Source organism: Polypterus senegalus, chromosome 11 (genome assembly GCF_016835505.1).
Source record: "Polypterus senegalus isolate Bchr_013 chromosome 11, ASM1683550v1, whole genome shotgun sequence".
In the NCBI taxonomy this organism is placed as follows: Eukaryota; Metazoa; Chordata; class Cladistia; order Polypteriformes; family Polypteridae; genus Polypterus; species Polypterus senegalus.
Window position 1 is genome coordinate 73,447,644 of NC_053164.1, and position 144,179 is coordinate 73,591,822.

A 144,179-nucleotide genomic window follows, 5' to 3' on the forward strand; every position below is an offset into this window, starting at 1 on the left:
TAATCATTTTAGATAATATATCGTAACTTTCCCAGGGATTTTTATTTTACTCTAAGGAGGTAAGAAGTATCCAGAACTTTACACAAACACAGACATGTTTGGAAATGGCAGACACAGTGCTTAAACAATCTTAACAAGTGCAGAAGTGCATTCATCCAGGAGCATCAGTTTTAAGGCCAAAGATGACCCTGGATGAGATGTCTGCACTTTACTGAATCAGCCCAGTTTCAAAGCACCCACCAACCTCACCAAATCAAGCATTCATCTGACTCTCAAAAAATACTGAAGGCTGTTAAAAATTGGTGCTATATAAGGATTAAACTGGTCATTGCAATCCAAACCTTAAAATCATTTAATTACCTCTATAAATGACTCCATACCTAAGTGTTAAGTGAAGGTGACTTCATGAATGAAGTTAGAGGTCCTCAGAAAACTGAAGGTTTGAATGTTACTCGGGTGATTCCCAGGCTGGTCTGTGTGGCCTTTGCACATTCTCTTCATGTCCATGTGGGTTTTCTCTCACAACCCCGAGATTACGCTCAATGGCGTCTCTAAATTGGATCAGTGCGAGTGGGAGCTAGCAAGTGCTTTGTCCGCGACTTGTACGGTTGTGACCCTAAGGGACAATTCATACCTCTCACATAAGCAGAACCACACTTGTGCTGACAGAATAAAGACATTGACTGTACTCCTCCAGAAGGTTATCTGTACAATAATGTGCATGCAAACCGACATCAGCACGACTGTGAATGAAAGGATAACAATCGGCTTTGCATGGACATACTGGCAGATGTACTTCATGTCTGCTGAAGTATGCAGGAAGTCCTGTGCTGCCTGCATGGGCTTCAGCTGTGGGTAAAGTAAGAAAACTGTGAAGATCTATGATCTAGTCAGACTTATCTAGATGTCCCCAATTGTTTTCAAGCAAACAAACACTGCACGGGCTAAAGACAATTTGTAGTGGAGTTATAAAAGTGCTCAGCAGTTCGTAAAGTCCACGGACAGTTTTTATTTATATACAGTACACCTATAGACATACAGCAACAAAACACCAGTAAATGTCATTGTCGCTTCTCATTAAAGTCCGCTTTGTCAGTCAAACTGACGGATTTACTAAAGCAGTGAAACCAGGGAGCACTCGTTAGAACAGAAGGAAAGTTAAGTAAGCAAAGCCTTACCATTAAATCAAGTTGTGGGCGCTGTAAAGATAAGCCAAACATTTGAAACAAGTCACAACAGATCTGAAACAACAAATACGCAATAGGATGGTGAAGCCTATAAAAACATGAAAACTAAAGCTTGAAGTGCAGAGTCATTATAAATCTTGCACAATTCATTGACTTAACCGCTGCTCCTGCAGTCTCTCTTAATTTGTAATATTGTTCCCATCATCCACATAATTCAGATGTCACCCCTAAATATTCATACAATGAGTTTAGAGAGCAGAAATGTCACCATTTACTCTGTGGTTACATGTCTGGAATGGCTCATTCTAGATTGTGGTACAAAGAAGTTCTATAGGGCATGTGGGTGCTCTGTTAATATGTTTCAGTGTGTAGTCGACTTTGGATGGACAATGTAGCACGTATTCATGATGTACTTTAATGTTTGTTGAAAAAAAAGAATAAAATGTATTGGAATATGCTGTGTGATATTTTCCTGGACTCCACATTCTGTTCGTCACAGACTACAAAAAGTCATGTCCTCTGTCAATAAGTGAATATATATATGGATACTTATGTGATATCACAGCCGAGGCACGAGAAGGTGAAGCTCAAGGCTGCTGGATTGGCTGTGGTGTTAACTGCTACTTCATATCATCCCAGAGCTTAAATACAAAAATATTCACACCGTTGTGATCTGAAAGCGACTTTACATAAAAGAAGATAATTAATACATAAACTCTTATATGGCATCTTTCAAACAAGACTTCAACATTTCACAAAATAAACACTTTTTTATATCTCAATGGTAAAGCTTTTGCCAAATTACATAACATCCTCAAACCCAAGTAATCCAACTCGGCATCTTCAAGTAGAAATGGAATAGACAGGCATCAATTGTGGATCACCAAATATGACTAATGTCGCCTTTTAACCTTCATTTCGAGTGTTCTTTTTTTTTTTTTGTTTTGAAATCTGAAGCCATTGCCCCCCTAATTCAGTTTGTTTAGGTAGATGTGAACACGCCAATCGCACTCTAGAGTAGTTCCAAACAATTTAATTAGAATTCCAGTCTGCAGGGAGTCTTCACATTCTGATCGTGCGTCTTTGGGTTTTCTTCAGCTATACCAACAAAATAGTATAAGAATTTTAGATAGTGACCAGAATCGGTGACATAAACAAAGCTAGGCAAAGTTCACTAACCTGTAATCAGGCCTATCTTTGAACAAACCTGTGGGCTTGTGATGGTGCAGGTTGGCTCCACTCCCATTTGGGAGCTTCTTGATCCTGCCTCCATCGGTAACATAACCAAGGATGAGCCAGGCAAATAAGGACACTCACATAGCAAGGGGTAGGTGTAACAATGCTCAGTGCTTTTCATTTAAAGCAAAGTCAAATAAACAGTGTTCAAATAGTGCAGTGTTCTCTTCAAAAATTAAAAATACATTAAAACGGTGACAGTTCATGAGTTTAAAATCCAGACTTAAAATGGAAGTAGAACCAACACAGACATCAGGCCCATAATGTTCTATCAGATGAACCCAACACAACTATATCTTTGTGCCCCCAGCTCACCCATTGCTCGCTCAGTTGGCGGAGACAGTTTTAGCCATGGTCCTCACCACCCGACCCCCATTTTAGCGGCACCAGCTAGACCACTCAGTGACCGCTCCTGTCATCCTTCTCGCTCCCCTGGCATGCCTCAGATCCCTAGGGAGGACTCCGCCATGATCGCACCCCCTCCTCCACAAATATTTAGTAGGGACAATCAGCCCCAAGAGTGCCGATCCTTCACGCTTCCTCTCGTACACTGGCTGACTGGCTCATCCTGCCTCTCCACCCATTGCTGTTCTCACTGCCCTCTGTTTCTGCTCCCTTTGTTCTTTCTGTTCCATGGAGGGTCATCTTATGCTGGCGCTCGTAATGGGGCTTAGATGTGAGACAGAGCTCCTTCCGCAGCAATAATGAGGCACCTGACTGATGTTTGCACTTCGTGGTGCATACTCAATCAGCCAGACGCCTCCATTATCCTTAGAGCGGAGTGTGATGGTGCACACCCAGCCCCCAAACCCCCACTGGAGCCTCCACGTCACAGGTCACAATTATTTATTTAAAATCTGCACAAAGCCACAGAGCATCTATCACAGGGCTAAACCGGAATTGTACTCAGAAAGTACCGTATATACTCACGTTTACTAAATCGATCATAAAATCAGACGGCGACTTACATACGGCCATTCAAAAATGCGACACACTGTTTTTTTTCTACATCTTTTAATCTCGCATCAGTTTCTCAGACACATCGAATTTTTTGCAGCAGCCCAGTTACCAATCGCTACTTCAACGACATTTAATTTAAAACCAGCTTTATATTTTCTTCTGATCAAACATTCCATCATAGATAAGGGATGCTCTTATGATAAAAATGTATAAGGGTGTGAGATACAAAAAACAGAAATCGGTGCAAATGTTGCTTTGGAATAGTTTGGGTATTAGCTTGTGGTCACGTAGGCACAATAGAGAGAAAGGTTAGGAGGACGCGCTGATGCGGCGCATTGCTGCACACTGTGCTCCGTGGTTACTCTCTCAGGTGGGTGTTAGCATATCATAATCTATTGGACCAATAGTGTGAGTTTTCTGCAGTTGACTTATACAACCGCCATTATAAAATACCAGAAATTACACGCTAAAATCAAGTCCCGCCTTATCCACAAATATATATGGTAAGTCTTTTAAAGCCAGAAATACATACAGTAGCTTTTACCCAATCTTGGAGAAAACAAAAATGAACTTGCTGACCTTTATATGGCCACGTCAATGATGTCACATGCTGCACCACTGCGGAGATATTGTCATGGTCACTACCAATACAACAGACAGAGAATGACAATACCCATGAGCAAAACAAGGTGACATTGTGTTATGACAGAATGTCAGAAATTGGTTTTTTTTTAGGCCTTAAAACCCCAAAAGAGATAGCTAGATGACCATAAAAACTTCCAGGAGGGGCAAACAAAATGAAAGAAGCCAATCACAAGACATGCATGTCAATTTAGTTTTGAGTGTAAGGCTTTCAAAAAGACCCTCGAAACAGCCCAGGATCTTCACTAGCCAGCCTAGAGATAACCAAGCCCCAACTACCACAGGCAGGCTTCAGTCTAAAATGGACCTTGACTGTATAAATATTCAAAATATGCTTTATATTCAGAAAATGTGTAAAATAATAGAACTATTAACAAGGATATTCATTGGAGAAGATCCAAAAACACACCAGACAGTGACTAGCACAGAAGGCAATGGCAGACCTCCGGAGCTGTGAAGTTACCGTTTTCTCAACTTGTTACAAAAAGGCAAACGAGGAGAAACAAGCAGATGAGGAGGCAAATTAGGCATAAATTGGCCTTCACTTAAGAAAACAGCCATAATGCAAATCAGAATGAAGATGGACATTCACTAATCCACTCCTAAATTGATGAAGCCATTGAAACAACAATCGACTGGCAGTGGATTATTGCAGTGGTCCTTAAGCTGAAGGCTAGACCCCCATGTGGCCCTACGTTTGTGTCACAGTCAATTTCTTCTTTAATTGGACTCCTGCCTTAATGAAGCAAGCTGTCATCTGCCAGTTTTCCAACCTTTTATATTCAATTTCTACTGACTGAAGCAAGAACTTATTATTGGTAATGGGTAAGAATTATTTGTTTGAGCTTTTTAATATTTTCTTCTATTGTAATTTTCCGGCCATTATTGACCAATAAACACACAAGTGGATAAGCACTGAAGCAGCTGCTCACTTTCAGCATTCAGTCTTCTTGTTTGCTTTCTGTGTTGCTCACCATTATTTGTCTGCATTTAGGATCCAGTTAAGAGCGTAGCAAAAAAAGTTAATTAAAAGAAAATGACAATGCAGGTTATTGCCAACATAAAGGAGCTGTTGTGTTCACTCACTGAGTAGCAGCACAATAAATAGTTTACAATAATAAAAGAGATGTGATAAAAATTTCTGTTTGGTTTTGGTGGTCTTCCTTCTGGCCCCTTCTAAAAGTGTAACAGTGGGAGTAGTGAAGGAACTTCCCCTAAATTAAGGAGGCGCTTTTCAATGCCGCCTCACCACATGAGTTTGTTTGCCAACTCTTCTTCTTTGCATCTGAGGTTGTCGCAGCACTTTTCCCAAGCATACTGTAAATGTAAAATAAAGAATGTAACAGTTGTAATAAGGAATGTTCAGTAATGAGTGGCTGCTGCCCTTAGCTGGTCCTTCATACCTCTGAATCTTACAAAATGGACCTCAGTCCAAACAGTCGGAGAGCCACTGCTTTATGTTCAAAGCCTGCAAAACAGATGAATGGGGATCTAAAATGACGTGCATGGAAGAGCTCACATCAAATGAAAATCGGGGTCTCAAGGCACGGACCACACCAGGACTGGGTACTAATCCACTTGAAAAAAAAGAACAGAACAGTCCCCCAATTACACAAAGCCACAAAAATGTTTTCCAAGTTACTTGTTTGGTTTTGTTTAAATCGGGTGCTCCTCCATCTAATACAGTGTGTGTCACTGGGAGAAAAAAACATTTAAAAATGTAAAGTTTGAAGGTGTGATTGTGAGAATCAGCATTTTAAGAGTACTGCTTAGCAAGCATCCAGGCTGACCAGATGACATGAAGGCACAAGCATGGAGGACAGTGGAGACGGCACCTCTGCACCCTGAGCCTTCTCTGCATGGGTGAGCGAATATCTTTGGGTAAAATGGTGGAAAGGCCTTCTTCTTAGACAGGTCGCCATGCCTCCGCCATTTAATTTGGTATATTAATCAGCCATAATGGTAGGCACAGACCAAACATGGTCTGCAGGTCATGCAAGAGCCCACGTGCAGGTAACTGCCTTTATTGAATATGCAGCAGACCATCAAATCAGTTGGTGGTGCGTCAACGTCCATTTGCAAAATGGAATGTAAAAGAGTTTCAAACAGAAAAAATATAATTCATAGATTCTGGCCATGTCTTCTGTTAATTAAGACCACTTCGCAGGGATCAATTTTTACTTTGACAATAAAGAGTCTTTATCTGTTGGTCAGTAACAAAAAAGCCAAATTAAATGCACTGTGATTCAATGTTCAATAAATTATGAAAACTTCCAGGAGGTGAATACTTTTTTTTAGGCACTTATAGGGGAAAAAAAGGGGTTAAGGTTATTTCCACACTAGTCAGGATATGCTAAACTGAAGTAGCGAGTCTTCAGCCGGGGTTTGAAAGCGGAGACTGAAGGGGCATCTCTTATTGTAGCAGGCAGACAATTCCACAGTTTAGGGGCCCTGTAACTAAAAGCTCGACCTCCCACTGTTACTTTGTTAATCCTTGGAATCCTAAGCAGACCAGCATCTTGAGATCTTAATGTGCGCTCTGGTTTGTAAGTCATGATAAGTTCAGACAAGTTAGCCGGACCTTAGCCATTTAATGCTTTATATGTTAAAAGGAGGACTTAGAAATCTGCCCTAAACTTAACCAGGAGCCAGTGTAAGGATTTAAGAACTGGAGTTATGTGTTCTTGTAATAATTCTTGAGCCAGCATTTTGGATTAACTGGAGGCGGTAAAGAACAGTTGGAACTGCCAGTGAACACCGCATGGCAGTAGTCAGTCCTACTAGAAATAAATGCATGAATTATCTATCCATCCATCCATCCTCTTTCGCTTATCCGGGGTCGGGTTGCGGGGGCAGCAGCTTAACAGTAGAATTACCAGAGCCTACAACAAAATCGTAAATCCATCCCACCTTAAATCGCTTCTTAAAACTCACCTCTCCGCATCTTTTGTTAATCTAAGTGTGCTGATAAAAGAAAAGCTGCAAGCAGCCAGCTATTTCATCCCCCACCGACTTCGAACGTGCACTTACTTCTCCCAGTCCATGCCTTGATTGATTTTCTGGGAGTGAAGTGAAGTTTTAGAGTGGAAATAATAGATCGTTATTTGGAACACACGCATTTCATGTCTGTTCCATTTCTACAGTAATCTGTGTAAACACAATGTTAAAACAGAAAAATGTTTTATATTCTAGTAGTAGATGACAAAATGTAGGCATAAACTATATAATGTATGAAGCCTTAAGTCCAAATATCAAAAGAAATATTTTCACAGAAGGTACAAATCTAACACAATAATTGCACTTTTATTCAAAAATATAACTGCAGAAACAAAAAGCCGCCTTAACATGCAACATCGACACTTGTTTATTATGACTGCCTCTGTGGCGCAATAGAATTAGCTGCTAACTGGGAATCAAAAGGTCACAAGTTCGATCCTGCACCTCTCCATTTTGAGAAGTAAACTGCTCTTAGTCTTACTATTTTAGAATAAAAACATACATTTGATTTCAGTCTGTAACAGCCGGTGTCATTTATGATACTTGTAAAGGTTAGCTTTGTTTTTTGTTTTTTTTTTTTTTGGCAGTTTTATTATCTCGGCCGCTTTCACGAGCCCAAATACACCCCATCCCCGCATCTGATACTGCTGACGCGCTGTAACAGAGGTAAACTCAGCTCCCTTCTACATCGGAGCAAGAATGCACATACCATTGCTTGCATACTAAAGTGTCAGCAGGCACTTTTCGTGGCATTACACACAGTTTTAAAGAGAGGTTTTTTAAATAATTTTTAACACTCTGTGTTCACGAAATTTGAAAGATATGTAGCTTTGTTGTTCTGCATCTGCGCTCCAGTTTTTGACACTCTAATTTAAGGGCTCGAGTATTTTCATTAAACCAGGGAGAGTTTCTATGTGCCTTGATCACTTTTGTTTTAAGGGGAGCCACTGTGTCCAGAGCATCTCTCAAGGTCACATTATAATGTGATGTTAACTGATCTAAATTGTTTTCCATGATTACGAATGACTTATAAATATAAATTTTGAATCTAAATGTCATACTGTCTTTGTTTTAATCTGAGTGTATTGGTAAAGGCAGAACCAAATTAAACATAAATTAAGAAGTGATCTGAAATAACTTCATTTAATGGAGTATTTAATTTTTGAATTTCAACTTTGTAAGTTACAATTAAATCCAATGAATGGTTATGATTAGGAGTTGGACCTTTTGACAATCTGTCTGATAAAATCGTACTGAATTTCCACATCAATGTGTACATTAACACCCCATCAACACTACACAATCATAATTTATAGCCAAATTAAATAAAAGGTTGACAACTTGAGTCATGAACAATGAATATGGCCCTGATGGTCTGTAGATTAGCACTACAATGGTGTTGGAATCCGAGTGCCCAGAAGGATGTGAAGTCACCTCAGTTTTTAGAAGTGATTTTCATTTTGTCACAATGAATTATTTCAAGGCCTCCTCCTCAACCAGAATCTCTAGACTTATGAAGGAACGAGTATCCATCTGGTGACGCCTCAGCTAGGGGAACAGTGTCACATTTACTAAGCCAGGTATTAAGTGAGAAGACACAAGTCAGATTTTGTATTAAATAAAATATAATTTACCAAAGCTGCATTACTTCCAAGAGAGAAAATGTGTAATAATCAACATTTAACATTGCATAGTCAGTTCTAAACTGGTGATATATGTTTTTAACTTAAATTAAGTTACTGTTGCAGGTGCTGCTTTTGGAGGATCTGTTTTTATCTCTTGCTCAGATTATACACCTCATTTTTTAATTATCAGCCAATTTAAGGTTTGCATCAAGACTACGGCCCACAACAAGGATTATGGGTAACTGCTACAGGATAGTAACAGGAGAGATAAACAGCCGCCTGTGATTTAAGATCACAAGACTGCAGTCTGGATGGAGCTCTAATCAGTCAGACAGGCAGTTTTATTACGGATAAAACAAAAAATCTCCTCAAGTTAGGATGAAGACCATCTCTCTTGAAAAATCCTGGCCTTTCCCAAAAAATCATTGCAACTTCTCTCAAAAATTATTATTTTATTTGCACACTAGGTTGCTAGACAACAGTGAAGGGAACACAATCTTCTATAATCTCCTCATTCTAATCTTTGTAAGGAACAGACACAATTAAACTCTGTCATTTTATTTTTACTTTAGTGCATACAGAAATGAAGTTCCCCTTTAATACCTCAGATTGCTGTAAACAATTATCATCAGTGCCGACATGCAAGCAATAAGTAAATACTTCATCGCTGGCAAGATGATCCAATTTAGCCTCAATGTCAGAGATCTTCGTCCTTGGGAGACATTTAACATTAACTGCTGGTTTAACATACTTTGGAATTCTAACATTCATTCACCCCGGTCTCACTGTTAACTAATCACCCTGTGACGCAAAATCAGAAGAAGCCTAATTGTCTACACAAACGAGTCTACTCGATTTTTGGTTTGCCAAATTACTATCAAGTTCCAAACACCAACTCGTGTATTTCCCCAAACAACTCTAAATTAAATAAGCACTTTTGGCAGGTGAAGCTGTCTGTATTGTCAAATTGTGTTTGGCACCGCGTTCATCTTTACCCCTTTAAGCACTTTGCTGAATCACTTGGAGACCGTCGGCTTTAAACTTTCACCACCCACCATGTGATCAACTGACTTCGCACTGTTGTTTATTTCTTTTAGTCAGATGTCTGCTTCACTCCACTTGAACTTGCCTGAGGATCTGATTAGCAAGTACCCTGGTAGTATTATATTAAATTTCCTTTCCAAAATTCCTTTAAAAACAATATCAAAGGCATCACAATCATAAAAGTACTGACATTTGTCATTGTAATTCAGAAATTGACATTACAGATAACGGTCCACAGTTCCTAGCTATGGAGTTCAAGAAATTTGCAAAAGATTGTGAATTTACTCAGGTAACCTACAATCCACAGCTGAACAAAATGCTGGAAACTACAGTGCAAATGCTGAAAAAGGCCAAAGATCCTCTAATGTCGCTTCTCAATTTCTGAAGCACTTCCTAAGAAAGTAATGAAAGGGCTGCCCCCAACATTACTCCAGTCTCAACTATTTTCCTGTCAGAAGTCTATTATAGCACCACCACCACCACAGGCTGAACAACAAAAACAAAATGAGCAATGTACACCTCAACATATACACAACACTCCCTGAAATGTGACTGGGCATACAGGTTCTTTGGTATGGCACAGTTCCTTGGCTTTTTTTTATGTTTAATTGCAGACTGTTCTTTCTGCACTAAAAAACAAATGTTCTCCACCTGACTCTATACTTTGTCTCACCAGCCCATTTTTCAATACACACCACAAGTGCAGAATCATAAGAGAAGTCCTGCAGACATGGTGTCACAGTCCAAGGTGATCAGAATGAAAATGAGACGGGACTGTTCTTGTACTGCTCCTGTGATGCTCACATTAATATCAGAGATGGGGTCCTCCTGTCTCCCAAACTGTGATCTGCCCGACAGAGTCCATTATCCAGGGCATCACAGGCTCATCCACCTGGATATCCCAGATCTTACCCCGTAACAGGCAATGCTGGATAGTGTTGATGGCACTCTCATGTACTGTAGATGTCCATATCCTTCTTTCTCCACCTCCCTCCACTTAATGTGGTTTATTCAGCCCCTCCACAGATTTTAAAGTGCTGCATTCCAATTTCATCAGCCCATTAATTTAGAGCCCCAATGACTTTATCTTTTAGTGGATCATTATAAATGTGGCCTTTCCTTTCTTACCCGATTTATCACCATGTTTATTGCTATCACTGTGAACTTGAAAACCTATTAGCCTTTCAAATTGGGAGCCACTTTCTCTCCTTTATTTCCTCTAATCATTCTATTTCTTTCTTCATTCTATTCTTTTTACATTTTGATTCACAAAAAACCTACATCATTTGTGGGACAATTGATCACAATTATCAAAGATATTTTCTTTTCTTACTGTTGTCAATGCCCTTTTATCATCGCACTTCTTACTTACTTTCATGTCACCCACATACTGTACAATCTCTGGCTGGTACGGTTATTCCCTGTATTTTTCTGTCCTTTCTTGAATCATTTTCTAATAGTTCCATGTAACAAACAAACTGTGCAATGATGTCCACTATCAGAAGTAGTAACTGAAACATATTTACTCAAGTCACCAACTTTTATCTTGATTAAACATTTTTGCATAAATTCCTTATCCACCGCAAAGTCTAGCGGAAGCTTGGGTCTCCAATTATTTTCTAAATATACTGTACATACTGTAGACTACTTTGTCACAACATGTAGTTATATGGCAGAGAACAGGACTGCACATTTCTTCATTAAAAGATACAAAGACAACCAGAAAGTCACTTGTGGCAGTCGCACAACAAACCAGCAAAGCTGCTGGACAAAGAGCACACCAGCACTATAAAGAGAGAAAACATTGCTCTATAATGACTGTCCAATAAAATTTTGATAAAGATTCTTATTTTGGTTTAATAAGATACACAACAAACACATTATCATAGTTTACTACATTAATGAAACAATCATCTACCATCCTGACTAGCTAGTGGCACTCTTAACATCTAACGGTGTGCTTTAAGCTCTTTTGGCTCTATAATTTCAATTTATCATCAACTTACTTTATAGCAGGGTAAAAAAAATACTGAATCCCACTGGGTTGAAATGATTTTGGCCACGGGTCAAAAAGATGGCAGTAAATAAGTGCACAGTTTAAGAGGCTACAGTAGACACTGTTTGGGAGTCTGCGGATATGACACTGAATGCTAAAGTAATGGGTTGCTATACGGCAGGAGGGTGTACAGTTTATTACTGGTGTGTTCTGGGTCGGAGATGATGGAAACGTCTTTCTTCAGGCAGTCCTTGTTATAAATGTCCCATCAGGACAGACAAATGGCTCCAGGGATGAGTTGTGACCACTCACCGGCCTCTTCTGCATTCTCAGAAAGTCAATGCGCGGTCTCTAAAAATCCAGGGTGCTTTTTGTTTTTTTTGTTTTGTACTGAAGGTCTCATCTTAGTAGTCAACAAATGGGCTGCATAATAAGAAAGCAACACATTTGCTGGAAAAAGAGCATTAAAATGTTAGGCTTACATATAATGTAAAACAAGCATGTTTTCCTGACAAATACATCATTCATTTTCTGAGACCAAATCTTTACAGGCGAGCACTGAACAAAGAAGAGCACCTAAAAGCTCCTTTATAAAGCAACGTTTCTAAAATTAGCAAGAACAAAACCACCCACTGAAAATACAGTAACTGTGTTCTACATAAAATTGTTACCTTTACACAGAAAATAAAATGCTAGTATTAGTTACCTTTCTGGTGCTGTCTTGAGGAGACAAACTCCTTCCCAACAAGAGACAGATGAATGGTGGCATAATGAAGTTCTCATTGCAGATTACTGTTCCTGACACTTGCCCAAAAATGTAACTTAATTCAACATACAGCAGAGAAACTGTGCTTACACATGGCAGGGGTAGTCCGTTTACCTCTTAATTAGGCTACGTGTTGATGGAATTATTTATTTATTTTTTTTATAGGAAAGATTAAATTGCTATGAACTGATCAATATAAAACAATGCATTTTAAAACATACAGAAAACAAGGAACATAACTGTTGAACTTGGTACTAATCATCTTATTAAACACCTTTACTGTGAATGGCTTTTAATATCAGAAACGAGGCTTGAACAGCAAGAAACACACCTGTAACATCTGAGGGAAAGACCAACTTAGGTTTGCTTCACGCCCTCCTGCTCAACAGGTAACCAGAAAAGTCTTCATGTTAATCACCGTCTTCAACAGAGAAACGACCGACCGCAAGCCGTTACTGCAAACACTTCCTCTGGTGTACTGCATGCTAATTATCTTGTAGATCTGTCAAGTATAAAGTTAACAAACATAATCCATCTTCAACCTTAAGCACCACCTACTTAGATATCCAGCACAGGTATGGATCTGGAAATCATAATTTAATCCATAATTGAAATACAAACTGGAGGCATCAGTGTCAAAAAGAACTTTATTTTTATTATGAAACTTCAAAAAGTACCATAAAACTGAAAACTCCCATAATGAACAAAAATACAATATCTAAAAAAATGAGATTACACTGTTCTAGTATATAACATTGAAAAAATAAGAACCAAAAATATATATTTAAATTCAAATGGCCACAGTTTCTAAACAAAGAAATGTGTATAAGCAGAAATTTCTTAAAACAAGTTAGTTGGCGAACAATAAACAGAAAATAAACTTAAAAGTGTGTGTGTGTGTGTGTGTGTGTAAGTATGTGTATGTGTGTAGTATACCTCCTACCAATCCCCAAAACTCAAAATACCAAGGTAAATGGAGAGTTATACGATTATTGGATTAATTTCACTGGCCCTTAAACAGCTGTCTTCTAACTACATTCTAGATGTTAGCATGAGAAGATGTACTATTAGTGAATGCACAGCAAGGTTAAAAGACAGCTACAATCAAATACAAGTTTAGGCAAGTCATGCTTAACATCAACAGAATGACAAACTAGACAATAAACCTCCATAAGCCTCGGATTCCTCACGACATCCATGAAGAAAAGTGTTAAAGGTCAGCACTCTTGAGATTGTCCCACAAATCTACCCTAAAACACCTTCATCCAAGCAACAAATATTTTGTGCTTCAGGTCATCTGTTTCAGAATAAATACTAGCAGCGACTCAACTGTGTCTCAGGGCCTCAATCTTAACTAAAGTATCCACAGTGGCGTTTCACTTTCATATACATACTGACTAATGGCTGTGGCTACGGATGACCCTTTGTAAGGAAGTGGCACGATTAGTCAAGAATTCTAAATTTAAAGGCTTATTTTAGCAGAAATGTACTTATATCTGTCTTTTTTTTTTTTTTAAATTATACTTCTTAATACCAATCCCACTTCACAAAACAAAAACAGGCTTTAGTATAACCGTCTCTGAGCTTTATGTATGACCCATTAGAACAACTAGCCAGCACGGTCTGAACTGCAAATGCTATGAGTTAAGGCCTTTAATAAAATTTGTAACACCTGAATAAACAAGGTAGAAATCACTTCTATTCACTTGAAAATTTGATTCAATGATTTCTGTGCATGTATGAGCAACATTTCAGAGCCATGACTGGCTGCAGATCAGAACGTGCACACACACAACACACACGCAAGTATTTCAATCAGACTAGACACAGCATTTAGAAATGGCATTCACACTCCCAACTTCTCACCACATTTGTTTCCCATTTGCACTTATACAAATAACTGAATTTGTTATGGTTTACAAAGTCAAAAATATACTAAAACATATTAAACAACTTGCAGAGGTTATAGATCGCTTCACTGGGTGGTATAGTGGGAGCCATTAATTATAAATTAGCATTATAAAATAGGTTGTATGATACATTTTTTAAAGAATTTCACAAAATTCATTATACAGAGTTTAAAAATACTAAGGAAAAATCAAAATTATAGTCATTTATACACACATGCAGAAACACATTGCCCGGGGGTTTAAGGTGTGGGCTGCTGAGAAAAGTAAAAATAAAAAATATTAATAAACTAAAGAAGGCTGATTATTACAGTATGAAAACTGAGGTGACTTTGGCCCCAAGAGCAATTCATCTAAGACATCCTGCATTTGGGTGAGCCGAGGTGTCAATTAAGGATGTAGGCCGCACCTTCAAAAAAAACCAGACACGTCAAACAACGTATTCAATATGATATGTTATTCTGGGGTCTGCTCCATTGCCCATGTAGGAATCAATATGCAGTTCCCGGGTTAAACAATTTTGCATGCAACTTAACTTTATTTGTAAATATTTAATTAGCAGTGTGTCTTTAAACACTAAAACTTTTCAAATTTACCATTTTAATCACTTAAACATATTTTCCATAGTGATGCGAACTCTCAAAATTTTTCAGTAAAAATCTTTAATATCAAAAAGACAGTAATATTAAAACATTATTTTTTGCTTTCAGACCTTGGAATGCTAACTAAAAATAATTTGGAGGTAAGATGATCCTTCACACCAGCTATGCATACTGTGTGTTAACGTAACAGTGTCCTGTTTGTGTAATTTTGTGATAGTCCTAACAAAACATGATGAGGAAATAAGACACACTAGATCATGTTTCTTTACAAGAAGGCCAGTCTCAGCGCCCACAGGCAGATCTAGACTCGACATCTTGCTGAGGCATTGAATGGGCACCAAGACCAGCATAGTCAGGCTAACGTCCCAGTGTGTTGAGGAATCCTTGACAGTATCATGAAGGAGGGGCATTCTGGTTCTGGTATATGGAGGCCTTGTCCTTCAGTAAATCCAAACATAGATGACAACTCCAGCTCCCTAAAATGGTAAACAAACAAATTAGTAACTTCCATTGTTTCTTCATTTTTTCATACTTTTGCATGTCAAAACAGGATTTTGGTGGTATTTGGTACAGTATTTTGTAATCCACTATACATGAACTTCACACTATATTGTTACGATTACTCAAAGCCCAAGTATAAGAGTTACATACTTTTACACATGTATGCCAGGATGTTACAGAGAGCAGATATCTGCTCATGTGAGCTAGCTTTCAAGGGAATTCAGTTGGTTTATAGATGTTGTAAAGATTTTCTATCTTTGCATTAAACATATATCCGGACAAATGACTAACCCACAGTAAAGGATACAACAGTCATTAAGGTCTTAATTATTAGGCAAATGGTATTATCCATGGAATTAATTTTATTGTTGAACAAAATGTACTCCGTCAATTTTATTAGATATCACACCTGAATGACATAACAATTAATACAATTTTTAGTGTTTTAAAAAATATGCAATATAGCCACTCTTCTTTTCAATAACTACCATGTGCCTTCCCTCCATGGAGTCTGCAACCACAGCCTCCCAAATGTTGCTCAAAGATAATTATCATCTTCCCTGCTGCAAATTTTACATTTGAGAAGGGTCGACAAGTTTTCAATAAGACCCAAGTCAGATGAGGATTATTATTTGGTCATCTTTAAGGCCTTTGCTGGCTAATCAAGCAGTGGAGTACTTGGATGCATGTGAAGGACTTCTGTGAGTGATACAGGGAGAAGTCAGTAGCATCCAAGAATTAACTCACAGGGAATTGATTTTCAGTTGATGATAGCAGTCCGCCTGACTTGAACAGGCACCCTGTGTCCATTAGTGGTCTAGCCACACACCCACACATCTAGCCCATAAAGGTTTTGAAAAAACAATCAGCTCTTTTTGGGGGCAAATTTTAATACCTCAACTTGTGAATCTTAGTGTTTCAGCACTCTTTACTGTCAGCTATGTCTCTGAGAACTAAACACCTTGTACCTCTGGATACTTCAGTTAGGCTACAGTTCTAAAATACAGGGAGGTAATGGGTTCCTGGTAGCTTCATGTTTCATTTTTTGCAAGTCTTTTGCAGTTAATGTAAACCTTTTCTTCTTCTTCACACGTTTTTTGCAAAGTTGCTTACTATCAGCAACAAAATTTTAGACTATTAAGTGGTGACCACTGGACGATCAAACACTTTCCTTACTGTTGCATACATCTGAAAGGCATTTTATAATTTCACTATTTAAGTGTCAGGTAAAAATCACTTTTTGGGCACATTTTATCCAAGGCAACAAAGTTGTCGAATAATTACGCACACCTTAAAATAAGGTATTAATCACTTTAATCCACATACTCCCTCATTAAACAATTAAATAGTACCCAAAAACAATTACATCCAATAAGCATTCAGGTTCATATAAAGAAAAAAAAAAATCCAGAAAATCCAGTTAACTTTGCTGATGTTAACAGAAATGTTAACAAAATAATTTGGTTTACATTTGTTTTCCTTTCCTCTGAAGTGTGGAGTTTTCTGTTACGTAATCTTAACTTCCTTTTTTAGTGTACCATTGCGGTAAGGGCCAGCATTCCATGTTCACCGGGCTCTGATACTCAGCAACACTACTCATACTATGTTACCAAGCTTGACTATTCTATTCATCTGTGATGAAAAAACTGAGTCTGAACCTGAAAGATATCTACAGTACTGATTTTATAGGTCACCAAAATGAGTTTCTTAATACTAAAATGTGAATTACAAGTGTCCAGTATTTGTGGCTTATGCGTTTCCTGTTTCAACATAAAACTAACATTTGTACTACTTGGCATCAATTCAACTAAATTTCTAATGCTACAAAATAGGAAGTACAGGATCAGTTCCCTTTCATACACCATACTCAAAATATGGCTCGCTGAAGTCAGTCACAACAGGATCTTGCATGAAAATGACCAAAAGTCAGCTGGCCTTCAACATCAAAGACGGAAGAAAGTATTTCCACTATGGAAGACCTGAAGAATGAAGGTGCAACCCAGTCACAGGGGATGCGCAAACCAGTGTGTTTCTTCGTGCCAGTCCCAAGCCCAGATAAATGGGGAGGGTTACACCAGGAAGGGCAACCAATGTAAAATTTTACCAGATCAATATGTGGGCAACAATATAGATTTCCATACCACATCGGTCGAGGGCTGGGTTATCAACAGCCACCACCAGTACTGTTAGCCAACAGGGTGCTAGCGGATATTGGGCTACTGTTGGCCGAAGGAGGGGAAGCCGACAAGGGAGACGTGTCCAGAGGCGGCAGGAGAAGAGGTAGGTAAAGACAGCGGACTAGAGGGTAGGAACTTTAAATGTTGGCAGAATGGCTGGTAAGGAGAAAGTTAGCCGATATGATGGAGAGAAGGAAGGTTGATATATTGTGTGTCCAAGAGACTAAATGGAAAGGGAGGTCAGGTGGATTGGAGGTGGATTCAGATTGTTCTATCATTATGTGGATGAGAAGAGAAATGGGGTAGGTGTTATTCTGAAGCAACAGTATATCAAGAGAGTTTTGGAGGTGAAAAGAGCGTCAGACAGAGTGATGATTATGAAGCTGGGTAGGCATGGTGTCAAGGAGTGGAATGAAGAAGGTTAGATGATAGTGGATTTTGCAAAAAGGATGGACATGGCTGTAGTGAATACATATTTTAAGCATAGAAAGGAACATAGGATGACGTACAAGAGTAGAGGAAGATGCAGACAGGTAGATCACATCCTATTCGGAAGGGTCAATATAAAGGAGACTGAAGACTGCAAAAGGGTGGCGGCAGGGGAAAAGTGTAGTTAGGCAGCATAGGATGGTGGTCTGTAGGATGACACTGGAGATCAAAAAGTGGAGTAGAGCGAGGGCAGAGCCAAGGATCAAAATGGTGGCAGTCAAAAAAAGGAAGACTGCAAGGTTGAGTTCAGGGAGGAGGTAAGACAGGCACTGGGTGGCAGAGTTATCAGAAAGCAGTAAGGGGGACAGCAAGAAAGGTGCTTGGCGTGGCATTTGGACAGAGGAAGGAGGAAAAGGAAACCTGGTGGTGGAATGGGGAAGTAAAGGAGAGTATACAGAGGAAGAGGTTGGCAAAGAAGAAATGGGATAGTCAGAGAGATGCAGAAAGTAGACAAAAGTACAAAGAGATAAGGCACAAGGTTAAGAGAGGTAGCGAAGGCTAAAGAAAAGGCGTATGAGGAGTTGTACGAGAGGTTAGACACTAAGAAGGGAGAAGAGGACCTGTTCCGATTGCCAGCCAGACAGACAGACCAAGATGAGAAAGATGTGCAACAGGTTAGGGTTATAAAGGATAAAGATGGAAATGTATTTAAGTGAGGACAGGGTGTTGAGCAGATGCGAAGAGTAGTTTGAGATGTTGATGAATGAAGAGAATGAGAGAAAGTGAGATGGTTAGATGATGTGGTGGTAATGAATCAGAAAGTGCAATGGATTAGGAAGGAGGAAGTAAGGACAGCTATGAAGAGGATGAAGAATGGAAAGGCCGTTGGTCCAGATGACATACCTATGGAAGCATAGATGTGTTTAGGAGAGATGGCAGTGGAGTTTTTAACCAGATTGTTTAATGCAATCTTGGAAAATGAGAGGATGTCCGGAGTGGAGAAGAAGTGCACTGGTACCAATTTTTAAGATTGGTGGGGGAAGAGAGAGCTATGGTAAACACAGGGGAATAAAATTGCAATAGCCACAGCATGAAGTTATGGGAAAGAGTAGTGGAAGCTAAGTTAAGAAGTGAGGTGATGACTAGCGAGCAGCAGTATGGCTTCACACCATTAAAGAGCTCCACAGATGCAATGTTTGCTCTGAGGATATTTGTGGAGAAGGCCAAAAGGAGTTGTATTGTGATTTTGTGGACATGGAGAAAGCATATGACAGGGTGCCTCGAAAGGAACTGTGGTATTGTATGAGGAAGTCTGGAGTGGCAGAGAAGTATGCAAGAGTGGTACAGGATATGTACAAGGTAAGTTTAACAGTGGTGAGGTCTGCGGTAGGAGTGACAGATGCATTCAAAGTGGAGGTGTGATTACATCAGGGAACAGCTCTAAGCACTTCATTTGCAATGGTGATGGACAGGTTGACAGACGGAATTAGACAGGGGTCCCTATGATATTTGCGGATGACATTGCGATTTGTAGTAAGAGTAGGGAGCAGGTTGAGGAGACCCTGGAAAGGTAGAGATATGTTCTAGAGCAGTGCTTCCCAAGCTCAGTCCTGGGGACACACTCTGGCTACAGGTTTTTGTACCGACCAGCTTCTGTTTTTAATTGGACTCCTGGGCTAATTAAGTGAACGGTTATTTCCCAAGTGCCGTGTCTTGCGAACAATATAGAAATTAGAAAACTAAGTTTGGTAAAAATTAAATAAATATATTCAGATAACCAAACAGTTATATGGGAATAGTGTTTTTTTCCCTTTTAACAATATTTTCATTCTACTTTTCCAGGTGTCCTAATTGTTTTAATTAATCCATTTACTAATTAGTGGTTCTGACGCTAAAATAGTTGCAGCCTTTGATTTTTCAGTGTTTGCCAGCATGTCTGCTCTGCTCCTTTTTAATTGTCATTAATAAGATAAAATGCAGGGGGAAAGACTGCACAGAGAAAGGTCAAAATATAATGAAATCAGCAAAAGAGAGTTAAGCACTAAAATCTATAGCAAAATTAGAAATATTTCTAAATGTCTTATAAAAATAAAAATCATACTACTGTGCTTTTCTGAATGTAGAATAAGAGGAAAAAAATACCAGCTAATTAAATGAGATCATTGTTATCGGGTGTTGTTACCGATTATGAATCTGATTGGAACAAAAACCTGCAGCCATAGTAGGTCCCCAGGACTGAGTTTGGGAAGCACTGCTCTAAAGAGGAGAAGAATGAAGGTCAGTAGGAACAAGAGAGAATACATGTGTGTAAATGAGAGGGAGGTCAGAGGAATGGTGAAGATGCAGGGAATAGAGCTGGCGAAGGTGGGTGAGTTTAAGTACTTGGATCAACAAGACAGAGTAACAGGGATTGTGGAATAGAGGTGAAAAAGAGAGTGCAGGCAGGTTGGAATGGGTGGAGAAGAGTGTCAGGAGTAATTTGTGACAGACAGGTATCAGCAATAGTGGAAGGGAAGGTCTACAGGACGGTAGTGAGACCAGCTATGTTATATGGGCTGGTGACTGTGGCACTGATCGGAAAGTAGGATAGGACAGATGTGGAGGTGGCAGATTTAAAGATGCTAAGATTTGCATTGGGTGTGATGAGGATGGACAGGATTAGGAACGAATACATTAGAAGGTCAGCTCAGGCTAAACAGTTTGGAGATAAAGTCAGAGAGGCGAGATTGCGTTGGTTTAGACATGTGCAGAGGAGAAATGCTGAGTACATTGGGAAAAGGATACTAAGGATAGAGCTGCCAGGCATGAGGAAAAGAGGATGGCCTAAGAGAAGGTTTATGGATGTGGTGAGTGAGGACATGCAGTTGGATGGGTGTAACAGAGCAAGATGTAGAGGACAGGAAGATATGGAAAATGATGATCCGCTGTGAAAACCCCTAATGGGAGCAGCCGGAAAAAAAGGAAGAAGAGTGAAGGTACACAAGATTGCAGCCAGTTCTGCAGCTGTGCCATCATTTGTGCTGGAATTGTCTTGGACCTGTTCAGAAAACGCTGGGTTCTCTCTCTTGCATATTTAGAAAATGTGCTTTTATTATAATAGCCACAAATTATTCAAATATATGCTTGATATTTAGCTCGTCCACAATATAACAAACTCAAATATGTGCTAAAACTCTAAAGAAAGTTATAAAACTAATTTTTTCATACTAATTTAATAATGCAAAACACTTGCATAAAGAATTATTTAAATGAATGGCATTTTCTTTTCTTGTGAATTTTGTGCTTCAGATGCTTGTCAAGCTTTTTTCCCCCCCTTCATGCCTGTTCTGTTCACTCACTAATGGGCCCACCTACAGTTATGCGGATTATGCTGAAACCTTTCTCATAGCCCATTGTTCTTTTTAATAACTTGCAATGACTTTAGGTTTATTCTCTCCAACACTGAAAAACACCTTTGTGATCACAAGCCACACTGCCACAAAGAAGTTGCATCAGATCTGTGCGCTACTACTTGTCTTCTAGTCTTGTCTAACAGAATGCTACTATTGTCAGTATTAATGCTTCTCACAGTTAAAATGCTCAATTTTTACAAAGTAATCAATTCTAATAATACCACCAATAGGTATAATAATCTGCCCTCCGATACTTGTCTGATCCCAAGATGTCAGAATGTGCATCATTGACTGTACAGATTGAGCTTTTTCTTTTCTTTTCTTTTTTTTTTTACTCATACACCATGACCATTTCAGTCAATTCTGGCCAATGTATTATGTGGCAGCACATTGCTTATTCACAATTTCACAATGTTTTAGGAACTGGAAGCATAATTGAACAAATCGTATGGAAATGGGTAGAGTACATCATACGTAAGCAGATTTGAATTTTCTATTAAATAAAAAAAATATACAGTCGACCCTTGATATACGACCGGCCTGACATGCGAACAACTTGATTTACGACCAAGATTTTTGTTTTGATTTACGACCAGCATCTTGCGTTACAACCTGATTGCGGTCACGTGTATCCGCTTGTGCGACTGTAAACAAACAAACAGCTGAGAGCGTTCGTAAGTGTCAATCGGAGCCCAGATACATGTGTTTGTGGACGTAATTTTGGTCAGTGCAGTGATTTATCTATATGTATAATTCACTAAGACCATGGCAAGCAAGGCGCATAATTGCTAAGGAAGGAAGAGAAGGTAACAAATGTAAAGAAAGCGATTGTTAAGGGATGTTAGCCAGCAGGCTGGCGCGGCACATGATGATGTCATCACGCTGAGTCAGCACCGGCTTGCTTTGGAGTGCATTATTACAGCAGTTCACAACACAGCCAGCTTTGAACTGAGTGCTCAACTACTGTCATTATTAACTTGAGAAACAGCGATCACAATCGAAACGAAGAAGGAAATTGTGCGGAAATATGAGAGTGGTGTTCGTGTGACCGATCTCACTAATATGTACAGCATGTCGAAATCCACCATCTCGACAATTTTACAAAGAAAAGATTTGCATAAGGAGGCTCCTTCTAAACAACCACCTTCTGTTTCATTCTCGTCCTCCTCCCGTCCTGCAGCCCAAAGATGTCAAATTAAATGGTGAGTACGGTATGAAATTGTTGTTTCTGGTAGGCTACGCACTTTTTATAACTTTTTGGTTAGTACATTAGAAAAATTATTGGTGTTTTGGTAAATTATGCACATTACACAACCCTTTTGTTATTATGAAAAGGTTAAGTAAGTGTTGCTGTGGGAGGTTCGGAGCGCATTATGGGTATTTCCATTATTTCTTATGGGAAAAATAGTCTTGACTTACAACCAACTTGAGTTACAACCAGCCCTCGCGAACGAATTGAGTTCGTAAGTCAAGGGTTCACTGTATATTAATACATTCTTGTCTTTCATGGTGCTGGAGAGGTGCAATGTGACAATACTACTACTACTGTATACAGTAATCCCTCCTCGATCGCGGGGGTTGCGTTCCAGAACCCCCCGCGATAGATGAAAATCCGCGAAGTAGAAACCATATGTTTGTAGTTATTTTTATATATTTTAAGCCCTTATAAACTCTCCCACACTGTTAACATTATTAGAGCCTTCTAGACATGAAATAACACCCTTTAGTCAAAAGTTTAAACTATGCTCCATGACAAGACAGAGATGACAGTTCTTTCTCACAATTAAAAGAATGCAAATAGATCTTTTCTTCAAAGGAGTGTCTGCATCAGGAGAAGAGAATTTAAGAGAGAGAGAGCGCGAGCGCTTGCAAAGAAAAGCAAACAATCAAAAAATCAATACGTGTCCTTTTAAGTTTGCCGAAGCACCGCAATAAAGTGGCATTTTTCAGAGGAGCGTCAGTATCTTCTAAGCAAACAGCCTCTGTGCAAACAGCACCTCTGCTCACACCCTCTCCGTCAGGCACAGAGAATGTCAGAGAGGGTGAGAGAGAGGCAGAGACAAGAAAATAATCAAGCAGTCAAAAGAATAATCAAGCATATCTTATAGCATTGAGGAGTTTTAGTTAATATGTAATACATGCTCTGATTGGGTAGCTTCTAAGCCATCTGCCAATAGCGTCCATTGTATGAAATCAACTAGGCAAACAAACTGAGGAAGCATGTACCATAAAATAAAAGACACAGTGTCCGCAGAAATCCGTGAACCAGCGAAAAATCCGTGATATATATTTAAAGATATGCTTACATTTAAAATCCGCGATAGAGTGAAGCCGCGAAAGTTGAAGCGCGATAGAGTGAAGCCGCGAAAGTTGAAGCGCGATATAGCGAGGGATTACTGTATACATTTTGTAAATGAATTAGTACACAATGATAAATCAGCAACACAAAAAGATTAATCCGAAAATAAATTCCACGGCAACCTTTTGAAACAATATCACATTGACAATCTGTATCTAATCCACTCTACAGAAACTTAAAACTGAATTTTTCATGAATTTGTGTTGGTTACATGTAATGTCAACTAACATACATTAGGTAGACTGGTTAACTGCATGACGGACTAAACCTTCAAGTGCAGTTGCACATGCTACATCTTTACCCAGATGCAAATATTTTTTAACAACAGCAAGAGATTCAAAGAATTTTAGTACATACAGTTAGTACTGTGGTTTACAGTTTTTAATTAGATGCCTGCTTAAAGTCAGTAGCATAAAAAGAACAAGCAATACATCAGGCAAGAGATCTTGAAGTTCTATGTTTCACAGGAGTTTTATATTTAACCAAAAGGATGAGCAAAAGTAAACCAATCTTGGTATCGGTCCCTGAAGACGACAGAGCACGATTTAACCATAAGCAATACCTTCCTTCCAAAAGAGAACACACTGGGTAGCCAGTGCAAAGAAACAGAGAGCTTGAAGTTCTGGATGAATGTGAAAGGCAAGCCTGTAACAAGTTATGGCATTTTGCCAAGCTGCTAACTCGATATATAATCTTTAAATTTTGACAATTGCCCTGTAATTGAAGCTTATTATAGGAGTCTGTGGATGAAATGAAGAAGTGAAAAAGATGTAAACTTAGAAATGTCTGTGAAAATGTCTGGCTGACATGAAGTTGGTTTCTGCCTTATGTTCACTGTTGCTTAGATAGGCACTTGTTTCTCATGACCAAGAGCAAACAGACTAGAAAATGGATGAACTAAGTGAATATATATGTTGTATGGAAGAGACTTCATATTTATTTACTGGTAAGTTGAGCTTAAGAGGAACCATAACAAACATGTACAAAAAAAGTACTTGTTCCACAGAATCACTACAAAGGTGATTTACAATAACTGCACGTGAGGATTTTTCATATTATGTTTATGTACAGAGAATAACAGTACAGCTTTGCTTAGTGCACACTTTAGACACAAAATGTATGTTTGAATATTGAGCTGCTTTTAAATTATGTTATGCAGTGTAACAATGGACTGTCAGGCGTTTTCACTTTTTCTCAGGTTTTTCATTGTTTTCTACAATGCCCTGTACCACACTTAGTGTATCCCAGTCTTATAACAGCATGCAAGTTGCACCATCATTGATGTCACAAAATGCTTTGGCAATGGGACAGTATAGGGTATAAAACACTTCTCTAGTAGAATGTGACAATAACAAAAAGGAGTGTGTCCTGTTGAACTGTGGACCTCTGCATGATGTCTTTACACAAAGAGAATTGTTGTGCTTTGCAAAAGCAGCCCAGAATAACAAATAAGGAGAACAGTTATGTTCATAATTGAACAGAAATACCATTCCCAATAATCAAATATGTTGTGTATAAATAGGTTTATACGGTCACTATTATCATCAGAGTATACAACACTTTAACATTAGCTGGAAATCTATCCACTACACAATGAATGTAGTATGTGAAAAATGCACACCTTCTGGGGGTTCAGACATTGGTGGGTTTAGGCAGTACATGTGATATCCACGGTCACAGTCATCACAGAACAGCAGCTGGTCCTAACATATATAAAGAAAGAAAGAAAGAAAGAGAGAGGGAAAAAAAAAACCAGGTCAAGTTGCAGGCAAGCACATGGTAATATTTTTTAAAGATTTTATAGTAGAATATAGTAGTTCCTAAAATAAATAGGCAAAATTTCAGCAGCTCACAACACTTGTTAAAAGATTTATTTGTGCTAATAGATGCATACTACAGATTCCTGCGCTCCTTGCTTTATAAATGAACGTGAAGGTGCTGCTGGTAACCTCCGAATGATCTCAGGTTTGTTATATAGTTTTATGCAAGCAGAAGTACATTGGAACAGATGAAATTCCATTCATTACAGGGGGGTCTTTATGGACTCGTACACTAATTTCTAATTAGACCCTCTAAGATAGAATATGAGAGAAACAAAAAGGCTAAATTTCAAAAAACAGCCTTGAAGCATTATCTAGCCATATTAAAAATAAACCACATTAAATTTGTTGGGATTGCTGCCATTTTCAATGAAATGACTACAAAAATAGTCATAGTAAAAAAAAAAAAATACAACAAAAGCAAACCTGGTGAAATGTCAGATCATATCATGTGTAGGATGCAAGGACATAAAAGTAGACATATGCAGTACTAATTGTGAAATTTAATTAAGAAGATTTTGTCAGAACATTTCTATTAACACCTAAGTAACAAAGTCAATGCTTACATCATTTTCAGAGGTCCCACAAATATTACAGCATTTGCATTCAATACACTGCCAACGATATGTCTTGACTGCTGCCATCATGACTGGAGTAAACTGAAGACAGGACGGGTGGCCTGTAAACAAAATATGCAAACATGAAATGCTCTGCACATTAGATACAATATATCATTGATAAAATATTTTAAAAAGTGCAAAATAAATCTGGATATTAAAAAAAAGAGCATACCTGTAATTGTTAAAAAATGAAAATATCTATAATAACATTTTTCAAAATAAGATCCACTCACCTGAACGTCCACAGTCGGAACAAGACACAAGTTCTTCAGCTTGTCCTGTCTTATGGTTGATTTTAGAGTCACCCAAGCAAAAGTCACAATAATTATTTGGAAGTGCCAAACCATCTGGACCCTTTTTAGCTGAAATAACATTAAACAGTAACTTTTCTGCAGTATTTTAATTATCCATCATTACATTAGCACTTGAGACAAGTTTCAGATCATTTACTTTGCCATTTAAGTACATAACAGACATATTTATACATAAGCTTTTACTGTAACATACACTTTATATTCAATATTTTGAAAAAGCTAAATGTCATTTTTCAGTTGTTATATACTGCTGTTTACATTCTAGGGCAGTCTGAGACACTCGTGGGAATAATGAATGTACCACAATATGCAAGTAACTGTACAGTGGAATTTGAAAGTTGGACAGCTCTGAGAGACAGATTATGTACCCCAAACAAATAACATGACTACTACTTAGGTAGCTGAGCAATGGAGAAAAAAAACCTGAGATCATTAACAGATTTAAAAGTAGATCAACGCGTTTCTTTTACAGAGCTCTCCTCAGAACTAGCCCTGGTAACTTGACAGGTTTGACTTTTGCCATATGGATGGGCTCCTGTGTGTGCCTTCCAACAACCAACGAGCATTTAGCTACAATTTCAATGGATACAATACAACCACAAGGAAAAAGGGAAACAAGCATTTTGGACTATGTAAACAGAAGACAGGCTGATTATCCAATGTCTCGTGTTTGTCATACAAGAATCAAATAAAATAAAAAAAAATAAATAAAAAAAGTGACAGGACTAATTTCACCCTCTTCATCTGCACTCGCATACCTGAAAATTATTCATACTGTCACCTACACTGTCAGGCAGCATGTTAACTAGCAGTTAAAAAGTCACAAGCTTGTGATACTTTGGAAAATTGAACCTGTGGCTGAAATATCATCAGCAAGTCATGTAACCAGTCATCTGATGCAATTCAAAGTCTTGGTATCTAACATTAGCAAAGCAAGAACACCAAGCAACTGTAGTCATTAAGTTTGACATACTCTCCTACTAGAAATTGTATAGTGTGCAGCTTCCTTGGACATATATAAAATTAGTTTGAGACTCTATGACCTTTATTAAATTGTTCCTTTGTGGGCTGTTAATAGAATGAGGATTTCTTAGGTCCTTATGGTGTGTGTTTGCACTTTTCTTACACAAGCAAAGAAGGTGCACCTCATCTGGCTATATACCACTGATAAATAATGCAAACATTAACACCTTTAGAAAGCAAAGAGCCCCCTCTGTCTTTCAGATGCTCTGTCCATCTTCTCTCTCAACAAACTGTACAACTATGTACAATCCTTCTATATAAAAGCAGTCGGGATTGTCCTTCCGTCCCGTGAGTGCTACGCAGGCGGGGAGTTTCACACATGCCCCGTCCATTTTGCAATGCACAATGGGATTTGTAGTTTCATTTTTCCAGGTAAAAGATGATTTTCTACTCCAGACTGTGCGATATCTTCTTCTTTCTTATTATATAAAAGCAGTCGGGATTGTCCTTCCGTCCCGTGAGTGGAAAGCGTAGCGGTATTCTGCTTATCACAGACTTACTACTTGCAGCTCGCGGGATGAGGCGACATGATGTGAGCAGAGTTCTGGTGCTCCCATCGTTCCCTTGCTTTTGTGTGCGATGCGCTGGAAAAATAGACAAAATTAAGTCTCTGGAAATAATGTTGATGGAGTACAAATGCCTCACCGCATAGTAAATATTGGGGGGGTTCAAAAGGGTGACCTTAATATAGAAAAAAAGTTTAAATTTCATCACAAAAACAACAGAAACTATGAGTATTAAAAGAATAGCGCTCAAATTCAATATAACCAAATTAATGAGTTTGTATAAAATATCAAATTGATCTACATATTGAATTGCCTTAAAAAGTGGTCGCCTTAAAAGGCGGGTGAGCCTAGTGCAACATAAAGCCTGTCACTGCTCAGACAATACGCCGCACACTGCATCAAATTGGTCTGCATGGCTGTTGTCCCAGAAGGAAGCCTCTTCTAAAGATGATTCACAAGAAAGCCCGCAAACAGTTTGCTGAAGACAAGCAGACTAAGAACTTGGATTACTGGAACCATGTCCTGTGGTCTGAGGAGACCAAGGTATACTTATTTGGTTCAGATGGTGTCAAGCGTGTGTGGCGGCAACCAGGCAAGGAATACAAAGACAAGTGTGTCTTGCCTACAGTCAAGCATGGTGGTGGGAGTGTCATGGTTTGGGGCTGCATGAGTGCTGCCGGCACTGGGAACTACAGTTCATTGAGGGAACTATGAATGCCAACATGTACTGTGACATACTGAAGCAGAGTATGATCCCCTCCCTTCGGAAATGGGCCGCAGGGCAGTATTCCAACATGATAATGACCCCAAACACACCTCCAAGATGATCACTGCCTTGCTAAAGACACTGAGGGTAAAGGTGATGGACTGACCAAGCATGTCTCCAGACCTAAACCATATTGAGCATCTGTGGGGCATCCTTTAAAACGGATGGTGGAGGAGCGCAAGGTCTCTAACATCCACCAGCTCCATAATGTTGCCATGGAGGAGAGGAAGAGGATTCCAGTGGCAACCTGTGAAGCTCTAGTGAACTCCATGCCAAAGAAAGTTAAGGCAGTGCTGGAAAATAATGGTGGCCACACAAAATATTGACACTTTGGGCACAATTTGGGCATTTTTCATTTATGGGTGCACTCACTTTTGTTGCCAGCGGTTTAGTCATTAATGGCTGTGTGTCAAGTTATTTTGAGGGGACAGCAAATTTACACTTTTATACAAGCTGTACACTGACTACTTTACATTGTATCAAAGTGTCATATCTTCAGTGCTGTCCCATGAAAAGATATAATAAAATATTTACAAAAATGTGAGGGGTGTACTCGCTTTTGTGAGATACTATTTTATATATATATATATATATATATATATATATATATATATATATATATATATATATACATATACATACACACACACACGAGGTGTGGCAGAAAAGTAATGAGACTGGCAACATTGCAAGCGATCTGGCAACGCTGCGCTGTTGTCCTTGATAGAGCACGTGTATCAGTACCCTCCCATAGCTCAGTGCGAGTTTCAACTCATTCCGTTAAGTGATTTTTGTGACTGCTATTAGCGAAGTTGTGTTTTTGGTTGTGCGTCACGCAAAATGGAACAGTGGAATTTGGAGCAACGTTGTGCCATTACATTTTGTGTTAAGCTTGGAGAATCGGCAAGTGTGACATTTGAAAAGTTAAAACAGGCCTATGGGGAACATTCTTTATTCCGAGCTCAAGATTTTCAGGGAGGCCTTCAACTTCGAAAACATTGAACGTGTGATATATGTGTGTGTGTGTGTGTGTGTTGTGCAAGCCAAGCAAAAATGTTTTAATATATTTTAACTTAAAAAAAACAAGCGAGGTCTTGCAATACGAGTAGTACGTATACGCTTTGTCTGCTGAGCATCACGGGATCACAACTGAGCAGATGATGGTTCTTTCTCTCTCGCTTCAGGATTGTGGGTAATCGTCTACCATGCTTGGTCTCAGTCGGCATGCCTCACTCATATAGTTAACATCCATACAAGCGTATACTGTTTGCTATAGCATTGTGGCCATGTGTGTGTGCCTAAAGCATTTTTTACTTTTGTGTCCAAGTGTAGTGACTATTCTTTAGTAACTACTAGATTAGCACTAGAATTACCAGAGCATATGAAAAAAACTCGTAGATCCGTCCCACCTTAAATCGCTTCTCACCTCTCCATCAGCGTCTTTTGTCCTTTAAATGTGTTGATAAGCAGCAAGCAGCCTGCTATCACATCCCCCACCAGACCACAGTTTTCTCAGCTCAAGTTTGTTTACCTGCGTGCGAGTTGCTTGGAGTTGTACAGTATAGAGTGAGAAGTCAAGCAAAATCACACATTTTATAAATACTATATCGTTATTTGGAACGCATGCATTTCATGTGTGTTCCGTGTCTACAACGATCTATGTAAACACATTGTTTAAAAAAAAAAAAAACATTTTTCATGTTTTAGTAATAATTGACAAAATGTAGACATGAAGTGTATAATGTGTGAAGCCTGAAGTCCAAATATCAAAGAAACACTTTCATAAAAAAGGTACAAATACAGTAATCCCTCCTCGATCGCGGGGGTTGCGTTCCAGACCCCCCCCGCGATAGGTGAAAATCCGCGAAGTAGAAACCATATGTTTCTATGGTTATATTTATACATTTTAAGCCCTTATAAACTCTCCCACACTGTTTATATATATTCCATGCAGAGTTATACAGCATAATCCCTTTGTATTCTCTTAGATATTAGGTAAGATTCATTGAAATTATGTATATAAACACACTGTTTATATACAGTAAAACCTAAATATTATTTTAAAGATAGAGTGTCTCAGATATCACATTACAGCCATTACGATAGACATGCCACCAGCAATAAATACATACAATGCAACAAAAATAGTATACAGTAAATGTGTGTACAGTGACACTAAACGCACGTACATGTACTAAGTACTGTAAGTAGAAAATTAATTATGGTTACTCACCAACAATGATACGATGACTTGTCCGATAACAATGAGTTTTATTTTACTGCACAACAAAGGAGAGCGTTACAGCCCTTAAAGGAGCCACTTCAGGCGATTGTGTAGCACTGTCGTTCTTCTTCTGGCAGTCTTCAATCCAAATCCCTAAAGCAGATTCCATCCAGACTACTGCCTTATTACATCCACTTACAACTCGTTTTGCACCCTGGTTAAAAGGACACTGCGGCCGTAGATCTTATATTCCTTTCCTACTTTTTAAATAAAAAGAATCGTAGCCTTCAACAAATCCAAAGCGTTTACCTTTTCGCAATCGTTAACATCTTCCTTTGCGCTTGGGCACGGCCCCTGAAGCAGTAGCAGATCGTTTTGGAGCCATAATGAAGGGCTTGACTATGCACAAAGATAAACACAAAAGAGCACAACTCTTTACACAGCGAAACACGTTGATGCTGAATGAGCGAGACGAGACTTCCTGGTTAACACTGCATTCAGCAAGCAGGAACTTAACTGCATGCTCTGATTGCTTAGCTTCTCAGTCAGGAGAACTTAACTGCGTGCTCTGATTGGTTAGCTTCTCAGTCATCCGCCAATAGCGTCCCTTGTATGAAATCAACTGGGCAAACCAACTGAGGAAGCATGTACAGGAAGTAAAAAGAAACATTGTCCGCAGAACCCACGAAGCAGCGAAAAATCCGTGTTATATATTTAGTTATGCTTTCATATAAAATCCGCGATAGAGCGAAACCGCGAAAGTCAAAGCACGATATAGCAAGGGATTACTGTATAAACAGAACAACTGCGCTTTTATTCAAAAATATAACTGCAGAAAAAGAACCCACGTTAGGGTGTGACACTGACATGCATTTATTACGACTGCTTTGGTGACGCAAAGGTATCAAATGTTGCCTGGCAATTATAACTTCACAGGTTCGATCCCTGACGAGTCCGTTTTGAGAAGTGAGCTACTTTTATTCTTACTATTTTAGCATAAAAACATACATTTGATTTCAGTCTGTAACAGCCGGTGTAAATGTATGATACTTGTAAAGGTTAGCTTTGTTTTTTTTATTCAGTTTCATTCTCTTAGTCACGTTCAAGATCCAACCCTACCTGCCCCCCTCCCCATCTGATGCTGTTTTCACATAAAGTCGCGCTATACTTGTGACTTTACGCTGTAGGAAGTAAGTAAATAAACCAAGGTAAATAAGTAAATAATATTCGATCTGGCTCTTATATACAAAGTACAGCGACAGCAGTTTCCACCCACTATAGACAGCTATAGACTCTTCAGTTTGCAAGCGACTCTCCACGCTAGTGTTTATATCTCGACGGTGTATGTGCCTTAAAAAGAAGTCTGACTGTATTCTCGCATCAATGCTTGCGAACTGAAGTGTCTGCGTGCACTTTTCGTGGCATTGCACGTGTATTTTTTGAGCGTGCCCGTGTCGCTCAAACAGAGGAAGCTCTGCAGTGTACTTGTGACTTTAGGCTGTAGGGAGTAACTAAATCCAAATAAAAAACATTCGATCTGACTCTTACATACAAAGGACGGTGCATGTGCCCAAAACATTAACATTTATATGTTACTTACATAAAAGCCAGATCAAATGTAATTTACCTATTTGCCTTTACTTATTTAGAGTGCAGAGCTTCCCATGTACATATACAAAGTACAGCGATGGCAAAAGTGCATTTTTGATCCGATGTAGAACCGTCATGATTTAAGTTTACCTCTGTTACCGTCTATGTGAAAACAGCAGTGTCAAATGCGGGTGGGGGGAGTTGGGATCATGAACGCGGCTGATAGAATAAAACTGAATTTAGAAAAAAAGAAAAAAAAAAAAAAAAAAAAAACACAAAGCTAACCTTTACAAGTATCATGAGTTACACTGGCTGTTACAGACTGGAATCAAATGTTTCTATTATAAAAATACGAGCAGCTCACTTCTCAAAACGGACTCGGTCCGGGATCAAACCCGTGAAACTTTGATTACCAGTCAACAGTTGATACTGCGGCGCCACCAAAGCTGTCGTAGCAAATGTGTGTCAACGTCGCAGGTTCTTTTTCTGCAGTTATATTTTTGAATAGAAGTGCATTTGTTCTGTTATATTTGTACCTTTTGTGAAAGTGTTTCTTTGATATTTGGACTTCAGGCTTCACACATTATAAACTTCATGTCTACATTTTGTCAATTATTACTAAAACATGAAAAACGTTTCTGTTTTAACGATGTGTTTACATAGATTGTTGTAGACACGGAACACACATGAAATACAAGTGTTCAAAATAACAATACAGTATTCATAAAAGGTGTCATTTTACTTGACTTCTCACTCTATACAACTCTAAGCAGCTGACATGCAGGTAAACAGACTTGAGTGGAGAAAACTGTGTGGGGTGGGGGGATGTGATAGCAGGCTGCTTGCTGCTTATCAACATATTTAAAGGACAAAAGACCCTGACGAAGAGGTGCAAAGCTTTTTAGGGTGGGATGGATTTACAAGTTTTTTCGTAGGCTCTGGTAATTCTAGTGTTAGGGAGATGTATAAAATGTGGGAAAAAGTGCAAAATTTTGTAGAAAAGCACCACCTGAATAAAGCTGTAGCAGTGCAAGCGATTAATCTGTTTAACGATAATGCAATGTCCCATTTCCACAAAATTCTCAAAAGCAGGCAAAAGCAACTGTCATTGGATAGGTTCCTCGTTAAAGTCACAAAATAAGAAAAAGATTCCAGTGAGCCAACAGATAGCAATGATTCCATTAGTTGCAGTGAAAGTCACCCTAACACAATAACCCTCCTCCTCTTCTCTCTCTTGTCTCTCTCACACCAGACACAATTCATTTCAAAGGTAAAGTGCAGGTTAATTTGTTTTATGTATTTTTACTTTATATTTTGTATTAATCATTTTTATATGAATATTTTTGGGTTGTGGAACAAATCGGAGTTTCCATTATTTCTTATGGGGAAATTCATTTTGATATAAGAGTGCTTTGAATTACAAGCACACTTCCAGAACAAATTATGCTCACAAACCAAGGCACCACTGTGTGTGTGTGTGTGTGTATGTATTTTATATACAGTAACCCCTCCTCGATCGCGAGGGTTGCATTCCAGAACCCCCCGCAATAGATGAAAATCCGCGAAGTAGAAACCATATGTTTGTATAGTTATTTTTATATATTTTAAGCCCTTATAAAGTCTCCCACACTGTTAACATTATTAGAGCCCTCTAGACATGAAAGAGCACCCTTTAGTCAAAAGTTTAAACTGTGCTCCATGACAAGACAGAGATGAGTTCTTTCTCACAATACACAGCATACATATATTTTATTTATTTTTTTTTTTTATATATAAAAGTCACACTTACATTTTTGCTCTTCCAGTCTAGGGGCAATAGGTGTGCGTGGTTCAGAGTCTTCTTTATCTTCACCCTCTTCATCTGCCAAGTGGGAGTGTGCATAGTGGTAGCTGAGTCCTGGCCGGTTCTTATAGCGTTTCCCACAAACTAATGGGTGAAACAAACAAAAGTTTCAAACAGACTAGTTCTAAACAATATTCTAAAGGTTATACGTTGCATTCCAAACTATTATAACCTCAAACATTTAGCATTTGTTAAATATTTTTCAGACATGTTAAAAGTCAATAAAAGTAGATCTCCTACAATCATCACACGACAAAAAAATGTGTTCAAAAATTAAATAAAATTAAATGTATGGAAAAAATTAAGATGAATAAAAAAAAAAAACACACCACGACATGAATAGCAAAAATAGTCAACATATTCTTAATTTAAAATCAGCCTATTTTGACATATTTTTCATTCATTTTCCAATTACAACAGAATTACTTCTTACTATATTCTAAAAACCCGGCGCTGACACTTAGGCCGGACTAATGGTAAACTAGATCAGAACATAATTATGTCTTTCACAATCATTCATTGTACAAATGTTCATAGTTGAACAAATTAACAATTAAGTGTTAAATTTCCAGTGAAAGTAAGATATTTGATAAAACAGTTCTCTTTGTTCCGATTTCAATACTTGTGATACCTAGCAATCATCAGAAAGCTGAATTTTCATTCTTGAATGCTGAAATGTGTTTAGATAATATAGTTACATATGCATTAGACATTACCAAAATAATGTTGTGTTTTAATATCTATAACACATCAATGAGGCATCATCACACATGGAACAAAGCTTCAGTTCAAATCAGACTCAAAGAAGTACATCATCAGTAAGTCAGGAACTCATAGTTTATTCAAGTTATTACACTTTGATGCAATGATACCATAAAGACCGCAAATTGGGAAAAGAAAAAAAAAATCCATAAGCTTCAAGCACTTTACCATACCATACAAAAAATAATAAAAAAAAAACCTTAATGGTATTACGTTAAAAATTCAATTTAACTTCCCAAAAATTCAATGTACACTATTCTGCTAACACGTAAAATGATAAAAATCAGTAGGTCAAACCTTAGCCATCAAAAGTATAAGCATGCCGTAAACAAAGTTGACTGCAAAAGCATGTGAAAGTGGACTGTGTGCAGTGTATTTAGAATGCACATATCATTTTTTGAAAGTAAAAACATCACAAATTTATTTTTCCTGAGGAGAAAGCTGAGCAATGTTAACCAAAGCAGCAGCTAAATGTGCAGAGAACCATTTTTTTGAAGCCTGCTTGTTTTGTAAAAATTGTAAGTCTAACTGTTTAGGCACAAAGCACCTCATGAGCTTTTTGACATGTGTACCGATGACATCTTCAGTCTGACCTTTGTAAATCTATCTCGCCAAATGGGAATCACAGAGCAGTAGTTTCCTCAAAGAGACATTAAACTGCTGCTCATCTATAATCACGTCAACACTTACTGATACCATTTGCTCACAGGTGATCAAATTTGCTTGCACAATCCAAATTTATTGTGCTAGTTGGGTACCCTAAAGCTCTATAGTTTGAAAATGAACAATCAATATTAATAAGGTGTATTAATTATACATCACTAAACAATGTATTGTTAGAGCCACAGTCATGTGCATCCTGGCCTCGCAGATCATTCTACCCATCCAACTGAAAACTACTTCATCATGTTCAACTTCTGAGGCAAGGTGGCAAGTAATAAACAAACCAAACATAATAGAAGAGTGCACTGGCACAGTAGCTTCCTATCCCAAAAAAGTAAAACATATTATATGGACTGTGAAGCAACCATGTGGCTTACGACAGCTGCATAAGATTTCTGGGAAAAAAAACAGAATATATCAGGATATTATACACACCGATCAGTCACAACATTAAAACCATCTGCCCAATATTGTGTAGGTCCCTCTCGACCACCATAACAGTACTGAGGCATGGACTCCACAAGACCTCTAACGGTGTCCTGTGATATATGGGACCAAGACTATGGCAGTAGATTAACTTCTAAAAGTTGCGTGGTGGGGCCTCTATGCACTGGACATGCTTTTCCAGCACAGTCCAAAGATGCTTGATTAGACTGAGTTCTGGGGAATTATGACGCCTAGCCAACACCTTGAACTCTTTGTCATGTTCCTCAAATCATTTCTGAACAATTTTTGTAGTGTGACAGGGTGCATTATCCTGCTGAAAGAGGCCACTACCATCACGGAATACTCTTGACATGAAGGTGTGTACGTGGTCTGCAACAATCTTTAGGTAGGTGGTATGTGTTAAAGTAGAATTCATATGAATGCCGGAACCAAAGGTTTCCCAGCAAGACACTGCCCAGAGCATCACACTGCCTCTGCTGGCTTGCTTTCTTCCCATAGTGCATGCCACTGCCATCTGTTCTCCAAGTAAACAACACATACATACCCAGTCAATCAAAAGAGGCCTAAAAGAAATGCTTCCGCAGACCAGGCCACTTTCTTCCATTACTCCATTGCCCAGTTCTGATCCTCACATGCCCACTGTAGGCACTTTTGATGGTGGAAAAGAGTCAGCATTGGCATTCTGACCTGTCTGGCGTATGAAGCCCCATGCACTTTTCAACAATTTATAATATAGTAGCTCTTCTCTGGGATTGTATCATACAGGCTAGCCTTTGCTTCCGAAGTGAATCAGTGAGCCTTGTAAACCCATGACCCTGTCAGCGGTTCACTGGTTATCCTTCCTAGGATCACTTTTGAAGATACTCGCCACTGAATAACAGGAAAACCCCCATAAGACCTGCCATTTAAGAAACGCTCTGACTAGTTGTCTGGCTATCACAATTTGGCCCTTTTCAAATTCGCGCAGATCACACTTGCCTATTTTTCCTGCTTGCAATACATCACCTTTAAATACCTGATTGTTCACTTGCTGCCTAACATATCCCACAGCTCGAGAGGTGCCATTGTATTAAGATCATCTATGTTATTCACTTAACCTGTCAGGGGTTCTAACGTTGTGGCTAACAAGTGTATAATATGTAAGGAGACTAAACAAGAAAAAAGTAAATTAAGAAAATAACACACAGGTAAAAAGGTGTCAATTTTCTAATCCACAATCACCTGTCTAAAAGCCAGGAAGTGCAACTAATGTTTATTTTACTTCAAGCTAAAACGGTAAGTAATACAAAAAGACTATACCAAAATTAAACACTATTACCAATAAGTGTCTGTTAAAGTGCTACATCAAACATATTTGTAATTAATGCAGATTGAGATATCAACATCCACATTTGTGCAATTAACATTATACACAGAGAAAAGTAATCGGCAACAGATCTCTAGTTTCAAAAGTTTAGTTATTCAATTTAACTTATGTATTAATTGATGTTTAGGATTGTTTAAGGATGTATCATTGAGCCCTATTATACACACATACCTTACATTAATACTGTCTTGTAATTTTTATGCCAATCATCTCAATTAACCAGAACATGAGGCATTAGCAAAAACAAAAAAGATAATATACTGAAAGATTTTTGAAAAAGATATGTAAAATGCAAGATAGCACAAAAGGTAACCATATTCAGAATATACAAACGGGAAAATTTTACTTTTCATTCTGACCAATTAGCATTAAACTCCTAACAACTGCAGTTTTGAGAAGTATCAGCACTACAGTGTGAGAAGACTGCCATTGTCAAAATCTGGTAAGAAATTAAAGTTAATACATCCAAAATGCAGTACACAAAAAGAAAATGTAAACTTATAGGCATCATTAGAAAAAGTAACAATTGTATTAATTTCAGGCAGCATTTTATGTACACAACTCTACAAGAAAAAGCATGTGCAAGACAGATGTGATGTGAATAGAAACTCTGTAAGCACTTGATTTATTGACTGATTACCTGATCATTCAAAGTAAAAGATGTACCTTTACATTAGATAGCAGTCACTGTGCAAGATGCAGAGTAAAAAAAAAAACAAAAAAAAAAAAACCAACAAACAAGCAGAAACTGACAACTTTGGCTATAGAAATGCAAGCTATGAAATATTTAACTTTACACATGCCAATTTAATTTATATTAAGTGGTCATTAATTATTGACATTCGTCATTATGAAAGCATGGTGCACATATAAAACTTTCACTCATTTTAAAGTACAACTCCAGGGACATCCATCAAAAAATGTCTTGTGTGTGCATATTCCATGCCAAACTATGTATGATCAAACATATGCGACAAACAGAGCTGAAGAACTGATCATACATTTCAAAATGCTTTAAAATAAACAACAACAACATTTATTTATATAGCACATTTTCATACAAACAGTAGCTCAAAGTGCTTTACATAATAAAGAATAGAAAACTAAAAGACACAATAAGAAAACAAAATAAAATTAACATTAATTAACATAGAATAAAAGTAAGGTTCAATGGCCAGGGGGGACAGAAAAAACAAAAAAACTCCAGACGGCTGGAGAAAAAATAAAATCTGTAGGGATTCCAGACCATGAGACCACCCAGTCCCCTCTGGGCATTCTACCTAACATAAATGAAACAGTCCTCACTGGATTTAGGGTTCTCACGGAAGGTCTTGATGAAGATGGTCAAGTAGAATTCTGCCTTTTAATACAATAAAGTGGAAAGATTTATGTATTTACTATGTCTGTCGGAACACTGGCTTTGTTGTTTTGTCTATAAAATCTTCCACAAATTATTTCTATCATTGGATATGCGACTATTCTGAATAGTTTCTCATGTTTTAACTACGGTTTCTGAAATGTGTTTTTGGAGTCCAGACCACTAACATACCGCTACATTTTCCAGAAACACCTGGATCATAGATAACATTCTAAACTACTCTATAACAGGCATCTACTGTATCATGCATTGAGTCTTTTTTCTGAAACTGAACTGCTTTCATAACAGTTTTTGTCTGGACTGATACTTGTTTTCGAAAAATCCAGTGAGCATTAGCTCTAAGGCTGCTAATGCATTAAAAGTAGGACCACCAAAACATTGTACTTTTTTTTGTTTTCAAAGCAAATTCAAGAGTAGAGCCTCATGACTGGCCAATTCTGGTAGTAGTAATAGTAACCAAATAAAAGTTGGACGTACATCCTCATTATAATAAACTAGCAAAGAAAGCAAATTTGTTATATACGGATATTTCCTTTTGTTTCTCCAGTTTTTACTAACCTAAACTTTATATGTAAACCTCTAGCTGTTTACTGCTTACCTTCTCTCTCTCTCTCTATATCTATATATATATCTATATATCTATATATATATATATATATATATCTATATATATATATATATATATATATATATATATATATATATATATATATATATATATACATATATATATATATATACATATATACACACACACACACATACATAGGTGTGAAAAACTATTTGCCCCCTTCCTGATTTCTTATTCTTTTGCATGTTTGTCAAACAACATGTTTCTGATCATCAAACACATTTAACCATTAGTCAAATACAACACAAGTAAACACAAAATGCAGTTTTTAAATGATGGTTTTTATTATTTAGGAGAAAAAATCCAAACCTACATGGCCCGGTGTGAAAAGTAATTGCCCCCTGAACCTAATAACTGGTTGGGCCACCCTTAGCAGCAATAACTGCAATCAAGCTTTTGCGATAACTTGCAATGAGTCTTTTACAGCGCTCTGGAGGAATTTTGGCCCACTCATCTTTGCAGAATTGTTGTAATTCAGCTTTGAGGGTTTTCTAGCATGAACCGCCTTTTTAAGGTCATGCCATAGCATCTCAATTGGATTCAGGTCAGGTCTTTGACTAGGTCACTCCAAAGTCTTCATTTTGTTTTTCTTCAGCCATTCAGAGGTGGATTTGCTGGTGTGTTTTGGGTCATTGTCCTGTTACAGCACACAAGATCGCTTCAGCTTGAGTTGACAAACAGATGGCCGGACATTCTCCTTCAGGATTTTTTGGTAGACAGTAGAATTCATGGTTCCATCTATCACAGCAAGCCTTCCAGGTCCTGAAGCAGCAAAACAACCCCAAACCATCACACTACCACCACCATATTTTACTGTTGGTATGATGTTCTTTTTCTGAAATGCTGTGTTCCTTTTACGCCAGATGTAACGGGACATTTGCCTTCCAAAAAGTTCAACTTTTGTCTCATCAGTCCACAAGGTATTTTCCCAAAAGTCTTGGCAATCATTGAGATGTTTCTTAGCAAAATTGAGACGAGCCCTAATGTTCTTTTGTTTAACAGTGGTTTGCGTCTTGGAAATCTGCCATGCAGGCCGTTTTGCCCAGTCTCTTTCTTATGGTGGAGTCGTGAACGCTGACCTTAATTGAGGCAAGTGAGGCCTGCAGTTCTTTAGACGTTGACCTGGGGTCTTTTGTGACCTCTCGGATGAGTCGTCTCTTCACTCTTGGGGCAATTTTGGTCGGCGGCCACTCCTGGGAAGGTTCACCACTGTTCCATGTTTTTGCCATTTGTGGATAATGGCTCCTGCGGTGGGTTGGCCCCCTGCCCAGGATTGGTTCCTGCCTTGTGCCCTGTGTTGGCTGGGATTGGCTCCAGCAGACCCCCGTGACCCTGTATTCGGATTCAGCGGGTTAGAAAATGGATGGATGGATGGATGGATAATGGCTCTCATGGTGGTTCGCTGGAGTCCCAAAGCTTTAGAAATGGCTTTATAACCTTTACCAGACTGATAGATCTCAATTACTTCTGTTCTCATTTGTTCCTGAATTTCTTTGGATCTTGGCATGATATCTAGCTTTTGAGGTGCTTTTGATCTACTTCTCTGTGTCAGGCAGTTCCTATTTAAGCGATTTCTTGATTGAAACAGGTGTGGCAGTAATCAGGCCTGGGGGTTGCTACAGAAATTGAACTCCGGTGTGATACACCACAGTTAGGTTATTTTTTAACAAGGGGCAATTACTTTTTCACACAGGGCCATGTAGGTTTGGATTTTTTTTCTCCCTAAATAATAAAAACCATCATTTAAAAACTGCATTTTGTGTTTACTTGTGTTATATTTGATTAATGGTTAAATGTGTTTGATGATCAGACACATGTTGTGACACAAACATGCAAAACAATAAGAAATCAGGAAGGGGGCAAATAGTTTTTCACACCACTATACATACATACACACACACACACACACACACACACACACACACACACACACACACACACACACACACACATTAATATACATATAGACACACACGCACGGCAACCCGCGGCGTAGTAAACACCGCATAATTATCAACGTGAACAGTCAACATGGCTCACAGCTGCATATGGACTGTAGCACAGACAAAAGCTAGTGAGAATGTGTTTGGTGACGTGGTGAAGGCTGAAATTTAGTTCATTCTTTACAGCTTACTTACAAAAGTTGGGCAGGTTTCATTTCGAAATTCTACGCGTAATGGTCATAACTGGAACGTATTTTTGTCCATATACTGTAATAGAATACAGCTCGATAGCCGTGGGAGGCGGTGTTTCGTATTAAAATATTTAACCACATTTGTTGCCAGGCAGAGAGGCTTTCACAATCTGTTGTGGAGGCACTAACACAGAATAAATGTCGATTAACCTGTTGCTTCAACCAATCAGATTTTGAGTTGGTGTCAGTAGGGCCCTCTAGCAGGCGTATGGCAACATCACCGTATTCAGATCCATTGATTGGATAGAAGCTGATATGAGGAACTCTCCGAGGCCACTGAGAGCAAAAGATCGTCGCGTGCACTACGGCCAACTCCATGGCAGGATTCTGGACAATATTATTTGCCAAACACAGACCAGATTTCAAGACCACGAAAACCTGATGTTTGTCACGCTCCTCGAGCCCCAGAAGTTTCGGGAATACAAGAAAAATTTAACACATGCATCCTTCTCCACTTTAACACAAGAGTCACGGAGTGCTTTTTGATTTGTCTCAGCTAAAAATAGAACTGACTATAATGTGTGCCATGGAAGATTTTGCAGGAAAATCTCCCACTGATCTCCTTGACTTCCTTCTTGAGAAAAATCTGAATGAGAGCATGGGGCAGCTGTTCATATTGGTATATTTGGCGGTGAGCATTCCTGTGTACACTACTTCTGTCAAGCGGACATTTTCAGCCCTAAAGCGAATTGAAACTTGACCAAGAAATACCATAGGCCGGGTTCGCCTTTCAGCATTAGCTTCAATGGCGATAGAAAGTGAGGTTTTGATGGAACTGAAGCGCACGGATAATCCGTACAACAGAGTAATGGAACTGTTTTTGAGGAAAGAGAGGACGATGGATTTTATTTACAAATAATCCGAATTTTTGGCGAGTAAAATGTTGCGATTTTCCTAAATAATATTGCAAGTTCATGAGTTGTTATTGATGTTTTTTATGTGTGTCACAGCTGTGGCTGCAGTAGAAAGGAACTTGTTCATCCCTGGTTTGTCTATTGAACACCATACTAATACGGTGTTTGACCCCCTTTCGCCTTCAGAACTGCCTTAATTCTAAGTGGCATTGATTCAACAAAGTGCTGAAAGCATTCCTTAGAAATGTTGGCCCATATTGATAGGATAGCATCTTGCAGTTGGAGATTTGTGGGATGCACATCCAGGGCACGAAGCTCCGGTTCCACCACATCCCAAAGATGCTCTATTGGGTTGAGATCTGGTGACTGTGGGGGCCATTTTAGTACAGTGAACTCATTGTCATGTTCAAGAAACCAATTTGAAATGATTCGAGCTTTGTGACATGGTGCATTATCCTGCTGGAAGTAGCCATCAGAGGATGGGTACATGGTGGTCATGAAGGGATGGACATGGTCAGAAACAATGCTCAGTTAGCCCGTGGCATTTAAACGATGCCCAATTGGCACTAAGGAGCCTAAAGTGTGTCAAGAAAACATCCCCCAGACCATTACACCACCACCACCAGCCTGCACAGTGGTAACAAGGCATGATGGATCCATGTTCTCATTCTGTTTACGCCGATTTCTGTTGAGACATTCAAATGGTAGAGTCAGAATTTGAGACTCATCAGAGAAGGCAACATTTTTCCAGTCTTCAACTGTCCAATTTTGGTGAGCTCGTGCAAACTGTAGCCTCTTTTTCCTATTTGTAGTGGAGATGAGTGGTACCCGGTGTGGTCTTCTGCTGTTGTAGCCCATCCGCCTCAAGGTTGTGCGTGTTGTGGCTTCACAAATGCTTTGCTGCATACCTCAATTGTAACGAGTGGTTATTTCAGTCAAAGTTGCTCTTCTATCAGCTTGAATCAGTCGGCCCATTCTCCTCTGACCTCTAGCATCAGCAAGGCATTTTCGCCCACAGGACTGCCGCATACTGGATGTTTTTCCCTTTTCACACCATTCTTTGTAAACCCTAGAAATGGTTGTTCGTGAAAATCCCAGTAACTGAGCAGATTGTGAAATACTCAGACCGGCCCGTCTGGCACCAACAACCATGCCACGCTCAAAATTGCTTAAATCACCTTTCTTTCCCATTCTGACATTCAGTTTGGAGTTCAGGAGATTGTCTTGACCGGGACCACACCCCTAAATGCATTGAAGCAACTGCCACGTGATTGGTTGATTAGATAATTGCACTAATGAGAAATTGAACAGGTGTTCCTAATAATCCTTTAGGTGAGAGTATATATACCTGTATAATAGCCTGTTTCAATTTAATCGTTATTTTCAATTAATTGAAAGCTCAAAAAATGTTTTGTTTCACTCCCATTTCTTCTTGTTGCATGTTGAAGCTCTACTTGGAACCTTGTTAAGATCCAACCATGCAAAATATGATTTTTGCATATATATATCAGCAACACTCATGACAATGACAAAACAATTACATTGTCAATCATGTTACATTATTATAAAAATGTTTCCTTTTCTTTTTCATTACTTCTTTAAACACACTACTTTTCCCCTGCGAAGTGCGGGTATTTTGCTAGTGTGTGTGTATATTTTATATATACAGCTGATATACAGCTTACTTAAAAAAGTTGGACAGGTTTCATTTCGAAATTCTAGCGCGTAATGGTCATAACTGGAATCTATTTTTTCGTCCATATACTATAATAGACTTCTGCTCAATGTCCGAGGGAGGTGGAGTTGCGCCTCCCACGTAATTTAATGCCTGCCCATATAAGGCCGTCCGTCAGCAGCAATCCAATAGAAACACTGCCGCTAAATATTCACGGGTGAAGGACTGTGCTTATGCAGAGGAAGATGAGAGGGTGGTGTTTGGCACAAACTCAGCGAAACTGCTAGAGAAACTGAAGTTAGTTAACATTAAATACAGCCATGGACATCGCACGAGATGGCACCAGCACAGCTGGGAACCTTCGATGTATGTACACCGAGCGGCTCACATGAAATGACGCAGTGCACAGACAAAAAGCAACAGTTCCAAAGAGAGCTGAACATAAACCGAATTACACAATTGAGATGGCAGCAAAAAAATATGAAGCGTGATACATACAAGCATATTCATAAGTGCAGCTACTGCGGAAAAAGTCAATGTCCCGCTAAAAGAAGACCGTGTAACAAAAAAACCCGTGCACGCAGTGTGTCAAGTCTCAGATAAAGACGAAGACGAGCGGTTTATTGATGTAGTAAGAAACGAATCGATGAATGAAACCGGTTATCTTTACAATGATTGACAAACACGGAATGTAACTTGAACACAACACATCCTACAAATACTAACCTGATTGAAAGAAATAATGATAATCAAATCCTTGATGACAGCAACACTCACAAAACAATTACTGTATATTGACAATTATGTTACGTTATTTTTAAAATGTTCCCTTTTCTTTTTCATAACTTCTTTAACACACTACTTCTCCGCTGCGAAGCGCGTATGTATATGTACATATATATACACCCCCGATCTACATACTCTCAAATAGACAAACCACACGCCGTGGCGCAATGGTAGAGGCTTCGCCTCTAGCGCGGACGTCCGAGGTTCGATTCCCGAGAGGGGGTACACAAAGTATGTACGCGCGCTTCCCGATTCATTTTACCCTCGCATTCCCTTGGTTTGACACGTATGAAAAAATATACAGTTAACGCAGAAAGACAGATCACCAATTGAAGCTTTATGAATAATGGATACAAAGCGTGTTCCTAAGACTGATCGGAGGCAAATTTCATTTCAAAAGACTACCCGACGGAAGCCTTGATAAAAGCATGGTTTTGTGCACACTGAAAAGCAAGCAAAATTAGATGCATTACAGAAAGCGGACTGTGGCTCTTACTGGGGATCATTGGACTTCCGTGACCGTTAGTAATTCTAATTACATCTAATTACAAAATGTTCAATGATCACACTGTTTTAGCCTAATGTACAAAATAATTTTGGCTAAGGTTACTCACAGTTTAAAGGTGAAGCTGTTCAAATTACCTTTTATGTTTCTGCCTTATTTTTTTAAGAAGAAAAACTGCACTTTGTTGAAATTTTTGTTATTATTATTTAAAGACAATACCATTCTGAAAATGTACTTAAAGTACTTAAAATACCACTTTATTTTTAAGTCTGCCCAATTTTAGCCAGGGATGATATTTTTGTTTCTGTTTTGAATTGAAATGCAGTTTAAAAGTATTTTTTTTTAGAAATTAAAAGAGCTTGAGTTTACAATATTCATGTCCATGTCTATTAATTTGATTCTGTCGCCCACTAAAACCCTTTTAAATTAAAAAAAAAACATGTGCGATTTGGGGCAAATTTTCATGTGTGATTACATACAATTAATCAAGATTATTACACAGCCTGTAATTAATTACATTTTTTATACATATATATACATACACACACACACACACACATATATACACACACACACACACATATATACACACACACACACACATATATACACACACACACACACACATATATATATATATATACACACACACATATATATATATATACACACACACACACATATATATATTTCATGATAAAACTTATTAATCTATATTTATTAATTAATTAATATGTTACCTTACATGATCAGCGCTGCACTGACAGCGTGCTTGGTTCAAATAAAAGACCTAGTAACAGTGACTGACAGGCCACACAAACACCACAGTAAGCAAGCACTGCACGCTTAAACAATATAAACACCGAACAGAAAGCCCAAACCCACACACCTCACCTTTAGAACACAGTGCTGCAAACTCTAGGGCAGAAAAGGTAGTGTTAGGTCTAGAATAAACTGCAATTATTACACAGCAAGATAGTGTCGGCAGCTGTATACTGTATGTGGTCAAACTGTGAAAATTAGCATGAAATGGCAATACTTAATGTACAATACACTGTGATCGATTTCACTATCAAATTTCCTTTTACATCAGAGACTGCCAACACTAAAAGATAGACGACTCAAATTTCTAACATGACACAAATCAACAGCTGAACTGTAAGATGTAATCAGGCATCACATCACAGCCCATCTCATACTGCATGTTAAGCAATAGCTGAAGTTGAAATGGTTCAGTGACTACAAATCAGGCTTAAAATTGTGACAAAATTGCACAGTGTATGCCCAGCATCAGATAATGGCAGTTGAAATTTCGAGTGGGGAAATACTCCCCGCTCTTCACATTACATCAGTGTTGAAACACAGGGTTCTGGAGGGGCATATATATATATATATATATATAAATAAAATCGCATAACTGTATGGAATTAATTGTGGTTAAATCACAATTAACATTAAATCATGCAATCATAAAGTAAATATACACTGAATCACAAAGATTAATGAAGAACCAACAGAAATGAATTTTTAAAAATATAATGGCATAGTTTAAACTTAAACAATGACCTGAAACCTGATCCTTTAACAAAATACTACTTGAGCAAGTACAACCTGAATTTGAATGCCTTTTAATAGGCAAGTTGAAAAGAAAGCAATAAGAAAATGAGGCCAATGTGTTCATTCTCAAATTGGTACGGCATAAGTGCAATTAAACAAAAAGACTGCAGCATTTGAATGCACTGCTAAAAACAGACTTAACTGAAATATGCATCGCTTAAACTGGCATACATTTAAACTTGTGTTAGAACTCTGCAAATGCCATCTTCAATTGTTCATCAAAATCAACCATCTTATAATTATACTCTAAACAACGGGTGTGCAATGAGAGCTACCTGGTGTGCCACATAGGACTGATTGTAAGAGCGGACAAAGGTTTTTTTTTTTTTTTATTTTGGATCTTTATCAACTCAATTTTGCTCATTAACATTTTGGTGCAACAGACTGGAAACTCTGGATCACTTTAATCTTCCCTCCTCTGTTCTACTAAAAAAGCAGCGATGTTGGTAGACTATTTATACCAGTACCTATTTAAAGTTTCTAAAATACTAAATTATATCTTTAAGTGCACATTTCAATCAACTACTAAGAAACTTGCTCCATGCATCTGTAGTCCTTGTTGTTTATATATATATATATATATATATATATATATATATATAAAACTTAAGCATATTACTTCTACCCCTAAGAGTTCACTACAAAGCCTGCCATCCTAATAGAATCTTTTGTTGTTTTGTTTCCACATCTCTCCAAATTTAAAATTTACATTTTTCTACAGCAATCTTGCCAATTCAAAAGTATTTTCATGTAAAATAAACAAATAATTTATAATCTAAATAGAAAAGCTGCAATAATATTGACCTATTGGTTGAAACTGTTTATCATTGACCCAATGAATGAAAATCCCATCACTAGGATTAAGTTTTTTCTAAATAATGTGCATCAGTTCATATAAATCTTACTATCACCTATTGTCTTTATCCAGATTACGATTTGTATCTAAAATAAGTAAAAATAGCTACTCACAACACCAGATTATCTCATTTACAATGTAACGTTCTCAGACCCACTTATCTAATACAAGGTCACAAAGGGTTGGTGCTTATACACTGCAGCAGGTCAACTGTCAAATTAGACAGGCCACACACACAAGGGCTGTCAGATCAAATATCGCAATTCATATATAAATTGAATTTATTTAAAAAGTCTTACTCAAAGGTAAAATCTTCCATTCCATTGTCAAAAAATGGTTCTTTTTTTTACCTGCAATAATTTTGGTGCTGACTTACTCCAGACCTGCTATGCAAAGCTACAGGATTTTACAGATCTACTTTTAACACTTCACTTCCAAGATCAGCCTTTTTGTAATTTTGAATGGTTAACTTAATTTATGAGCAAAATTTACAGTGAGACCTCTTTACAATGTAGTGTTTCTTTTTGGCATCTGATTCTGTCCCCTTTCAGTCTTAAACCTGAGATCCCCAATTGTTAATGGAAAATAACTAATAATTCTGATTTTCCTTTAATAACAATATTTTAAACCCAAATTTTAAAGAGCCATGTCTGCAATTATTTGGTCTTACATGGTTGCTGGCTCGATACACAATGCCTAAAACAATTAGGGGTTAATTAAAAATATTCAGGTCACCTTTATTACAATATTGGTGCATCTTTAAAGGAGAATAAATGTAGAGAGATTGTGCAGACCCTGACTTGATACCATTACAATCTGTAAGCCACACAGAAGCAACTTTCCGGGCGAGTCCACAGGTGCGGACTGGCTTTGTATTCTGAATGCCACAATGCATAAACTGTACCCTGCTGCTGCCAACTGCACACCTCTAAAATAAGAAAACAAACCCACCATCAACCTGCCTGCCCTTTTACTTTGCTCACTGGTCTCACCATGTTGCTCTTACTAACTAACCCATATTACTCATGATCTTAAAGAGCACTGCTTGTGCCTGTTTGGCAGCAAGACACATCACAAAATGTCTACAACACTTAACTACAGCTTAGTGATGTAAGCAGGGCACATGCAATAGCATCATAAGCACACAATCTGCGGACACACAAGTAAAGAAGAAAAATGGTAATGAAAATATAGCAAAGAGCAGTGTCAGTGTGTGTGATTTGTATGTATTTCAACTCATTTGTACGGCTGCTTTTATGGACGTGTGCACCCAACCATCAGTACTGGATGGAGAATAAAGACAGTGGTGGAAATTTCAGATTGATGGCTCTTGTGTTTAAATAACAGTTTCCCCAAGTACCGGTAGAATTTTTGTTTTGGTCTGTAGGCATGTGTTATTGCAGTTATTTTTAATTTGAACATTCAAGTAACATTTTTTGACAAAATTGACAGCTCTATCACACAATGTGCTAAATCAGAAATACTAATATGGCCTTTGGAAATGCATGCAGACAACACAGAGAACATGCATAGTTAATAAAGATAATGGTAATGCAAAGGATTTAAAACCAGACTGCTGGATCAGAAAACTAGCAATGCTAATCACTATATCACTGTGCCATCATATTTTTTAAATGATTGAACTTAAAAGTGTTAAAAAAAAAAAAAAACAAAAAGTACTTTTCCATTATAACAACACTGTTTTTTCCCCATTATCAAATTTGTATTTAGCACATTTTTTATTATTCTCAATGACAATATTTGAAATGAATGTTGTTAGTCCCAGGCCTCCCTTTCCTTTGGTTCAAAAAAGTTCACACTTAGAGCAGCTCACCAATATATGACTGCAAGATAATAATAAAAATTTTTTTTAAAAAAAGTGTTATTTTTGTACTCTCCAGAGTCTCATCGACTAATTTTCTGACCTCTATAAAGGTCAGGATTCTGTTCACACACACCACTTGTAGTGTTGTTAGTAATCTTACTTATCACTGTGATAACATCAGCAGATTTAAAAGGAGTATAGTATGGGTGAAGATCAAGGAGCCTTGAGGATTTTAAAATTTATTACATCTGCACTGATAAATTTTCTTTGTGTGTTTTTGCAAGCATTTGCCACTTACAATAAGTAAAATACATATATACATATATATATATATATATACACATACATACATACATACATATATATATACACATACATACATACATATATATATATACACATATACATATATATATATATATACATATATATACATATATATATATATATACATATATATACATATATATATATATATACATATATATACATATATATATATATATATACATATATACATACATATATATATATATATATATATATATACATATATATATATATATACATATATATACATATATATATATATATACATATATATATATATATATATATATATATATATACATATATATATACACACACATATATATATATATACATACACACACACACACACATACATACATACATACAGTAGACCCCCTCGAAGTTGTGGTTCAGAGTTCGCTGCCTCAGTCATTTGCGGATTTTTCCTTAGAACCTAATAATTATTAGCGAAAACTGCAAATATCCTCCTCAATTTTTATGGCTTTTTTCGTGGCAATACTGTAAACAGAACAGGAAGCACATGTAGAGGAAATGCGGCTTGAGATGGTGAAAGTAGTCGCTAGAATTTGAAACTGCAACTCCCAGCAGTGGGTCCGTCTTCTGCCGAGGGTGCTGGGGCTATTGGGGTCAAAGGATGTCAGCGCGGCTTTTATAAAGGGGGCCAGTGACCAAAAGTAAAAAGTTTTTGTAATTGGTGTTTCAAGTTCCTGTCTCTCTGCCTGCCTTCTGCTGGGTTACCTGTACTTATTCTTTTTCTCCTGGATTGTTTCGTGTTTGGTGTCTGCATTGTCTGCCTGTGTACATGAGGACTGTAAGTGGACTCATGGCCATCCTGCAAAGAAAGAAGCGCTCCTGAACCCAACTTCACCATTTCAGGAACTAGCGGTAGGACTATCTTTACATTCCTATTCAACATGCGGATCTCTGGACTATTTTCATCATTACATTTCATCCGTTGCCGTTTTTCATGATTTACTGTTTTGTTGATGCTTTGTTGTACTTAATGTGTAATCGCTGTAAGGGGAACATGGGTGGTACCATTGTTTTTATTATATTCTTTATTTGCTGTTTGATTACCGGATTGCTTCGTTTTTGTCTCTGTTTTCGAGTACGTGCGGGTTGGGTCAAGGCTGGGTGCGTCCCTGGAATCTCATAAAAATAAATAAATAGCCATCTTCTCAACGGTGTGAATCTTAGTGGCACCGGACCGCTACAGCATTATTCATTTCTATCTGCTGCTGCTGACTGACTGAGATGCTTCTCCAGCTGAGTGTTCTTGTGTTTTCCGTATTGTTCCTCTTAACCCGCCAAACCAGTCGTTTTCCAGTGCCATTTGTGAGCACGCAGGAGCCAACTTAAAACCATGAACAGCACCTGTTCTTTTTGGCTGATTGCTTTGTTTCTCTCTCCTCCCTCAGACATCCTCTGCTTCCATTGGGGGTTGTGCTCCCCTATGATGTTTGTCTATTCTTTAATCGATAACTAACAGCATACTGAGCTCATTTTACTTCTGAAAGAGACATGTTTGTTTGAAGTGTTTAAATAAAGTTCCTGTCTCTACAATCTCCTGTGTTTCTGTGCAATTCCGTGACCCAAGCGTGACACACTGCAGCCTCAGTCTCTAGGATTGAGACAGCATCAGCGTTTACCTCTGTGTGTTTGCGTACTGCCAGTTCAAGCGCAGTTGGCTCGGTGATTTACTTAATTTCATCCATGGTGTCAGTTACACTTTGTACATATTCTTCCAGTAGTTTTTTTTTTTAATAGTTTTTACAGTTCATTAGCAGTATGTAAAATGATCAGTGTTGTAATAATTGTGATGCTCTTTGCATGGAAAAAAATATGTTCTATTAAAATTCCACTGTTTCTTTGTCAATTGTGATGTTTACTTAAAGTGCAGCAAAAAGGCATTTGGCGTCCTGGGATGCATTAACTCCCAAGTATGTGGCAGTTTAAGGGTTAAACCCCCAAGATGCCGTCGAAACGCCCTGCACCTTCTAAGGTTTCTGGCAATGAAAACGTGCTTGCGTGAACTACAGTACATATAGCGGTAACATTGGTATTTTACATTCTAGCACTGCGAGGAGACATAGCAGTACAGTATACAGGTTTACCATTACATTCTTTTTTTAGGTAATATATTAAGCCGAGTTTGAAATTAAAGTGTTTTGGGGGCATATTTAGGGTTTAAACTATAAAAATACGCATTTTTTTTTTTTTAACAACATCCAAAATTTGTGGTTTCTCACAATTCGCAGGTGCTCTAGGAACGTAACCCCTGCGAATTTTGGGGGTGTACTGTATACATACACACACACACAATACTGTATACACTGTGTACTGTATGTACATAGATATACAGAGACACGCATATGGACATAACCTGCTTGAAAATTGTCTAATTTGCTATTTTACAGTACGTATAAGTAGACTATGAAATTATTCATAATGTGGAAAAGTGTACCCATTAATTTCCAAATCCACTTACTCCAGTCCACAATTGCACTAATCACAAAGAGGGAAAAATTACATGTCACACCTGTGTATACACTCATAACTTAGTGAGTCACTGTAAAATATTAAAAAGAAAAAAGTCAAAGAAATGCAATTACAAAATGGTAATAAACTATGTGAAAATACTGTTTTATGTATATATCTCAACTTTCCTAGGTAAGAAAAATTATTTTAACTCAGAACTCAATATGTTCCAATCATAGCATGATTTCTGCCTTGTGTACAGAAAGACAGTGCATTAATTTAGCAATTACTAAATCTCTATGCTTTCAGTGCCATGTATTATAAATACACATAAAGACGAATAACTGAAGCTTGCACACCACTAGACAAGTGTATGCCGTGATCCCCGAGATAAAATTTTATTTCTTAACCAAGTGTTCAAAATAAGTATACAACATTGTAATCATACTGCACCAATACCTTCATAATATTTTAGAGTATGTTACTGAACACGGGCGGCACGGTGGTGCAGTGGGTAGCGCTGCTGCCTCGAAGTTAGGAGACCTGGGTTCACTTCCCGGGTCCTCCCTGCATGGAGTCTGCATGTTCTCCCCGTGTCTGCATGGACTCCAGTTTCCTCCCACAGTCCAAAGACATGCAGGTTAGGTGCATTGGCGATTCTAAATTGTGCTTGGTGTGTGTGTGTGTGTGTGCGCCCTGCGGTGGCCCTGCCCGTGGTTTGTTTCCTGCCTAGCTGGAAACAGCAGATCCCCGTGACCCTGTAGTTAGGATATAGCGGGTTGGATAATGGATGGATGGATTTTACTGAACACTTACAAAGCTAGCAATAAAAGCAAAACCGTTTCAATAATAACAGCTAAGGAAGACGTTTCATATGTTTCTGAAGCAACCTATCAAGGATGGATTGAAGATGGTTTGAAAGTCACTGGTAGCTGACAAAGGCAAAATGAGCAAACATAACACTGAAAGATACCTTGTTCGGAAGTTTGAGACATGCGATTGTAACTATCTGAAAAAAGAAAAAGGAAAGAGAGAAAATACAGACTAAGGGAATTCTCAGATTTACACTCTTTAGGCTTAAAAAGGAAGAGACTACCTAACAATGTAATTTGTATAGGTTTATTGTTATTTGTAATAAATGGGTTTACACTATACTGGATCCGAATCAGATGCTACTACATTAAATTCCACCAAATAACATAAGCTACACTTATACTATACCCCAATCTGCTCCCATTCTGTGGCCAAGCATGCAATCTCTTGCACATTTACTTCAATATTTAGTGATCAAAAAAAAAAAAAAAAAAAGACATATATATATATCTTGGTCCATATACAATATTAACCGATTAACGCAAATCTGATATAACCTTATAATGCAAAATTCTGAGGCAATGACAGCAGGATGACTTCAAATTGCACATTAAATTTTAGAGGGGTTGGGGCAGATACTGTATCTGACTTCCTGTTAGTTTTAATATACACATAATAGAGGGCAGTTTGCACACCTGATACTCCTGCTTCAAGGTGCCCCCTTTTGAAATCTGAATGCTCGTCCTGCCCTCTCCCTGGAGGGTAGAAAGCAGCGGTCATCCAATAGGGCTAAAGAAACATTTTCTAGCTCTAATGTCTACTCAGTCTTTTGGTTCCAAGTGCTCAATTATAACAGGCTCACAGGAAACAACCTAAAGAAGGAAACAAACAATCAGTTGTGACAGGAATGGAGGCGAGTGAAAAGGTAATATAGAAATATCAGATTTAAAATGCTTCATCAGTCCATTCCCAAAAAACAATGTTTCTTTACAGGATGTGTTCATACTGCAGCAAGACAAGCTAGGTGATTTTTTTTTCCACAAAAAAACAAAAAAAAAAAAAAGTAAACTGAGAATCTGAAGGTCATGATAGGTAACAACATCAATGCTGTCTGAGACAATGAAATGCTATGCATATGATCCAGTTCATATTAAAAGCTACCAACAATATCGGATCTGGATTTTCTTCTTCTTCAGAGTAAACATGTCAAATTCAAATGCTGGAAAGGTTCCAGATCACAATGACCCTGAAGTACTTTCAGAATTCTATGTTACCAATAGTTGAAATTGAATTATAAAGTGTAAATGAATAAATTAGTTTATACTGATAAAGAATCTCCTTAATATAGTACCTTTGAAACAGTAGAGATGTTTGAGAACAAGGTGCTTTCCAGAACTCCCTTGGTTTTATACAAATTCGTTAGGTGCACATTCTCTTAAAAACAAATCTGATCCAGACTGGACAGTATAGTAGATCTTAATCTGAACTGGATCATACAGATCTATAGCAATGTCAAAATTTAAGAATATTAAAGCCAGGCATGGCAGTCTAAATGGGTTGGTATAATGCTACCTAAGAGAAAACAAATTTATTTTTTAAAAGTATAAGTTTGGTATTTTTCAAGTCTAAGTCATGGCATATATTATTTGCTACAGGCATTTGGGTCCTTAAGTATTGCTTTCAAAACATTTTTAAAAATACCATGCCTGTCCTTGCAGTATAAAAAGTTGAACATATAAAAAAAAAAAAAATAAGAAAAAGGACTTAAAACTTAAATACTTCCAACAACAGGCTAAGAATGTTCTCAAATACCAACCCACATTTTCAGATTTTTTTGCACGCATATTGTAAAACAGTGTATCCGTGTTAATTTGAAAAGAGAAAAACATTCTTTGAGATTCTACCATTTTAAAAGAACTCCCCTTGTGTTCTTCACTTTACTGCCCCTCTCCCTCTATGGCAACTTTCCACCCCCGGAACACAGTTTCCTACAGCTTGTTTTATTTGTGTTGTATTTGTCATTTCTTCTGAAAGCGATTAAAATGATTTGAGCATTAATTTGAAAAATACCAAACCTATGCTTTAGGTATATATGTACAATTGGGTATACCGACAGTTTCTTCAGTAATGTACATTACAAGAGAAAAATAAGAATATTTCAATGAGTGTTTGTAATTGTGATATTCAATTAAAAAGAAACAGTGTGAGTAACCGAATCTTAAAGATGAAATTAGGTTAGATTTAAGATGTGGTAGTTCTGTACAATACCATAAATAGTACAAATAAATATTGAGAATATTACAACAAAATGCTTGAGTTCACTGTGCAGCTCATTTTCAATACATATTTCATATTACCAAGGATTTAATTTCAATTTACAATAACTGTAAAGACTCTTAAATGCTTAACTTGCTTAAAGAGCCAAAATATTTTATATTTATTGTTAAACTTACATATGTAATGCCCATTAGCAATATAAAGTCAAAAGTGGCATATTTATCAGCCCTTCGTTTAAGTTTGATTGTTTGGCTTAATTCATAATCAAATGTTCTCACTGATCACAGGTACTACAGGCATACAGTATATATGTTAAATTAACAATAAACCTGCTTCTGAAGACAACATTCTGAAAGTGTTACCATTATTTGTGTATTTGTTCCTCTCCATCACTTAACACCTCAAATGAGCTACTACCAAGGCAGCAGTTGGGCTGAACTGCAAAGCACTTTTAGTAACACTCTTAAAGGGTTATGCTCATTTATTACACACAGTTCACTGACACAAACTCACAATTTTTTTTCGCTTGCATGTTTAACAGTATTCCTAAGTTTTTTCATTATTTTTTAGCATAATATTAAAATGGTTTACTAAAAATCCATACAGAAGAAAATTTTTATCTGGTATAGTGGGTCACTACTAGTAGACCACTATTACTGACCAATAATGCACTGGGAAATCCCAAACTAAAAGAAAAAAATCTAGAACAATGAAGAGGAGAGATCTGAGCTGCCTCGAGGGTTATGTTGGTCAGGAAAAGACAGAATAAACTGGGATTGCAGCTGGCAACCAAATATTGCTCATTCAAAAAGTAGTATCTTCTTTAGCAAATAAAGGATGTGCCAATTAAAGATAGTTTCAAATTCTTAAAGAATGACTGGGAAGCTACAAATGCTTAAGCTGAAGCTCAAATTAAGGTTAACGGCAGAAGTCCAAAGTTTATTCTGGAGGGCTACTTTGGCTGCTGCATTACATTTCTATAGCCCTAGGTTTGAATACAGGTTCCAACTCTACCCGTATGGAGTGGTCTTGTGTGTGTTTTTTGTTTGGGTACACAAGTTTTTCTTCTCTTTCCCAAATTTTTACCTTTTAGATTTACTGATCACTCTAAATCTAATGCTGCTGTGAGTGAATTAGCAGGTTATCAAATGGATAGACTGATGAACACATATTTTTGTCATGTCATATATATTTAAAATTGTAACAATAAAATAATGCTGTTATTAATTATTTGTTTAGTCAAGTACCTCTGTGCAAGATGTCATGCGTATGATACTCTGTTTATTAGTCTATTTAAAGCTTTTCAAGATACAGAAACACAGTTAAAGTATGTTTAGATTTATTGGTATTATCTTGTATATATAGTACATACAGTACAGTATATCTTGTTATAGTACATTCTTGGGGCCTGAAAAGATATTAAAATCTTTTACCAATTGTCAATTTTTTAAATAGGAAACTGTACACTTAAATTTTAAATCTGCACAATATGTGAAAGTGTGAGTATTGTATACTAAAAGAAGCAGGTTTTTGCTTAATTCCCTCCCAACATAAAACAGTGGTATATTTAAAACAACATTACTTTTGAGATTCACTGATTTGAAATAAACTGTTACAGAATTTCAGTGTAGGATTAGTTTGTAAAATTAAAGAACTGGCCAAGTGTCTGAATATTTTTACAATAGCACTACTTTAAGTCACCTACACACCTGTGACCATGGTGGATCAAATCAGGAGGAATGATAAATTTAAGTATTAAATGTGAAAAATAACTTTCATTCTTATGACCAAAACAACTCATTACTATTCTCTTTTGAGAATTAATCCTTCTGTTCATTTAGAAACTTTATCCAATTATAAGTTTTTAAAAAGTCGGTACTATCAGGTGCAGTGCAGGAACCAAACCTACTTGGTTTGTCACAAGACACATTCATGCATACACCCACTGCACAGTAGCCAACTTCAGGCTAATAAGAAACTTATGATGTACTTAAAGACTAAGCAAACTCTGCAGTCAATTTACTATGGAGACATTATTAGACATGACTAAAACCACCAAAATATATGCACAGCTGAATATAATAATTAATCAAAGCCAATACAGTTGTAAAATAACTTTTATATGTAGTTAATAAAATGCATGTACAACAATAAACTTACAACAGATACAAATGACACTGTATAAGGCACATTACAATTATACAATATTATGAAATGTGACCCACACTGAGTAGTAAAACAAATCTAGCTAAAATTAAGCCTTCTGATAAGTGTTTACAGTTTTAACTACATTCTAATTAAAAACATCTCCTCTCAGTTGATGCCATCGTTATTTTTGGAATATTAGTACTTTATAATATCATTTGACAGTGAATGTTGCACCCTCATTGCATTGAAGAATGATTCCAGAAAAGAGGTGTGTGTGTGTTTGTGTGTGTGTGTCAAGAGGTGCTTTCCCACAACCACAAGCACTGGCACAGTCCTACACATCTATAAGTAGTTTGAACTTTGAAAAGTTATTGGTGAAGATGGAGCCTCGCACTTTATTCTGCATCATTCTTTATAGCCATCTCTCTAGGGCAATGCGTTACAAACCACACTGAAGCAATAATGCCTCCGCCCCCCCACTGTAAACTCACGAATGAAGCAATAAGGTGAAAGGGGGTTCCCCTTAAACCCCCAAATGCAGTGCCCTTCGCACCATATCACTCTTCTTTACAGAAAATAGAATATTTATCTATTAAATTAAACCTGACATTCACAAAATCAATCAATATCGTGGTCTATAAATTAAAATCTACTAAAACAACAAGTAGAAAAATACAATAATTGGCATAGTCCATGTAAATGTGAGCATTCAGTTAGAGTTTAGCTTGCCAAACACAGTCAACAAAGTCAATCTTAAAAAAAACAGAGAAAAAAAAGAAGCAAATGATCATTTTAAAAATAAAGTAGGACTGCAGATCACTAGCCTTGGAACCATTTGGCCTCCATGGGTGCTGCATGGCAACACAAAAATACCCATATTAATTCATGCAGTATTCATCCATTTATTCAAAACATCTAAGATGACACTTGTAACAAGGGCTATCAGTACATTAATATTCATCCATGTTTTCATTTAAGGAACAGGCTTCTTTCATAACAAGTATGTGGCAAACCAGAGGTTATTCTGGAAGACCCGAGTACAGAAATACCAGTCCACCACTGGAAAAACCTTCAAGTTCACACCAAATTAAACTGCAAGTGAATAGATAGAGCAAGGGAGGAGATTGGAAAACTCTTCCAATAAAAGGCCTATAACTGGTTAATGAGAAAACATATACAGAAAGACAGCTAGAAGTTAAACTAAGGTCTTTGAAATTGCGAAAGCTGCTGTGCTATTTTATATGCCACCATATCACTTTATATGAAACATTTTTGCTTACTTGGAGAATGCATCTTGAATTAAAATGTAAAAAAAAAAAAAAAGTTGTCATTCTGAGGCTGATTACTTAGTGTGCACTTAAAATGAATTGGCTGCCAACTGGCATCAGACAATAATAAGGAAAATTCTACACTATACAATATATTCCTTGATAAGCACGTAAATGTACATTCCCTCTTTTGAAAACATTTTTACCAAAGGAGAATCGTTTGAAATAAAAGCATTACAACATTCTTCAGAACTGTTTGTTAAACCCTAACAACGAACAGAAATTTTATATTTTAAATGTATTAAGAAAACAGATAATTAAAGATGAATAAGTGATTTTTGCTTTCTTGCTACATTTTTAAATAGGGAAGGCTTAATTAGAAACCATAGTTTTCACCATTTAACAAAAAAAAAATATATAATACATATACAGTATATACAAATACACACACACTTACTATTATTTACACAGGGGTGTATTTTCAGTGTATCAACTAGACATCTGTAGTTCTTGTGGTGTAATTATAAAATATGGATTATCTTAATTATGTAGTACTTGTTTCTTACCAAAACGTATACTGTATGCCGCACCGCAGCAAATAATAAACACAGTACAAATCTTACAAAAAAAAAAACAAAGCCTCTTGTTTACTAAACAGCAGTTTCAAATTTGTCTTTGTGTCTTTTCCTTTTCCATTTAAAAGCATAAGCTGCTGTATTTTAAACAAGAACGCTCTCCAAACTCCAAACCATATTTAATTTATAGGACAAAACAAAAGGTCTGAATTCCTTAAAGTAGTTTTTCTTGCTATTTGTCTAGTTGCACAGGACGACTTCAGATTACTTTTTCAGTTTAATACTCCACTTTCTTTAACGTAAAGTGTAATATACCAATCTTCTTTCATTCACTGATAAATCAAAGTCTACTCACTGCTCTTTGTTTACACTGCAGGAGGCCTGCTGCAAAAGAAAAAAAAAAATAGCCAATGGCTCAACTACTATAATACAGTACCCTGAGTAACGGAGCACTACAACTAAATTACCATAAAGCTTAGAAAAGCAGGGGCAGAAATTTCTTTTTGTGATCAGCCATTTTAATGATCACCGAGTCTTTCTCAATTGATCAGAACATTCCTATTTTTAAATGATAAATCATTAAGAAAATCTTTACATAAAAATTAAATTTTTAATGAGACAAATATGCTAAAACCAAAAAGTATTTTTTCTTATTTTTCTTTTATATTGTTATATCTTATTTTAATAAATGTCTCAAAAAACATTTTTGCTGGTCTCCAATACAAAGGAGTAAAAAACATTATAGCATACTGTATCATTCTGTCTGTATTAGGAAATTTTTCTTCAGTTTTTGAAGAAGATCCACAGATACTGGGGAAAATGACGCATAGATCATTCATAATCTTACTGAAAACTAAAATCACCTATTTCTAAGTAAAGAACAATATTAATAACTGAAAAGCTGCTGGGATAAAAGGAAAAGCAACTGGACAAAATGTTTTCTCTGCCAAATACATACAACTAATACTTCTTACAAGGAATAGTAATCCAGAGAAAATTCTATTATATAAAAGTTATATTAACACTATAATATGATTAACATTAATCCTAACAAAAGCGGAAAGGCTCTAAATGCACACCATGCTAGTAGAGAACCATAGGTTAATAAAGTGCAGTGTAAGCACACCAATTATCTGAGGTGGTAATGAACTTTTGCACCAGATGGTGTAAATTACATATTGCAGGGATTCCTGATAGCATACAATCCAATAAATGCCAGATTTCTTAATGAATGATTATGCCAAATCCTTTGAATATGGTCACTCACTCCTTGCACAATTTTGATAATATTAACATCAGTTCTCCAAGGTGAATATTGCCTGGTATCTTAACCAAAACAGACAAGAGAAACAGCAATTAAGTCTTATCAGTAGATGATGGCATATCATCAGACTAATCCTAATCTGTATTATCTCAAAAGTAGGACATCTGACCCAAATCAGAAGCGTTTACACTATGATCCTATTCAGAACAAAAGCTACCAGTAGCATTTCACATGGATCAGACTATGTAGCTTAAACCAGAGTTATAAGGTTTGTAAGTATTAGAAAACAAATGTGAAAAAATAATTCCTAAGGATATGATCAGCTAAGTTTAAATTATGAAAGGTTTTCACCAAGTAATTTAAAAAGGAAAACAGGTATGCAGAATTTTAAAACTGAAAAACAACTGGAATAGAAAAGCTCTTTAGAAAAATACATTATTAATTTTCCAAACTCCAAAGAACTACATAATTCATCCTAAAGATTGACTGATGCTTGCAAAAGTAGCTCAGCTAGCAGCCAAGTTTCTTTATAAACCTTTTCACTAATATATTCAAGCACTCTTTGTCAAGACCAAAACAGAAGACTTGATCACAGCAAAATAAAACTAACATTATATGTAAAGGGTTTAGACTACATATCTATTCTAATAAAAAAATAACTTGACAAAATATGAGGACTTCAACCTTCTCAAAATGGGCTCAAACAACAAAACTATGTTTATTTAGGAGGTGGCTAAGGCAGCTGCAGTTTTAAAATTTTTAAAGATGTTTTAAAAAAAATATATCAAAACATTTGCGTATTACGGGATAATAACCAGCCATAAAAGGTATTTTCAAAAACAATGCATTATTAATTTTTTTTTTAAATGTATTGAAGAGATTTTACTTATACCACCCACTCTGACATACTCACTGTCACATGCATAAGGCTTGTCTCGATCTTCCAAGGCTGCTGCTGCAGCATCAAGCTTCTTCTTGGCACTGGCAACACCTCTGCCCTAAAAGTTAATGCAGTACATTTATACATTTGGAAACTTTAGGATTATAACATAGACATTAAAATGACATTGCTGTTACATATGGTATGTTAATCTAATGATATGGTGTAAATAATAACTATTTAATGAAAAAAGTTTGAAAGAAAAACTATATTGACTATGAAATTTTACTTACTAATAATAAACTTATCTTCTTTTTTTTCCTTGAAAACAATGCCATTTTATTACAAATTTTAAAACCACAACACAAAAAAGGCTCTTAAGAAATTAGTATTTTCAAACTGCCAAATTCTGATGCCTTTTAGCCATACTTTATAAATTGTGGATCATACAGAGGTTTATTTTCCTATTCCTGAACTCCATTTTCAGCTGGTAACTGAACAGCGATAATATTAAGGAATATATATTACCTGGTTCCACTTATGCTAATTAGTTTGAAATTGCTGGTTTTACTGTATGATAAACTAATTTGTACATTTAAATGTATGCATCATGTAATTAGTAAAGTCTCTAATTGTACTCTACCTGTGAACCTGTTACTACACACTGAGCCTGCACTCGGAGCGCTATACAAAAAATAATGTTAATGTGCTTCAAGGTTACTGTCAAATAGGTATCACTACCGCTACACTGCTATTAAAAATAATACTGCACACCAAGTAAAAGATTGAAAGATAAAATGCCATGGGGGTCTGTCAAATGTTTGTTGCATGTGGGAAAAAAAGCAACACACACGGTTTTAATCAAAGAAAGAAAAAATAAATAAACATTCACATCTTGAATTCTCTCTCTATACTGTGTTTCAAGTTCATATATATTATAAATTGTATTTATATAAAATTTGTCTTTTTTCATGAATATCAATGCAGAATTACACTCGCAGGCAATTGTCAGACTCAACCTGTCCCTTGTTAGATTTTACTTTAGCAAAGCTATCCTCTGGTTATCACAGACCTAGGTTACATACCCCTAATTAATTGATATGTTGCATTAGATGTATTTTGGCTCATAGACTAAAAGATCAGGTAACTACATGTTCATGTTATTTACCCCATTCACAAAGATGAATACAACTGTGCAAAAGGTGGTGCTGCCCCCCCCATACATAGTGCTATGTAAAGGTTTGAGCACCCCTGTTAAAAATCACTGTATCAATTTATAACTTGCTAAGCTTTTGAGGCAGCAACTTCATTTTAACATATTTTATACCTTATGGAAACAGCAAGATTTCAGTAGTGAAATATTTTAGTGGACCAACAGAACCAATTTAATGTGCATTTAAACAAAAATAGGCAGGTGCATAAATGTGGCCATCCCAAAGGAATAATCCCATCAAGTATTCAGTAGAGCCTCCTTTTGCTGAAATAACAGCCTCTACACACCCCCTATAGCCACTGACAAGTCCCTGAATTTTGGCTGGTGGTATTTTGAACCATTCTTCCACACAAAATGCCTCCAGTTCAGTCAGGTTTGAGGGCTACCAAGCGTGGACAGCCTGCTTCAAATCAATCCATACATTTTCAGACTGGGGACTGGGATGGCCATTCTAGAACACTGTACTTGTGCCTCTGCATGAATTCTTTGGAGGATTTTGAATGGTGCTTTGGATCATTGTCGTGCTGAAACATCCAAAACCGGTGTAACTTCAACTTTGTGACGGACCCTTGAACATTCTTGTCAAGAATATGCGGATAGTGGGAGGAATTCATGCAGCCATCAACTTTAACAAGGTTTCCAGTATCTGTGTTAGCCACAGCCCCATAACATGATGGGCCCTCCACCAAATTTTACAGTAGGTAGCAAGTTCTTCTCCTAAAATGCTGTCTATTTTTTTTTCACCATGCACAGCGCCTCTGGTTGTGACCAAACAACTACCTTAGTCTCATCTATTCATAATATTTTTATTCAAAATGTTTCTGGCTTGTCTCATGCAACTCTTCTTGTGATGAGTACTCAGAAAAGGCTTTTTAAGCATCACCCTTCCACTGAGCTGTTCCCAGTGCAAAATGCACTGGACAGTGGAACAATGTACAATGACACCATCAGCAGCCAGATGTTCTTGCAGCTCTCTGGAGGTGGTCTGTGGTTTGTCTGTGACCATTCTAACCATCCTTCGGCTGTGCCTTTCAGATATTTTTCTTGGCCTACCACATCTTTCCTTCGCAGGGTCTGTTCCTGTAGCCTTCCATTTCCTAACTACATTTCTGACTGTGGAGACAGTCCAAACCTTTTTCATGATTTCTTGTACCCTTCTCTTAATTCCTGATGATGAATTATCGTAGTTTTTAGGTCAGTAGAGAGTTCTTCAGAGGTCCCCATGTTGCCACTCCCTAGCAATTACCTATGTTAAATAACCTTTTTAATGACTGGTTGCACCTGTCTTTATAGGGTAAGGTGTAATGAACCAAACAAAGCAATTTTGTTCTGCAGCCTGTCAGCATTAAATGACTACAGGTCTTCAAATGAATGCAATTAAAAGGGTGCCCAATTTTTGAACATTCCATTTGTTACATTTTATTTCATACAACTCAATAATGCTACACTGAGAATATTCGTCTGATAAACATCCCCTTGTCTACATTTCTTTAGTAAAAAAAATGGCATATTGCTGTGATCTTCTGCTATGAGGACAGAGAAAATCATCATGCAACCTCAGGTGGGTGCCCAAACTTTTACACAGCACTGTGTGTGTGTGTGTGTGTGTGTGTGTATATACATACACGCACACACACACACACTGGTGCATCTCAAGGAGTTAGTATATCATCAAAAGTTAATTTATTTAAGTAATGCAATTCAAAAAGTGAAACGTATAGATTCATTACACACACAGTGATATATTTCAAGCGTTTTTCTCTTTTCATTTTGCCGATTATAGCTAATGTGAACCCAAAATTCAGTATCTCGGAAAATGAGAATATTGTGAAAAAGTTCAATATTGTAGACTCATGATGTCACACTCCACTCAGCTAATTAACCCAAAAAACCTGCAAAGATGTCCCGAGTCTTAAAAATGGTCTCTCAGTCTGGTTCAGTAGTCCACACAATCATGGGGAAGACTACCTACTTAACAGTTGTCCAAAAGACACGGACACCCTTAACAAGGAGATTATGGCACAAAATGTCATTGCTAAAGAAGCCAGCTGTTCACAGAGTGCTCTATCCAAGCATATTAATGCAAAGTTGAGTGGAAGGAAAAAATGTGGCAGAAAAAGGTGCACAAGCATCAGGGATAATCGCAGCCTTGAGAGGATTGTGAAGCACAGTGCATTCAAGAATTTAGAGGAGATACACAAGGAGTGGATAGCAGCTGGAGTCAGTGCTTCAAGAGCCACCACACACAGACGTATCCAGGACATTGGCTACAACTGTCGCATTCCTTGTGTCAAGCCACTCCTGAACCAGAGACAAATGTCAGAAGCGTCTTACCTTGGCTAAGGAGAAAACAGACTGGACTGTTGTTCAGTGGTCCAAAGTCCTCTTTTCAGATGAAAGTAAATTTTGCATTGCATTTGGAAATCAAGGTCCCGGAGTCTAGAGGAAGAGTGCAGAGAAGTTGCTTGAGGTTTGGTGTGAAGTTTCCATAGTCGGTGATACTTTGGGGAGCCATGTCATCTGCTGGTGTTGGTCCACTGTGTTTTATCAAGTCCAAAGTCAGTGCAGCGGTCTACCAGGAAATTTTTTGAGCACTTCATGCTTCCCTCTGCTGACAAGCTGGAAAGTGCCAATACCTGTTTAATGACCATGGTATCACTGTGCTTGATTGGCCAGCAAACTCACCTAACCTAAACCCCATATTGTCAAGAGGAAGATGAGACACACCAGACCCAACAATGCAGACGAGTTGAAGACCGCTATCAAAGCATCCTGAGCTTCCATAACACCTCAGCAGTGCCACAGGCTGATCGCCTTCATGCCACGCCACATTGATGCAGTAAATTCATGCAAAAGGAGCCCGACCAAGTATTGAGTGCATACATAGACATACTTTTCAGTAGGCCAACATTTCTGTATTGAAAATAGTTTTCTTTATTGGTCTTATGTAATATTCTAATTTTCTGAAATACTGAATTTTGAGTTATCATTACCTGTATGCCATAAATCAACAAAATGAAAATTATCACTGAAATATATTGTTCTGTGTGTAATTAATCTAAATCTGAATTGATATTAACCTTTTGATGATATTCTAATTGATTGAGATGCTCCTGTATATATGTGAAATATCTTTTAACAAACCAATACCTTCTAAACCTCTCAAGGAATGTGTGTTTTGTCAAAGGGTTTAATTCACAAACTGAACAGGAGGTTACCTAATTTATCAAGCAAATTCTTAAAAAAAAAAAATCTAAAATACAGAAAACAGAATTTACTCTACAAAAGTACTCATCATTGCACTGCAGTGATCCAAGAACTGGCTACATTTACAAAAACAGAAAAATCAACCATACAAATTCAAAATGATTCACAAATACAAAAGTACTCTAGAAGAAGGTTAATGTGACTTTGTACTAAAAGCTATGTTAAAGAGCTTGTCAAAAGTTTTCAATTCTATTACTGATCTTTCAGTGTCCCACCTCATCCAGCGGTTATCCACTTTCTGTAAAGACTAATGATTCAGTTCTTGAATTTTAACTTGATATAAACATGCTTAATAAATAAACATTGGAAAAAAAAAAAACAGGAAGTGGAAGAAAACAAGCAACAGGATAAAATAAGAAACTATCCTTTTCTTTTATCTTATTTTAAATGAGTTGTTCACAAACATAGTGGGGATGAAGGTTTCTGCAGGACTCTGTTCAAAGCATTGCCCACTTTTAAGTGGACCTCGAAGTACATTCATATGGTACTTCTGAGATTCTGTGTTTATTATGTCAATCTGGAGATTCCCAGAATAACTTGATAACTTTATAACATTGCACAAAAAACGGATGAATTTGTTTTCCTAATTCATTGTTAAGAATATGTTCATATGCATCGTAAAATGTTCTTTTTTTGTCCATTGCTTAGCATTGAGCACACATGTGGATGTGACACCAAAGTAACTGCTACACTTTACAATTAATTTGCATTTATACCACTGCTAACTGCGTGTATCTGGATCCAGATACAGCAAACTCACATAAAAGAAAACGAAAAAGACTAATGAATATTAAAACCTCATAGACAAGGAATTACAGATTACAACATCTACAACCTGAGAGGTCTTTAAAAACAAAACCTGAGAACTGCTAGTTTAAACTGTACATTTTAAACTGTTCAGCAAAAAAGAAAATATAAAATAATAAATAAATATTAAAAAGCCCACTTCATTTAAACATGTATGGTCAAAATAAATCAAAAAACATAGTACCAAATTCAAAAATATGTAACTATTTCTATAAACAAAACAGACTGATTTCAAAATGTGACAATGTACCTTCCCCTTTCCTTTTCCACGTCGCTTAGGAGTATCTTCTTCATAGTCTTCATCGTCCAGGTCATCAAGGAAGTCATCAGGCTCCAGGATTCTCTGTATTAACCAATATATTAAAAACAACAATTATCACACCCCTAAAAACGGCCAAGAGTAAGAACTGTACCCAAAGATTGGGCAATACACACTTCAATGAAGTATGCATCCATGAGAAAGTATTTTGAGACAGAGCCACAAACAAATGATATCCAACTATCTTTAAGTAATACATTATTATTTATTATATACTCCTTTAGCATTTCCATTTTTATTGTATTAAATTACTTCATCGAGAGGCACACTGGACACCACTAAAAGAATAAAATTAAAGATGGTACAGACTACAATGTGAAATACCGGCAATAATTAACCATTTAACAATAAAAATCATGCCATTTCTATGCTATATAAAGTACTGAAACTTACAATATATTTTAATTAATCTGACAATTCTCAGGAACTTTCCTATCTTGATGATAGAAAGCAACTTGCGTTAAGAAATATTAAGTTTTGATAGATTCTTTTTAACTTTTGCATACACAATTATGTTTGCTCCTTCTTCCAAGTCAATTTTTACTTGTAAGCTGCCATTAACAGTGCTTTCCTTCTGAAACTGCAGAATTGTTCCAAACAGAAATTCCAACAAATCGCTACCTGATGGAATTCCAGCTTCTAGTCACATTAATTCTAATTTCTAACTTTTGTAAAACTGCCTGTTGTTTTTTTTATTAAAGCACTGCAGTTTTTTCCATGTTCTATCAACCTGCACAAATGTTTTCTTATCAGCCCACATTTATACATAATAAAATGGTTAGCAAACTGCATGGTAAATATAAAGTAAGCAAGATTACTTATTTTATTGAAATATTAAAATATCTACCATCTTAATTTTAAACATATTAAATTTATAAACTAAGTATTAAAGATTTAATTAGCTAGGCAAGTTACTCAGTGCTAGAATGCTTGTATTGAATAAAATATTTTAGGAGCACTCAGGATGACATTTGGATATGGATACATTTGTTTGCTCTGTAAAATACTTTTCATTAGATAGCGTAAAGTGAATTTCTATTTTAAAAACGGTTTCTTTTAACATAAGTTTACCTTTGGACTTCCCCAAAACACGAGTGTGCTTTCTCTGTCCAGAATCCCACTTCAGGATTGTCCTCAATAATCAGTCTGTTGTTCCACAAATTAGTCCCCTTTAATAATGCTAAATAAAATGTGTTTTACAACATCTAAACATCATTTTTTAAGAATCAAAAAACAAGGCACCTGGAAGACAACATGCTGTCTATTTGAAAAAGTGGGTAAATTATAAACTTATGCTCTTTCTCCTCAATAAAAAATGTAGAACACCACTATGGATAAAGGATTGTTCAAAACTGGAAAATCAATATCAGTGGTAATTAACCAGGGATCTCCTAAGCATTTTCCTTAAAATTATATTTTTTTGCACCACAGCAGGCACACGCACAAAAAACAGCTTGCAAATGCAAAAGGATGTGTATTTCCATACAGACTAAACAACCAAAAGAGACACTCTGGACAGATCAAAGCATATATCTGAAGAACTCTAAAAGAGAGATCTGGCTAGATGCGTTCCCCAAATCGTTCTCCAAGAAGGAACATTTTCTTTTAATTTTTGTAATATTGACAAATCCTTTAAAAAAAAAATAAAAAAAATCTTTGATAGATTTAAAGGAATTTTTGGCATAGATGTGCAAAACACTAGGTGCCCTACACTGAAAAGGGCCTATTATAACATTGAATCAGTTAAAATGCAGAAATTCAAAATTGTCCTTGCAGTAACGGCATTTCTGCAGCAATATGCTATGCAAGTTTCAAACTTAAGGAATTTCCAGACAATGAAAAAAAAAATGGTTGGATAGAATGTGTGGATGAAAAAATCAAATAATATTTGCTTATAATAATAAGCTTACTTATTATTAGACTTTTTTCAAAACATGGCAGGATCTAATCAGTAATACTTTAAAATATAATAATAAGCTTACATTTTTAATGTTTTATTATTTTCAGTTTAACAACATATTTACTATATGTATGAAGTCAACCAAAAACTGCTTGATTATTAATTAATTCAAAATTTTGAACAAAATGTCTTGGGTACCAACGTTGAAGGTCTTTTTCTGATTTGGCAAAACCACCATAATTACACAGGTTAACTGGCAAGGTGTGAGTGTACTGTATTCCCAATAAATACTGGTTACTTTGATAAACCTAGGAAATTGAATAGTATATTTTTTTCATATATCAAAAAATTACTGACAGAAAGCATTTCATATTACTCAGAAACTAGAAATCCATAAAGGTTTCCATTTGAAAAATGAGCACTGAAATCTGTTATTAATTTAAAAATTAAATTAGATTTTTGATTTTTTTTTTTAAATCGTTCGGTTATTATTTATTTTGAATGTAATATTTCCAATGTTATTATTTTGAGTGTTAAAAACGATAAACTACAGTTTTTAGTGAAACTGCTTTAGGCTTTTAATTATTATTATTTTTATTTTAATTTTAAAAATAACATATCTAAAACTAGCACTAACGTAATCACATCATGTTACATTAGGTTAAAAAGTAAAAGTTAATTCCATGCTGAAAGGTAAAATAGTCAGTACACTTTGACCATAAGCAATCTAAACAAGCGAATAATTCCAATATTTAAAATGAAATCATATTGTGTTCCAGTTTCAGGAGTTTAAAGTGGCATGTTTCATGCAGTTCTAAATGGTTTTATTGTGTTTGTTCCAGCTGCCATACAATCATCATATACAGGCACAGACTGTTAAAACTTTGTGGTGAAACAATATAAAAGCTGTGAGTGTTGATTCTGACCATAAAAACATTTTTAACCAAATTATTTTGGTAAAATAGAAACCAAATGAAATATGAAAATTTTTATTATTTATTTGTCAACTCTTAAGTTCTTCATGTGAAACAATCTTTACTCACAAATCATTATTTCATTCAGTCATGTGTAAAACATTAACCTGGACTGGCCTAGGTAGGTAAGGTAACAGGAAACGTGTGTACAGACGAGACAAAATGCATTGATAGAAATTGTTTTGGGGTGACTTTTATAGGCAATGAACATTCTCTCTAACATAAACATCATCATGAATAGACAAACCTACAGAATTAGCTGGAGTCAAACTGCATTAGCACATTTGGATTCAGCAAAGCTAGTTAACTTATTAAAAGGATTTTAAAAAAAGATTAAGCTTTTGTAAATACCTTACAGCCTTATACAATCTCAGCACCAGGTGCAACCAAAGGTCCAACCCTGGAAAAATCCTCATAATGAAAAACACAAACCCACTCCCATGCATTCAATTGGGGTAGCAATTAAAAAGCACATCTTAGGGAAGTATGTGGACAACCACGTCCAGGACAAAAACAAAATACTCCAAGAGTATAGCAATGACTGAATTCAGAGAGCAAAATCTTACTTATGGAGTTATGAAGCAGAATTATAAATGAATGTGTTACAATGCTACTTAAATTAGAAAATCCTTACAAAATAATCCAATATTTTGAGAGAAACCCATATTTTATACTAGCTTTTACCCGCGACTTCGTCCGTGCGGGGCTCTGTTTTAGTATATTTTTTTTTCGGAAGTTATAGTTCTTGCCCGTAACTTTCTTCGTGTGAAACCTCCGACGCCGTGGGAGTGTAAATATTTAATTGCTTTTTAGAGGATCTCCTTATAAACAATATTTTTTGTTTCTTTATTGGGCGGCACTAATATTACCAGGCTCATGGGTGAACTTGCGCATGAGCAAGCTACGTAAAACTGACCGTGGGAGAAACAATCTTCCCTTAAATCTACGCCAGCGTATTTCAAAGTTTGGCCCTGAGACTTATTTATCGTCATGACGAAGCATACTTTGAGGGGAAATTGCGGTCTCTTAAAGTCAAAGGGGAGGTCATTGAATATTAAAGGAATGCGCGGCTGTCGCTCACTTTACCGTCAGGCAAAAACAGAAACATCCCCTTCCTCATTCCACGCATGTGCGCTATGTCGTTCACAGAGAATACGATTTTCCACACAAACGTACTGGAGTGTCCCAATTCACCCCCTTAGGGATGGAATTTCAAAAAAATCCTCTCTTAGCGGTTATCCATATCATTATAGGAATGCACTGTCAAAATTTCAGCCCTTTAGGTCCAGTGGTTTGGTCTGTGCGTTGTCCGTCAGTCATGGGAGAGAGAGTGATAAATTGACAGACAGACAGGATAGATAAACAATAAAACTTCAATGCCAATTATAAAGTTTATACAACAGGATTCCTATAGCTAAACGATTAATTACTTAAAGGCCACCATGGAAATTAAGGAAAGTACCAAAAGGTTAGTTTAATGACCTGAAAAGTCCCCTCTCTCATTTAACTTGTATACTTAGTACACAAGTACAACTGACAGGCTGACAACCAACACCACAGTCATAAAAGGTTTCTGTCCAAAATGTGTGTTGTTTGCATGCAAGATTATCAAACACAAATGTTTTCCCTGAACAAGTTTATGGCCACTCTTGTGCGCAAGAAGATAGAACAAGGAGGCTGGAGAGAAAACAAAAAAAAAAAAAAGTGCTTTTGTGCAACGTGCAAAACTAAATTAACTGTGTCGAACATTTTTTTACTTAACAGCCATCACAATCATTGCAACAATGCCATTCTCTGGTAGGATGAGGATTTCCCACAATGCAAGCCAAACACCACTACTTTGTGTTTTAGATATACATAAATATTGAAATAAGCAAAAAAAAAAATTTAATGAATGTCAGCTTTGTATATTGTACTTTTATTATAGTTAATGGTTTCCTTTTAAGTAAAACTCTTGTGAAGAGCAGATAAAAAAAAATACACTAAAGTATTTTAACACAGCCCAATGACAGATACTTTATCTTAACTAATCCAAAGGAAAGAGCAACAACAATCTAGAATATAAACAAATCAAAATCCTTTGCTTGCATATAAATATTGCTACATGCCGCCAAATAACCAATGGAAAAAAATCATTTGTAGCCGTACACTAAATTATCTATGCCATAATGAAGATGGGGAAGGGATTATTGAATTATATCCACGATTTTTGGGGAAGGCTCATCTAAAAACAGGTAGATTTATTTTTTATTTTTATTTTATTTTTTACCATGAAGTTCCCACGAGCCACATAGGGCTGCAGAGCCTCTTTGGGCTGCAGTACCTTCCTGGTGCGCGAGTTGGCACTAGGGAACTCAGACAGGCTGTGGTCTTCATCAATGGATCGGGCATCTGATAAACTTCGCTTCTCTAGTGACTCTGTCTTCAACAGTGCTTCCAGACTGCTGCCATCTGGGGGCACTAGGGAATCTTTCTTCAAAGCCAGCTCCAGATCTATAATAATAAGAAAAAAAAAAATATTAGCATCTACATGCATAGTTTTTTTTTCCCTACTCCAACCTAATACAAGTAATTTCTGCCAAAACAAATTTCAACTGGTTATTTTTTTTCCCTCTCCAACTCAATACAAGTAATTTCTTCTTAAGTCAAGTTCAACTGGTCAAAACCCTGGACATTCTTAAAACAATTTAAAAGGAAAATAAATTGCAATAATGTATGCTTGCTGGGATTGACTCCAGCTTCCAGCAACCCTGCCCTGGACAACTAGGTTAAGAAAATGGATCACACATGTATATATTGTGGTCTATGGCATGCTTGTCATTCCGGCCAATACCCTCAGGCCGCCAGATGGAGCTCTCCTAGATAGATAGATACTTTATTATTTCCAAGGGGAAATTCACATAATCCAGCAGCAGCATACGGATACAAAAAACAATATTCAATTAAAGAGTAATAAAAATGCAGGTAAAACCAGACAATAACTTTGAATAATGTTAGTGTTTACTCCCCCCGGGTGGAACTGAAGAGTCTCATAGTGTGGGATAGGAACGATTTCCTCAGTCTGTCAGTGGAGGACAGTTACAGCAGTCTGTCGCTGAAGCTGCTCCTCTGCCTGGAGATGACACGGTTCAGTGGATGCAGTCGCTCTACCACAGATGTTAAACTGTCCAGCTTCATTCCTACAATAGAGCCTGCCTTCCTCACAAGTTTGTCCAGGTGTGAGGCGTCCTTCTTTATGCTGCCTCCCCAGCACACCACCGCGTAGAAGAGGGGACTCGCCACAACCGTCTGGTAGAACATTTGCAGCATCTTACTGCAGATGTTGAAGGACACCAACCTTCTAAGGAAGTACAATTGGCTCTGACCTTTCTTACACAGAGCACCGGTATTGGCAGTCCAGTCCAATTCATCATCCAGCTGCACTCCCAGGTATTTATAGGTCTGTACCCTCTGCATAGTCTCCTCTGATGATCACGGGGTCCATGAGGGGCCTGGGCATCCTAAATTCCACCACCCATTCCTAGGTTTTGCTGGTGTTCAGGTGTAAGTGGTTTGAGTCACACCATTTAACAAAGTCTTCGATTAGCTTCCTATACTCCTCCTCCTACCCACTCCTGATGCAGCCCACAATAGTGTCGTCAGCGAACTTTTGCACGTGGCAGGACTCCGAATCGTATTGGAAGTCTGCTGTATATAGGCTGAACAGGAACGGAGAAAGTACAGTCCCCTATGGCGCTCCTGTGTTGCTGACCACAATGTCAGACCTGCAGTTCCCGAGACGCACATACTGAGGTCTGTTTGCAAGACAGTCCACGATCCACGCCACCAGGTGTGAATCTATGGATACCAGCAGGGAATCATGGACTATGGAGTTTTCCCCTATAGCCCTGCTGGATAGCCCAGGGGCCAACAGAGGACGCTGCAGGGAAGCCCAGAGAGGTACATGTGCCCTATAATCCGGAAGTGCGTCATAGGCAAAGCGACAACAGAAGTGATGTACTTCCGGGGTGAAGACGACGACTTTTTATCTGACCCGGACGTGATAGGAGATCACATGGACTGGGGGATTGGAAACACTTCCAGGTCAGGCACTATAAAGGATTGAGGGAAAGCCCCAGACGTCGAGCTGAGCTGGGTGGAAGGGTGGCAACGCGTCTGGGAGTGGTGGAGTGTATTATTGTAGTTACTGATTATAGTTTATGAATATTGTGGAGAGGAGGGTGCTTTGTACACTGTTGTGTATTAATAAAGTCAACATATGGACTTTTATCTGGTGTCTGGAGTCAAGTCTGAGGGTTCAAAAGGACGAGAGCGCCCACTATCTGTCACAGTGGCGTAGCCATCAGGATTCTCTGGCTGTCTATTTGGCAAAGGACCTGTTAAATAAATTTTTTGTAGGCAGAGAACCCCAAGAAGACATCATTCAGACACGCAACAACAGCGCTGGAACCCACCTTCACCAAGTCCAATATGGGAAAGAAGGGCAAACAGAGCGACATTGCCAGCGGGAGAGCCACGCTTGTAATGGCCGACGCTCGGGAGGTGCTACAGAGCGGCTACACAAGTCGGGAGAAGTCTCCGGGGACAGACTATCGCTCTGAGGTACATGCCGGGAATTCAAATCAATAATCCGTTTAAAATAACTCACTTTGTCCCATCCATGTACCTTGGAGAAGATCACCTGGAGGCTTCGCGGGAGGAAGAAGACTTTCCCTGAAGACAATGGCACGCTCCTGTTCAAGCCGACGAGCACTAAAGAGGACTTCCACATGGTGGCGGCCGGCAAGGGACACGTGATCGATCCCGGTGTGTTCTGGGAAGGAGAAGGCCCGCATCCCGCTGTTTGCGCCTTTGTCTGCAAAGAGACGGACTTGGACTTTCCGAAGGGGGAGGCGAGCGAAGCACCGCTCACCCCACAGAAAAGTAAGGAGGGTCGGGAAATGGCTGATCAATCCGCAGACAAATTGATACAGGCGGATCGCAGTCAGCCAAAGATGGCGGCCCGGTCCTCCCAAGAGAACTCCAAACCCCAGAAGCCTCCGCGAAGCCTGTCCAAGCATGTGCCGACAGCGGCCGTGTTCATTGGCTCCCATTTGGATGGTAAAGCGAACAAGGAAGTAAGTCTACCTCCGGCCAGATTAATTAATTGTTTTGAAATGCTGTAACTTGAGAAATTGATCTAGCCCGTAAGAGGTATTTTACAGATGCTGATGGCGATTAAGAAGATCGGAGGAGACCTGGGAGAGACGGCCGAAGCACCAATAAGGAAAGTGAATGAATACCTGCAGTGATTAGGCCGGGAGTCTCCCGTATTATATGATTTGGCGGTACATGTAGGTAATGCCGGTACCATACAGCATACAGGGATGCAGTGTGATCCGGGCCTGCGATTGATAAGTAGCGGGTGCCAAGTCACTGCGTGCCCTACAAAAGAGTGCAGAACGTTGACCGAGTGGTCAGGGGAAGGACTGATCGAACTGGAGCAGCTGGATGGTGCGGTCTCTCGGAGCAATTCGGTCCTGAAGACCGCGATCCGTTTAATAAGTACATCTAAAGGGGTGCAGACAGGAAAGGGGCTCTCTTTTAATCATAGAGAGACCCAAACTGTGAACAAGCCCCAGATTAAACAGGAGATCACTAAATTAAAACAGGGGTCTCTTGACAAGTTGGAAAAGGCCAATAAAAACCCAAGGTCGGCCGATGAATCCTCCTCAGCGGAGGAAAGGGTGGAGCCAGAAGTACCGAGGTGATACGAATACTGCAGGCCGGGCCACAGATGGAGAAGTTGTCCTAGGAGGACAGGGGATCAAAATACTTATTCTTATACTGTTCCTCCTAGGTATACACGGGAGTGTCAGCAACATCGCCAAGGCCCAACCTTTGGATACTCTTGGAGGAAGATGTCCCTCGTGGGGCTGGACGCTCCAAACCACGTTTTTTTGCTGGGGGAGTACTGTGGTCTGTGGCCGGCCTGTCATTCCAGCCAATACCCCCAGGCCACCAGATGGAGCTCTCCCTGCAGCATGGAGGTGCCCCGGAAACCAGCAGGGAATCATGGACTATCGAGTTTTCCCCTACAGGCCTGCTGGATACCCCAGGGGCCAACAGAGGACGCTGCAGGGAGATCCAGAGAGTCACATGTGCCCTATAACCCGGAAGTGCATCATAGGCAAAGCGACAACAGAAGTGCCTTTACTTCCGGGGTGAAGACGACGACTTTTTATCTGACCCGGAAGTGATAGGAGATCACATGGACTGACGTTGAGCTGAGCGGAAAGGGTGGCAACGCATCTGGGAGTGGTGGAGTGTATTGTAGTTATTGATGATAGTTTATGAGTATTGAGGAGAGGAGGGTGCTTTGTGCACTGTTGTGTATTAATAAAGTCAACATTTGGACTTTTACCTGGTGTCTGGAGTCAAGCCTGAGGGTTCAAGAGGACGAGAGCGCCCTCTATCTGTCACAATATACATTCAAAGCTGTGTGTAACAGGAAGCAAAAAGAAAATACTATTTGCATGGCATATTCTGTTGTATTTACCATCTGGTCTCCATGCCATTCATGAGAATTTTTTTTTATATCCAAAAATCTTGATATAAAAATATGTACTGTCATGTACACATATTATGGGAGTATGTCAGAGACTCTGAAAACAAGGTAAAAAGAAGGAAGGGTTTTGGTGGGATAAAGACATTAACCTCTCTTCCTTCCTTCACCCCAGAGCTGACAAAGAACCCAGTGAAGTTGAGGGACCTCAGAAAACCTGCTTCTTCTGGTCTCTAGAATGTAAAAGAACAGCACCTGAAAGAAGCTACCATTCAGTTTTGAACCAGCATCAGAGCCATGTTAGCCCAGAGCTGCTGCCACATATCTCCTTTGTTCTTTGCTTTCTTTATAAAACATTTATCAGCATCGCTGCTATTTCATGGGATTCTCTTAACAGACCTCAACCCTTCAACATTGCCTTGTCTCTTCTGTTCTCACAGTATAAACTTATCTTAAAATTACTGCTAATAAGACAGCAGGTTTATGTACAGGGAGTGCAGAATTATTAGGCAAGTTGTATTTTTGAGGATTAATTTTAATATGGAGCAAACACAGTGCTATCAGTCAATCCAAAATGTTAATAAACCTGAAACCTGAATGTTTCACAACGGAAATGTGAGTGTGAACATCATCAGGGGAATACATATGTGCACACAATTATTAGGCAACTATTAGTGTGCAGATTTATTATGCAACTAAAGGAAAAATGAAAATTTTCCCATCTCACTTGTTTATTTTCATCTGTTATAGTGAGAATAATAAACAAACACCTCAAAATTTACAAATAAACATCTCTGACATTTCAAAAAAAATAAATCAATCAATCAATGACCAATATAGCCACCCTTCTTTCCAATAACAGTCATAAGCCTTTCCATTCATGGAGTCTGTTAGTTTCTTGATCTGTTGACGATCAGCTTTTTGTGGAGCAGTGACTACAGCCTCCCAGACACTCTTCAGAGAGGTGTATTGTTTTTCTCCCCCGTAAATCTAGTGTTTAAGAAGTGCCCACAAGTTCTCGATAGGGTTTAGGTCAGATGAGGAAGGGGGGCCATGTCATTATTCCTTCATCTTTAAGGCCTTTACTGGCTGGCCACACAGTGAAAAACTTCGATGCAAGTGATGGAGCATTGGCCTGCATAAAAATCATGGTCTTTTTCCTGTATTACTGTTTGAAGAAAGTGTCTTCGAAAAACTGGCAGTAGGTTTGGGAGTTGATTTTGAGTTCATCTTCAATGCAAAAAGGTCCAACTAGCTCATCTTTAAAAATACCAGCTCATACCAGTACCCCACCTCCACGTTGGAGTGGAGCTCTGCGCCCATTACTGATCCACAGGTCCATCCATCTGGTCCATCAAGAGTCACTCTCATCTCATCGGTCCATAAAACCTTTGAAAAAATCTGTCTTCAGATATTTCTTGGCCCAGTTTTGACGTTTCAACTTATGTTTCTTGTTCAGTGGTGGTTGGGTTTCAGCCCTCCTTACCTTGGCCATGTCTTTGAGCACTGAACACCTTGTACTTCTGGGCACTCCAGGTAGGTTGCAGCTCTGGAATATGAAAGTACTGGAGGATAATGGGTTCCTGGTAGCTTCACGTTTGATTCTTCTCAAATCTTTGGCAGCTAATTTGCGTTTTTTGTTCTCAACACGTTTCTTGCGACCCTGTTGACTATTTGCAACAAAATGTTTGATGGTTCTGTGATCACACACCAGTATCTTAGCAATTCCAAAAGTGCTGCATCCCTCTGAAAGACTTTTTACAATTTTTGACTTTTCAGAGTCAGTTAAATCTATTTTTTGGCCCATTTTGCCTGAGGAAAACTAGCTGCCTAATAATTCTGCACACCTTGATACAGGGTGTTGATCTCCTTAGGCCACACCCTCCCTCATTACACAAATACACATCACCTGACGTGCTTAAATCCAATAAGCATTCAAGTTAATACAGCTTGGAGTTGGAATATACGCATTAAAAATGATATGGTCAAAATCCTCACTTGCCTAATTGTGCACACAGTGTATATTCAATACTTTTTTTTTTTTTTTTTTTTAATTGTTCTGTCACTAGACACCCTTTGCCTAGAACTGTAGTCAGGCAGTCAGATTTCCTATAGTTTCATTTATTCTGTAGAGCACAGTTTTTCAAAAAAAAAACTTCCCTTAATTTCCAGAAATTCTCTATAGCAACATACTCAATTTAAAATACTAAGTTGAACAGATTTTCCACCTCAGAGACAACATATCATGTGCTGGAATCAGGATTACTACGGTCTCTTCTGCTTGGCAAGTGCTTCTAGCAGCTTTGTGGACACATCCCAAAACTGCCAACTATTTTATATTTATTTGTCCTAAGCATTCATATAATTCAATAGGCTGATTTAGTTTCCCAATATTTGAGGCATATATAAATCTTCTATTATAAAAAGCCTTTGTTATGGAGCTTGGTTTTTACTTCTGCTTGAAATATTTAGTTTTTGTTTATAATAAAATCATAGGTGAAATACATATTCATAGATAGCTGGGCACTTTCCCCAAATTTCCAAAGCCTTTAGTGCATAATTTACCAATACAGCATTAACTTTACTGCCACTGCAATTCTTTTAACTTCTCCCTGTAATAATATCTGAGAGGTACAACCAACTTTAAATAAATGTGACTGATGTCACAGATAGATGGGTGAGTGTCCCAACTGGGCTGGTTGGTTTTCCCTTTCTTGGTTATGAATGCCAATACAATGGAACAAAATTGTAAGTCTACCTGCCTCCTGGGGTTTCATGGGTACGCTGGGTAGCAGCAAAACTCAGATGGGTTTCAAGGGAGTTGTAGCTGTGTTACTTTTATGCTGCTAAAAGGAGGTTCCCCATCATGGGAATGTTCCACATGACCTGCAAGTACTTCCAGGACTTAATTCTGTCAAAAATCCTCATTTTAAGAGGAGAAAAGAAGGAAGGCACAAAACTGAGAACTCCTGTTTTGACTATTAGAAATTGGGATGACAAAAGAACCAATACTTTAGGTACCAGTTAACAACAAAATTCCAGAACAGTTTTAGCTTTTTTCAGTAATGACAGCACCAAATGAAAGTCAGTACTGGATGAATTACTCCAGGGGGCAAAATACATGAAAAAAACGTGAATGAGAACTACATATAAAAATGCTTCACAGTGATGACACTGTACAACAGATCATCATGTGTTGGGGGAGAGAAAAAAAACACACAGAAGTTCTGTCAAAGTCATGCTTATTTTTTTTATTTATTCATTTTTTTTTTTTTTTAAAGGCCAAAGCATACAAAATCTTTTACTATTACCATTTTTAAATCATAAATAATTTCATGCATGCTTTGTGAGTACAATGATGTGACTGACCAGGTGCGAGTTTTAATTGCTCAACGTATTATCACGTTGTAAGAGGAGACAAAATAAAGGCATGATGAATCGCTTTTTAATAATGTGTCCTACACAGGGACAGAAAAGGAACAGAAGCTTTGCATTCATACTCTGATTACGCATTCATCAGTTAGGGTTATGCAAAGTTTGCAGTCGTGAGGAAGACGTTACGTGGACTGTGCATATAGGACTTTGTGTGCTGGCAGTACAACAGCTATAGCAACTTAAGTAAAAGTCGAGACAAGTTTCAAGCGAACTGGCTTTGTGGCTTGCCTACCCTGACGATGAAATGAGCAGCTCCAATTTCCGAGGTCAGGTCAGATCAGGTTGAGAAGCATGTACTGGTACAACATGTTGCCACACCCACCACACAAAGAAAAAGCTCAAGATCCTGGTTGGCAACCCCGCCATGCTGACACGCAGTCCAGTCCCACCATCCGAAAATGACAGGTATGACGTGTGCGTCCCCCTGTCCTGGTCCAGTCACTTGGGTTTTCAGCAATGAGGATCCTGCAAACTGGATCAAAGTCAAGGAAGCAGGCCACTTGACCGTGGTGCCATAATGAATGTTCCCTCATTATACAGGTAATGTGCCTTATTCAGGATTTTGTAAGCAACCGCTCATTCTACACAAACTTGAACAAGCGGTACCCAAGGATTCTCCGAAGAGAAACAGTACTGAAAAACTTCAGTCTTTGTCTCAGATCACTGAACAGAATCCATGTCTCGCAACCATATAGCAAAACAGGAAGCACCAAGACTATAAAGACTTAGACCTTCACCCTTATGCAGAGATATCAAGCACACCACATATCCCTTTCCAGAGACCTCATGACCCCAACCCACAGTCCATCCAAGAGTCACCAGAAACATGAATGTTGCTGCTGAGGTAAGTAAACCTCTTCATGTTGTTGACATTCTCTCAAGAGACAGACACACTGGTGATGGCTATGCCAAAGAGGACATTAAAGGCCCGAATCTTGGTTTTTATCCATGAAACTCACAAGCCCTGACACTTAGACTCCTCACTCAAACTCTCGAGAGTCCCAATCAGAGCCTCCATTGACTTCGCTAAGATCACAGCATCACCTGTGAAGTCAAGGTCAGTGAATCCTTCCTCGCCAACAAATGTCCCATAGCCGCTGGACACCACCCTGCCCAACACTAGGGCCCTATGGAATCAATTTTATTTTTTCACTAGCAGAATACCCGCGTTTCGCAGCGGAGAAGTAGTGTGTAAAAGAAGTTATGAAAAAGAAAAGGAAAAATAAAAAAAAAAACATAACATGATTGTTAATGTAATTGTTTTGTCATTGATGAGTGGTTGTCATATCTATTCTTAACAAATGAAAAGAAAAAATATATATATATATATATATTTATATAGCATATCTTTGCAAAACAAAAAGAAATAGAGTGTCACATACACATCTTCTTTCCTCTGCCTATTAAGTAATAAATGAAATCGATTATAAATTATTAACAAAAAGTAAATGAAAAAAAAAAATATATCGGGAAAGAAACAGAAACCAGAACTTACCCCCACAGCATCCACTGCGCTTCTAGCGTTAGAGCCAAAAACGTGGTACACGCAGGTTGTGAGGTGTGATGCTAATTAACGCTCGTGCTAATTATAGCACAGATTATAGTGTTGTTATACTATAAAACTATTTACAGGGATCAACAGTTTTGGGGAAGTCCATAACAAAAAAAAATAAAATTATAGATAACATTTTACACTTTGCTATATGAGCAACTGTTGCTGGGGGTGCCAGAATCCAACAAGGAAGAAAAATGAAAAACATTATTTGTACAAAATCTTAATTTATTTAAAACGGATGACTCCCGCTCTCACGTGCAAGTCTGAGTGGATATTATGAACATCTGTTCCAAGTTCTATTTAAATTTTAAATAGAAGGAATTTTTATTTAGTCGATAGAAATGCCTTTGGTAGGAATGTAAGTTAAATGTAGGCATCTTTGCATAAAGTTTTGACTATCCAGCGCTTACATTATATATTCCAAATATTCCAAGACCGTCTTAATATACAGTACTCAGGTTTTGGGAAGCGCTGATCAATATAATCGGTGTACCAGGAAATCGTGCATTGACACAAGTTCCCCTTTGCTTGGAATTGAAACTGTGATTAAATGCATAATTTTTTTTAATGCGTTATGGAGCACATGCATTGAAGCTTCTCATCTGTGCAATTGTCAATGTAACCCTTTGTAAGTAGTGCCTGGAGGATTCAGTGTGGAGAAACTGTAGAGACAGCTTGTGTATTAACTTGTGGATTTTATTCCAGCGCTTGCTCCTTACTTTCTCACTTGCGCTATAACGCGTAATGCGAACCTCACGCGATACTCCGCTAACTTAAAAGCCTTGTGCAGCGCCTAAATTGATGGTTTGCTTGCTTCTATCTGTCTCTCTCTGCTCCTAGCGGAACTGTCATCTCTGACTTGTCATGGAGCACGTTTAAGCTGATGTGTTTGCAGTCTGTGAATAAAAATCCTTCTTGTTTCTACGATCTCCTGTGTCTCTGTGCAAATCTATGACCCAAGCGTGACAATATATTCCGACGTTGACTTTATATATTCTAGATTTGACTTTATATATTCCGACGCTGACTTTATATATTTAAGTTTTGACTATCCAGCGCTTATATTATATATTCCGAAATATTCCAACACCATCTTTATATACTCAGGTTTTGGGAAGCGCTGATCAATGTAATCGGTGTACCAGGAAATCATGCATTGACACAAGTTCCACTTTGCTTGGAATTGAAACTGTGATTAAATGCATTATTTTTTTTAATGCGTTATGGAGCACATGCATCGAAGCTTCTCATCTGTGCGATTGTCGAGGCGTGCCGAGTTGCGCAGCAGCCTTACTTAGGAATATGCTAAGCACATTCCTTCAGCCGCCACGCCCCCACGCGGCGAGCTGCCCGCTATGGCCGTATACAGTACTGTATAGGAAAGAAGGTTCTAGTTATGACCATCAGGTTTTGGGAAGCGCTGATCAATGTAATCGGTGTACCAGGAAATCATGCATTGACACAAGTGCCCCAATGTAACCTTTTTTTAATGCGTTATGGAGCACATGCATCGAAGCTTCTCATCTGTGCGATTGTCAATGTAACCTTTTGTAAGTAGTGCCTAGAGGATTCAGTGTATATGTCACTCATATGCCTTCTCAATTATATACTGCATGTTTTCTTCAGCGCGTTTTGGAGCTCTTCCTGGTTTTCTACGTAGTGCGTTGACAGTCAGTTCACGTGATTATGTGGGAGGCGTGATGATGTCAGAAGAAACTCCGCCCCCCACGGCTTTCCAGCTGAACTCCATTACAGCGTATGCAGAAAAATAGCTTCCAGTTATGACCATTACGCGTAGAATTTCGAAATGAAATCTGCCCAACTTTTGTAAGTAAGCTGTAAGGAATGAGCCTGCCAAATTTCAGCCTTCTACCTACACGGGAAGTTGGAGAATTAGTGATAAGTGAGTCAGTGAGCGAGTGAGTCAGTCAGTGAGTCAGTGAGGGCTTTGCCTTTTATTAGTATAGATAAATTCCTTTTTTTGGTTTTCACCTTTTTATTTTTCCTTGATTCTGGTTTTGTCTTTTTTTTTTGTTTACTTGTTTTATTGTAAGTGGCCACAGCTACAACAAAACAAACAATAATGAAATGGCACTTTACCTTCCTTTTAATGAAACAGCACACTAGCACAACTTTTGCAGTTCCATTCATCAGGTAGGAACCTAGCTGGTTGTTGTGTAGGGACTGAAGCGCTGCCTGTGAAAAGGTGGAAAAGTTGCAGCTCTCTATAAATATAACATCTGCCAAAAAGTACTGGTCTCCAGTACCTGTAATTATGCAAATTATTTCTAATGATTCTTAAACCTTAAAATGTTTACAGATTGAAAACGTGCACCATTGTAGCTTCATCTACTCATATCGTAAAATAGTTTGCTTTTCCTTTGTAATTAATCTACAAGACGCTAAATTAAGGAATTAAACGGAAATAAAGAATCAGAGACCCACTTTTAAGGGCTCGTTGCATCTGAGAAGACGACTGCACTTCTGCCCAGGCTTGTCTGTGCCAAGTTTATAACATAAGAGTCAAATACGTGCCTTATCACCACAAGACAAAACGTTTATTAAATCCAAAAACGTACATTTTTCAAAGGCAACCTGTTAACCAGTGCCGTTAACTAATCATTTTTCTACAGGTAACACGGTTAAATTGTATGTACAGTTATACCTGCATTTTTATCACTCTTTAATTTAATATTGTTCTTTATCAGTATGCTGCTGCTGGAGTATGTGAATTTCCCCTTGGGATTAATAAAGTATCTATCATAAAATTACCATACAGCCAACTTTTAATCACTTATCAATACTTTGAGAACTTTGTGCTCTCGGCTATCGGTGGTTTTATCAACTACAACATAAATTTTATTGCCATGAATCTTTCGAAGAACGGCACCCATACGTTGTTCAAAGACACGGGGCAAATGAGCTTGACGGAGACTGCTCTCATTTTCTGGCAGCGCGCCTCCCTGTTTACAATGCTTAATAAAGAAAGGACGCATCTTCATTTTTTCGAGCAATATGTCTGATTCACTAAAGTATCTTTTCATGCCCAGTCAGTGATATGCTGGCAAAACTTGCACAAAAGTTGTCCAGATTTGTAAAAGTCACTGGGATATTGCTGTGCCCTCAAATTTTGCAGTTAAGCTCGTTTTTTTTTTTTAATGTAGTTAGGGTATCTGATACTGCTCGCTTCGAGATTTCTGTCTCGTGCATGCTAGCTAATTTGCATGCCTTTAATAAGAAAGCATACAGTAAACACGCACACAAACAGAATGACAAAACTACAGATTATTCAATTGTTTTATTTATTGGGAAGAATTTGTAACAGTCACCCCTTCACTCTCTAAATTCCACACATTTCCATTTTTAAATCTAAAATCCATTTTATGCGTTAATTCCGCGATTCTGTTCGCGTTTTCCGCATTGCACAAAACATAAGACCCTACAACACACAGCCAATTCAAGAATTGAACACAGTAGGAGCAAGAACATACCCCTGACGAACCTCCAGTTCGACTGGGAAAAATGCAGAAGTCCTGTCTCCAATCTATATAGCACTCACAGTACCAGCGTACAGGGTGAGGGCTCCAGCTATGTAATATTCGATCATTTTCCTCAATAAATAAATGACCAAGAATAATATTTTGTCTCATTTGTTAAACTGGTTTCTCTTTATCTACTTTTAGGACTTGAGTGATAATCTGATGATATTTAAGGTCATATTTATGCAAAATTATAGAAAATTCTAAAGGGTTCACAAACTTTCAAGCACAACTGTAGCTACCCTTAAAAAAAAAAAAAACACACCCATAAAACAGTAAATCTAGTTTTCAGACTTTCATATGAGCAGTCCCTTATGACGAGCTCATTCAAAATGGCAAGGTGATGTCTGGCATGCTTAATGTGGCAATTGTCTGGATTTGTTTACATCTGCTCTAGTTTAGGGAATTCCAAGAAATTACACCAAGTCTTGAACTGTGAAACAGCCAGCTACTCCTTCCCAGAACTACAGATTTCCCTCATAACCAGGTAAATTAAAGGTAAATTCCAGAAATACTACACATGTCCAAAAGGGGTTCATATCAGTTTTGGTTTACTTCACTAGCTGCACTATATAGGAAGACTGGGACTGACTACATTAGCTATCCAATACCTATTAGAATGAGAATAACAAAGCATTAAGCAGTTTAAATGCATTTGAAAATAAATATTTTTAAGTATGAAAATATTTTAAATAAAAAAAACCCATTTGAATAATCTATAGTGGTTACTTTCATGGGGGCACTAAAAAATTCTTGCTGTTTACCAGCATTATACAATATATAAAACTCTATAAAAGCAATGTAAGTAACAAAAAATTTAACTATCAGCATGTACATAAAGAGGAAATCTAAAGCCTCGTGGAAAGTACTTTCTGAATAAAGGCACGACTCTTGACCAGTTAATGAGGAGGACAGTCATGTTTTCAATTCAAAGAGATTTTTAATTTATACAGTACGTGTCCCGATAACTCAGGAAATAAATATTTAACAATGTTTAACCATGCTCTTGTATGTTTTGAGCATATGACTACAAAGAACCTGGGGAAAGCAACACAAAAAATATTTTAGGATGGAGTATTCCTTTAACCCTATCTGACCAAGTGTATCTGGCACAGCTGCCATGTTCTCCTTGTTCTTTTAAAATAAGAATAATAATTTTGTATCTGTTTGCTGTGTCAGGGCACTTTGATACTCACAAAGTAGCACAGAATCTGCAGTTTATAGCAACATATTGTATTTGTGTATGTGTCATGTCACCATGGGGGAAAGCCCACTTCCCCTCCAGTAATGGATTAATTTATGGATCCTTTGTTATTCTGGATTTATTTACTATACACCAGCAGTAGGTATAAAGACATTTCACTTTTTTTTTTTTTAAATCTGCTACTTCCAAAGACATAACACTTATCTGTGTGCCATGCCACAGACAGGGGAATCTCTGAAGTCACTGCCACTATTTGCTTGGAAGTAAAGGATGAGCCAAAATGAAGTACCACATTTCTCAATGCCATTGAGAGGCAGAGCCAGCCGAGTGGGCCGAGGTAGGGTCCTTTGATAGGTGATCCCTTGTGGTTTTCAGTCAGCAACATGCCTTGGCCCGGTGCACACAATGCTTTCACTATCGAAGCGTTCTTCATAAACAATAACTCCATCATCACTACGCAACACGCCTTCCGAACGCACTTCAGCATTCCTCCTAACGGTGACGTCCCAAATCGGAAAGCAGTTCTTCAGTGGGTTGCTAAATTTAGACAGACAGGTGCAACAGACAGAAAATATCCAGGCCATCCTCAGACTGTATGAACGCCCGAAAACATCCAAGCTGTAAGGGCATCAATTTTGCAGTCTCCTAGACGTTCAGCGCACTTCTTCCTTAGGCATTTCCAAAATGTCTTTGAGGAGAATTTTGTATGAGGACCTTAATTTCTTAGTAGTGCAGGAACTCACTGAAAGAGACGGGGGAGCCATAGAGAGTTGTGCGGGAACATTCTGCAAACTGATCAAGATGCCATCATCATATGACCATTTGAATGGTTGCGTAAATAAGCAAAACTTTTGCTATTGGGCTGAAACCAACCCTCCTGATCTTCATCGGAGCCATTGCAGAATTTGGCATTGTAGGCCCTTATTTTTTTTTTTGGAGCAACGGTCACCGTCACTTCAGAACATTACACTGAAATGCTAGCCAACTTTTTGCAGCCCCAACTGGAAGACAATGGCGGCGCGTGCGTGGACTATGGCGGCGCGTGCGTCACGCGAGGCTCAGCGTCTCTTCAGATTTTGCAAAATAGCAGTGTTATTCCTGCTCATCTCGGGTCTGTTCGTTCAGAACAGCTTCGCTTTTACATCCTACACCCGACAAGAGCTTTTGGATATTGATCTACACAACTCTGACTGTTTTATTAGCAACCTTCATCTCATCCCTGAGATAAGAACACCCGACGCTTCGCAGGCTACCCGGCCGACCGGAAGTATTTGAAGACGGCGCAGAGACCGTAAACAAAGGCGGGGGAAACGCGGAGGGCTAACAGCTAAGCTAAGGCTAACACCACATCGGCTACCCTTACCCAGTATTTTCCTTGCTAATGTGCGGTCCCTGGCGAATAAAATGGACGAGTTGCGACTTTGGATCACCGACAATAGGAGAATACTGGACTGTAACATCATGATATTCACAGAAACATGGCTACACAGCGGTATACCTAACGATGCTATAGAGCTAGTCAGGCGCCACATTCTCCGGGCGGACAGAACAGCTGATGATTCAGGTAAGACAAGAGGCGGAGGATTGTGCATTTATATTAACAAGGCTTGGTGTACAAACTCTGTCATTGTTGGAAAACACTGTTCAGCTGACCTCGAGTATCTCATGGTTAAGTGTAGACCATTCTATCTGCCGAGGGAGTTCACCTCCACTATAATAACAGCTGCATATATTCCACCGGATGCTAATGCTAAGCTTGCTATGAAAGAACTCTATGCAGCCATTAGCAAACAACAATCTGCTCACCTTGAGGCTGCATTTATTGTAGCAGGTGATTTCAACCACTCCAACCTAAAGACGGTGCTACCTAAATTTCACCAACATGTCCCCTGCCATACCAGAGGGGATAAAACCTTGGATCATGTTTACACTAACATTGTTGGAGCCTACACAGCTACACCCCTCCCCCACCTGGGACAGTCTGATCACCTTTCTTTGTTTCTCACCCCCAAATACTCATCACTTATCAACCATGTGAGACCAACAGTGAAGACCATCAAAGTGTGGCCAGCGGGGGTTGACTCTACACTCCAGGACAGGTTTAAGGACACAGACTGGAGCATGTTTGCCTCTCAGGCCACCTTCGACTCACAAATAAACATTGACTACTACACACACTCAGTACTGGAACACATCAACACCACAATTGACAGTGTTACCACAGAGAAGCGGATCACAACGTACCCGAATCAGAAACCATGGATGAACAGGGAAGTGCAGCTTCTGCTAAAGGCACGTAACAATGCCTTCAGATCAGGTGACACACAGGCCTACAGTACTTCCAGGGCAGAACTGAAGAGGGGCATCAACAAGGCCAAGCTTAGCTACAAACTGAAGGTGGAGGGGCACTTTGTCAACTCTGACCCCCGACGTATGTGGCTGGGCATCCAGGCCATTTCTGAGTATAAGTGCGGCACTTCCACACAGACAGCCATGGATATGTCCTTCCTCAATGAGCTGAACGACTTCTACGCTCGCTTTGACAAGGACAACAAGGAAAAGTCCACCATAACCCTACCCTCCGATGACTGCCATACCATCACACTCACCCACACGGAGGTTCATAACGCACTAAGCCGCATCAATGCTCATAAGGCTGCTGGCCCTGATGGCATCCCTGGACGTGTCCTTAGAGCATGTGCTGAACAGCTGGCAGGGGTCTTCACGGATATTTTCAACCTGCCCTTGCCCAGGCAGCAGTGCCAGCATGCTTCAAAACCACCTCCATAGTGCCAGTGCGAAACACTCATCACCAATGTGCCTGAATGACTACCGCCCTGTAGCACTCACGCCCATAGCTATGAAGTGCTTTGAGCTACTGGTACTGGCACACCCCAAGACATGCCTGCCCCCCACTGGATCCTCACCAATTTGCCTACCGTAACAATAGGAGTACAGAGGATGCGGTATCCACAGCGCTTCACGGTGTACTCTCACACCTGGACAATAAGAACACCTATGCAAGATTGCTGTTTGTTGACTTCAGCTCAGCATTTAATACAGTCATCACTTCCAAGTTGATCACTAAACTTGTGGATCTTGGTATCAATAATTCTATCTGTAATTGGATCATGGACTTCCTGACCAACAGACCCCAGCATGTCAGGTCTGGCCATAACTGCTCTACCACCATTACACTCAACACTGGCGTTCCACAGGGCTGCGTGTTGAGCCCGTTCCTCTACTCCCTTTTCACTCATGACTGCAGGCCCATGTATGGATCCAATTCCATCATCAAGTTTGCAGACGATACCACGGTGATCGGTCTCATCAGTGATAACGATGAGTCTAATTACAGGGAGGAGGTAAAACACTTAGCTGCGTGGTGCGCTGAAAATAACCTGCTCCTGAATACCACCAAAACCAAGGAGCTCATTGTGGACTTCAGGAAGAAGAAGGAGACACCCACCACCCCATTCACATCAATGGCATGGCTGTCGAACGGGTTTCCAGCTTTAAATTCCTGGGGATTCATATCTCGGAGAACCTGTCATGGACAAACAACACCTCCAGCCTGGTCAAGAAGGCCCATCAGCTATTCTTCTTCTTGAGGATACTGAAGAAGAGCCAACTATCTGCTGTCATACTGGGCAACTTCTACCACTGTGCGATAGAGAGCATCCTGACTAACTGTATTACAGCCTGGTATGGGAATTGCTCTGTTGCTGACCGCAAGGCACTGCAGCGGTTGGTGAAAACCGCACAATGCATCATAGGGACTCCACTTCCGGTCATTGAGGACATTCACAAGAAGAGATGTTTACGCCGAGCTCGTTGCATTCTTAAGGACTCCTCTCATCCAGCTAACAAACTCTTCCAGCTCCTCCCCTCCAGAAGGCGCTACAGGAGCCTTCCAACTAAAATCAGCAGGTTTAGGAACAGCTTCTTCCCCACAGCGGTCACACTTCTGAACACAGTCCCCCGTTGAACCTACACATCCACACACTTAACCCTCTACACTACTCCTCCTCCCTTCCTTGTACATACCTGTGCACACACAGCACACCTGTACATCATATATTCTACATCTGTATATATTACAATACTCATAGTATTACAGCACATACATAAACACACCTGTATGTGTGTGTATATATATATATATATATATATATATATATATATATATATATATAGTACATACAAATACATGTATAGGTACATAAATGTATATTGTAAAATATGTATATTTGCCATCCGCATTTAGAACATTTGTATATCTATTTATATATCTATTCCCATCTTCACTGTACTCTTAACTGTGCATATCGTATTTAACTGTATATATCGCATTTAACTGTAAATATCGTATTTAACTGTACATAATATGCACATATTATATTTATTGTACTTCTGCTCTTTGCACTTCTGATTAGATGCTAAACTGAATCTCGTTGCCCTGTATTTATACATGTGTAATGACAATAAAGTGAATCTAATCTAATCTAATTATGTGGTGGATGTCTGGTTTCAACAGGATGGAGCAACGGCGCATACAGTGCGGAGATCCATGCAAGTGTTGTGGGAGATACTTCCAGGGAAGCTGATCTCCCTGCGCGGCAATTTTGGGTGGCCTTCATGTTCGCCTGATCTTGTTCAGTAAAATTCCTTCTTGTGGAGTTATCTCCAGTCAAAGGTATGCACACACAGACCTCAAAACCTTGAAGCTCTCAAGGACGCTATTCGCCAAGAAATCACCACTACTCCCCTTGAAATGGCTGAATGAGTCATGCGAGCGTTCAGAAATCGTCTCAAAGAGTGTATCGCTAATGATGGCCACCACCTTGAAGACATCATTTTTAAAACACGGGGAAAAATCTATTTGTATACCCTTTCTTGTGTCATAATGAAATTCATTTTATCAAGTAGCGTTTTTGTAGAATAAACGTGCGAAATGTGGCACTTTTTGGCTCACCCTGTACTTTTATTACTCTTTTTTTTTGAAAATAGATTTGAAGATAGAATTTATATGCAGTGGAACCTCTAGATACGATCACCTCTGTATACAAGAAATTCAAGATAAGAGGAAAGTATGAGCGAAAATACGGATCTAAATACAAGCATTGGCTCGCGTAACGAGCCAGGCTGTGGTTATGCGTGACGCGTTTCCCAATCCGCCTCGACTCGGGGATCCACCCAAGCTGACGCTGCCAGCCCGTCAGCTCACTCAGTGTTCCTTGTTCTCCCATAGCGTGAGGACCTACGCGTTTCTGCACTTGTGATTTCATTGTTTTGCTGTAGCAGTTCGCCGTATAAGCGTATCCAAAAATATTGCGGACATGCAGACAGAGAATCGGAGACGATTGCCCTCAAGAGGAGTACTAGGGTGTTGTACCGTGTTAGCCATTATGAATGTAGAGAAAAGCCAAGCAAAATGACACCTTTTATTGGCTAACTAAAAAAGATTACAATATGCAAGCTTTGATTACATCTTGCCTGAAGGGGCCCGAGTTGCCTCGAAAGCTTGCATATTGTAATCTTTTTAGTTAGCCAATAAAAGGTGTCATTTTGCTTGGCTTTTCTCTACCCTCAAGAGGATAGAGAGGGGGCGCGTGAGCAAGAGAGATAAGGAGAGGGAGATGTGCACGAGAGAGAACCATCAGCTCAGTTATGATCACATGACGCTCAGCAGACAAAGTGTATCCACACTTATTTATCAGTGTTATTTATTAGGAAAATTGATTTTTATGTTGATATTTTCGAAAGTGGAACGGATTAACTGGATTTCCATTATTTTCAAAGGGGAAGTTTTGTTCTAGATACAAGAAATTTGCTATACAAGCTCAGTGCTGGAACGAATTAAACTCGTATCTAGAGGTTCCACTGTATATATATTTTATATAATATATCAACCCAACAATTAAAATTTTACAAAAAAAAAAAAAAGGAGACGTGTATTCAGCAGGCCTCCTGCAGCAATGGCACATGTTGGAATGACTAACATATCTTGAAGAAGCCTTTATATGTTGATTGATGATGGCCAAACAAGCAATAGAATAGTCTGTTTTTTAACCATCCAGATAATAAAAAGGAACCTGGGAAACATGTCTGTGTCAGTACAAACCGCAACAATTAGTTACTTTAAGCCAAAATTACATTAAGTTCCTAACATGCCTTCTCTGTAATGCAGATTAAAAACAGTTTATTTCAATTAAGCAGAAAAAAAAAAAAAAAAGCGCTGTCAATTTATTATTTTACTTTTGATTAGGTAGAATGTTTACATAAGAATTTTTTCTACTTATAGTGCACTTCACTCCAGAAGTCGACTTATTAATTTAAGAAATACTTTTTAGATTTTACTATGAAGAGGATGACTCAATTTCTTTTCAAACTTTAGAATATGCACAATTTAACACCAAGTCAAATTATTAATTAAATATGAAAATGCTTGACTGGTACAGGAATCCTCCTGTTCCAGAATTATACATTTAAATCAGCTTAACTGAAATCACAGTGTTTGAAGTTTACTTCAAAAATACCTGGTTTGAGTGGAGGGAATGCAAGTCGAGGGTCTTCTGGGGGATGCGCTCTCCTTTTTTTTCTCCATCTTCTGGCAGGATAGCTATAGATCTGTCCAGGTGCCATTCCTATAAGGATATCATAAAGCAGAAGTAGTAAGTTATTAAATATGGCAGTGTAATACATTAAAAAAAGGATGTTTCATTATCTAATACAGACCTGGGCCTCTATGTCTCTTTTCCATCCAAATATAGCAGTTACTCTGAGCAACGCCTGTTTGCGAGTCAAGAAAAGGCATCCTAACACTCCTTTCAGCACAAAGTCGTGCATTGTAATTATGACACTGCTCCATTGCATCTTTGTAATACTGTTCTCCAAGCCTATAAAAAATAAAAATATACGTGTTAACTAATACATCCCTAGAACATTTTTATCAAACTGGCTTTAAAATTATTGTAAAAGAGACAACAAATGGAAAGATAGCTACAACCATGGCCTTTATTTCTATGGAATAATGCTTAAAATAAATTGAACAAAAGGAAAAAATATACATGTATTGCAAAAATTATTTTAAACCCATGTAACCTGACAATGTTTTCACTCTTTTTATGAAATTTTCTAGGGCATTGTGCATGTAGATGCACTCTCAACCATGAGCATACACAGAGATTTTCTAAATTCCTATTGTAGGTTTATGTATTTTATCACCACATCAACAGATGTCATAATTCAGTGTCATTTTTCATAATTTTACATTTTGTGGTTTAATATCTTTAGATAAAAACATTATTGTAATGTCAATGTATCTTATATAATACGCTACAGTGGCTGTCCGTTTGTCTGTCCAGGATTTTAAAAATCACCTGTACCTCCCAAACTGTTTTAACTATTAACCTGAAATTTGGTAGACATATACTACATGACATCTACTATTCACTTTCGGGGTGACGATTGACCTCCAAGGTTATTCCTCTTTTTATTTTAATGTATAATCAACTCTTGGCAGCAGGCAACAGGGTGGCCGTACGGCGCATGCGTATGGGCGCCGTTCTCATACCCTACCTCTTCATATCTTAAATCATTCTGGAGGCAGATTGAAGACTTAAGTGCCAGCTTAAGTTAAAAATTAAGGAAAAAGTACTGAGTAAATTAAATGCAACACAAACACTGACACAATTTTAACATGAAAAGATGTCGACAGAAGAAGAGGGCCGCTAGGGTGGAGAAAAGAAAAGCTGCTCAGGAAGCAGCAAGAGCATCAACCTCTGAGCAAACGAATGCTAAACATAAAGAAAAAGAGAATGAAAACTAGGAATGCTCAAGTCAAGCGTATTCACTGCACGTTACCGTCACTGGTTGTTTATAATTTAGTAAAATAGAAAATCTGATGAGATATAAATAGCCTACTTGTAATTTTAAAATACTTCAAATATCAAAACCTTTAAATAAAAAACTTAGAGCACGGGAAAAGCGTAAAGGCTATTTAACAATATGTTATAAAAATATTTCATTAGGTTCCCACCCCATAATTTATTTATTGGGTAAATGACAGATACTAATTCTTCTGTACAAAAAAAGTATTTTGTACTACTGTATACTGGAATTAAGTGTTACTTTAGTATGCCTGCTGTTTTTTTTTTTTGTTTTGTTTTGTTTTTATTTAATCTAATCAGGCTCCAGAACTTATTAGGCCTAGTGCCACCTCTGCAGAAGCAACCAGAACTTTACTTCTCAGGGAAAAAAGTATAAATTATCATCTTTATTTTAGGCCCAATAACATCAATGTGTTTTCCAGCTAATCTGACATTTTTTCTCATTTTCCAGAGATTTTCCATGATTGGAAAATGTTCCTTGCAAAGGTGCGTGGGAGCGATATCTGAAAAATCCCTGGTACTCAATAGGATTTACCCTCATGGTTGATTACATTTGCAGAACTGTTTTAAACTTGGAGTTGTTAACAGCACTGTTAATATATTATATTTTACTCATCATTTAGAGCAGTTGAACTGTTCAGTTTCATTGTTTATTTGAGACCACTCACACAAATAAATGTCACCAGACAGAAGAACTGGATTTCTTCATATTTAGAAAATAAGCCATAAAATGATTATATATTGTCATCCTCTGTGCTCTATCCGGACACTCTCTGACCAGAGTCAGAAAAGGCACATACTATATATATGAATGCATCATTTAGACACCCTTACAAATGATGTAAACCAGTGGTGAGCAACAACGGTCCTGAAGGGCAGCAGGTATTTATGTCAACCCAATTGCTTAATGAGTAGGCAAGTATTGCTGATCACTTATTGCTCAAGTGACATTTTTCTTCTCTGTTGTTGTTGTCCTGCTTGTTACGATTTCGAACCATCAATTGCTGATGTTAGTTTTAAACAGCTGCATTCACAGTTTGTAACAACTCCTTATTAGCAATAAGATCCAAATGACAAAAATGAGCAATTCTCCGTTTAACCTGTTTTAGTTTATACCTGTGTGTATTCATCATGCACTCTTTGGTTTAATAAAATACTTAGAAGGAAACTAAAGAGAAAAACAGTGAAAGACTGGGAAGAAAAAAAAAAAAAACTCATTGCTCTTTGCAAGGCCAAGCAGAAACGATTGTGCCTTGTGTCCATCAATTGGACAAAACCCTATTTATAAAACACAAGAAAATTATCGCAAGCATCATGCTTATTTACGGTGAACGATGATGACATTTACCTCTTTTTGTGCAGTTTAATGATGTTGGAGTGTTTTAAAAAAAGGAAGATAACTTGCCCATATAAACATGGATTATTAAGAAACCAGGTTTCTGCCTTAACCAGATTATATGGGTGCATATAAATACACTGAATGATAGGATACTCTCACTATTCTCTTCCGCTGCCTTGAGAATATCAAATGCTGTATGGCATCAACCATCCTTTAACTAAACAAGACAAAAACACAGATTTTTTTTTTTTTGGCCTTTCATCCTCTACTAATAGTATCAACTTCAAAAGTAGTCCACTAACACCACACATCAGGTCTAAGAAACCTTGGTATTACCATTGACTCAGATTTCAAACTTGATAACGTATTTCGTGGTCAAACATTGGCATTTTCAGCTTAGGGCCATTACTAAAGTTAAACCATTTCTAGCTTTCAATGACCTGGAAAAAGCTCATTCATGCTTTTGTGTCATTCCATTTAGACTAATGTATTCCCCTCTATGATGGTGTGTGCCACTCATCTGTACGGAGTAGAACTAATTCAAAAGTCTTGACTGGCACACAAAAAAAGACTTCACATTTCACCAATGTTAGTTTCTCTTCTTTGGCTCCCTATGAAATATAGGATGGATTTTAAGATTTGAATTCAAAGCCTTCCTTGAGTCTGCTCCCACTTCTCCTACCAATCATCTCTGTCCACCTGATCAATTACTGTTGTCTGTTCCATGCACATGTCTGAAGCTGTGGGGTGATTGTGCCTAAGATGTAGTGAGTCGTTAGCTATGGAAGAGCCTGTCTCTCTCAATAAGCTGCCAAAATGTATTAATTTAAAATCAGCTTAAAAACATACATTTATTCACATGCTTTTAAGTTGCATTGACAGTCTAGCTTAACTTTGTAGTTTTAGCGTTTTGTTTTCTAACAATATATTTTACGGTTGTTATCTTTAGGGCATTACTCTTAGCTATGCGTTACTTTTGCCTTTTTAATCATTTTATTCTTGTGTGTTGTACTTTTTTACTCAATTTTCATATCTGTATATAACTTCATTGTTGTAAAGCACTTTGATTAACTTTCAGTTGTTTTAAATGTGCTATATAAATAAATCTGATTTAACAATTTCAAAACCAAAGTGCAAGCTTTCGAGGCAACTCATGCCCCTTCTCCAGGCAAGATGTAATGGGGCCTGAGTTGCCTCGAAAGCTTGCATATTGTAAGGTTTTTAGCTAACCAATAAAAGGTGTCATTTTGCTTGACTTTTCACTACATTCATAATGGCTAACACAGTACAACACCCTAGTACTAAAACCAATGTGGTAATGTAGCTTTACACATATATCAATTTTGTAAACAGGCCCCAACAGACATGAGACAAGAAAGACACTGGGAGACCTAACTCCAACCCAAAATTAGGAATATATCGTTTGGGACATAAACAATTATCATCACCTACCCTCAAAACTAAAAATCAAAGTTACACCATGGCCCATCTTAGTGATTCTTTTGTAACAACTGATTTGTTGTTGAACAACCGAGACAGCATTAGCTTAATAGAATTAACAATGTTACTTAAGTAGTATAAGAACAAATGTAAATCAAGTGTGACTGTATACTGTATATGATGATATATTCCCCATTCTAACAAACCTGTGAACATGAGAAATAAAATGCAAATAGCAGCAGAAACAACGATATGGCCTTGGGTAACAAACTGAAAGATGTCTTCTCCATATGTGACAAGACACATCTGTTATGTCAGTTGAATATTACCAAACACATGGTTCAACTCAACACTCTTTTTAGCCACTTTTCACGCTACATACAAACGTTCCTTTACTGCAAAATCAGGGCTGTTTCGTTATTCTAATTCATTAACAGGTACTTGAAGCCAAATACGTAATTTATGAAACCCTGCGGCAGTACGGCCGAAGGACTGAAAACTCCCTGCTCTCGTTCTCCGTTTGAATGAAATCATCCTTTTCCCTCACCCGTGCTTTAGCTTAAAAGATCATTCCCAAAGGGTTAAACACAAAAGAAAACGATTATTTACGCAGATAAAATAATACAACTTTGATTAAAATGTGATGCTCACGAAATGCGACTGACTAGCAAAACTTCCTTTGTTGGCTGTTAGGCAACTAAACTTTCCAAGCTGCTTGGGGGCACAATGAATAAATGTTGTTTTGCCGGTACTGCAATTTTAGTATGAAACCACCTAAATCAGCTTTTGCTGTTAATGAGTAATCAAATACGACACAATCTTTTCGTTGTTCGATCACAAGCAAACAATACGTCCGTAAAGAAATACATTTTTTCAATAGGAGAAAAACACTTACAGTTTGACTACATTCTGCACAACAGCCGCCATCTTGGGTCGCCTATACGCTCACTGCCTGCAATTGCGCTTGCGCGCTAGAGGACTTACGCATCAACGAGGTCACCCGAACAGTGCGCATGCGCTATCTAGAGTCACGTGAACATGTACCTTATAAGCGGTGCGTTGATTGGATAATTTTTGATCCTGACTTAAGCATGACGTAAGGCTTGGGTCTCGCTTAAAAGTACCGCCCTAATTCAAATAAAAGGCTATCGCGTGCGTTTGAAATGACTAATAGATGAAAGGTGAAGGGATCATGCTTTAATCTGAAATTACAGTAATCGAGGTACAAGTAAAATTGTATTTGTACTTAAACATTAAAATGGGTAGTCTATTCACACTTTCAAACCCAAGAGGTAGGATGTTCAGTGTAAAACCCGGTCATAGGAAAGGCGCGTAAATTAGGAGTTTTATGGTGCTTTGCTTAATGTTAATTTAGTGGAACTTCTCCAATAGAAACTCGCATATGTGCCATTGTTGTTACACAGGCCTTGAGGCCGATGCTATTGGATGTAGCCCCTGCAAACTAATAATTAAATTAAGTGGCCTTTGATAGTGGATGAATGGGGAGATGGATGGTTATTCCAATGCAAATTAAAGTAAGAAGCAACACAATGACACTCAAGTTAACTGCAAATTAGAAACATCTTAATTTAAATATACACAGTGCAAGAAATATTAACACTGCAGTGAATATGTGTTATACAAAATATTTACATGATACACAAGTGACCTGAGACAGAACAGTAACGCTGTTAAATTATTAATTATGCTGACGACACCCTGCTGATAGGACACATTTTTCTGCAAGAAAGCCGTCACTTTGTAAATTGTTGTAGTAAGAACCATCTTACTCTGAATGTCAAGAAAACCAAAGAAATAATAAGACTTTAAGAGGGAGAAATTGGCCTGTTGACCCATCATTTTTCTGGGGGAGGAGGTAAAAAAGTCACTGAATATAAATATTTTAGATCACAAAGTATGTTAGTTTATGGTTTTCTCATAGCATTTGTATTGTACTTTATTGTGGTTTATTGTCACTTATTGTGTTTCAATGCTTTGTATATCCTTTATCTTTGTGTAGTGTTCTATTCAAATATAATGTATTCAATGCTATATATGCCCTGTTGTTCTTTCTGAATTTCTATGAAACACTTTGAGCATGGGAAATGTGCTATATAAGTAAAATTCATTATTTTATTATTATTAACTACCATAGATAATAATCTTAATTGGAATATTAATTCAAAAACACATTTAAAGTGGACAATGTCCTTGTGTTATCCTTTCATTGCAGTGTGACCCAGTCTGTCATCACTTTTGGATTCTTTGCCTGGTTTGGTCTGACAAACCAAAATTTAAAAAACTTCAGATTACCAAACAGCTAAATTTATTGGGACTGATGCAGATGATTTGGTAAGTGTGTGTCATAGGGCAATGTTGAAAAACTTTAAAATGATTTCAGGTCATGACAGGTAGCAATTACACACAGAATTACGTAAATAATGGAGGACTGTCACTTTAAAAACAGACAAATTGCTCCAGAAATTCCTTTCTTCCCAGTGCCATACATCTTTTTAACAATGAATATCAGAGATAATAAAACATTCCAGAAATGTAGAAGTTTTCATGTGTATCAGGTAAAACAAATGCACTACCAAACTTCTACAAGTAGTTAGCAAAGAATCTCTTTTCAAATGATGTAAACGTTTTAAACTTTTTGTGCAAGTTTTTAACCCTGTCTTGTCTCTGTTTGTTGTTTCATCTCATTTCTGTCTGTTATTGGATGCAACTAACAAGGCAAATTTCAGATTTTCTTGTGTAAATATGACTAAATAAAATCTTGAGTCTTGATAATGACCTTTTTATTGTCATACCTTTATCAATGCAAGCCTTCATATGATAACCTAATATAATGCCTTTTAATATTTCATGCCTTCATATCTTAATTGTTCATGTTTGGCAATTAGTGTCATATGATGCACACTCATAACATAAGGATGTGCTATGAATTTGTTATTTTTAGCGTCTAGAGTAATTTCTCAATAATACTGTTGTAGGGTGACATCATTTAAAATCTGGCAAGAAATATTAATAGTTTGTGTTAAGGTCTTAAATGTATCCATCCATCCATTTTCCAACCTGCTATATCCTAACTACAGGGTCACGAGGGTCTGCTGGAGCCAATCCCAGCCAACACAGGGCGCAAGGCAGGAAACAAACCCCGGGCTGGGCGCCAGCCCACCGCAGGGTCTTAAATTTATACTCCTTTTAATTCGTTATGTTATTGTATAGCATACTTAACAGACTACACCCTCAGAGTACTTAAATAGGATTATTGTTATTATAGTTCAACAGTAAAGAAGAAGAAAAAAATTACAGCATGAAAAAAGGACTTTTGTCATACTTATTCACACCTGGAATTATGCCAAGTACCTCAGAAAGTACGAAAAACATACGCACACACAAGGAAGTCATGATAACAAGGAAAGCACAAAGAACAAATTAACAGGAAAATAAACAAAGCCCTACTCTCTATGAGGTTTGTTCGTTCCTCCACATTTCCACTTCTTCAGTGCCAAAAACACTCCCTTTTTTCTCTCAAACTTTGTCTTCACCCCTAGCTCTTTTCCCAACTCCACATTATATCTACTAAAATAACTTATTGTTACTAAGTAAATTAGCACAACATTGGCTGTTGCAAGCAAAAGGATCATTTTGGTCATTGACTTAATCAGAAATGAAAACATGTAAAAAATATTTTTTTTGGTGATGTAAGCTGTTATGAACAACATACATAGAAATACATTAAGTACCAACTCCAGTGATGTTGAAAATGTGACAAATAAGGTGATTCAATGATAAGATGCTCATGCTGTGACATACAGTACAATATGTGTAATGAACAATATTAATGCTGCAATTTAAAAATCATGTATATCCATAACATACTAACATATCTGATTAATTTAAATGGCATTGAGTACAAGTGTGCAGCAGATCACATTTTGGTTTATAATAATTTATTGTGTAATGTATTCTGCTTCATTTTATGAATTTATGGTAGGAGCCTGGTTAATCACTATATGAATAGTTGGAAAAGTATGAATATTGACCCCAAGATGTCTTTAAGTATTGTGGTTTATGTATAGTCATATCATGAACATACTACTACAAAATTCCTCAGATTCTGGCTTGCAGGCCACAGTGTGAACAGCCCTGCTTTAGAATAATTACATATCACTGAATTTTCATATCAGTTTTGCAGTCACACAGTAATAGCTTTATGGATCAATCTGTATCCAGTCTTTTTTATTGCAGATGCAATGGCTTATATCATCTCAAGAGAATTTCTTTTTGACCATGAAAGAAGAAAATAAAAAAGCAAAGAGGCATGTACTGTTTCAATGCCAATATATACAATATTTTATAAAAAAAAACATTGTGAGACCGACAGCCAAGTAAATACCCCATACCTCTATCTCCAGCAGGCAGTGCATAGTTTATTATAAGAATCCAAATATGTAAAAATTTTGAATACTTTCTGTATTATGATACCACAATCTAGTACCAGACTGATTGTTTGATTTTAATTGGTCTTGTTATGATTCAGCATCAACCACAATATAACATCCTCCTGCATATGAACCTAATCAAAAACCCACAATGAGCAGTTTACATTGCAAAAAACTTCAATGACAAATCTCTGTATATAAAATGACCAAACATCCTGCATCCATGCCTGGGCGTAATGTTTTCTGGCATCCACAAGAGGGCTACAATGTCTGATGAACAAATGCAACAGGAAGCACAAAGAAAGAGAGGCTTTAGATAGACACGTCCTTTTAATGCTCCTGGAAATCCAACACCAGTATAAGTTAAACTTGGTGGTAGCTTAAATGAGGTGAGATGTTCAGAACATTTTGCAGAAACTGACTTCGAGGGCTTGTCAGCCTAGAGAGTCTGACCAAAACTGAAAGGATGTGTTGTAAGCCATAATAGCAGAGCTTCTCAGTGGGTGGCATCATCACTTAGAGCACACTGATATCTTGTTTGATAAACAGTCGATGCAGTTAGCAGTGGGTGTACTTCTCCATCCTTAAGTCACTTTTCAGAATTTGGCAAGAAATCATTAGTTATTATAAAGTAAGCACATCGGGCCTGTGTTGAAATGTTTCAATTTTTTTACTGATTTATTTTTATGAAAAACCACTTAGAAATTGGCTATTTTGTTGTATACCGCTGTAAGTTGGATGGGGAGGTGAAGAATGTATTTCACATATTGCTATTCTTGTTTTTTATTGTTTTGATTGTATTGCATTTTATTGGCCTTTTTCATTAAATACAGTATATAAAAACAAATCTCACTAATTAGATATCCTTCTTGTTCACAGTTTATTTTTTGTGAAATATGTGCTTAAAGTGCTCCATCAGTGTTTCTGAAGATATCTCAGGATACATTGATCTCTATGAAAATATCAATTTGTTTAGAAATGAATGTAACAAAGTCTTTGTCTCTTAATAGTTAAATAATTAATGCCATCAGCAAGCTGCCATAGTGAAGTGTAATTATTTAAATTCTACATGGCAAGTGGTCAGAAAGTGATAGCACTGTATTTAAAGGATTTAAGAGGAATCAAAAACTTGTTATCAGTAAAAAATAAAGCCACTTTATAAACAGTTATGAATTATCTCTGAGAAATAAAAGCAATATTGCTTCAACTATTGTAAAAATCTCCCTGGGGCTGACAGACAATTATCTATACTAATAAAATGCAAAGCCCTCACTGACTGACTCACTCACTCACTCATCACTAATTCTCCAACTTCCTGTGTAGGTAGAAGGCTGAAATTTGGCAGGCTCATTCTTTACAGCTTACTTACAAATGTTGGGCAGGTTTCATTTCGAAATTCTATGCGTAATGATCATAAATGGAAGCTATTTTTCTCCATATAATGTAATGGAGTTGAGCTCGATGGCCATGGGGGGCGGAGTTTCGTGTGATATCATCATACCTCCCACGTAATCATGTGAACTGACTGTCAACGCAGTACGTAGAAAACCAGGAAGAGCTCCAAAAAGCGCTGAAGAAAACATGCATTATGCAATTGAGAAGGCAGCGAAACAATAAGAAGCGAGTGAGCGACACATACTGTACAAGCATAGTCATGCCTGCAGCTACTTCAGAAACAAAGCACGGTGTAAAACTAAAGTTTAAATTAAGTTCATAGACAGGCTGCCGCTGGCGTTTGTCATGCCCACAGCTAATGCAGGATACAAGTTTAATGAGAGGACGCAGGGTATAAACGACAGTTCTGATCACTTTCTAACTAAGTTCAAATTGCTGGTCAAAGGCTGTGCTTATGCAAATTCCAAGAGACTGTGTTTGTGGGGGGATTGACAGTTAAGGCGGGTGGAGGAGTGACGTCATCCTCTCCCCTCCCATTCACCTCATTTCGCTCTGAGCTGAGCTCCGCGGTTAACGCCGTCTTCCGAAGCAACTTCGTCACACTGCCACCAAATACTCACAGAAAAATCCACAAGTTAATACACACGCTGTCTCTAGAGTTTCTCCACACTGAATCCTCCAGGCACTACTTACAAAAGGTTACATTGACAATCGTGTTACGTTATTTTTAAAATGTTTCCTTTTCTTCTCGATTCATTTTACCCTTGAACCCCCTTGGTTTGAGAAGAAGTATGAAAAAATATGAGGTTAACACAGAAAAACAGATCACCAATTCAAGCTTTATGAATAATCGATTCGCCATCAATAATTGTTTTGGTAAAGCCATACTCAGTGTAATCCTCCTTCCATTTTATAACTTTTCCGCCACTAGCCATGATTAAATGAACGGTAAAAAAGTAAGAGCCAAGCGAGGGTGACTTATTCAGGCAGACATATATATGACAGCAACACTCATGACAATGTCAATTATGTTACGTTATTATTAAAATGTTTACTTTTCTTTTTCATTACTTCTTTAACACACTACTTCTCCGCTGCGAGGCGCGGGTATTTTGCTATATATATATATATATATATATATATATGAATGACCTCCAAAGAGCGCTGAGACTTTTGATCATGTGAACGAGTCTGCAAAAAATGGGGTCTCCTGCCCAGCGAAAGTCGAGCAGCCAGCACGCGCACATAGCTGTGACGGCCTTTGAGACACTGACTGCGCTTCTGCCTTAAGTCAAAGTGAGCACTTTTAATTTTTTTCATCCTCCCCCTGAGCTATAGCCCAGACAAGTGCAAACACGGGACCCCTTTTCTACACTACGGCAAACTAATATTAAGGCGATTCACACTTTCTTTTGCACGTATACGATTATGAAGTCGTCAGCTCGGATTATGAAGAAAAGCACAGGAGTGGAGGACTGACAGTGCCATCACAGCCGATTAATGGCAGGGACGTCTCACCAGTCTACACAAGACCCACCGCGACTGTCCCCAAAAGGCTCATATCGTCAGCGAACACATCTCCCTATACTATATAAAAGAAAAAGGCAAGTTTCCTTTCTTTACAACTTTTTTCCTATTATCCCAAACCAAAGCCTTTTTCTCTTAACACTGCAGAGGACACAAAACTAATTTTCTTTAAATGCCGGTAAGGCACATTACCAGAGGCAGAAATTTGGACGTTCACATAGAAAATGTAATTTCTATACCACAGCCGTCGTGTAGTGCCTTTCAAAAGGGATCAACTACCGACAGATGATCCATATACATTTTAGCTGCTGTTAGTACTACTTACCTGTTCTGTTACACCGTCTTTAAAATGTAATTTACCCGCAACCACTCTAATGTCTTACTGTTTAATAACTTATAGACTACATTTTATTATTTTTCCCTTGCACTCAGTGACCAAAGCTATACACACACATATACTCACATACATATATATACACATATATATACCTGTGTGTATGTTTGTATGTATGTGTATATATATATATATGTATATATATATATATATATATATGTAGACTCAAACCGATTATGACAGCAGCAATCAAGCTGTGAGAAAACAGTAAAAGGAGGCGTGTCAGGCGTGTGGTACATTTTCTGATGCAGCTAGACGAAAACAACTTCGTGACGCTGCCGCCAAATACACAAAACAATTACTTTGACAATCATGTTATGTTGGGCGGCACGGTGGCGCAGTGGTAGCGCTGCTGCCTCGCAGTTAGGAGACCTGGGTTCGCTTCCCAGGTCCTCCCTGCGTGGAGTTTGCATGTTCTCCCCGTGTCTGCGTGGGTTTCCTCCGGGCGCTCCGGTTTCCTCCCACAATCCAAAGACATGCAGGTTAGGTGGATTGGCAATTCTAAATTGGCCCTGGTGTGTGGGTGTGTTTGTGTGTGTCCTGCGGTAGGCTGGCACCCTGCCCAGGATTGGTCCCTGCCTTGTGCCCTGTGTTGGCTGGGATTGGCTCCAGCAGACCCCCGTGACCCTGTATTCGGCTTCAGCGGGTTAGGAAATGGATGGATGGATGGAATCATGTTATGTTATTTTTAAAATGTTTCCTTTTCTTTTCATAACTTCTTTAACACACGACATCGCTGAAGCTGGTATTTTGCTATATATATATATATATATATATATATATATATACTGTACATATGACAGCAACACTCATAACAGTGACAAAACACTTACATTGACAATCATGTTACTTTTTTTTTAAATGTTTCCTTTTCTTTTTCATAACTTCTTTAACACACTACTAATCCGCTGCGAAGCGCGGGTATTTTGCTAGTCTGTAATAAAATAAAATTTTGCAGTTGAGGTTGCAGGATTCAATATACTGTACCTTCAAAATTCCCTGCCACATGAGAGCCCATTTTGGACATTAAGACTTAATATATGAATTCTTTATTATGCAAATTGGGTGTATACAGTTTATATTTACTAGTTTGGTTTTGTAGGGTCTCATAACTAGTAAAATTCAAAAACAACAAATCTAAATAGTGGCTTTCTGTTTGCAGTTAAACTTAAATACATTACACTTACACATTCATGTTTGCTTGTTACTTAAAGTTAAACTCAAATGCACTTCATTCACAAAAATCAGATTACATTATTCTCCTGTTAAAAGTTAAATAAAATAATAAGGATAAATTTTATTTACATAGTGCCTTTCCCATCCTTATGGTGCTTCACAGAGTCTCAGAAAGAACAGCAGTGTATATGTAACATTAGATTCAAATATTTTCTGTATAATACACTAAAACAGATATGTACAGGATATACAATGCTTCAAATGGAATAGAATAAAAAACAATAAACCAGAGTAAATATTAAATTCAATACTAAAAAAATGCCTGAACAAATAATATAATTTGTGATACAACACACACAACTTATCCTGATCATCTGGACAGAGATGTAAACTGAAAGAAGGGGCAGAATGCCAGGCTTCCTGATCAGATGACTTTTAACTGTTTTTTAAAATAATGAATTGAGTCAGCTGATCTAACTAATTTTGGGAAGTCATTCCAGAGTTTGGGCGCTACAGAGCTGAAGGCACTGTCACCCACAGAGTGCAGACTAGTGTGGGGCACAACAAGATTGGCAGAATCAGAGGACCTCAGTTGATGAACAGGAGCATATCATTAGAGAAAGTCACTGATGTAGTCTGGTGCAAGGCCATATAAAGCTTTGTAGGTTAATAATAGAATTTTATATTCAATCCTGTAAGACACAGGGAGCCAGTGGAGGTGAAGCAGGATGGGTGTTATGTGCTCACTGTTGCTGGTCTGTGTTAGGACCTTTGCAGCAGAGTTTTGAATCAACTGGAGCAGTGATATAAGATTAGAAGCGACACCTGCGAGTAGGGAGTTACAATAATCGATGTGGAATGTGATAATTGGATGGACTAGTTTCTCAGCATTAGAAAATGAGAAGAATGAGCGAACAAGAAATATGTTACAGAGGTGGAGGTAAGTTTCTTATTGTAGTTTATGTGGGTGGAATAAGAAAGGGAAGAATCAAAAATGACATCAAGATTCTTTGCATTAGAAGAAGGTCTAATGAGATCGTCGGCAAGAATGATTGAAAAGGATCTAATTTTCTTAAGTTGTGCTTTAATGACAGTTTGCAGGAGTCAAGTTTTGTTGCAATTTAATCTTAAAGAGTCCTGGTCCATCCAGGTTTTAAATTCACTGAGGCAAGTTGTGAGCTGAGAAAGCTGTGATGAAGTTTCACTTTTAACATTGAACCTGAGTTGAGTATCATCTGCAAAAAAATGATAACCTAGTCCAAAGCTACAAATAACATGGACAAGGGGAAGCACATAGATACATAAGAGCAGAGGGCCGAGGACAGAGCCCTGAGGAACTCGTTGTGTGACTGGCGCTGAGAAGGAACCTGCTGTTGCCAAGTCTAATAAACTCTTTCCCATCAGGTAGATATGACTTGAAGGGCAGTGCCAGAGGTTCCCAGAATGTTCTCCATTCTCGGCAGTAGAATGTCATGTTTTACAGTGTCAAATGCGACACTCCGGTCTAACAGAATTAATATGCCAGTTTGTCCAGGGTCTGCTGCCATAAGCTAATCATTAGTTACCAAAAGAAGAGCAGTTTCACAGCTGTGCTGCACTCTGAAAGTGCAGACTGTTAGAGTTCCATCAGTTTATTAGAAGTTAAGTAATCGGTGAGTTGGGAGGCTACAGCACGCTCAAGACCTTTTGACAAAAAAGGTAAGTGTGAAATAGGCCAAAAATTGTTAAGATTGTCAGCACCAAGACCCAACTTTTTCAATACTGGGTTTACAGAAGTAATTTTTAAAAGAGGTTTATTAACTACAGAGATCTAAAGAGGTGGGTGAAATATATCATAATTGTCCAGTGGCTAAAAGTGTCATTTAAAATGATCAAAAATGGTTCATCTGGAATGCATACAGGAGGTAATAAAGAGAAGGTCCCAAACAAATGGGAAGCTTTTGCAAAAAAATAAGCACAATTCATTTGAACTCACAAAAAAAGAGAAGTTTTTTTAGGGTGGAAAACAAGGAATAATACTCCCTAAAGCCTTATCTACACTTCCTTGTTTACCTGTTTTTTTCTGCAGTTACATAACAAATATAATATGTAGCACACCAGCAAAATGAATTCTATTGAAATCTTTTGTTCACATCACTGCAGAGGTGCTTTGTCTTTTTAAAAAATGCATCATGCTGCAAATGTTCCACATGAAGACTCACCCTTGTACAAACATTACTGCATTTTCTGTACTAAAAATGTACTACATTCAAATCAGCTACCCTATGGTTACACAAGGTGGAGGGAATGTGGGCAGCAAACTATACACTGGATGCCCTCGTAGTTCAAGACAGAACAGGACCAACAGAAGAGATGTAACACATCGAGCCACAGACAGAAATGCTTGGTTGAAACACAACGGTGCAACTTATTTTCAAGTGCAGGGACTAAAACAGTGTCATGAGGGCTTTATAACACAATCAAAACAGCTTTGACACACAAAAAACAACTAATAAAAAAAGTAATTATTTATGCGGTGGGCTGGCGTCCTGTCCCCGTTTTTTTCCTGCCTTGCGCCCTGTGTTGGCTGGGATTGGCAACAGGGTTAGGATATAGCAAGGTTGGATACTGGATGGATGGAAGTAATTATTTACAATAACTACAGTAAAATGTAAATGTCCCACAACATGTAGAAAAATGTATATACAATGCAGAACTAAAGGCGATCTTTCACTATTAAACACAGTCCAGGAAGAAGAAACTTAAAACACAAAAACAATCGACAATCCCAGAAAGAAGGAAAAATACATGTACTGTATACACAAAATGTGCATTAAAAATCCAAATATATAAATACCTCCACTAAACAATAACTATCAATAGGAGATAATTATATCAAAAGAAATTGTGTGTACATTATATACAGAAAAATAGGCACAAGCCACAATTATTTATTCCACTATAAAATGCTCTGTAATAAACCACCACCACGCTGTCAAACAGTCAAAAGACGACCCCAGCAGGGAGAAAGTACCTTTTATACCCTGGTGCCCTTTGACTGACCAATCATGCGTTGTGTCATCTTTTTCTACCAATCGCAGCTCATGAGGGCACAGCACATCACGCCTCTGCAAGGGCTCTATTAATTACATTGTAGCCTTGCATGTGAGGGTGTGAAGTCACAGAGTGCCAAGCCCAAGCCAACTGGCTTTTTACTACACTATGGTAAACTTTGAACTTCTTTTAAAATAGGACCCCTAATATTTCCAACATGTCAGCAGATAAATGCTTCACACTTCTTTCTCCACATCAGCTGGAGGCCACACAGACACCAGTATCTGCCCCGGACAATATGCAAAATTGCACAGGACTCCACCAACTTTCCACTTGTGTCCAGTCACCCACATCCCATCAAAGAAGTGCTAAAACACTAGTGGATGTGTCTCCTTACACTTCATATTTATATAAAGGTAAATGTCTTTACTTTTTTTTTCTTACAATCTACAGTAAAACTGTAAAAAAAAAAAAAAAAGTTATTTTCTCTTCCCTGGTAATTTCTGGCTATGCGCTTTTCCACACACCCCAGCTTAGTAACTGCCCTTTGCAGTGTCTTAACTCCTATAGTGGTGGTTTAGGATACACACACTTCCAGTGCCAGGGAGCTTTGAGTTTCATTTCTGTCTCTGACATATCTTTAGCATTGCAGATACCAAGGTTGTCATCATAATGGGTATCACACTACCAGAACAATCGCATCAAATGTCTACCCATGACAGAAATGGAGTCCGGGGATGTCATTTTCATTAGAGATATTTATTTAAATCCTAAATGTTACACAGGTGCCTGAGTAATTAATGCATGAAAGCATTTCCAGACAAGAACTAAAACACTTTTCTTCTTGTGTAAATGGCATGAATCTCAGTGAGAGCGAAACACCATTTGTTTTGTGGATTGTTTTGCACAGCAGAACATTAATTTTTCTCATCACTTGTAATGAAGCCAACCAAAACTGTTAAAGTCTCTAGTATTTAAACAAACTTTACTTAGATGTGAATCTGGCTTAAGCATCTATGCCAGACTGTGGGGAAGACCAATTGATTCCATCTCTTGGCTCATCTGATTTAATAAATTCAAAGACATCTTCAAAGCTGCTTTCATGGAGGGGGTGTGGTGAATGACACAGCCTTACATGTGGCTTTGAAAGACAGACACATACCATCTGGGGAAAGACTGCTTACAATAGAGAAATAAGAGACTTGCATGTTAAGGCAGTTGATGTTTAGCTGTTTCACCATCTTTCCTTTGTATGTAAACCATTTGTAGAAAATAAAAGTACAGCTTTCACAATATACAGTATATACAGTGTACATTGCCTATTAAAAGTATTCATCAAACCTTTTAAGTTTTCACATTTTATTGTTATACAACATTGTATCATAGTGGATTTAATTTGGATTTTTTGACACTGATAAATAGAAAAAGACTCTTTAATAGGTGATCTAAATTAAATACAAATATGAAACATAAAATAAGTATTCAACCCATTCAAGTAAAGATTTATTTGTGGATGCACATTTAGCAGCCAGGACAGCCTTGAATCTGTGTGCACAGGTCACTCTCTGTGAACTTTACACATATGGACACTGTAATTTTTCTACATTCTTCATTGGAAAATGGCTCAAACTTTGTCAGATTGCATGGTGATCATGAGTTGAACAGCCTTTGATCGAGTCTGGTTGCTTATTCTCAGTTGGATTGAGCTCTGGGCTCTAGCTCGGCCAGTCCAGGAAATTAACTTTGCTGTTTTTAAGCCATTGCTGTGTAGGTTCTGACTTTATACTGTATGTGGCATTGTTGTCTTTCTGAAAAACAAATCTTCTCCAAAGGCGCAAGTTTCTTGCAGAGTATATCAGATTTTCCTCCAGGATATCTCTGTATTTTGCCATACAGTCGATTCCGGTTAAATGGACCACCGGTTAATCGGACCAGCCGCTTATTTGGACCGAATCCCAAAGAGCCAAAACAGATCATATTACATAAGCCTAATACTGTTCGCTTATTTGGACCAAAATTCCGTTTAATCGGACCAAAGAACGTGACAGAGAATAAGAAAAAGAAGCCACAAGTCACCCGCGGAAAGCGGATGTAAAGCGGGTCAGCGACATCAGGAGGATCCCTGGGCTCCCCAGGAGAATTTATGCTTTTATCAAAGGTCAGGAAGTCGTAAAATTTTTACCAAGTGCAAACTAGTGGGGGTGAACATGCCTGCCCTTTCTTTCCTAAAAACGGACCGCCCAGTAGCTGGCGACATGAAGTCGAGCGTAAACAAGTGCAGTGCGTCAACAGAATGTGTCAGATCACACTAGACAAGTTCTTCAAACGTTGACTGGAATTTGGTAATATAACCTTTTTTATTGTGCTTCACATGCTGAGTGTCGTGTAGATCGTTTTGAAGAATTTGTAGATTTCTTTTTCAATAATCAAAGTTGTAAGCAACCGTACATGTACATGTACGTAGTTCTTGTTTGTATGTTCGCCATACACGTGTGCAGCACAATAAAAGTCATAATGACATTTTAATATGTTACTTATAGCACATCCCGTCTTGGTTGCACATGTATAGGGCATGTTCGTGTAATCGGACCAGCCGGTTATTAGGACCAAACCGATTAACAGGAATCGACTGTATTCATTTTACCTTCCACCCTCACAAAGCTTCCAGTACCTGCGACTGAGAAGGATCCCCACAGAATGATGCTGCCACCACCGATTTTGAGTGTTTTTGACAATGTGCATGTCAAAAAGACCAGGTTAAATCCATTGTGATTCAGTATAAAAACTTCCAAGGGGTTTGGATACTTTTATAGGCACTATATACAGTTGTGCTTGAAAGTTTGTGAATCCTTTAGAATTTTCTATATTTCTGCATAAATATGACCTAAAACATCATCAGATTTTCACTCAAGTCCTAAAAGTAGATAAAGTAAACAAATGAGACAAAATGATTATACTTGGTCATTTATTTATTGAGGAAAATGATCGAATATTACATATTTGTGAGTGGCAAAAGTATGTGACCCTCTAGGATTAGCAGTTAGTTTGAAGGTGAAATTCGAGTCGGGTGTTTTCAATCAATGGGATGACAATTAGGTGTGAGTGGGCACCCTGTGTTATTTAAAGAACAGGGATCTATCAAAGTCTGCTCTTCACAACAAGTTTGTGGAAGTGTATCATGGCACAAACAAAAGAGATTTCTGAGGACCTCAGAAAAAGATTTTTTGATGCTCATCAGGCTGGAAAAGGTTACAAAACCATCTCTAAAGAGTTTGGACTCCACCAATCCACAGTCAGACAGATTGTGTAGAAATGGAGGAAATTCAAGACCATTGTTACCCTCCCCAGGAGTGGTCGACCAACAAAGATCACTCCAAGAGCAATAGTCAGCGAGGTCACAAAGGACCCCAGGGTAACTTCTAAGCAACTAAAGGCCTCTCTCACATTGGCTAATGTTCATGTTCATGAGTCCACCATCAGGAGAACACTGAACAACAATGGTGTGCATGGCAGGGTTGCAAGGAGAAAGCCACTGCTCTCCAAAAAACATTGCTGCTCGTCTGCAGTTTGCTAAAGATCACGTGGACAAACCAGAAGGCTATTGGAAGAATGTTTTGTGGACGGATGAGACCAAAATAGAACTTTTTGGTTTAAATGAAAAGCGTTATGTTTGGAGAAAGGAAAACACTGCATTCCAGCATAAGAACTTTATCCCATCTGTGAAACATGGTGGTGGTAGTATCATGGTTTGGGCCTGTTTTGCTGCATCTGGGCCAGGACGGCTTGCCTTCATTGATGGAACAATGAATTCTGAATTATATCAGAGAATTCTAAAGGAAAATGTCAGGACATCTGTCCATGAACTGAATCTCAAGAGAAGGTGGGTCATGCAGCAAGACAATGACCGTAAGCACACAAGTCGTTCTACCAAAGAATGGTTAAAGAAGAATAAAGTTAATGTTTTGGAATGGCCAAGTCAAAGTCCTTACCTTAATTCAATCGAAATGTTGTGGAAGGACCTGAAGCGAGCAGTTAATGTGAGGAAACCCACCAACATCCCAGAGTTGAAGCTGTTCTGTATGAAGGAATGGGCTAAAATTTCTCCAAGCCGCTGTGCAGGAATGAGCAAAAGTTACTGAAAACGTTTAGTTGCAGTTATTGCTGCAAAGGGGGATCACACCAGATACTGAAAGCAAAGGTTCACATACTTTTGCCACTCACAAATATGTAATATTCAATCATTTTCCTTAATAAATAAATGACCAAGTATAATATTTTTGTCTCATTTGTTTAACTGGTTTCTCTTTATCTACTTTTAGGACTTGAGTGAAGATCTGATGATGTTTTAGGTCATATTTATGCAGAAATATAGAAAATTCTATAGGGTTCACAAACTTTCAAGCACAACTGTATATATTGTGGTGGATGGCCGGGGCCTTGTCCAGTCAGGAAGCCCTTCTAACGGAAGGACTGGGAGAGAGGACATGTCCAAAGCAATGTCTCTCCCGGAACACGAGAGGGCAACCCCCCGGATTGCATTGGGTGTCTTGGGCTTGGAACGTGGAAGCTCAACCCTGCAGGGGCCCATGGCCACCGCCAAGGGGTGCCTGGGCAGTTCTGGAGCCCTGGACTGCAGCAATTCTGCCATATCTGGAAGTGCTACCAGAAGAAGATCTGGGTGCCCATGCTGCACTTCTGCCACACCCGGGAGTACTGGCGGAAGAGGATCTGAGAGCACCTGGAGCACTTTCGGGTGCACTATAAAGTAGGCCGCCTCACTCCGTTTAAGGAGCCAGAGTCGGGAGGTCAAGGACAATACTTGCTGGGATAGGAGTGGAGATGGCAGAGAAAAGAAAAGAGAAAGAAAAGATAGAAGGGACTGAGCAGTATAGTTGTGCGGGACAGTGTGTATTGTGTTCTAAAGTGGGGAGCAGGCGAATAGAGCTGCCCCATGAAGAAAATAAAGAGTGTGCTGCTTTTGCAGTTGTGTGTTCTGCCAGTCTGTGTCCAGGTTTGGGGAGCTGTACTTTCCAAGACTTTCACAATATATCAAGTCAAGTCAAGTCAAGTTGGGGAGCATACCCTGGTACAGTGCGTTGCCGCACCCACTACACGGCAAAACAACTCGGGATCCCGGTTGGCAACCCCCCAGGCAGACACGCGGTCCAGTCCTACCCTCCGGAAATGACCCTCCATCTGCCACAGCCAGGTGTTACGTGGGCGACCCCTTGGCCTGGTCCAGCCACTTGGGTCCCCAACAATGAGGATCTTATGAGCCGGATCACCCTCGGGGAAATGCGCCACATGGCCGTAGTGCCATAACTGACGCTCCCTCACAATGCAGGTAATGTGCCTCATTCGGGACTCCATGAGCAACCACTCATTCGACATGAAATCAAACCAACGGTACCCAAGGATTTTCCGGAGAGACACAGTACCAAAGGAGTCCAGTCTTCATCTCGGGTCACTGGGAAGCGTCAATGTCTCACAACCATATAGCAAGACAGGAAGCACCAGGACTCTAAAGACTTGGACATTCGTACTTTTGCATAGACATTGGGAATGCCACACACCCCTTTCCAGCGACCTCATGACCCCCCATGCTCTCCCAATCCATCTACTGACTTCACAGGAAGAGTCTTCAGAGACATGAATGTCACTGCCAAGGTAAGTAAACCTCTCAACAAGGTCAACACTCTCTCCGCAAACAGACACACTGCTGATGGCTGTACCCAAGAGGTCATTAAAGGCCTGGATCTTGGTTTTTATCCAGTACACTCGCAAGCCCAGACACTCAGACTCCTCGCTTAGTCTCTTCAGCGCCCCGATCAGAGCCTCCATTAATTCTGCGAAGATCACAGCATCGTCAGCAAAGTCAAGATCCGTGAATTTTTCTTCACCAACAGATGCCCCACAGCCGCTGGACCTCACAACCTTGCCCAACACCCAGTCCATACAAGCATTGAAGAGAGCAGGAGCAAGAACACACCCCTGACGAACCCCAGAATCGGCTGGGAAAAACGCAGAGGTCCTGCCTCCACTCTGCACAGCACTCACAGTAACAGTGTACTGGCCAGCCATGATATTTAGCAACATCTAGGGGATCCCACAGGGCAGCTCGGTCAACTGAGTCAAATGCTTTGCGAAAATCGACAAAGACTGCAAAGAAACTCTGCAGATATTCGTGTTTGCGCTCTATGAGATCCCTCAGTGTCAGGATGCGGTCGATGGTAAACTTCTTAGGCGTAAAACCAGACTGTTCTGGTCGCTGGTAGGTGAGCAAGTGATCACCTCAATAGGATCCGTGAATAGGATCACAATATATACTGTATATATATATATTTGATATATTTATTTCTCTCTTATAAAAAAAAAATCCTGGAGAGAAACACTAGGGCGTCGAGACACTTAAAAGAAACTGCGAGATGAAAGAGATTGGCCACGGAGTATCTCACAGGAACCTTAAACATGAGACTTTGTGCCAAGAGATTGACCCAGGACCATCTCGCAATGACATGGAACATGAGATTCTTGCAAGACACATCCTACTTACAATCAATATCAAATACAGCAAAACACTCAGTCGGGCAAAGGCTTTGAGCACACATAGATCCAGGGCTCTCAGCGCATATAAAGCATATAAGGACAATACGTTATAAATGAAACATAGACAACTAAGCGAAGAAGAAAGCAGCACGAAGAAAAGAGACTCAAAAGTGTTGGAGAGAAAAAAAAAGAAAAAGAATAATCTAGGTGCAAATTCAGAAAATAAGGAAAGTAATTATCAGGTTGGAACAAGTGGAACTGAAAAAAAAGTATGTTTAATCGGGCTCAGAATTAACAGACAGAGTAAAAGACAAAGTAGAACTTCATAAAGACGTTAACAAACAAGGGAGTCAAACACATACAGAACAGGTTAGAGATAATGAAAACTGAAATTCAAAAGGCTCAAAAAAACGTAGGTGCGAAACACGTGCAGATCAAGATACAGAATATGAAAGCAGAAAAAAACAACAGTGTCAAAACAAAGAAAGTAAACATCGTATTAACACAAACAAAGAGAAATTATTACTCGGAGAAATAACGAAAAGGCGAATAGAGATCGAATATATGGACATAGGTGACATGTCAGAAGTATTTAAATATTGTAAGGCTTTGAAGTTTAAGTCAGAGATTTTCAAAAATGGAGTTTACCTCACATGCATTTATTGGTTACTTTGCAAAAAAAATTATTAACTGCTGATGATGAAGATCGTTTTGTCTGTGCTGAAATTCTAAACAGAGAAACCTATCCTAAATTATGGTACAAAGTCATTAAACACATGTCTCACGGACCTTATTAAAAAGACAGCACATTGGGACTCGAAAGATTCCAAATATTGTTTTTATAGAACTTCTGAAATAAAATTGAAACTAATGAAATAGCAGCAATTCCAAAGAAAAAAAAATCTTAAAAGTGTATATCCGGAAAACAAGGGGGTTGGCGAATTAAGCAAACAGGGGGCAAAGCCTCCTATTATATATATAAATATATATATATATATATATATATATATATATTGTCACACATGCGCATTTGAGAAGCAGCCAACAAGCCCTAAGGTGAGTGTTATTTCGCTAGTTAAGCGGTTGGTTACGTGCACTGATATAGATATGAAATAAAGAAGAAAAACCATAATACACCTACTTTACTTCCGGTCCCTCAAAATGGCCACCATCCCATACAACGACACATCCATGTCATCACTTCTGGCTCTGCCATGATGACGCCACTTCTGACCATTCCAGATGATGTCTCTTTAATTTTTGTCACTTTCTACCGCCATGTTTTTAATTTGTCTATATAAATGCTATTCACTGAATATCTGTCAAATGTGATCAGTTTTTTTATTTATTTTGAACGTTATTTCATCTTTGTCCATCGGACAATATACAGGGTCATTTCCCAACTCTTTTTGAGTGTTATTTTGTGGTTAATTCTTCCACTATATATATATTATATATATATATATATATACAGTATATATATATAGTGATGGATGTCCGGCAAGAGTTGCCGGCCCTCACCCCCAGGCCGCCAGGAGGAACTCTCCCGACAGCATGAATGTGCCCCAAGTTCCAGCAGGGCCTCATGGACTTTGTAGTTTTAATACACAGCCCTGCTGGATACCTTGGGGACCACAAGGAGTCGCTTTAGCGAAGCTCGTAGACTTTTTGTGCCCTATATCTGCGTCCTGGTCACGTGAAAAGGAGGAATGATGTACTTCCAGGTTGAAGAGAAAGACTTTTACCCTGACCCGGAAGTGGTAAGGACTTGTGGACTGTGGGGCAGGAACACCTTCGGGTCATGGGGTATTAAAGGACTCTGGGAAAGTCCAGACACTGAGCTGAGTTGGGAGGCAGGGTGGCTAAGCGTCTGGGAGTGGAGGATTGGTTTATTTGTGATTTGGTTTATGGTTTATTGTTATTGGAGAATTGTGGAGAGGAGTGTGCTTTGTGCACTTATTATTATAGCAAATAATAATTATTTGGACTTTTACCTGGTGTCTGACGTGTGGTCTGAGGGTACAAGGGTGCGAGAAAGCCCTAATCTGTCACTGTATACTGTATATATATATATATATATATATATTGTCAGGGATGCCAGGGGCCATGACCCGTTGGGACATCATGAGGGACCGGATGTGGGTCTGTGCCCACCCTGGATCACGTGGAGGTCACTTTCCTGGTTGCTTTGGGGGCCCGTGGTCACCGCCAGGAGGCGCCCCAATGCCTTGGGGACCTGTTACCCAGGAAGTTACACCAGAAAGTGCTGGGGGGAAGACTTTGGACGGCACCCGGAGAGCTGCCGGGAGTACAGCCGGCACTTCCGCCACGCTGGGGCGTGGCCAAGGGAGGAATGCCGGGAACACCTGGTGGTCATCTGGGACTTGTATAAAAGGGGCCATCTCCATTCATTCAGGGCTAGAGTCGGGAGGTGGAAGGACAAAGCTCAGGACAGCTGTGGAGGCGGCCCGAAGAAAAGGCATTGTGGCCAGGACAGTGTGTGATTGGAGTAATTGTGCACGTGACTGGGGTCTGAGTGACCAATGCACTGGGGTCTTTGTGACCAGTATTTGTAAATAGTATTTGTAAATAAACGTGTGGTGGTTTGATAACAACATGTCCGCCTGTCTGTGTCCAGGTTGGCTCCACATCTGGCATAGCCGGCAGGATGCTCCGCCTGTTCCAAGGCGGGGACCTGGAAAAAGAACATTTGTTGTGGACGGCCCGGCAGAGCAGGGGACCCCACCCACGTGCCGCGGGTGCTGCGTGCACACAGCCCCGCGGGGTAAAGGAACTCCACGGACCGCCAGGGGTCCGCAGGAAGGCCATATTCCCCTGATGCGGGCGGTTGGCGTGCCTACTAGGAGTGCAGCGGTCTCCAACAAGCGCGCCGTTGCTGGAGGCGCCCGGGACAGCATGGCGTCAAGAGAGGCCACGCCGAGGATGGTTCCTCGGTTGGACGAGTCCGGGGAGGTGAGTTGCCTGCCTTGTGGCAGCCGGCCTGCGGGGGCCGGGCGTGTGTTTTCTTTTATAGGCAGGGACTTCCGGGACCCACGTCAGTGGCAGGCGCATGCTGGTCTGCGGGGCTCCGGCAGCACGGCGGCAGCCGCGAGGGCTGCAGAGGAGGAGACGCTGCAGCTCGAGAGGCGCTGGCAACAGCAAGGCTGCCGGCAAGCACGTCGCCACCGCAGAAGGGGAGGCAAGATGGCCGCGGACCAGAAGTCCCTCCCCCTGATAGGCACGTGATTGGACGGTGTGTCTTGTGTGCCCGCCGATGACTGTAGAGAGGCGGGACCAAGGAATGTCCATCACGGGCAGGGGGGAGATCCGATTGGGCCGGAGGAGAAGGCCCACAGGAAGTTGCCGGCGTCGGAGGCTGACAGACAGGTAGGCTCCGCGTCAGTTAACTTCCTGTCTTTGCCGGCTGCTCTGGCGGAGCTGGAGGCATGCCTTCAGCCCGCGGAGCAGCGTTTGTTACAGATGCTACGTGCCATCCGGGCTGAAGTGCTGGAACTGGAGAGGAAGGCGCTTGCGGCGCTGAGGACGTTTCGATCGACAAAGGGACGGCGTGACGCTGGAATCTCCAGCCGGAGAGGTACGGCGGAGACAGTGAGTACAGCCGACTCCGTACAGCATGCGGGAGGGTCTGCTGAAAATGGCTGTGATGTTAGCGATCAGTTTCGAGTAAGCAGCCCTCCGACAGGAGGTGCGGCACCACGGGCTGTATGCGCGGCGAGGGGGGAGTCTGTGAGGAAGCTGAAGGGACACGGGCTGCTAAGTGCCCCGGGTCCTAGCGCCTTCTGCCCCAAGTCGGCTGCGGTCTCGTGCCACACTGCAGGGATGTAGACGGGAAAGAGGCTCTTTCTTTGTCATAAGGAGTCTCAAACCGTCATGGCGTCCCAGAATGAACGGAGGAATAAGAGGCTGGGTGCCGATTCCTCCGATATGTTGGGACGCGGTGCTGGGTGCACGCGTCCGGGTGCTGGCCGCCCTCTGCAGGGGCAGAGGGAATCCCTGAGGCCGGCGAAGAGCGCAGGCGGTGCCGGCGATTCCACCGTTAAGTGGGACACGGAAGCTGCGGAGAGGGTGCCGAACATGCAAGTGCCGGGGTGCCGATTGGAGGGGGGAACGCTGCCCATGTGTGGCACGGGAAGGGTGCTTTGGCAGCGGTTCTGCCCCTGTCTTCTCTTTTGTAGGGACGGACCCCGGGCGAGCCGTAAGACCCCCTTCGTTGGGGACCTGCCCTCTGAAATCGGACCGTCTGCGGAAGGATCTCTCTGCTGGTGCGCAAATGTCGCCACGGCTGGAGGAGGCTGCAAGGGAGCTAGTGACTCCGACCAAAGGGGTGCGGAGGCCTCGGAGGGGGTGCTGATCGAGGAGGCCCCCGGGGTGCTGGTAAGAGGAGGGAGCACAACCTGTGCGAGGCGCAGGGGAGCACCAAGTGGTGGTGCTCAGGCCGTGTCTTCGCCCCTGACCCTGCTTGGAGTGCGGGGCCGGACCCCGGCTATCCTGGAGTTGGACCCACTTCGGGGCTGCGCTGCTCTCGCGGGACGGGCCGCTCTTTCCCCCGAGTGGTCTTCGCTGGCTGTGGGGCAGTGTCAGGGATGCCAGGGGCCATGACCCGGCCGGGCCGTCATGAGGGACCGGATGTGGGTCTGTGCCCACCCTGGATCACGTGGGGTACAGGGCATGGAGGCTCCACCCTGTAGGGCCCCGTGGTCACCACCAGGAGGTGCCCCAATGCCTTGGGGACCTGTGTGGCGGAAGTGCTGGGGGGAAAACTTTGGACGGCACCCGGAGAGCTGCCGGGAGGACAGCCGGGAACACCTGGTGCTCATCCGGGACTTGTATAAAAGGGGCCGTCTCCATTCATTCAGGGCTAGAGTCGGGAGGTGGAAGGACAAAGCTCAGGAGAGCTGTGGAGGCGGCCCCAAGAAAAGGCATTGTGGCCAGGACAGTGTGTGATTGGAGTAATTGTGCACGTGACTGGGGTCTGAGTGACTAATGGACTGGGGTCTTTGTGACCAGTATTTGTAAATAGTATTTGTAAATAAACGTGTGGTGGTTTGATAACAACATGTCCGCCTGTCTGTGTCCGGGCCGGGTTCACAATATATATATTATATAGTACCTGTCAAATAATACAAAGAGTACAACACATATTTGGCCCTAATTGGGGCTCATCAGGTGTACACAACTTGCCTTTCCCTGCAGCGATCAAACCTCTGACCTATATATATATATATATATATATATATATATATATATATATATATATATATATATATAGTATATGTTTTTGTGAGATTAGGACATGTGCAGGGAGTGCTGGTCATGCAAAAAGGCAGGCTGGCCACTTATGAAAACATATCACACATAAACAACAGATCACGTGTATGTACATTTTAGCCAGTCTGTGATGTCTTGGAAATTGAATTGAATTAAAAATTGTACCAAAACATGAAATAGATTCCATTCCCTGGACACTTTTCAAGATTTCCTGATTTGGCAGGTGCTTCTGCCCTCGCTGCTCCTTTTTCCTGCAGTTTTTCAGGTCCCTCCTGTCAGTGTCTGTTGCCATGCAACACTAATCAAATGGCAGTCACATGATGCTATGGCTAAAAGATGTAAAATAAGTAACCTCTGCAGGGACTCTTCACTAACATTTGTGCATCCTGACTTTCAGAAAACAACTTGTCTAGTGTTCTACGCTACTGAAAAACCCAGTGATATGAAAATCAAATCTTTGCACCATCCTTTTTAAAACCTTTTCTTCCATTTTATGTAATGTTCTGAAATTTACCTCGAATCAAAATAAGAGACACAGTAGGAATTCTCATCGCACACAGCAGTGCAAGATGTTCAGATCTGGAATCAATATCCATCTTAAATTTAAAGTGCTAAATAAAAACTTGCAAGCATATCATTTTGAGGAGATCCTTTCAAAATCAATATACCTTAACAAATAGTCACTTGATCTTTAAAATTGATGCCCATTATGTCTGTAATTTCCAGTAAATGTCAGTTTGCTTAAGGACTCTCCTTTTAGTGGTGTGAACAGATTCCTGCTTTTTTGTTTCTTTCTTGATGTTGCTGTGTCTGTAGAATATTGCTAATTGGCAGTATCTTTGCTGCATGTATAATTCCCTTCTACTGATAGTAAACTGTACCTGCATGCTTGCCTACCACTAGATGGCAGCCTGATTAAGGATTTCTCATCGAAGTTACAAAAATTGTTGCCTCTGCAAAGAAAACCTTCTCAGTGTCTTTCTTTTTACTAACAGGGTATAAAGTGCATTGAAAAATGTGCCTATACCAAGTCTGCATTGTACCTCCTGCACATTGCTGAAGAGTCTGTAAAATAGGAGGGCACAATGGAGCAATGAAAGGACTGCTGTCTCACAGTACTAGTATTTTGGCCTTATGGTGTGAAATTTGCATGTTCTCCTACTGTGTTCCCAAGATTCTCTTCAATTTTCTCCCACATTCTAAAGATACTTTGATAAATTAATTGGATGATCTTTAAATTGCCTATTGTTAGCATGTTCAAACTACATGCAACATTAAAGTACAAAATGCATGTTGTAAAAAATCCTTCCATCCATCCATTATCCAACCCGCTATATTCTAACTACAGGGTCACGGGGGTCTGCTGGAGCCAATCCCAGCCAACACAGGGCGCAAGGCAGGAAACAAACCCTGGGCAGGGCGCCAGCCCACCGCATGTTGAAAAAAATTGAATATCAAATTTCCATTTGTCCAGGTACTTTGTTTTTGGTTTTAGAGCAGATCTTTAACACTTACTCAACATCTACAAAATTCTGGAGTTGCAAAACACTCTACAGATAAGTCCCTCCTCATTTCTCAACTGCACATCGTCTTTACTCCTTCCTGTGTCCATGATCATCGTACTGGGAGTTTGTTAAGTGATATAATTTCAAGGGCAACACAGATATCCAAGTCTTGTTTTAGTCACAGGCAGGACAATAGTAGTGGGGTTAGTTAGCATAGCTGCTTCCCAGCTTTTGGGTCAAAGTCAGTTGTGGAGTGTGCATGTTGTCTTCCTAATCATTTTGGTTTTTCTCCCACCATCCCAAAGGTGTGCAGCTTAGGTGAATTGGTGACTCTAAACCAGTCCATTATGTCTGAATGTGGGTGTGGGTGTGAGTGAATGTGCTCTGCAAAGCGTTGGCCTCCCATCCAGGGTTAGATTCCACCCTGTGTCTAATATTACTCAGACTAGATTCAGGTCCTTATGTCCATGTACACTACTTAAAACTGCAAGTTCAATAAATGATTAAACTTCTGAAAACAGTCCAGCCCACCACTTCCAAATTAGCAACCTGGTGTACATTCATCATTTCCTTCTATTGTGTCTTGAATATCTTAAACTTACTGGGTACAAAGTCAGCCCTGTGAGCAGAACGCTCATTGAATTCCCATTTGATTTTGGCAGATCTTCTTGCTGTTTGGTGCGCCCAGCCATTTGGCACTTTTTCAACAATGAAACAAGTCTATGGAAAAAAAAAACAGTATTAAAATTAAAGAAGTACTGAAACATTGGCTTTTTAATTTACATGGAACATTCTACATATTATGATTATGGTGGGGTGCTAGGCTGGAAAGGCATTGCCAGAAGGAAAAGGGAACAGGGGCAGAGCCCATCAAGGCCTTAAGGGAGCAGAGACAGAGCGAAAGATATGCTTGTAGTTGGAATCAAATCATCATGGGCCTCGTGTATAAACAGTGCATACACACAAACATTTTGCATACGCTCATTTCCATGCACATTTCAAGATGTATAAAAACTAAACTTGGCATAAAACCACACATATTTTCACAGCAGCCTCACACATCATGCGTAAGCACGTTTCTGCTGGGCTTTGAAAATAGGCTTCACCCACCGTCATAGCAGTGCCCTTTCTTTTTTAGATATGCATCCATGATGCAGGATTAATTGCATATTGTTTACAAATTTAATTCAATTGATTGTAATCATTCTGTAACAATATAATGGTGCATGGAATGGCCAAACTATTCCGACTAACATAGCTGCTTTAGCATTGTTAGAAGGCATTGCAAATGGAAGAATTAGAAGAGAGCACGTATTTATAGATGATGACAAGTGGCTGCTAAGTCAATTTTGATTTCCAAGAGCTATCCTCTTGGTGCTGCATGCTGAACTGATGCTGGCTTTACAAAGGCAGACTTTGAGGAATTGTGCTCAACCTGCTTCTTTGCAAGTTCAGTCCACCCGTGAAGTTGCTGACCAATCGGGTATTTCACATCACTGAGTCACGCCATGCCAGCTGTATAGGATGGTATTATACGCTTTTCATCCAGATATATAAGATTTTCTTACACTGTGATTGAATTGGCAAACATCAAAGTGCAATTTGCAGCAATATCTGGTTTTCCAAATGTAATCAGAGCTGTCAACTGCACGCACATTGCTATTGTAATAGCACTGGAAAAGTTACATCAGCCAGGGATGAGCCTCCAAGAATGAGCTGCTATTACATCTTCTATAGCAGGAGAGCCTATAAAAACATCAGCCTCACACAGTCGCTGGTGCTTTAGCCAATTTGTGTGGGAAAAGACAAGCAGTCTTTATAGTGAGTCACCTCAAAGAACCATGTAAAGAGCAGAGAATCGATCTGTTGTGCCACTCAACGCCAACGCGACACTATAAAGGCACCTTCAAAAAATGAATTTGCTTATGTAAATAGAAAGTATTTCCACTCTATTAATGTGCTATTCTATAGTGCACAGAACGCATGTTGCATTGTGCAAGCATGTAGCGTGCTGCATAATGCGGCATACAATCGTAACTTGCCCATACCTGAAAAGGTATGATAAACCTGACCCTGACCCACCAAGTGATTAGCCACAATCATGTAATTTGTGGTCAATATCACATAATACAGCCCTTATATTCCTTAGTTCATTGGCCACATCTCTTACAGTATCCACTATTGCATTTCGTGACTCCAGGACAGCGTCCATCAGCATGCAGCCAGAAGGTCGCTTGGCGGTTTCTAAGGCAGAGGTGTGTGTGCAGCCAGCATCTGAAGATGTGCTGGGTACAGCAGCACCATCACCACCTGGGGGTCAACTTTTGTAGTATTGTCTGAAACAGAATAAACAGATGGTGGCCTGCAACTTGCTTTTTTACTGCAACTTTGATATCTGACCACTTCTTTTTTATTTTTTTATGTGTACACACATTTGCAGTTTGGTATTTACACCACATTTTTAGTGTGAATTCTACACACAGCATTATACATGAGGCCCCAGAACACTATGATAGAAACTGAACCTGTAGATTGCAGTCTACCTTGAGCCCAGAAGATTACTAGGCAGGAGAACTAATGATAGAGAGACAGAAGTGCAGCCTGGGCAGAAAACAGAACAATAGAGAGTAGGTAACTTCTCAAGGATCAAGGAGGCCTAAAAGAGAAGGAGAGATTAAACGCAAGGAGGTTTGGCAGCAGTTCAATATGTCTCCTGCCAAAAGAATGAAGCAGAAAGTTCAAGCTAAGAGGGGAGGGTCTAAGGTTCCCCTTTAAAGGACAGGCAGCAGAAGGGCTGCCTTGGAGATGTGGTCTTTCTGAGAACACTGAAATAACCAGAATGGCCTCCAGGTGCAGTGCCATGTGGGACCACTAAGTTGGTGTCCTTGTTCTAACATTTGTATTTGGCCTGCTTTGTTCTATTTTTGGTCGATTTTTTCACAGTTTCCTCCTTTTTATGAAATGTAGTTTCAGTCATGACTAAAAAGTGTGATGCCTCCAAAAGAAGCTACTAAAGCAGCCAACTTAGATGAGGCTCAAACAGGCCAACATACTCCATACTAAAATAGTAGTCTTCCAGCCTAGAAGGCCCCAAACAAACAGAGCTGGCAAAATGTCTCCGAATAGAGCCAAAGCCCCACAGGGGTGAGGATCACCTTAAACCACAAAAGTGTAAACAAAGGATTTTTATTAAAAAAAAAATGCTTTATTTGACAAAAATAGAAAATAAAGCAAAATGCTCAAAAGAGCAAAAAAAGAGGCAAAAAGTAGTTTCCTAAATGTAAATCATACAGCAACCAAGACCTAAAATACTAATCCAGGCCAATTATCCTTAAATAGAAGCAAGAAGGTCACATGAAACAGAAAAATTAAAAAAATAACAATACAACACTCCAATAAAGGCAACATTCAACTGATCTGAGCCTTCTGTGCCCTTGCTCAGGAGTGGTGGCACCAGGGTGGCTCCACCCACAATGCAGAAGGAGGCACATTTGAAGCTATAGGATATAACTACAACACAATAGAGAATACATACAAATCTGAAAAATAATACCCCCAAATTGACAATAAAGCATAAAATACACATAAATACAGACATATACATTATACTCCTTAATTTCAGTATAATCATTATGTCTCATTTAGCCAGTTTGGCCAGTTTAGCTCATTTATAAATTATAGTCATTATAGTGCAGTCACATGAAGGACTTCTGTGGGAAAAAAGCCTGACCAGTGCCATGTGTCAGTTCCCTGGCATTGAGCTTGTTCTCTTGCCTTGGACTCCTCCCTTCTAAAAAGTCAGATACAGATACAGATACAGATTCAGTTACACATTTAGTAAATGTGTTTATGAGTAAGATTTTGTTCATGGTTAAGTTCTATACCTGTTTGTTATCATTTTTATGATTTCCATATGTTCAAAGTTATATTTTCTGGTTAGTAATTATTTTGTTTGTTTCTAGATAAGATCTAAGTAATAAATGTTAAACTAGGATTATTTAGGAATGGTCTTCATTTGGTTGACTATTATCTATGATAGATCGAGGTAGGGTGGCACGGTGGCGTAGCGGTAGCGCTGCTGCCTTGCAGTAAGGACATCTCCTTACCCGCTTCCCGGGTCCTCTTTGCGTGGAGTTTGCATGTTCCCCCTGTGTCTGCATGGGTTTCCTCCAGGTGCTCCGGTTTCCTCCCACAGTCCAAAGACATGCAGGTTAAGTGCATTGGCGATTCTAAATTGTCCCTGGTGTGCGCTTGGTGTGTGTGTGTGTGTGTGTGCCCTGCAGTGGGCTGGCATCGTGCCTGGGATTTGTTCCTACCTTGCACCCTGTGTTGCATGGGATTGGCTCCAGCAGACCCCCGTGACCCAGTGTAAGGATATAGCAGGTTGGAAACTGACTGACTGACTGACTAGATTGGGGTAAAGACCTGTAAAGTTTATTGTTTTCATTTAATTGAATTTGTACTTTTCTTTATCCCTGTGTTCATCCCTGATGAGACAGCCAGCACTGTTGCTCAGGGTCAAGTTTATGTGCTGTTTATTTAATCTTTTTGTTATGATTTAAATGTAAACTTTCATATTATGCTATTAGTTCTGTTTTGGGTTTTATCTTTTCTTTGTATTGATGTCAAATATATTGTTCATTCATTTGAAATTTATTTTAAATATGTTTACTAATTACTTTGCCGGTTTGTGTTAGGTTAACATTGAATGGTTTTGTTATGTCAGCAGACTAACATTTTTTTGAGACAGAACCAGGAGATGTTTAAAGAGAAAAGGGTCAGAGCTGGGAGATCCCAACATGAGCAACAAAGCCAAAACAAGAGACCAAATTGTGAAAAAAAGTTCAAGAGCAAAGAGTCAAACACCAAAGGTACATTTAGAACTGAAAGTTCTTTGAAAAGAGCTGTTTAGAAATGGGGTTTTGCCTCCACAAATCAGATAAGGAACTGAAATCCTGGACGACCTGTTAACCCATTTTGTTATTACCTGCAGATAACCTTCGAGAATATGTCCGAACAACGCATGACGCTGCCCTAATAACAGGAACCTGAAATGGCAACTGTTATGTAAATTTGAAATGCCGGATGAAACGGTCCAAAATATTTTAGAACTATTAAAGATTACAGAAACTCCAAATATAAATGACAGATTCACATCCATCCATCCATCCATTATCCAACCCGCTATATCCTAACTACAGGGTCACGGGGGTAAGCTGGAGCCAATCTCAGCCAACACAGGGCACAAGGCAGGAAACAAACCCCGGGCAGGGTGCCAGCCCACCACAGGGCAAGATTCACATTTAGTAATTAAAAAAATTTTAAAAGAACCCAAATTTGCTAATAGGCTTAGCTTTGCTTATCCCACCTTTGTTTTCAAAGTGGAGGTCATGGGGGGCTGTAATAGAAGGATACAGTAAATGGAGAATTCTGGTTTTGGCTTCTGATTTTTCAATTGACGGTTCTTGTTTGGATTTCTTGGTTTTGCCCCCTGCTCTTGTACTATCTTTGCTTTGTGATGCCAGAGTTGTTTAAAACCTTTTTCACTGCCTTGCCAAAAGCAGCACTGCTCTCTTGTGTTCACTTCATCTTGAGATTGAGAGAATAATAACATATTAATGAGAATGAACGGTTCGTCCCTTTCAGTTGGAATAAGTCTTTGGTTGGAGTAAGTCAGCACACTGGTCCAGATTCACATTTGTTTGTTTTTAAACATTAAAAATAGTATAATTTTGATATATAAAACACACATTAGCTTGCCAAAGCCCTGTCAAACAAAATTGTCAAATAAGTTTAGAAAGTCTACTACTAAAGTTTACTAAAAAGTGCAGCCCCTAAAAATGTGCTGCCCAGGGCAGACTGCCCCTTTGCCCCCAGCTACGCCAGTGCTCACTTGTCTGCTCACTCACCCACGTCTGTCTGCACCTCATGACTATCAATGCCCCACATAAATGAAGGCAGCCATAGCTGTGGTCCGGGCCATCACAATTTTCTATGAGCCTTTATAAGACTGGGGGCAATCCCTCAACAGAGTGTGACAAGTGGCCCCAGCGCTTAGGAAGTCAACCAACAAATCACATAACAATTTGTTTTTTCGATGTTGTTGTAATGTAAGATTTTGCATATAACTGGATAAATGTTTTGTATTTCTTTATTTGTAATTTAGGCAAAGCAATGTAATTTAGTGTTTACCCCTATACCCGCAAATTGTTATTTATGACCAAATAACTCAATCTTTGTTTCATCAGTCCAAATCACTTTGTTTCAAAATGAATCTGGCTTGTTTAAATGAGCATTTGCAAACAACATGCGACTCTGTTTGTGGTCTTTCTCATCACCCTGCCATACAGATGTTCTTTGTGCAAATTGCACTGAATTGTAAAACAATGTACAGATACACCATCTGCAGCAAGATGTTCTTGCAGGTCTTTGGAGGTGAGCTGTGTGTTGTCTGTAACCATTCTCACAATCCTGCGCATATGCCGCTCCTGTATTTTTCTTGGCCTGCCAGACCGAGGTTTAACAGCAACTGTGCCTGTGGCCTTCCATTTCCTGATTACATTCCTTACAGTTGAAACTGACAGTTTAACCCTCTGAGATAACTTTTTGTAGCCTTCCCCTAAACGATGACACTGAACAATCTTTGTTTTCAGATCTTTTGAGAGTTGCTTTGAGGATTCCATGCTGTCACTCTTCAGAGGAGAGTCAAAGGGAATTACAACTTACAATTGACCACATAAAATACCTTTTCTCTTGATTGGACACACCTGTCTATGAGGTTCAAGGCTTAACAAGCTAATCCAACTAATTTGGTGTTGCAAGTAATCAGGATTGAGCAGTTACATGCATTCAAATCAGCAAAATTTCAAGAGTAATTTTGATTTAATTTCATACAACTAAATACTGCTTCACTAAAAATCTTTGTTTAGAAAACACCTCATTACTCAGATGTTCCTAGAAAATGAAAGACATACCGCTGTTATCTTTTTTGTTGAAAGTAGAGTAAATTATTATGCAGGCTGAGAGGGGTTCCAAATCTTTTTCATATGACTGTAATCAGTAAGCCACACTCCACAGAAAAATGAAAAAAAAGGTTTTAAAAGGGCACTTGTTCTTGCTCAACTACATTGGATTTGGCGTCATGTTTTTGGTATGGAGAGCTCACGCATGTTTCATTTTTAAGCAGGACAGTGGCATGTATACAAATGGAGGAGTGGAGTCATTCGCCTTATGGAGGACTGTACAGGGCAATGACGAGATACAGCAAGAGAAAAAAAGGTGTGTACTACTACTGGCATCGTTCCTATTTCAAAAGCCAAAGGAGCCGCCGGAGGATGTTCTAGCTTTACAGAAAGCTCTAAAGGTAATTACTCTGTGTTGGCATAAGGGATAGGTAATGAGCTGGGAGAAACCCCCAAGCCAGAAGGTGGTACCAAGGACCTCCTTCTGGGAACTTATGGATCTTTATTTAAGTAGGACATTATGCTTGTTTCAGATCAGGAATGTACTCTGTGGTGTGGCAGTTAAGTGCTGCTCACCAGTCGCAAACTTGGGGCCTTTGAGTTAAAAGGATCCTGTACCATCTGGGTGAGCCATGTGTGTGACGTCAAGCTGTCTCTTTCTCAGACCCCCCACTCCTACATGCCTGAACTAAGGGCATAAGGATTTCTGAAAAGAAGGCTCCAGGACTTCTTGAACTTGATACTGAATCTGTGGGTTACTCCAAAAATAACTCCTGGGGAAGCTTAAAAGTCCATTTTTGACAGTGGCCTATTGGATCCAGAGATGAGATGAAACAAGAACTCCCTGGTGGAGTGAAAAGGGGCCAGCGTGAGTGAGCCACCCACCTGACAAACAGGGATCAACATTACTGTTAGTAAGCCCTAAGAGATGGCCAGGTTCTATTTATATGTTTGGTACGTTTGGCAGCTCCCATTGTTCATCGTTCCCATGTATTTACTGTATATACTTAGTATGCCATTTTTGTGCATTTTGATCTCCTTGACTTCAATATTACTACTTGGTGGAAACATACGTACAAGCAAAACTTGGAAATTGGCACAAAAACACACTGGCCTGGTTTGCAATGAAAATCAATCTTGCTGTAAATCTTCTTCATATGCCCTTCTTTGTGCTACCACTCAATACTTTCATTAATTTACCAGCAGTCCATTTGTCCACAAGCTAATTAAAATATGAAACCAATTTTAAGACAGAGAAGCTTGTATACACAATAATCACCTTTTTCAACCGTCTTAAGCCTACTCAGTATGGGGTGGTCCAGATCTAATTATGCAGATCCAGATTGTCTGGATAACTTTGATTTATGCGAGGACAATTCCAGTTTGGCTCGAAGACGATTCTTCATGTCGTCAGTTTGCACACTTCTTGATGGTCCGGGATTTTTCAGGTGATTTTCTATGTAATAAATTTAATAAGTTATAGCGTAATGAAAATTGCATAATTAGATCTGGACCACCATATATATAACCTATGGAAAATGCTAAGGATTAACACACATATTTCCATTTTATGAACAACTAGCAAAATACCCGCGCTTCGCAGCGGAGAAGTAGTGTGCTAAAGAAGTTATGAAAAAGAAAAGGAAACATTTTAAAAATAACGTAACATGATTGTCAATATACAGTAATTGTTTTGTGAGTGTTATGTGTGTTGCTGTCATCAAGGATTTGATTATCATTATTTCTTTCAATCAGGGTCGTATTTGGAGGACGTGTTGTGTTCAAGTTACATTCTGTGTTTGTCAAACGTTATAAAGATAACAGGTTTCATTCATCGAAGTGTTCACTACCCAAATCGGTACTCGTGAATCTAAGATGTTTAACAGGCATTCCCGGTATTAAGTTGTGGATTTACCTGCCAATATTTAGCGGCAGCGTGCCTATGAACGTAATTTAAACTTAAGCTTTACACCTTGCTTTCCTATTGATATGTCTACAAAGGCTTGTTCAGCGTCAGAGGGTTGTTCATTTCCTACTGCATCAATAAACAGCTCGTCTTCCTCTTCATCTGAGACATCACACACTGCATGCACGGGTTTACCTTTCCCAGTCCTGCAAAGTCAGTTCACGTGAGCTGCTCGGAGTACATGCATTGAAGGTTCTCAGCTGTGCTTGTGCTATCTCGTGCGATCTTGCGATGTCCACGGCTTTATTTAATGTTAGCTAAGACCCGGCACTTAAAAGTTTCTCTCGCACTTTCGCTGAGTTTGTGCCAAACACTATTCTATCCCTGACTATCTCATCTTCGTTTGCATAAGTACAGTCCTTCACTCGCGAATATTTCGCGGCAGCGTGTCTATTGGATAGCTGCTGACAGACGGCCTTATATGGGCAGGCACTCAATTACGTGGGAAGCGTGACGATGAGGGACGCAACTACGCCTCACATGGCGACCGAGCTGCAGGCTATGGCTGTATATATGTACGTAAGTAGGTTCTAGTTATGACTGTTACACGTAGAATTTCGAAATGAAACCTGCCTAACTTTTGTAAGTAAGCTGTAAGGAATGAGCCTGACAAATTTCAGCCTTCTACCTACACGGGAAGTTGGAGAATTAGTGATGAGTGAGTGAGTCAGTCAGTCAGTGAGGGGTTTGCCTTTTATTAGTATAGATGAATCCAAATTCAATTTTCCAGTTGCATTCTTTTTTCCTATATGCTAATTAGACATTTTGTTAAAAGAAATCTATCCCACTTTCCACATCTCGGACCTGTATCTATCCCAGAGGCCATACTGGATAGTCATAATGAAGACTCAGTTAGCATTTCAATAATATATAAAACTATATTATAAAGAATCTACCCTTCGATGATTCTAGTGAATGGTGAGAAAGTGGCCTTTCAACTGACTTCTCAGAAAAGCAGTGGAACCCAGCCTTCCGTAAAATACACTCTAGTTCAAAATTTGTGATGCATTCCAGAATTCAACTAAAACTCTGTCATCAATTGCATTTATCTTGTTTAAAATAATCTAAAATGTAGCTCGGGCAAGAACTAACCTGCGTGTGTTGCCATCTAAGTTCTAACATCATTCTGGACAAAAATCTTTACATACTTCTCAAACAGCCTCGGTGCTACAGTCAGACCTTATCACTTAATGGCAGGGTCTGGTGAACTTCTGGATGGCATTAATGTGCTCTGGGAGAAATCGATTGTAATAACCTCTACCACACTACCACCATGCAGACTTATCCTGCTCAACCCACCTTCTATAACTCCATGGGTAAGCGATGTTCTGTGCTGTTTTCCACTGAGCTGACCTCCATATCGTAATCCAGCGAGCTCCACAGTTTGTGCTATTTACATTTTACACCAAGTGGTGTTCTATACTTTGCATATCATTTTAAATAAAAACTGCGATTTTTCAGCATATTCTAATTGTCACAAATTTTGTCAAACTGATGTTAGACCTACTGTAATTCAGCCATGGGTTCAAATCCCAGCCGAGACACTGACTGGGTTTCTTTTTCATGTTGTTGCATGAATTCTCCTCTTACCTTTTATAGATGTGCAGATTATGTTGATTTGAAACTCTAACTCAGCCCTAAGTGATGCAGGCCTCGTCCAGGTTTGTGTTCAGCATAGTGCCCACCTAGGACAGTCCAGATTGGCTACAGACCCCTGCATCCCAATACTGTAAGAAGCTGATGTGTGACATTGAAAGAATGGATGAAAGGACCTGAGCCAGACCTAGAGAAAGAAGGCTTTAACAAAGAGTCAGAGGATATCAGACGCACCAGTAAAACACAGATCAGCACTCTAATAAGACTGACAGCTGGAAACGAGGCTGGCCTTTGAAAAAATATCTATAAAAACAAACTTCTCAACGGTAACTGTGATTATAATGAAAAGTAACAAGTCACTTCTTATCCTTTCAAGATTAACAGATTATTAAAGAACCGGATGGTATTATTACCAAAACCACAGATATGCACGACAGATCATGTTGGTGGTAAGCTCTGTTGTTTAAACATGTCAGCAGAGAATTCCCTGACGGTCGAGTTTGCAAAATTAGAAAAACAATCATTTGCCTGCTAGTAGGCTTCTTTCCCACAGTGACAGGAGCTTCTTATTGCAATTCCATGAAGGAGAGGTTTGCTCGGCTCAGTCACTCTGGCTCACTAACATCAATGGAAGCTGCACAAGTCACTGCAGAGGGTCAGAAGAGGCCGTGGAAAATGGATGGAGGCATTTATGTGCCTGGATTGGTCACGCTGTTACAAGAAGAGTAGAGAAAGGGCAAATTTCTTTAATATTTGTTAAAATGAAATTTTGTATAAATATGTTTCCCTGCTATTTTTTAAGGTGTATATAATGCGAATAACATGAAACAGCTCACAGTGGACCAGCTTGGTTGAAATTTGGCACACTTAATTCTTCAAAGAAATTTATCAGGACAGTTCAGTTTTCATTGAAATAACTTGAATGCAGCACACTGGATACCTTTTTCAAGTTTCAAAATCCCCCATTTGAAACAAATTTGTGAACTTGTCTGTCTTAAAACAGAGAAACACTCTGTGTGACTTCAATTACGAATTACAGTGATCCCTCCTCGATCGCGGGGGTTGCGTTCCAGAACCCCCTGCGAAAGGTGAAAATCTGCAAAGTAAAAACCATATATTCATTTGGTTATTTTTATATATTTTAAGCCCTTATAAACACTTCCCGCACAGTTATATATCATAAACCCTTTATATTCTCTTACATATTAGGTAAAATTCATTCAAAATATGTTTGTAAACACAATGTTTATATACAGTAAAACCTAAATATTATTTAAAAAATATTGAGCGTCTCCAATATCACATTACGATAGACAGGCTACCAGCAATAAATACGTACAATGCAAGAAAAATAGTATACAGTAAATGTGTGTACAGTGACACTAAACGTACGTACATGTACTAAGTACTGCACACAGTAGAAAATTAATTATGGTTACTCACCAACAATGACACGATGACTTGTCCGATAACAATGAGTTTAATTTTACTGCACAATAAAGGAGAGCGTTACAGCCTTTAAAGGAGCCTCTTCAGGCGATTGTGTAGCACTGCCATCGTTCATCTTTCGGGAGTCTTCAATCCAAATCCCTAAAGCAGATTCCATCTGGACTACCTCCTTATTACGTCCACTTACAACTCGTTTTGCACCCTAGTTAAAGGACATTGTGGCTGTAGATTTTATATTCTTTTCCTCCTTTTTAAATAAAATGATGCCGTAATGGCATCCTACAGAGTTGTAGTTGTTCCCTTCCTTCAACAAATCCAAAACTTTTACCTTTTTGGCAATTGTTAGCATCTTCCGTTGGCACTTGGGCATGGCCCCTGAAGCAGTAGCAGGAGCAGATCGTTTTAAAGCCATAATGAAGGGCTTGACTACGCACAAAAGAGCACAAAAGTTAACTCTTTACACAGCGAAACACGTTGATGCTGAATGAGCGAGACGAGACTTCGAATTTGGCGCTCCGTCGCTGAGCCAATCAGCACACAGGAACTTAACTGCGTGCTCTGATTGGGTAGCTTCTCAGCCATCCTCCAATAGCGTCCTTTGTATGAAATCAACTGGGCAAACCAACTGAGGAACCATGTACCATAAGTAAAAAGACCCATTGTCCGCAGAAACCCGTGAAGCAACGGAAAATCCACGTTATATATTTAGATATGCTTACATATAAAATCCACGATACAGTGAAGCCGCAAAAGTCGAAGCGCGATATAGCGAGGGATTACTGTAGTTTACTGTTTCGATTCTCCCTTCAGAGAGATTACTTTTTTATTTTACTTGTGCCACAGTTTCTTCTCACGCCTGAACACTGAAACACCAGCAGTCATGCGCACTGAAGCAAATACACCTTAGTACAGGACATGTGATGGGGCGGGGTTAGAGGTAGGCGGGGACGGATGGCCAAGCGTTACCATGTAGAAAGGTAGAACATTAGATGTATTTGTATGAGCCATAAACCTAAAATAAAAACCAAGTTCAAAATAAGGAGCTGTTCATACTTCTTATGTTTTCTTTCTAGTTCTTTCAGTTACTGTAGAAGTTATAATTGTAATAGACGGCCAAGGACCTTGCCCCACTGGGAGACCTGGAGAGGCAGGGGACTGGGAGAGGGGCAATTCCCACCCCGAGATGCAAGATGGCAGCCCTCCAGGATTGCACAGGAACCACGGAGCTGGGAAGCTCAACCCTGTGAGGACCCATGGCCACCACTAGGGGGCACCTGGATGGTTCCAGAGCCATGGGCAGCAGCACTTCCGCCACACCAGGAGGTGCTGCAGGAAGGCCATCAGGGAGCACATCGGGGTGCATTATAAAAGGGGCCACCTCATTCCACTCAGGAAGCTGGAGTCGAATGGTAGAGGACAGAACTTGCGAGAGAGGAGTGGAGGCGGCAGAAGAAATGAAAGAAAAGAAAAAAGTAAAGTATAAGGGCTGAGTTGTTGAGACTGTGTTGTGTGCAAAAAAGAACGTTAAAATAAAAGAGTGTGCTTTTGGACATTCTGAGACCATCTCTGTCTTTGTTGTGGGCGTCTTTCACACAATGTATTTTCTTACTTGTTTTGACACTTTTAGGGCAAGCAGAATTTTAGCTTGCAGGAACATTGCAAGTTAAAAATGAAACAGTTTTATTGAAAAAAATCAAAAGACGTGAAAAATACAAACATGAAGTAATGCATTAAATATAAGTTACTCCTTTCTTGTCTGCGTGCTTCAGCATCTTGTCTTTTAATTGTTTCTCGTTCTTTGTCACTTAACACTTTGAATACGATGTACAAGTTAAGTTGTATCTCATTGATCCTGTCAAAACGCGACATATGAGGAAACTCGTATCTCAGTATACAGCCACTATAGAAGCAGCCAGCTTGCTAGCCAACTTTGCTCCCATGACTTAGTTACTTACTATAGTGCTGCCATCTAGTGGATAGCCATAGATATATTTTTTTGTTAGCAAAGCTTGAAGAAAATAGACAGTCGTAGTTATGTCATGACAAAAAAAGTATGAAGCTGCTAATGTTTTGAAACAATTATATTTGTTGCAAGATGAATATTTTAATGATAATGTCAGTGATCAAAATAGTGACAATCAACTGGATGACATGGGACCTGAAGGCTCTGGTGCTGATTTGGATAACTGCCCAGTTCATCAAAAAGGCGTCTGACTCGCCACAGCTGTCAGGACAGCAGTACATTGACGTTCTGCCACCCACTAAGCTCAAACAGTCACCAACTACCAAGTGTGTTGTGTAAAACAAGCGAGGACAGTGCATGCAAAGAAATGTGTGGCATTTGCAGCACTTGTGTTTCTAAGCCTGCACTCTGTGTGATGCGATGCTTCAAGAATGCTCACTCAAATGCGGACTTTTAGTCATGTTACTGGTGAAAATAAAGTATTTAACTGGTTTTCTTTTTTTTACATTTTTGACAGAGTTGCTGTTGATAATAAAACTGTTGCTTTCTAATACATTTCTTTACATTTTTTTACAAGTTTAGATTGAGTTCATTATTTATCATATATGTATAGACCTATACCATAGCATACTGGTAATAAATGGTCCAGCAGTTAATATGTTAGCTCATTCTGTTATTTGCATGATGCTCAGCAGATGTTGCTGCTCTTCATCGTCCTGCAATTATGCATTTTATTTTTCAGTCATTTTGCCATAAACACACAACCATAGGTCACTGTGGAGTCCTTTATGTATGATTAATAAATGTTGATGTTCAATGATTGATTAAGACAATAAATTTAAAAAAATATATTGTTTTTTATAAGCACATTGTTTTTAGAAGTTAAGTAAGGAGTCTTTCAAGTTAGGGAAGGGGATTACAAACAACATTAAAGTTTGGACCATATATACAGTATATACTGTAGATTTATTCAATATGGTTGTAACGCACAGCTTGGACTCTGGAACCAATCTCCTTGAGAGGGGCTGGACTTTCTACCAATCTGGAGTTGCCACCAGTGAGAGGTGCCAAGCGGGTGTGGGCATACTTATTGCCCCCCAACTTGGAGCCTGTACATTTGGGTTTACCCCGGTGGACAAGAGAGTAGCCACCCTCCACCTTCGGGTGGGGGGAAGGGTCCTGACTGTTGTTTGTGCGTATGCGACGAACAGCAGTTTGGAGTACCCACCCTTTTTGGAGTCCCTGGAGGGGGTGCAAGAGGGCATACCTTCTGGGGATTCCCTTATTCTGCTGGGAGAGTTCAATGCTCATGTGGGCAATGACAGTGAGACCTGGAAGGGCGTGATTGGGAGGAATGGCCCCCCTGATCTAAACCCGAGCAGTGTTTTGTTATTGGACTTCTGTGCTCGTCATGGATTGTCCATACGAACACCATGTTCAAGCATAAGGGTGTTCATATGTGCACTTGGCACCAGGACACCCTAGGCCTCAGTTCGATGATCGACTTTGTGGTTGTGTCGTCGGACTTGTGGCCATATGTCTTGGACACTTGGGTGAGGAGAGGGGCGAGCTGTCAACTGATCACCACCTGGTGGTGAGTTGGCTTCATGGTGGGGAAGATGCGGTCAGACCTGGTAGGCCCAAATGTGTTGTGAGGGTCTTCTGGGAGCGTCTGGCAGAGTCCCCTGTCAGAATTAGCTTCAACTCCCACCTCGGCAGAACTTCACCACGTCCCGAGGGAGGTGGGGACATTGAGTCGAATGGGCCATGTTCCGTGCCTCTATTGTTGAGGCGCTGACCGGAGCTGTGGCCGTAAGGTGGTGGTGCCTGTCGTGGCGGCAATCCCGAACCCGTTGGTGGACACCGCGTGAGGGATGCCGTCAAGCTGAAGAAGGAGTCCTATAGGACTTTTTGTCCTGTGGGTCTCTGGAGGCAGCTGATAGGTACCGGCAGGCCAAGCGGAATGCGGCCGGTTGTTGCTGAGGCAAAACCGGGCATGGGAGGAGTTTGGAGGCCATGGAGAGCGACTTTGGACGGCTTCGAGGAGATTCTGGTCCACCGTCCGGCGTCTCAGGAGGGAAGCAGTGCAGTGTCAACACTGTATATGGTGGGGATGGTGTGCTGCTGACCTCACTTCGGGCGTTGTGGGTCGGTGGGAGAGTACTTGAAGACCTCCTCAATCCCACTAACATGCCTTCCAATGAGGAAGCAGAGCCTGGGGACTCTGAGTTGGGCTCTCCCATCTCTGGGACTGAAGTCACCGAGGTGGTCAAAAACTCCTTGGTGGCAGGGCCCGGGGTGGATGAGATCGCCGAGTTCCTTAAGGCTCTGGATGTTGTAGGACTGTCTTGGTTGACACGTCTCTGCAACATCGCATGGACATCGGGACAGTGCCTCTGGATTGGCAGACCGGGGTGGTGGTCCCCCTCTTTAAAAAGGGGACCGGAGGGTGTGTTCCAACTATAGAGGGATCACACTCCTCAGCCTCCCTGGAAAAGTCTATTTGGGGGTTCTGGAGAGGAGGGTCCGTCGGATAGTCAACCTCGGATTCAGGAGGAACAGTGTGGTTTTAGTCCTGGTCGCGAACAGTGGACCAGCTCTTCACCCTTAGCAGGTCCTGGAGGGTGCATGGGAGTTTGCCCAACCAGTCTACATGTGTTTTGTGGACTTGGAAAAGGCATTCGACCGTGTCCCTGGGGAATCCTGTGGGGGTGCTCGGGAGTATGGGGTACGGCCCCCTGATAAGAGCTGTTCGGTCCCTGTACAACCGGTGTCAGAGCTTGGTCCGCATTGCCGGCAGTAAGTCGAGCCCGTTTCCAGTGAGAGTTGGACTCCGCCAGGGCTGCCCTTTGTCACCGATTCTGTTCATAACTTTTATGGACAGAATTTCTAAGCGCAGCCAGGGTGTTGAAGGGGTCGGTTTGGTGGACTCAGGATTGGGTCACTGCTTTTTGCAGATGATGTTGTCCTGTTTGCTTCATCAGGCCGTGATCTTCAGCTCTCTCTGGATGGTTCGCAGCTGAGTGTGAAGCGGCTGGGATGAGAATCAGCACCTCCAAATCCGAGACCATGGTCCTCAGCGGAAAAGGGTGGAGTGCCCTCTCAGGGTTGGGGAGATCCTGCCCCAAGTGGAGGAGTTCAAGTATCTGGGGTCTTGTTCACGAGTGAGGGAAGAATGGAGCGTGAGATCGACAGGCGGATCGGTGCGGCATCCGCAGTGATGTGGGCTCTGCATCGGTCTGTCATGGTGAAAAAGAGCTGAGCTGAAGGCAAAGCTCTCAATTTACAAGTTGATCTGCGTTCCTACCCTCACCTATGGTCATGAGCTATGGGTAGTGACTGAAAGAACGAGATTGCGAATACAAGCGGCTGAAATGAGTTTCCTCCGCAGGGTGTCTGGGCTTTCCCTTAAAGATAGGGTGAGAAGCTCAGTCATCCGGGAGGGGCTCAGAGTAGAGCCGCTGCTCCTCTGCATCGAGAGGAGTCAGATGAGGTGGCTTGGGCATCTGATCAGGATGCCTCCTGGACGCCTCCCTGGTGAGGTGTTCCGGGCACGTCCAACTGGGAGGAGGAAGACCCAGAGCACTCTGGAGGGTGCCCAGGGACAGCTGGCCTGGGAACGCCTCGGGATTCCCCTGGAATAAGTGGCCGAGGCGAGGGAAGTCTGGGCCTCTCATCTTATGCTACTGCCCCCGTGACCCATGGATGGATGGATGAAATGCTGAAAGTTTCAAATCAGCTAACCAAGTCTCCAAACACACCTGAATGTCATGCCATGCATACATTTTGTGATTTGTTTACGCAGTGGAAGCACTTTAATTCATTTTAAGTGAGCTTTAATGCTCCAGCCTTTCTGCTGTATATTAGCCACATGTTAGCTCCTTCCATAATTCTAGTAATCATTTTTCTCCTGTTTGGGGTGGAGACAGTTCCTGGCAGTAAAGACTCAGTGCTTGGGACGCCAATCCATAGTAGGCCACAACTAAGATGTTGTCCATCCATCCATCCTATGTTGAAGACACCTGATCCCGGCCTGGTAGCCTATCCCAGAAGTAGTGGATGAGCGGCAAGAACCAAACCTGAATGGTGTACCTGTCACACACACTCATTTATTAAGTTAAGTGGCACTTTGTGTGTCTTTAGGCTGTGACAGGAAAGCATAAGTACCCAAAAGAAAAATCCAGGCAGATATGGGGAGGACTTGAGGTACCAGCTCTCACCACTGTGCCACCATGTTAACATATCTATCTATCTATCTATCTATCTAATATACTTTATGTAGTGCAAAATTAAAACATATTTAATATGACATATGTTCAGTCAAAAGGGTGTCCATCCCCTTTCTTATCTAGCAGCTGTTTGTTTAGCTTCCCATTGTTGGACGATCCTGCAGTCCATAAGCTTGTCATAACCGCCAGGCCTGTATTCTTGATCCCATGCTTTCTTTTTTGGTTAAGGCTGCTTTGCTGTTTCCTCTTACTTTTATCACCAATATAATCAATGCATCTGTTGCTACACCTGTCCTCAAAAAACCTGAACTTGACCCCAAGGATTTTAAAAACTATAGACCCATTTCAAACATCTAACTATCTATCTATCTATCTATCTATCTAATATACTTTATGTAGTGCAAAATTAAAACATATTATCACGGTATGGTATGGTAGTGGATAGGTAGATATTTACTAAACTCTTTAACCATAACAAAGTCCTGGGCAGTTGGGGCCTTAGCTTACTAGGACTGGGCACAAGGTAGGAATATCCCTGGAGAGACTGCTAGTCCATTGCAAGGCACACTAACTTTGGCTCAATTTAGAATCCCCAATCCACTTAACCTGCACATTTGTGGTATGTGTTAGGAAAACCTGAATAAAATCCATGTGGACACTGCTGGAAATGACTGCACAAGTTAGAACAGAATGTGGGCCTCTGGTGTGGTGATACAGCTGTGCCTAAGCATTCTATGATATCCTTGATAGATTTGCTTTCTCCTTAAATCCTAACTATGATGGTGGGCATGTACGTTAGTGAGCACTGCAATGGATGGCCACCCTGTCCAAGGTTTGTTCCTATCTTGCACTTGATGTTGCCAAGATGCCACCCCATGACCCTGAAATGAAATAAGCAGGTTTGAGAATGTCTTGCTAACATTAAATCTACAATATACTATAATAAAATGTTAATGTCAGTGTGGATGTGTGTCTGTGTGTGTGTGCAGTCCCTCCAACCAATTTTATTGGTCAATATGGATTTGGTTGCTCAGACAAACATGATTAAGATAGGAAGTGTCAGACAAGGAAAGTTGATGCACACGAGGATACAGAGGAAAGGCGTAGGAGGAACGTTGAGAGTCGCCTTCAAAAAAAGAACATATTTGCGAGGCTACAAATGATGTTTTCACAGCTGGTCATGGAGACCCCATTGGTGTCAGTGCTTATAGTGGAACCAAATTACTGGGGGTCCTCATGGAACATCGAGCGATACGATACAATAGCAATCGATCGATGAGCAGAGGTGAAGTCCCCCTGTGAAACTTTGTGATTGAAGTGTGGGTAGGCAGTTGTTCTGTCATAATTCAAGTGATAAATCGAGTGTTGTAAGTAAATTGATAGAAGAGCCCTGGTCCCTGGGAAACATCTATACACATTGGTACACTAAGACAAGTTGAGGGTACTCTAGGTATAAATTAGAAGAGGTGCCAGTAATGGGTACCAGTGAATACCAGGACCACTTCAAGCACTAATTGGCGATAGTCCAAAAACATACAGGAGGCAAGTAAGGCATCTTGAAAAGGCAGAGTCTGTGGATCAGGCTTTACAGGAACCCAATCACCAGAGGAGGCGCTAGTCAAGAGAGCTTGAGATATGCAAGGTTGCTGAGGAAAGACATACTGTAGGAATATTAAATATCATAATGTTAAAATGATTCTGTCACCTGTCTTCGACAGCAAGTTAGGGAGGCTCCACTTTTAATATTTCTAACTCTTATTGCTTTACTCTCTGGTTTCGATGCTGGATACGGGGCATCATCTTACTATCAGACAGACATCAGATGTCCATGTCATGGTACAGCATTACTATTTAGCCTGACTTCATGCGTAACCAGTGGGAGTCCCTACAGCAGCAGGGAGAACAAGTCAGCCAGACACAGAAAGCTTTCCTGCTCGGATTTGAACCTGAAGGTTTCTTTGTGGTGTGTTGGAATGAGAGTACAAGCAGATATGGGGAACATCTGGTAATGTTCTCGGCTTCCTCGTGAGAATGTGAAGCATTTGAACGTTAATCCTAAAAGCAATGGGGGCAGTGGTGGAAGGGGGATGAGGACATAATAATTAAGGAGACACAAAAGGCCATGCTGAATCGTCCACCATCCACACAACAAAGTCTGCTAGGTTTGTAGATGTGCTGACATTTCCAAAAAAAAAGGAGGCTCGATCAGCTCAGCCGTGTAGGTTTTGAAAAGCCCCTGCCTTTTATTTTTCTCCCTTTTTTAAAGCAAAATAGCAATTCAGGGCTTGCAACTCTATAGCAACGGTCACCAGTCTAGCCATGACAACAAAGCCTGTGTGCGAAGGGGTGATGGGAAACTGAAAGCCCATGGTCCTGCAGGAACTGCTGTCTGTTAGCTTGCTTTTTGTTTTTTTTTTTTTAAATAGGAAAAGGCCAAGAGAACACTCTGAGGCCTCCACAACGTGAATGCTGCTGATCACGTTCAGTCCTAACGGAAGTTTCTTCTGTTTGAGAAAGCAGCCCTAGAGGATGACAGTGCAGTAGTCCTCGGTGGCAGAACACGAACACTGGAATGCATTTAAGGAAGGGATTTTTTTTTTTTTCTCCGAATGGTACTCCCACTGGGAATAATGCATTAAATTAAAAAATAACAATGCCGAGCACAGATGAGGAGAACCTTTCCCAAATGCTTCTGGTACTTTTGGTGCAGCTTTTAGTCACTAAATAAAAATATCAATTAAAATAATGTGAGCAAATTCAAAATTAGACTTGTGGTTAGGAAACTTGCAGCTCAGATGAGAGCAGTGCAGAGGTCAGTGACTGCAGTCTCCACGGCGGGCTGCTAAAGTGAAGCAGTGGTGCCAAGTTTTTATAGCACTCAAATGTGAACTCTGTGTCCTTTCACTTTATTTTCCACCCTCAGTCTACTTAATCAAAGTATCGTCAAGTTTGGAGCAGTTTGGAGCCCCTCTGGTTGGTACTGACGCCGGGTTTAGATCCTGGGCTCAGACGCTGCCTGTGTGGAGTTTTTTCCAGATTCCCCTTCTCTGTGAAGTTATGGAGCGCTGCATGAGTGAATATGGCGGTGTATTACGAATTTGTGCTTCGTCAGAGTGATACCCTCTCTAGGGTTGGGTCTTATCTTGGGA

General features: G+C 39.3%; 1 protein-coding gene across 2 annotated transcripts; it reads right to left on the reverse strand.

Annotated features, from left to right (window-relative positions):
* Nucleotides 1–13,431: 13,431 nt before the first annotated feature.
* Nucleotides 13,432–98,550, reverse strand: LOC120539194 (zinc finger protein ubi-d4). Of its 2 annotated transcripts, none has more exons than XM_039769043.1 (11): nt 98,445–98,550; nt 93,617–93,777; nt 93,418–93,525; nt 72,925–73,094; nt 67,659–67,751; nt 62,155–62,239; nt 34,473–34,610; nt 26,494–26,622; nt 26,207–26,319; nt 25,442–25,523; nt 13,432–15,438 (listed from the first exon to the last, which is right to left on the reverse strand). In XM_039769043.1, exons 1-11 carry the CDS (start codon nt 98,474–98,476, stop codon nt 15,356–15,358), a joined length of 1,194 nt encoding a protein of 397 aa, XP_039624977.1. In that variant the 5' UTR covers nt 98,477–98,550; the 3' UTR covers nt 13,432–15,355. The 2 variants fall into 2 exon arrangements, with proteins under 2 accessions (XP_039624977.1, XP_039624976.1); XM_039769042.1 differs by having other exon boundaries at nt 72,871–73,094.
* Between the last annotated feature and the right edge of the window lie 45,629 nt (nt 98,551–144,179).

Bases quoted from the DNA above. Each gene is read 5' to 3' on its own strand.
- LOC120539194 (XM_039769042.1), bottom strand. From the start codon at position 98,476: ATGGCGGCTGTTGTGCAGAATGTAGTCAAACT. The intron at 93,778-98,444 runs GTAAGTGTTTTT...TATTTTTTATAG, and splicing joins GTGCAGAATGTAGTCAAACT to GCTTGGAGAACAGTATTACA. The intron at 67,752-72,870 runs GTAAAAAATAAA...TGGTTAATACAG, and splicing joins TGGCTCGTGGGAACTTCATG to AGAATCCTGGAGCCTGATGA.